At 43.7% G+C, this 144179-nt stretch overlaps 1 protein-coding gene across 2 annotated transcripts; it reads right to left on the bottom strand.

Annotated features, from left to right (window-relative positions):
* Positions 1–45830: 45830 nt before the first annotated feature.
* On the bottom strand, positions 45831–132855 carry LOC110535203 (WW domain binding protein VOPP1). 2 transcript variants are annotated; one of them, XM_090189262.1, is made up of 6 exons: positions 132354–132727; positions 122013–122071; positions 82982–83059; positions 79382–79515; positions 73437–73620; positions 45831–45950 (listed from the first exon to the last, which is right to left on the bottom strand). In XM_090189262.1, exons 1-6 carry the CDS (start codon positions 132402–132404, stop codon positions 45944–45946), a joined length of 513 nt encoding a protein of 170 aa, XP_090045388.1. In that variant the 5' UTR covers positions 132405–132727; the 3' UTR covers positions 45831–45943. The 2 variants fall into 2 exon arrangements, with proteins under 2 accessions (XP_090045388.1, XP_090045389.1); XM_090189263.1 differs by lacking the exon at positions 45831–45950 and adding an exon at positions 70377–73113 and having other exon boundaries at positions 73168–73620; positions 132354–132855.
* Positions 132856–144179: the final 11324 nt, after the last annotated feature.

Below are 144179 nucleotides of genomic sequence, written 5' to 3'. Positions count from 1 at the left end.
GCGAGGGGGGGGGGGGGGGGGGGGGCTGTAGCATAATCCATGCGGGTGCGGGAAATCGGTACACAGCAGAAACCTCATCTGTTTCCTCCGATGCTCGGACTCAAATTTGGTCTCACAAGATCGGCACAAAGAGAGCTGCATAATGCATGTGATTCAACCTGGATGTGTTGAAGACTTCGAGTCCACCCCCCCCCTGCATCGATGAAGCGCTTGCAACTGCTGCTGCAGACAAACTAACTGCATTATATGGTCATTATTTGATATCAAACATTGGTGAGACTGAAGAGTTTTTATGTTCATTAGTATTCTGAGTGTTGAATTGTGGGTTTGATTTTGTCAATTGACAATGCCCTTTGCAGTAGGCTATAGCTTTATGTGACCACTCATGTCTGATCACTTTTCATTTAGGCGTTCATTGCTTTCATGTTTGCTTTAGTCATTAGCCTAATTCTCTGCCCGTTTTATGATTTCATTATAAACATTTTGCAAAAAGAAAATCTATTAGTTGCCCTGATTCAGATTAACTAACTTTTTGATTGAGGAACTACGTTTTATTGCTATTTGCGCTCTGAGAATACATTCCTTATCATTAACAGATAGCCACCATTAATTCATTTTTTGTATCCTCCTTTTCCACAGGTGTTTGGACTCAAAATCTGTTTTTCTTTTTTGACAAAACTTGTCCTATATTTCGCTACTCGTAGGCTATTGACAAACTAGATTTATTCAGAGTCCTGTTCCACAAGCGAAATATATTGGTAATCTATTTCCTCATTTTAAAACGCGCTTTCCTGTATACCAACAGGTCCGTACACATTTTGACCTTGACGAGCTGCGGTTGAAATGGGAGACTTTTTTAAAAAAAATTGTAATTTTTTTATTAACAACAAATCAATACATAAAGCACATGAAGCATACATAGATTACAAACAATGGACACTTGAGCTAGGGGGTGCAATATCACATTACAATTACACAAGGACTTTTTATTTTACCTTTATTTAACTCGGCAAGTCAGTTAAGAACAAATTCTTATATTCAATGACGGCGGGTTAACTGCCTGTTCAGGGGCAGAATGACAGCTCGGGGGTTTGAACTTGCAACCTTCTGGTTACTAGTCCAACGCTAGTCCAACGCGCTAACCACTAGGCTACCCTGCCGCCCCAAGGACCATGACAAGAAAACCTGCCGATGAAAAGCAGAAAGTTTCACTGGAACTTTGTCAATATTATAATTGCAAAACAACATGAAGTTAAGGCCACCAAAAGTAGAGAAGACATGATGAGGAATAAAATTCCAGATAGAAGTGGATCTTTGTTTTATCCAGGTTGAAATGGGAGACGACGTGTCCAAAGTAATGAGATTGGTGTCGGCAACTGAAGCGGGGATGGAGGAAAGATATTTTATCAACACCTTCCCCGACTGGGACCAATGCAGTCTTCACATTTTCCAACTCAGGAACGGACAGTGACTGCAACGAGCCGATCGGTGGAAATGGAGAAGTAAGAGCCTTGACTTGTGCTTTTAACATTGACATAACTTTGACACGCCGCACTGTTGTGATTCACTTGCACATGCCATAGTCTTATTTTTGTAATTTTAAAGATCTCCATCTCTGACAAAGCACAGTTTATCCCCAAAGTAGACTCTCACTCTTACTTAGTAATAGCAGCCATTCCTGAACAGAGCCTACACAACTAGACTGACACAGGTGTGCTGAATCTTCTCATATCCAGCTCGGAGGTGGGTTTGGTGCTGTTCAGTGGCCATGGTGCTGAAACTGTTGACCTCGCTGACCGCGGTGCTGTCCGTGGTTCAGTCGCAGGTTCCTTCGGGTGTCTTTATTTTTATCTGCAGCCTTTCCCATATAACAGATGGCCTCATGGTAGCGCCATCCTACTTCTGACACCAGTGCAGCACATTTGTCCCTGGCCTCATAGTGGAGAGAGTGGTCTGGAGAAAACATGTTTTTGGAGACTGTCAAGACGATTAGCAAGGCTGCTGCAAGGACAATGGTTTTTATTCAGTGTGGGATTGAATTGTGACATTTGAAACTGCAGGTCCCCCTAGGAAAAGTCATTGAATCTAGCTGCTAATAAGGTTCTTTCGTGTGAGTCGGTCTTGCCATGTTTTCGCTAATGGCACTGGGGCACAATTATGAATCAAGAAACTGTAGTAATGGCCAGCTCCAAACAGTCTCGCCAGCATCGTGTAATCATTTAATGCCCTCTCAGCCTTTATTATAGGGCTACACATACGCTCTCTCCCCAAAGCTATGACATGATGGTCATCACACATTATGCAGTCACGTGACATTGCCTTCGAGACTACAATTGCTGACCCTCCTCCTGAGACTGCATGCCATTTGATCTCCTTCTCTTTGGTACTTTAATCAATACCCAGACCAGTGGGTTCCAGAACCATGTTGTGTTGTGACCCCTCCCCTTAAAGCCTTTTAGATTTCCCTGTGGGCCCCTGTAAACAAATCAAATCAAATGTTATTAGTCACATACACGTATTTATCAGATGTTTTTGCGGGTGTAGCGAAATAGTTGTGTTCTTAGCTCCAAATTTGGAGTAATATCTAAATAATACACCAATCTCAAATAAATAGAATGGAATTAAGAAATATATAAATATTAGGAGTGGCATTGACTAAAATACAGTGCATACATATGGAATTAGTGAAGCAGTATGTAAACATTAAAGTGACTAGTGTTCCATTATTAAAGTAGCCAGTGATGTCTATGTACATAGGGCAGCAGCCTCTAAGGTGCAGGGTTGAGTAACCGTGTGGTAGCCGACCAGTGATGGCTATTTAGCAGTCTGATGGCCTTGAGATAGAAGCTGTTTTTCAGTCTCTCGGTCCCAGCTTTGATGCACCTGTACTGACCTCGCTTTCTGGATGATAGCGGGGTGAACAGGCAGTGGCTCTGGTGGTTGATGTCCTTCATGATCTTTTGGCCTTCCTGTGACATCGGGTGCTGTAGGTGTCCTGGACGGCAGGCAGTGTGCCTCCGGTGATGAGTTGGGCAGACCTCACCACCCTCTGGAGAGCCCTGCGGCTGTGGGCTAGTTGCCGTACAGCCCGACAGCATGCTTTCAATTGTGCATCTGTTAAAGTTTGTGAGGGTCTTAGGGGCCAATACAAACTTCTTCAGCCTCCTGAGGTTGAATCGGAACTGTTGCGCCTTCTTCACCACACTGTCTGTGTGGGTGGACCATTTCAGATTGTCAGGGAACTGTACTCTGAGGAACTTGAAACTTCACCTTCTCCACTGTGGTTTCGTCAATGTGGATAGGTGCGTGCTCCCTCTGAAGTCCACAATCAGCTCCTTAGTTTTGTTGAGGGAGAGGTTATTTTCCTGGCACCACTCTCCCAGGGCCCTCACCTCCTCCCTGTAGGCTGTCTCGTCATTGATGGTAATAAGGCCTACTACTGTTGTCATCTGCAAACCTGATGATTGAGTTGGAGGTGTGTGTGGCCACGCAGTCATGGGTTAACAGGGCATACAGGAGGGGGCTGAGCACGCACCCTTGTGGGGCCCCTGTGTTGAGGATCAGCGTAGTGGAGGTGTTGTTTCCTATCTTCACCACCTGCGGGTGGTCCGTCGGGAAGTCCAGGACCCAGTTTCACAGGGCAGGTTCAGACCCAGGGCCCCGAGTTTAATGATGAACTTGGAGGGGACTATGGTGTTGAAGGCTGAGCTATAGTCAATGAACAGCATTCTTACATAGGTATTCCTCTTGTCCAGATGGGATAGGGCAGTGTGCAGTGCAATGGTGATTGCATCGTCTGTGGATCTATTGGGGCGGTAAGCAAATTGAAGTGGGTCTAGGGTGTCAGGTAAGGTAGAGGTGATATGATCCTTAACTAGCCTCTGAAAGCTCTTCATGATGACAGAAGTGAGTACTACGGGGCTATAGTCATTTAGCTCAGTTACCTTAGCTTTCTTGGGTACAGGAACTATGGTGGACATCTTGAAGCAAGTCGGAACAGCAGCCCGGGATAGGGAGAGATTGAATATGTCTGTAAACACTCTAGCCAGCTGGTCTGTGCATGCTCTGAGAATGCGGCTAAGGGGGTCGGCAGCCTTGAGAGGGTTAATACGCTTAAATGTCTTACTCACTTCGGCCACGGAGAATGAGAGCCCACAGCCCTTGGTAGCGGACCATTGTGGTGGCACTGCGTTATCCTCAAAGCGGGCAAAGAAGGCGTTTAGCTTGTTGGGCAGCAAGACGTCGGTGTAGTCGGCATTTTTGATTGTGAGGTATTCTAGGTCGGATGAATGAAAGGACTTGAGTTTCTGTATGTTGTCACAATCACACCATGAGTTGTTAATCATGAAACATGCACCACTGCTTTTCTTCTTCTCAGAGAGTTCTTTATTCCTGTCTGTGTCATGTACTGAGAACCCAGCTGGCTGTATGGATGGGGACAGTATATCCAGAGATCTTTATTCCTGTCTGATTAATGTACTGAGAACCCAGCTGGCTGTATGGACGGGGACAGCATATCCAGACTTCTTTATTCCTGTCTGTGTCATGTACTGAGAACCCAGCTGGCTGTATGGATGGGGACAGTATATCCAAAGTTCTTTATTCCTGTCTGTGTCATGTACTGAGAACACAGCTGGCAGTATGGACGGGGACAGTGTATCCCGAGAGAGCCATGATTCCGTGAAACAGAGTATGTTACAGTCCCTGATGTCTCTCTGTAATGAGATCCTCGCCCTGAGCTAATCAACTTTATTGTCCAGGGACTGAACATTAGCAAGTAATATGCGCGGAAGCGGTGGATGGTGTGCACGCCTCCTGAGTCGGACTAGAATCCCACTCCAAATACCTCTTCTCTGCCAGCGCCGTCTTGGAGCAGCCTTTGGGATAAGTTCAATTGCCCGGGGGTTATGAACAAAGGATCCAATTTGGGAAAGTTGTATTTCTGGTTGTAATGCTGGTGAGTTACCGCCACTCTGATATCCAAAAGTTATTTCCAGCTGTATGTAATAACACAAACGTTCTGGGCTAATAATGTAAGAAATAACATAGATATATACTGCAAATATGCTTAGGAGCTAGAAGCAGATCTGCCATGTCTGTCAGCCATCTTCTACAATGTATCCTGTCACAGCCATCCAGTCATAAGCCATGACCACCGCAATGAATTTAGAGAAACTGGCCTAGTCCATAGATGTAATCTGAAGGCATGATGTAGATAGCGGACTGCCTCAAACCTACCCGTCTCATGACATGGTCTTCAGGCTGCTGCTAGTCTAGACCAGTCGAGGTCTGCCCGGGTTTCATTTCTTCATCCCGCACCTACAGCTTTTCATCCTGCTGGCTTTCTGTCTGACTCCCACCCGCAGCTACAAAAACTGATCCCAAACCCAACCGCAGGCCCTTCAATGTTATTTTAGGTGCATGTGATGCAACTCTCTTGCCAACCATGGTTCCAGAAATGTTGCGCCCTATAGGCAATATCAAAATGTGCAGAAATAGCCTAGGTTAAATTACCAACGTTTCTCACGTGGCCCCTTGCATTCAGTTATCTGTATTACTGGGTTATATCAGACAATATGTTAGATGTAGTTTGAAGGGAACAGAGTTGGAGAGAATTTCTCTTTCTCTTGAGCTATTTTTTATAGACTACCTTTTCAGGAGTGGGACAATTTTCAGACGGAGACAAATAGGGGTGATCAATATTTATTTATTTCTAGGCAATGTAGTAAACTATATCCATATTTAGGAAGTAAATAACTGCCAGTGATTCTCAGCATAGGCAGCCTACTCTATATCAATGAGACCACACACACATATGAGGCACACTTGATCTCACATGCCCAACTAGGAAAAAGGTAGGCTGCTGAAGTTGAAGCAGTGAATTCTGAGTGTGTGAATAATTCGACCAAAGATGTCCTTTTTTTAATACAGGTAGGGCTAGGCTAACGCATACAAAGCAAATAATCTGCGCACATATTTTCATCCCGAAGTTGTCTGACTGACTGCTCACTCCCACCTCGCATTCCGCCTGCACTGATTGGTTGAGGGACGAGTGACGTCATCCTATGCAAGATTTATGAGTCTTTGTCATCTTTCTGAACACTCATACAATACATTACATTAATACTGGTTGAGTCCTTACCTCTCAACCTTGATGCTGTTATGGCGATTGAAAAATAGCTTTTGCACCTTGAGTGGATAGCTTGCCCTGAATATACTTAGGCTAGGCCTGACACAATATCTTTGTTTTCATGCTCCTGAGCTGCTTGGCTAGGCTGGTAAAAAAAATGTAGTCTGGCTACATCCGTCAAACGGAGAGGGGGGTCAAGTTATGTTGTCAATTGAATTTGTGAGTTGGTGTCGAGTGTTTCTTCAGCAGCAGTACTACAGAACCCCTGTGGGAGTAAACGGCCGAATAACCCAATAATCCAGAATCACTAGTTAACACAGCCACAAAGTTAGAATTATGGCTCAACTCCACCCATCTTTACAATTCCTCTACTAAAATCGGATTTTAAACCTATCCTTAACCTTAACCACACTGCTAACCTTAAATACATTTTTTGAGCTAATTTTGAATTTGTGGCTGTGGAATCTGACTTGTGGGTTGAGATTTGGATCATATTGAGGGGGCACCCAGGGAGCGATGGAAGCTCCCACTGCCATAGAGAACTCAGTTTTTATTTAGTAATAAAGGTATAGCCTAAATGTCATGGAAACATTGTCGCTAACATGGTATCTTTGAAAAAGTAATGTCTGCATTATAAACTGAGTTTGATAAACTCTTTATGGCTGTTCGGTGCCTCAGAGAGAGTTGCTACAGATTTTTAGTGTCAGTCGTCGCATTGAGAAAGGATGCAGGGCTGGAAAGAAAGATGTGTTTTGTTTTGCTATAAAAGTGAACCGCTTCCAAACGCAAAGATCTTAAGCCGTGATTTGTGACCAAACGCCCTCCTACTATCAATCTTCCGGAGAAGATTCAAAACATTTCTGGGCAACTTACTTGCCTCTTATATGTCTTTTTGAGAATTTGACTAAATAGTTCTCCTTTATTTTTATGTTCCCCTCCTTCATAAAGTATTTATGTATATAAATATATGTATATAGTACATCTATTGATGTATTGATGACCTCGAATGTTTTGTGGGGCTGTATCATTCTGAATCTAGGCCTAGTTGCAGATAGTCACTGAAATTACAATAACCTTTACTTCAACATCTCCTTAAAGGGATAGTTCACTTCAACATCTACTTAAAGGGATAGTTCACTTCAACATCTACTTAAAGGGATAGTTCACTTCAACATCTCCTTAAAGGGATAGTTCACTTCAACATCTCCTTAAAGGGATAGTTCACTTCAACATCTCCTTAAAGGGATAGTTCACTTCAACATCTACTTAAAGGGATAGTTCACTTCAACATCTCCTTAAAGGGATAGTTCACTTCAACATCTCCTTAAAGGGATAGTTCACTTCAACATCTCCTTACTAGAAGTAAACTATCCCTTTAGCATGTACATACAGTTGAAGTTGGAAGTTTAGATAAATACATTTAAACTCAGTTTTTCACAATTCCTGACATTTAATCCTAATAAAAATTCCCCCATCTTAGGTCAGTTAGGATCGCCACTTTATTTTTAAGAATGTGAAATGTCAGAATAATAGTAGAGAGAGTAATTTATTTGAGCTTTTATTTCTTTCATCACATTCTCAGTGGTTCATAAGTTTACATACACTCAATTAGTATTTCGTATCATTGCCTTTAAATTGTTTATCTTGGGTCAAATGTTTCGGATAGTCTTCCACAAGCTTCCCACAATAAGTTGTGTGAATTTTGGCCCATTCCTCCTGACAGAGCTGTTGAAACTGAGTCAGGTTTGTAGGCCTCCTTGCTCGCACACGCTTTTTCAGTTCTGCCCACACATTTTCTATAGGATTGAGGTCAGGGCTTTGTGATGGCCACTCCAATACCTTGACTTTGTTGTCTTTAAGCCATTTTGTCACAACTTTGGAAGTATGCTTGGGGCCATTGTCCATTTGGAAGACCCATTTGCGACCAAGCTTTAACTTCCTGACTGATGTCTTGAGATGTTGCTTCAATATATCCACACAATTTTCCTTCCTCTTGCAGCCATCTATTTTGCGAAGTGCACCACTCCCTCCTGCAGCAAAGCACCCTCACAACATGATGCTGCCACCCCTGTGCTTCACGGTTGGGAGGGTGTTTTTCGGCTTGCAAGCCTTCCCCTTTTTCCTCCGAACACAACAATGGTCATTATGGCCAAAATGTTATATTTTTGTTTCATTAGACCAGAGGACATTTCTGTGCAGTTGCAAACCGTAGTCTGGCTTTTTTTATGAGGGTTTGGAGCAGTGGCTTCTTCCTTGCTGAGCGGCCCATCAGGTTATATCAATGTAGGACTCGTTTTACTGTGGATATAGATACTTTTGTACCTGTTTCCTCCAGCATCTTCACAGGGTCCTTTGCTGTTGTTCTGGGATTGATTTGCACTTTTCGCACCAAACTACGTTCATCTCTAGGAGACAGAACGTGTCTCCTTCCTGAGCGGTATGATGGCTGCATGGTCCCATGGCGTTTAAACTCGCGGACTATTGTTTGTACAGATGAACGTGGTACCTTCAGGAGTTTGTAAATTGCACCCAAGGATGAACCAGACTTGTGGAGGTCTACAATTGGCTGATTTCTTTTGATTTTCCCAAGATCTCAAGCAAAGAGGCATTGAGTTTGAAGGTAGGACTTGAAATACATCCACAGGTTCACCTCCAATTGACTCAAATTATGTCAATTAGCCTATCAGAAGCTTCTAAAGCCATGACATAATTTTCTGGAATTTTCCAAGCTGTTTAAAGGCGTAGTCAACTTAGTGTATGTAAACTTCTGACCCACTGGAATTGTGATACAGTGAATTATAAGTGAAATAATCTGTAAAGAACTGTTGGAAAAATGACTTGTGTCATGCACAAAGTAGATGTCCTAACCGATTTGCCAAAACAATAGTTTGTTAACAGGAACTTTGTGGAGTGGTTGATAAATGAGTTTTAATGACTCCAACCTAAGTGTATGTAAACTTCTGACTTTAACTGTACACTCAGTGTTGTCTCTGTGTCTCTCTCTCTCGCTCTCTCACTTGCTCTCTCTCTCTCCCTGTGTCTCTTGTGCTCTCTCTCTCTCTCTGTCGCTCTCTCTGTCTCTCTCGCTCTCTCGCTCTCTCTCTTTCTATGTCTCTGTCTCTCTCTCACTCTCTCTGTCTGTGCCTCTTTCACTCTTTCTACGCATTGGGGCAGGTAGCATTCTCCCGGCATTCGCCAAACCCAGATTCATCTCTCGGACTGCCAGATGGTGAAGCATGATTCATCACTCCAGAGATTGCGTTTCCTCTCTGAACGAGAGCCATTGGCGGTGAGCTTCACTCCAGCTGACGCTTGGCATTGCGCATGTTGATCTTAGGCTGAGGCTGCTCGGCCGTGGAAACTCATTTCTGCATGGCTGTGTGCTCAATTTTATACACCTGTCAGCGACTGGTTTGACTGAAATAGCCGAGTCTACTAATTTGAAGGGGTGTCCGCTTACTTTTGTATATATAGTTTATGTAGACCTAGTCATTGTTATGACTCTGTCCATGGTACTAACAGCATTGGGCTATAATATGTAGAACGAGGCTATAACCACACAGTCCAATTACTCTTGTATTGGTTTTGGCTCTCTGTGGTATTGCCACTGAATAAGATACCATCTCTAAAGGTGCTGATGCAGTAAATGTTGTGGTGGTTCTTGGCTCCTTGGTTCTTGGCTGTGTCTGGTGGTGTGTCTGGTGTCTGTGTGCCAGTCTGTCCCTCTCTGGCTCAGGCCTCCTGGCTTCTGTGTTTCCTCCGAGGCCTCCCCTTCCCTCCCTCTGATTCTCCCTGGATCTCTCCTCTCAGAGACGGAGCCAGCTCTCACGCCGTCTTGTCTGCTTCTAGACCCACGTCTCTAGACCCCGCCCTGTTCAGTTCCCTCGCCCATGCTCGCCGTCGCTCAATGCTCCCCACGCCCACTCGGCTTCTCTCGATTTCCTTCCATTGAAAGTGAATGGCTCGATGCCGCTTCCTAGTGCAAACGCAGAGTTAGGGTTATTTTTATACCGTAAGTCCATTAAAATCCATCTAATTTGACATCCAAAATAATGATAATTAATATAATGAGCTTAGTTAAGAGAGAGGCCATTTATTACAGCATCTTGCACATAGCCAAGCATGTCAAACTGTGAAGGCTGTGTGGTCCTCTATAGCTCAGTTACTAGAGCATAGGCGAGCTCTTGCAATGCCAGCATAGTGGGTTCGATTCCCGGGACCCCCCATTTGTTTCTATGGTTAAGTGTCTGATATGCGGGATATGTTATTTGAGGCGTTAGCATTGTTGATGCCCTTGAGTCAAAGTAAAACAGAAACGCTCCTGAATAAACACAAGATTAAGAGTCTGATCCTGATTTCTTATCAGTTTAAAACCTTTTTTATAGAGGTTTAGGCAAAACGCTAAACCCAAATTATATCAATGGAGGCTGAATAGGGAGGGAACGGCTGTATAGCCCTACATTGGGTGAAGTCTCCTGTGAAATAGCTATTTCCTCCTGCAAAATAAATAGGCTACATTTTTAAATGGACCTAAATTCTCTAAAAGGCATTTTCTCTGTTTGCATTGCACAGATTAGACCCATCTATGATGCGATCGCTTGTTTTTATCCCAGATGTATTTCTTACACTGACAGAGCAGTTTCATACCAAAGATGTCATGTCATCCTTGACTCTGTGTTTGTTTTTAATAAAGGGTTCACGTAGAATACTAATATCAGGAAGTTGTTTGAATGCACTTATTGTATCCTAAACGAGTCTGGATAAGAGCGCCTGCTAATAGAATATAATGTAAAGCTGTAATCCAGGAGATGTTTCTAAGTGATGCCTACTAAGCCTGTTTGTTTCCCAAAAGTCCTGTGTGGATCGGTTGGTAGAGTGTGGTGCTTGCAACGCCAGGGTTGTGGGTTCGATTCTCACGGGGGACCAGTATGAAAAACTACTGTAGTGTCTCTGGATCAGAGCGTCTGTTAAATGACTCACTACTGTAGTGTCTCTGGATCAGAGAGTCTGCTAAATGACTCACTACTGTAGTGTCTCTGGATAAGAGCGTCTGTTAAATGACTCACTACTGTAGTGTCTCTGGATAAGAGAGTCTGTTAAATGACTCACTACTGTAGTGTCTCTGGATAAGAGAGTCTGTTTAATGACTCTCTGGATAAGAGTGTATCTCTGTATCTCCTGTTGAGTTATCAGTTTAGTGGGCTTTGGGGAGGGCCACAGTGTGAGTCATTAGACTGTTTGTCAGTGAGGTGGAGCAGGCAACCTCCTCTCAGTTCTCTGTGCTTCCCAATCATTTAATAGTTGATATTTGTATTTATTAGGGATCACCATTAGTTCCTGCCAAGGCAGCAGCTACTCTTCATGGGGTCCAAACACATTAAGGCACTTACATTACATATAAAACTAAATATAGAACAGTACATCATTTAACATTATTACACTACCACATATCTACAATACAAAATGTTTAATACCATCGTGAAGGTGTCTGCGTTTGTGTGCACGACTCCCATCCTAAGCCCCCGTTCAGTAGAGCAGAACAGAGCTGTGTGTGTGTGTGTGTGTGTGTGTGTGTGTGTGTGTGTGTGTGTGTGTGTGTGTGTGTGTGTGTGTGTGTGTGTGTGTGTGTGTGTGTGTGTGTGTGTGTGTGTGTGTGTGTGTGTGTGTGTGTGTGTGTGTGTGTGTGTGTGTGTGTGTGTGTGTGTGTGTGTGTGTGTGTGTGTGTGTGTGTGTGTGTGTGTGCGCGCGCGTCGATCAAAGCAGAGGTGTGCGTCTCATCAGAACACACACACACAGCATACACACAGCACAGCTGCCGCAGAAGATGAGAATCCCTATGGCAGGGCCCCTCCTCCCCTAATGCCTGTAGGATCCCACTGCTGTGACTCCTGTCTGAATCCAGTCTTCTCACAGGGCTGCTCTATACTTTGACCTCTATAAAATCTGTATTTTTTTGTTGATAAGATGTATTTTTTGCCATTTTCCATTTAGTTCTTTCCCAAACTCCGTTTTTTGTTTTTCCTAGTTTTTTAATTATTTCGCTCTCAAAATCACACTTAAATTTTTTGATTTTTATAATAATTGAAAAACAACATCAGGAGACCATTTTTGAGGTCTGGGATAAAATCTAAGAAATTTAGATTTTTGTGTGTAGTTACTCTTTTAATTCAACTGGGCACCAGCCAGACACTGCTATTTGGTTAGCTATGTTTGTGTAGCGCTCATGTGATTGCAGAGTGTGCAAAACGAATGGCCACTGGATTGATGCAAATAATCCTGATGTCATTCTACCAGGTGAGCAAGAGGCTACTTTGTAGTTAACATTTATTTGAGAAGGTTTTTGAGAGAGCCTTTCCATCTACCAACAGACGGTTATCGTTAGCATCATCGCTAAAGGCAACACAGAGTGTAGACTCGACAAGTGTCAGGAAAATACCAATGTCTTATGATAAACTTATGATTAACAATAATGTTGAATTCCGTTTATCATGTCTGGATTCCGTGATTCCGTCCCGAGTTTTCTGCAGTGCAGATTTTATATTTTATACCCTACTGGTGGGGTGACCATATGTGCTCGGTCTCTGTCTGTCTTTGACTGTCTCTCTGTGGCTCTCTCTCTGTTTGTGGCTCTCTCTCTGTCTGTGGCTCTCTTTCTGTCTGTGGCTCTCTCTCTGTCTGTGGCTCTCTCTCTGTCTCTGGCTCCCTCTCTGTCTCTGGCTCTCTCTCTGTCTGTGGCTCTCTCTCTGTCTCTGGCTCTCTCTGTCTGTGGCTCTCTCTCTGTCTCTGTCTGTCTCTGTCTGGCTCTCTCTGTCTGTGGCTCTCTCTCTGTCTCTGCCCGTCTCTCTCTGTGGCTCTCTCTCTGTCTCTGTCTCTCTCTGGCTCTGCCATTTTCAGGAGCTGCAGAATGTCACTCAGTTAGACTTCTTCACCTACTTATCTCTTCACAGCCACTACCCAACTTGAGTGCTTTGTATTGGGGACCACTTGTGGAAAGCCAAGCTGTACGTGCAAAGTGCATATCTTTTCACAATTCCCTTTCAAGACTGGCTCTGGCTTGCAAGCTCTTTTCAAAACTCCAGTTTGACCTTAAACCCCTTTTCTAACCCTAGCGGGGGCTGTGATTAGTGTAGGTCTACCTGGATTTAGGTGAGAGCTTTAAGTCAGGACTTTCATAGCCTAGTCTGCTTTCAGAGTGTACCGAGGCTGTCAGAGCTCTGTCTGAGAGAGGTATGTTTATCAAAGGGATGTCTCTGTACCATTGTGTTCCCCTTGTACACGGTTTCAGAGACTGGAGCTGAAATACACAAGATATGGTATGATTCTGCTTTGTTCTCTTACCTTCCTCCTCTACCTCTATCCTTCTACAGAGCAGTTCTGTTACCTTTCTCCTCTAAAATACAAAAATGAGGCAAGCAATGGGAATCTGTCAACCAAAGTTTTTGATCTAATTGTGTACTATTTACAGTTGAAGTCAGACGTTTACATACACCTTAGCCAAATATATTTAAACTCAGTTTTTCACAATTCCAGACATTTAATCCTAGTAAAAATTAGTTAGGTTCACCACTTTATTTTAAGAATGTGAAATGTCAGAATAATAGTAGAGAGAATGATTTATTTTATTTATTTCATCACATTCCCAGTGGGTCAGAAGTTTAGATACACTCAATTAGTATTTGGTAGCATTGCCTTTAAATTGTTTAACTTGGGTCAAATGTTTTGGATAGTCTCCCACAAGATCCCACAATAAGTTGGGTGAATTTTGGCCCATTCCTCCTGACAAAGCTAGTGTAACTGAGTCGGGTTTGTAGGCCTCCTTGCTCGCACACGCTTTTTCAGTTCAGCCCACACATTTTCTATGGGATTGAGGTCAGGGCTTTGTGATGGCCACTCCAATACCTTGACTTGTGTCCTTACTTGCCACAACTTTGGAAGTATGCTTGGGGTCATCATTTTCCAGCCTCATGATGCTATCTATTTTGTGAAGTGTCCCTCCTGCAGCAAAGCACCCCCACAAGTAAAGATACTTCTGTACCTGTTTCCTCCAGCATCTTCACAGGGTCATTTGCTGTTGTTCTGGGATTGATTTGCACTTTTCGCACCAAAATACGTTCATCTCTAGGAGATAGAGCGCGTCTCCTTCCTGAGCGGTAGGACGGCTGCGTGGTCCCATGGTGTTTAAAACTAGTTGAGTCTATTGGGGCGCTATTTCATTATTGGATAAAAAAACGTGCCCGTTTTAAGCGCAATATTTTGTCACGAAAAGATGCTCGACTATGAATAGAATTGACAGCTTTGGAAAGAAAACAGTCTGACGTTTCCGAAACTGCAAAGATATTATCTGTGAGTGCCACAGAACTCATGCTACAGGCAAAATCAAGATGAAACTTCAAACAGGAAATTAGCAGAATTTCTAAAGCTCTATTTTCCATTGTCTCCTTATATGGCTGTGAATGCACCACGAACGCTCAGGTCAAGACGATAGAATGGTTCACTGCACCCTTCATAGTTCCTCTTTATCAATTGGCAGCGGGAGAAGAATGGCAGTGGTAGAACATCAACAGACGAAAAGGCATAAAGCCTCTCTGATTGGCCGTGTTGGTATGTCCTCTGTCACCACATTCTTCAAGAAGGTAGAGCCTTCTCAAGAATAATATGGTTTTGCTGTACAGGAGGGTGTCTTTGCATACCACACTATGCGACACAGTCATAGTTACAGATCTATGGACTGCACAGCACAACTGACATGGAAGCTTTATGAGCCGAAGTTTACATGTGCTAGGACAAAATGTGAAGCCATAGTGAGTAACGTGTTAGCACCATGGGCAACTACTTTGGTAACACAGGACCTAGACCAGGTTGAATTTGTGTCCCTGTCCATTGATGTGTCCAGTCATGGACATGTAAAGCTGCTGCCAATACTAGTCAGATATTGTAAGATATATGATGTCAGCACGTCTGTGGAAACAAAACTGCTTGATTTTGTTGAATTGAATGGAGAAACAGCAGAGGAGATTGCTGCCGAGGTCCTGGTGGTCATCCAAAAATGTAACCTGCAAAACAAAGTCGTGTCATTCTCTGCCGACAACACAAATACCAACTTTGGAGGACTGGCTGGGGAGAGTCAATGTCTATACCAAATGTAAAAAATGTATATGAAAAAAAATGTATATGTGATTGGCTTAGGTTGTCCTGCCCACATCATTCATAACACGGCCAGAACAGCTTTGGATATGATTCCCCATGATGTTGAGTACCTGCTCACATAGATATTTTCATATTTTCACCGTCAGAGTAGAAAGACTGAAGAGTTTTTGTGAGTTTGTTGGCCAGTAGGACCATAACATTTTAGGACACAGCAATGTTCGCTGGCTGTCCATGCTCCCTGCTCTAGAAAGGGTGCTGAAAATGTATGTGCCATTGAAATCTTTTTTTCTTTCTGAAGACAAATGCCCTGTTGTCCTGCGAACAATGTTTGAAGATCCACTGACTGGACTTTGGCTGGCCTTTGTCCACGGAAACCTGACTGTATTCAGTGACACGATCAAGATGCTTGGAGGCCAGGACCACTGTGCTGTGGAGTCCGCTGCAATTCTGAGAAACGTTGAGGCAAAATTGACTGCAAGGCGTGTTGACAACTTCATTCCAGTTTTGGTCAGAGGACTTCTGGGAGAGCTGGAGCCATGTCTAAAGAGAGCTTTCTCAAAACATCCCAATCATCCTTCACTACGGCTCTGAACTACTTGCAAGCATGGGGAAAGCACACAGATAATCTAAAATATTTACATTGTCTCCTTTTTAAAAAGGCAACCTCAGCGGGAAGAGATCCAGAAGGCAGCAGGCACACTGCAGGAAAAATGCCCCAATGTGACCATCAATGAGGATGCATTGTTTGACGAGGTTACTGGCCTGCAAGAGTTCCATAAAGGGGGGATCGCTTGAACAATGGAAAACATTTGAGACACCGCTTAGTCAGAGATGGAGCATGGTGGTTACCCACTTCAAAGAGAACGACATCCCACACTCTAACCTGGCTAGATTAGCGTCTGTTGTAATGTGGTTACCCAAATGAATGATATATATATATATATATATATATTCTCTTTGAAGTGGGTAACCACCATGCTCCATCTCCATCTCTCTCTCTCTATATATATATATATATATATACACAGTGGGGCAAAAAAGTATTAAGTCAGCCACCAATTGTTCAAGTTCTCCCACTTAAAAAGATGAGAGAGGCCTGTAATTCTCATCATAGGTACACTTCAACTATGACAGACAAAATGAGAAAAAGAAATCCAGAAAATCACATTGTAAGATTTTTAATTAATTAATTTGGACATCAGCAAGAAAGAGGTTCACTGTTCCTACCATCAAGGCCGTGCTTATTGTGAAGACAAACTTCAACCTCCCCTGCCAGGAGTTCATGGAGAAGCTGGCCAAAGACAGAGCAATCCTGAAGAAAATACATTATTCTGGGAAATATCCAGATTAGGTTGGTATAAATATATTATGTAGTTACCAAACTCATCATCCTATTCCTTTATTATGTTAAGTATTTCACATAGACTATTGTCTGTTTTTTCTTCTTCAATTTTGCTCATGTTCTCGTCTGCTCATATTCTACCCAGACTACCAGGACCACTGAATGGCTGTTCAGATCAGTTCTACCCAGACTACCAGGACCACTGATTGGCTGTTCAGATCGGACAGTTCTGTCTTGTCTGAAGGGTTTCTGTAGTATAGTTGTTTTCTCTATCACAGTGTGCCTGTTACACTAAATACATGAACCTGGGACTTGTCCCCCATTTTTCTTTCAGAAATCTGGTCACCTTACCTCTATCCCTCGACAGATCTGGGCCCAGATTCACAAAACACTTCTTATGCAAACACTTATTAAGACTCTTCTAAAGAAAACATAGTTCGTAAGTGCAATTCCTCAACAATATCTTAAGCTTGTATGATTTTCCTTAGAAACTTCTCAAATATCTTCTTTACAAATCTAATTAAGATGTGTTGCTAGGCAACTGTTTTAGCTAGCTATCTAGCTAGCAATGGTAATCATGTTAGCATATTTCCTACTGAGATGACTGTTCTACAACATGTTCTTGGGTTTCAAATAATAAATACTGAAACTTTCAGAGGAAGTTTGAGTAAATTTAAACATGTTCAATTTCATTCACGAGCTGTTTACTCTGCCCTGAGTTTAAGATGAGGGTTTAACAATCTTGAAATTAACAAAATTTCCATTACATTTATTTGAAAGAATCTGATTTCTTCTTAACTTTTTGCTTAAGGAGAAACAGAAGAAATATCGCAAAATAATTTCCAATAACCTTTTTGAGGAATAGAAACTTAAATGTCTTTTTATGTTTTGTTGTGTAATGTTATGTTGTAGTAATGATGAAAGACCGATGTGATGGTTGGTGACTTGATGTGACTGTGTTATGTAAGCCTTAGGTCCAGGGGAAGTGATACTGGCTGGGTTCTGGTCCATAATGACATCCCTGTGATACTAGCTGGGTTCTGGTCCATAATGACATCCCTGTGATACTAGCTGGGTTCTGGTCCATAATGACATCCCTGTGATACTGGCTGGGTTCTGGTCCATAATGACATCCCTGTGATACTAGCTGGGTTCTGGTCCATAATGACATCCTTGTGATACTAGCTGGGTTCTGGTCCATAATGACATCCCTGTGATACTAGCTGGGTTCTGGTCCATAATGACATCCCTGTGATACTAGCTGGGTTCTGGTCCATAATGATATCCCTGTGATACTGGCTGGGTTCTGGTCCATAATGATATCCCTGTGATACTAGCTGGGTTCTGGTCCATAATGATATCCCTGTGATACTGGCTGGGTTCTGGTCCATAATGACATCCCTGTGATACTAGCTGGGTTCTGGTCCATAATGACATCCTTGTGATACTAGCTGGGTTCTGGTCCACAATGATATCCCTGTGATACTAGCTGGGTTCTGGTCCATAATGACATCCCTGTGATACTAGCTGGGTTCTGGTCCATAATGATATCCCTGTGATACAAGCTGGGTTCTGGTCCGTAATGACATCCTTGTGATGCGCACATACCACCAGTTTGTGAAATGTCACACTAGGAAAAATAGGACTCTTGATTTGTGCTATGGTACAATACCAAAGGCGTTCTCTCCCACAACCTGCCCTCCCGTGGGGACATCAGACCACAATGTGGTCTACCTCAGGCCAACATACTGTCGGCTCCTGGAGAGGGAGAAACCCACAGTTAAAACTGTCCAGATCTGGAGTGACAACAGTATCACTTGTCCCCAGGGGTGTTTTGACTGTACTATGTGGGAGGTATTTGGTCTCCAGGGGTGTTTTGACTGTACTGTGTGGGAGGTATTTGGTCTCCAGGGGTGTTTTGACTGTACTATGTGGGAGGTATTTGGTGTCCAGGGGTGTTTTGACTGACCTATTTGTGAGGTATTTGGTCTCCAGGGTTGTTTTGACTGTACTATGTGGGAGGTATTTGGTCTTCAGGGGTGTTTTGACTGTACTATGTGGGAGGTATTTGGTCTTCAGGGGTGTTTTGACTGTACTATGTGGGAGGTATTTTGGTCTTCAGGGGTGTTTTAACTGTACTATGTGGGAGGTATTTGGTCTTCCGGGGTGTTTTGACTGTACTATGTGGGAGGTATTTGGTCTCCAGGGGTGTTTTGACTGTACTATGTGGGAGGTATTTGAGGACAGCAGCTCTGATCTTGATGAACTCACAGATGTTGTTTCAGACCATGTAAGCTTTTGTGTTGAGTCCGTGCCTAATAAAACCTGTACAATCTTCTTTAACAATAAGCCTTGGGTATCAAAACAACTATCAAAAACCAGTGCTGACCTTGGGAGATATGAGGGCCAGAACATGGCTAATGAGCTGAATATTTTCTTCTCAAGATTTGAAGCATCATTACAAATGTTTCCGAGGGTGATATTTTGAAGTTGTTCAGAATATGCAGCTTATACAAAAGCCCAGGCCCAGACAATAAGTGTACATGTGTTAATGCACTGTGCTGAACAATTGGCTGGTGTTTTAACAGACATTTTCCAATCCTCGCTCGACCAGCAACATGTGTCAGTATTGTGGAAAAACTCAATAATTATACCAATTCCTGAAGCATCTAATCCCTCTGTGCTGAATGACTACCGCCCTGTTGCCTTGACATCCTTAGTAATGAAATGCCTTGAGAAAATTGTGAAAAGTCATATTCTCAGTCACCCAGAAGCTCGACCATTTCAGTTTGCCTAGCAGAGGAGTTGATGATGCCATTCTTAACCTCCTTAACATGGTCTATAGACATCTAGAAGGTGCCAAATCCCATGTCAGGGTTCTGTTTGTTGACTTTTCTTCTGCCTTCAACACAATCCAGCCTTACATTCTGGCACAGAGACTCATTCGGGACTTCTCCTTAGATGTGGGGCTGGTTTTGTGGCTGTCGGACTTACTGAGCCAACGCTCACAGCGAGTCAAAATAGGTCCCCACGTGTCGGACATACGCAACACCAACACAGGCGCTCCTCAGGGATGTGTCTTGTCCCCACTCCTGTCCACTAATAGTTGTACTAGTTCCCATCCTGACAGACACCTCGTTAAGTTCGCTGATGACACTGCCTTGATCAACCTGTTGCATGATGACGAGGAACATCATGGCCCCGTCCTAGATGACTTTGTAGAGTGGTGTGAGGAATCACACTTGGTCCTCAATACCAACAAGACCAAAGAGATGTGCATAGACTTCAGGAAGCGTACAACACCTACCTCTGCAAGGTCAGAACATAGAGATTGTAGAGGAATACCAATATCTGTGTGTCCTCTTGGACAATAAGCTTCAGTGGTGTAAATGTGCAGATCTGATCTACAAAAAGTGTCAACAGAGACTGTACTTTCTCAAAAAGCTGGGATCTTTTAATGTAGACCGTACTATACTGACAGTGTTTTACAAATCGTTCATTGAGAGTATTTTAACCTTTTGTATTGTTTGTTGGTTTGGCAATGCAACTGTCAGCCAGAGAAACATGCTGAGAAGGATTATCACCACAGCAAACAAGGTACTTGGAGTCAAACAGACAGGCCTGGATGAGATCTTTAAGGTCAGGGCCTACTCCCCTCTGGGCACAGGTGTAGGGCACCCCTCAGCAGGAAAAACAAAACTAGACAATAATTTGTGCTAGGTATGATATCCCTGCTAAATAGCTCGGGCTAATGTTCCTATCGACTCAGTAAGGCCAGCAGGCTAGTCTATTTTTATTGGTATGTAACTGTTATGAAAGTTGTATTGTCAATTTAGTTTTGTATTTAAACGCCACTTTAAATGTGTACATGACACTGCAACAAAATTGTCCCCATGTGGACAGTAAAGTCAGTAAAGTAAAGTAGAACGTTTATGTTCTGTCAGAACATGTTATTCTTAGACATCAGGTATCTTATGGAAAGGAGAAGGGCCACAGTCTGGTTTATACACCAGAAGTTAATAGTGGAGTCAGTTAAGGTTGGATATGACCCAGGGGCTTGGAATGTTACTGAGTAAGGGAGGTCGCTGATAAGGGTGGATAGCTGTGGATTAGTGAGTGATGGAGGCCCAGGTCAGGTTGTGGAGAAATCCTGTACGGAGCCTTCACTGTGCGCTGCCACTTTATTAGCTCATCGGTAGTGAGGAAGGAGGAGGTAAAGACAGCTCTTCCGGCTCTCGGTTGGCGCGTCAGTTTGACAGTGAGTGCAACTCTGCAAAAGTCTTTGTTTATTTTCAGCGTGCTTAGTTGTTGAAGTGTTTAAGTCGATCGCCGGTGTTACCGCTCTAGGTCGTGGATGTAATCTTTTGGGACCACTCCTGTCATTTTTCGCATGTAGTAGTAGCAACTACAGGTCGACCGATTTAATTGTCAGGGCTGATTTCAAATTTCATAACATTCGGTAATCTGCATTTTTGGACGCTGATTACATTGCAATCCCACGAGAAAACTGCGTGGCAGGCTGACCACCTGTTACGCGAGTGCAGCGTCAAAAGGACCCTGTGGCTGCAAGGAGACAAGATAAATTGCTAGCTAGCATTAAACTTATCATATAAAAACGATCAATCTTCACATAATCACTAGTTAACTACACATGGTTGATGATATTACTAGGTTAACTAGCTGTTAATTTATCATTGAATCACAGCCTACTTCAACTTTGCCAAACGGGGGATGATTTAACCTGTTTAAGATGCTGCGAATTTTCGCAGTTTTGTTGTTAAAAATCGCGCAAAATTTCAACGTCCTGCTACTCATGGCAGGAATATAGTATATGCATATGATTAGTATGTGTGGATAGAAAACACTCTGAAGTCTCTAAAACTGGTTAAATCATGTCTGTGGCTTTAACAGAACGTGTTTAGGAGTAAAAATCCAGAGGAAAACTGTTCAAAAAAACACAAAAAAAATATCCGTCCGCCAGTCTATGTATTGTCTACGGCAAGGGAAAATAGATAGAGACCCGTTTACAATGCCTACAGCTTCCACACGATGTCGCCAGTACTGGCAGTTTGTCCTTGGTGTGATGACGAATAGGCACTTCCTGTCTTGGGGTCCACCGAAGGAAGTTATGAAAGGGAAAATATGGACGATGATTTCAAGACTTAATGCTATCGAATACAGATCGCCCCGTGATCAATTTTATCGATTATTAACTTTTATATTGCACTTTTACTTTCTTCTCCAACACTGTGTTTTTGCATTATTTTAACCAAATTGAACATGTTTCATTATTTATTTGAGACTAAATAGATGTTATTTATGTATTATATTAATATTAATACACCAACAGGCTAGATGCTAGTCTCCACTGGTCAACTGGCTAGTCTCCACTGGTCAACAGGCTAGTCTCCACTGGTCAACTGGCTAGTCTCCACTGGTCAACTGGCTAGTCTCCACTGATCAACTGGCTAGTCTCCACTGATCAACTGGCTAGTCTCCACTGGTCAACTGGCTAGTCTCCACTGGTCAACTGGCTAGTCTCCACTGATCAACTGGCTAGTCTCCACTGGTCAACTGGCTAGTCTCCACTGGTCAACTGGCTAGTCTCCACTGGTCAACAGGCTAGACTCTAGTCTCCACTGGCTATCTGGCCAACAGGCTACACTCTACTCTCCGCAAGGTGACCGTCCTGTGCGGGGCCGTTGGCCATGGCTGCCGTGGTCCACTACCGTCTCAAGAACAGAGTCTCAACAACTAGGCAACTTAATAACTTTCTCTGGAACTGCAGTAGAAACAATCCTTTTCTAAAACTGTCCTCATTTGTTCTTGTAAAGCTCCTTCTCTAAAACTGGATTTGTTGCTGACATTAATCTGATTTACCTCTTAACTTTCTCTCTCCAATACTGTCTCTAGCTTTTCTCTCTCTTCATCAGCTGAACTGCGTTCTGAATCACCATTCAGTTAATCCCAACACTATCCAACATGTCAATTGTCCCTAAATCGACTCTTAATATGTCAAATGTCTTTCCCATGGTCTGAGGCTGGTTTAATGTTGGGTTGTGTGAGGGATGTAATCTAATAAAGCAGAAGGAAGGGGGGCTGTTTTTACCCTCCTTTGTTTCTGTAGAATTTTCAGTGGTGCATTTATTACTGAAATAAGTGTGTGTGTGTTAAAAAAAAACATTTATCACCTAACCCAGGTTGGTCCATCTGTCTGCGGACTCTGAGATGCCAGATGAGCTGCTGTACGGGTGGGCCGGACGGCTACCTGTACGCCCTGCTCTCAGTCAACAAGGAGATATAGGACCAGACACTGGACGACACCACTAATGCCAGGGTTTCAGAAATACACACACACACACACCATGGACCACCATTGCCAAACCTATAGCAACACATATAGGTAAGTGCCAGAATAAAGGAAACACCAACATATAGTGTCTTAATAGGTTGTTGGCCCACCACTAGTCAGAAGAGCTTCAATGCACCTTGTCATAGATTCTAAGTGTCTGGATCTCTACAGGAGGGATGTGACACCATTTCTTCCAGGACAAATTCCATCATTTGGTGTTTTGTTGATGGTGGTGGAAAATGCCGTCTCAGCTGCTCCAGAATCTCCCATAAGTGTTCAGTCAGCAGATCTCAACCAAATTGAGACAGCCATGGCATATGGATTACATCGTTTTCATGCTCATAAAACCATACAGTGACCATTCATGCCCTGTGGATAGGGCCATTGTCATCTTATAGGGGCATAGCCAGGGTAGCCAAAATAATGTCCTGCCCAGCATTTTATACATGACCCTAAGCATGATGGGATGTTAATTGCTTAATTAACTCAGGAAGCACCTGCTTTCAATATACTTTGTATCCCTCATTTACTTGTGTTTCCATTATTTTGGCAGTTATCTGTTACCTAATCCGTCTCTATAGTCACAACTGTGTTTTTCTCCTACTTTCTCTCTGGTCCCGCAGCTCCTGATTGCCTGGAGTGTGTATAGTGTGTGTGTCTACAGGGATTCTATGTGGATATACTGTGTGTATATCTTAGCTATCTATCTATCTATCTACTACCGTTCAGAAGTTTGGGGTCACTTGGAATGTCCTTGTTTTTGAACTAAATACATTTTTTTCACCATTAAAATAACATCAAATTGTTCAGAAAGACAGTGTAGACATTGTTAATGTTGTAAATTACTATTGTAGCTGGAAATTGCTGATTTTTAATGGAATATCTACATAGGCGTACAGAGGCCCATTATCAGCAAACATCACTCTTTTGTTCCAATGGCACGTTGTGTTACCTAATCCAAGTTTGTCATTAGAAAACCCTTTTGAAATTATGTTATCACAGCTGAAAACTGTTGTGCTGATTTAAAGAAGCAATAAAACTGGCTTTTAGGCTAGTTGAGTATCTGGATCATCAGCATTTGTGGGTTCGATTACAGCCTCAAAATGGCCAGAAACAAAGAACTTTCTTCTGAAACTCGTCAGTCTATTCTTATTCTGAGAAATGAAGGCTATTCCATGCAAGACATTGCCAAAAAACTTTAAATCTCATACAACGCTGTGTACTACTCCCTTCACAGAACAGCGCAAACTGTCTCTAACCAGAATAGAAAGAGGAGTGGGAGGCCACAGTGCACATCTGAGCAAGAGGACAAGTACATCAGAGTGAGGCGTCAGTTTCTCAAACTAAACACAAGTCCTCAACTGGCAGCTTAATTTAAAAAGTACCCGCAAAACACCAGTCTCAACGTCAGCAGTGAAGAGTCGATTCCGCTGTCCTTCTAGGCAGAGTTCCTCTGTCCAGTATCTGTGTTCTTTTGCCCATCTTTATCTTTTTTAGAACATTTTATTAACCAGTCTGAGATATTACTTTGGTTTTAGAAGTGGTGGGTGGGGACTTAACTTATATTTTTTAATCCAGTTTGATAAACACTCCAAACAGCCTACTTGGCCATGTTCTGTTATAATCTCCACCCGGCACAGCAAGAAGAGGATTGGCCACCCCACATAGCCTGGTTCCTCTCTAGGTTTTGGCCTTTCTAGGGAGTTTTTCCTAGCCACCGTTCTTCTACACCTGCATTGCTTGCTGTTTGGGGTTTTAGGCTGGGTTTCTGTACAGCGCTTTGAGATATCAGCTGATGTACGAAGGGCTATATAAATAAATATGATTTGATTACCCGACCGCTCGGAGGCGTCCGCATGGTCCTAAAGCACATCGTTGCATGTTCCGCTGGCGTCTACCATAATGACAATCACATTTGGATGATGGTCATTCACATTAACAGGACATGCAAGTCGATCATGCAACTTTGTGCAGTCTTTCTTAACGAATTCTGATGTGGACTTTGAAGATGCTAGATCAGTTGTCCTACGTTTACTTTCCCGCAAGATGAGTAAGGAACAGCAGTATCACTATCCTATGTCAATCTACTATCCCCCCCCCCCCCCATGTTAACCGTTTCCTGTGACCAAGATGAACATCTGTTTGATATTTAGAAAGGAGGGGAGATCTAATATGCAACAACTAGCATGGCTTGCTAGTTTCACTACATTGTGCTTTTGGATACTGAACAATGAAAGAATGCTGATATAAAATAATTGCCTGCACGGATAAGATCTGATTTTGGCTAGGCTACTTTGAAGCAAGGTAAGACATGCCTCATATGTCGTAAAACAATCAGATTTCAAACAATTTTAAGTACATGTTTTCCAAATGCATACTGCCTCCAGCTCACATCAAAGTGGTGTGTGACGCGCTGATGAAGCCTGCCTTCCGTTACCTATTTATTTGCAGCTCTCATGCCGTCTGACAGATTTTCCATTGTTACGCTCCTGAAGTTGCCGGTAATATGCTACACTAGCGGTTGGTAACCTTTTTCCATTTGGAATGTGAAGTTATCCTACCATTTCTACTGATCTGCGTGCCAGTTATGATTTTCATATGCAGATTTTTGTCACAATCGTTGGAAGCACACTCGGACCAACGTGCAGCGTGATCTGTGTTCCACATCTTTTCTTTATGTAAAGTAAGTGAACCACACAACAAAACAAAGAATAAACTAAACGACAATGGAGTGCTACCATGCAACTACACATAAACAACATCCCACAAATACATGAGGGGAAAAATGCTACTTAAATATGATCCCCAATTAGAGACAACGATTACCAGCTGCCTCTAATTGGGAATCATGCAAATCACCAACATAGAAATACTAAACTAGAACCCCACATAGAAAATATAAACTAGAACACCCCCCAGTCACGCCATGACCTACCTACCATAGAGAAACAAAGGCTCTCTATGGTCCGGGTGTGACAATTCTGGTGGAAGGTTTTCATATCTCAAAATAAATGACATGTGGTTAGTCAAAAGTCTATCGAAATAAAAATGATACAAATTTAAAAGTAACTTCTATTGTCATTATGTAAAAGTAGACATACATAAAGCCAACAAATTTAAACATTGCAGCCCGCTGGTAGAAAATATTCTGGACCCTCGGAGTTGGCCAATGGAGACAGATTTCAGAATATCTACCCCTGTACATGAGCTGAACATAATGTTTTCATTTGATTTGTTATCCTTAATACACACACACACCCCTGTCCTTGGTCTTACGGTTGGTTTCCTTGCATCTTCCAAATGAAGATGGATTTCCTCCAGGATTATATAGTGCAGTGCAGTAGCTGAATCCCCACTGTATAGTGCAGTGCAGTAGCTGAATCCCCACTGTATAGTGCAGTGCAGTAGCTGAATCCCCACTGTATAGTGCAGTGCAGTAGCTGAATCCCCACTGTATAGTGCAGTGCAGTAGCTGAATCTCCACTGTATAGTGCAGTGCAGTAGCTGAATCCCCACTGTATAGTGCAGTGCAGTAGCTGAATCCCCACTGTATAGTGCAGTGCAGGAGCTGAATCCCCACTGTATAGTGCAGTACAGGAGCTGAATCTCCACTGTATAGTGCAGTACAGGAGCTGAATCTCCACTGTATAGTGCAGTGCAGTAGCTGAATCCCCACTGTATAGTGCAGTACAGGAGCTGAATCTCCACTGTATAGTGCAGTGCAGTAGCTGAATCCCCACTGTATAGTGCAGTGCAGTAGCTGAATCCCCACTGTATAGTGCAGTGCAGTAGCTGAATCCCCACTGTATAGTGCAGTACAGGAGCTGAATCCCCACTGTATAGTGCAGTGCAGTAGCTGAATCCCCACTGTATAGTGCAGTACAGGAGCTGAATCTCCACTGTATAGTGCAGTACAGGAGCTGAATCCCCACTGTATAGTGCAGTACAGGAGCTGAATCTCCACTGTATAGTGCAGTACAGGAGCTGAATCCCCACTGTATAGTGCAGTACAGGAGCTGAATCTCCACTGTATAGTGCAGTACAGGAGTTGAATCCCCACCGTATAGCACAGGAGCTGAATCCCCACCGTATAGTACAGGAGCTGAATCCCTACCGTATAGTACAGGAGCTGAATCCCCACCGTATAGTACAGGAGCTGAATCCCCACCGTATAGTACAGGAGCTGAATCCCCACCGTATAGTACAGGAGTTGAATCCCCACCGTATAGTACAGGAGCTGAATCCCCACTGTATAGTGCAGTACAGGAGTTGAATCCCCACCGTATAGTACAGGAGCTGAATCCCCACCGTATAGTACAGGAGCTGAATCCCCACCGTATAGTACAGGAGCTGAATCCCCACCGTATAGTACAGGAGCTGAATCCCCACCGTATAGTACAGGAGTTGAATCCCCACCGTATAGCACAGGAGCTGAATCCCCACCGTATAGTACAGGAGCTGAATCCCCACCGTATAGTACAGGAGCTGAATCCCCACCGTATAGTACAGGAGTTGAATCCCTACCGTATAGTACAGGAGCTGAATCCCCACCGTATAGTACAGGAGCTGAATCCCTACCGTATAGTACAGGAGCTGAATCCCCACCGTATAGTACAGGAGCTGAATCCCCACCGTATAGTACAGGAGCTGAATCCCCACCGTATAGTACAGGAGCTGAATCCCCACCGTATAGTACAGGAGCTGAATCCCTACCGTATAGTACAGGAGCTGAATCCCCACCGTATAGTACAGGAGCTGAATCCCCACCGTATAGCACAGGAGCTGAATCCCCACCGTATAGTACAGGAGCTGAATCCCTACCGTATAGTACAGGAGCTGAATCCCCACCGTATAGTACAGGAGCTGAATCCCTACCGTATAGTACAGGAGCTGAATCCCCACCGTATAGTACAGGAGCTGAATCCCTACCGTATAGTACAGGAGCTGAATCCCCACCGTATAGCACAGGAGCTGAATCCCCACCGTATAGTACAGGAGCTGAATCCCTACCGTATAGTACAGGAGCTGAATCCCCACCGTATAGTACAGGAGCTGAATCCCCACCACATAGTACAGGAGCTGAATCCCCACTGAGAAAATTAATTAATTTACTAACTACCCCACTTGTCATATCCAGCTGGGAAACTTAGCAATGCTACAGTAACAGTACACCGTTGACAAATGTCCTGTGTTTTTCTGGGGGTCAATTTTCTGGGGGCCAATCGGACATGTATATTACTAAGATAAATATATGAATAAAGTTGTCTTTCAAACATCCATTTTGAGATTTTGGGCAGGCACAGCCCTGCAATTCATCACAGCATCATGGGGTTAGATGAGGTGCCTGTCAACAAGGTTTTTTGTGTGTTTATATACCGACACATACCCTCGAGGGGTCACAAAACTGACTTTGATAGCTGTGTAGCTTTGCTGCTTTTTCCCACCTTTTTTTAACATTGGGTTCCTCATTACTCTCATAAAATACTGATGTTTTAAGTTGCAGTCTTATGTTGTATAATTAGCAGAAATAGGTTTTCTGACGGCTGTTCTCCACTCCTCCTTTCTTGTTTTCTCTCCAGTTCTTCTTTCTTCTGTTCATTCTCGGCTGACAGTTTTGTGTCAAGGGAGCTCGAGCTTCAAGGGGTTAGCATTCAAACCAGAAAGAACAGCGTTTTGTGTTTTTCAAAATGTTTGTTTTATTCCTCAATTTGTACATATAGCTTAAGACCTACTCTTGTGACAGATCCATTTAGGCAAAACATCAGAATGAGGAAAAAAGTGAACATCAGAATGAGGAAAAAAAGTGAACAAGGTCCGTGGCTTCGTAAAGAGAAGCGTGTAGTGGAAGAATGAGAGAAGGTGTCCCAGCAGGAGGACTAGATTGGCTGGCGGCTTGCAGGCGCTGAGGCCCAGCAGTAGGACTCGATAGGCTGGCGACTTGCAGGCGCTGAGGCCCAGCAGTAGGACTCGATAGGCTGGCGACTCCATACATTGTTTGGATGGCTGACCATCTGTGGCTTTCTCCAGGGAGGGATGTTGCCACAGAACCCTGGGAGCATGGACACAGTTGGATGAAACGTGAAATCTACTAAATGAATGTTTCTGTGTGAATTAAATTGTCATGTTTGGATTGTTTCAAGAGTTCATAAACAGGAATGAATTTGTATATGTTTCATAGTATTGTAAGTGCTATGTATTTATTGTTACGGGGAAACTGTTATTTTGTTCATCGGACGGCGAGTCGTTCAAAGAGGAGCGACACGGGTGCGCTGCTATCATTTAAATTGAGTTGATTAGAATACAGTCTGGGTGTGTTTTCCTGTCTTTAGTTTTAACTAGCAAAGTGCAAAGAAATGCTAATTCAGGTTGGGGGTGAGTTTCTTCTTGCGATTTGGTTAAAAGGAACAAAAATGTGTTCATACTTTCAGAACTTGTTAGCAAGCTATGTATCAAACACAGTATTCTGAACTGAAGACATATGTAACCATGTTAAGTCTTAGCCTATTGGTGATTGTCATGTGCTCTGACTAGTCTCTAGTGTATTTCGTTAACTGTAATTGTTTGAGTGTTAATTATTTCGTGACCATAAATTCTATTAGTTGAAATTAGGTAAATGCATTCCTCTTTCTACAGAGTAATTATCTGACAATACATTTATAATTTAGTAGGTCTATTGATAGCTATTTTATATACTATACACATAGCCAATGCTTGGGTTCCACTGTGACATCTCTGATCTGCTAACCTCAACAATTGAATTCTAGAACATTGGTTGCCAGGATCATTTTGTGTATACAGTGGGGCAAAAAAGTATTTAGTCAGCCACTAATTTATTGTGCAAGTTCTCCCACTTAAAAAAATGAGAGTCCTGTAATTTTCATCATAGGTACACTTCAACTATGACAGACAAAATGTGAAAAAAAATCCAGAAAATCACTTTGTAGGATTTTTAATGAATTTATTTGCATATTATGGTGGAAAATGAGTATTTGGTCAATAACAAAAGTTTATCTCAATACGTTGTTATATACCCCTTGTTGGCAATGACAGAGGTCAAACGTTTTCTGTAAGTCTTCACAAGTTTTCACACACTGTTGCTGGTATTTTGGCCCATTCCTCCATGCAGATCTCCTCTAAAGCAGTGATGTTTTGGGGCTGTTGCTGGGCAACAAGGACTTTCAACTCCCTCCAAAGATTTTCTATGGGGTTGAGATCTGGAGACTGGCTAAGCCACTCCAGGACCTTGAAATACTTCTTACGAAGCCACTCCTTCGTTGCCCGGGCGGTGTGTTTGGGATCATTGTCATGCTGAAAGACCCAGCCACGTTTCATCTTCAATGCTCTTGCTGATGGAAGGAGGTTTTCACTCAAAATCTCACTATACATGGTCCCATTCATTCTTTCCTTTACACGGATCAGTCGTCCTGGTCCCTTTGCAGAAAAACAGCCCCAAAGCATGATGTTTCCACCCCCAAGATTCACAGTAGGTATGGTGTTCTTTGGATGCAACTCAGCATTCTTTGTCCTCCAAACACAACGAGTTGAGTTTTTACCAAAAAGTTATATTTTGGTTTCATCTGACCATATGACATTCTCCCAATCTTCTTCTGGATCATCCAAATGCAGGTCTACAATTTTGTTTCTGGTGTCCTTTGACAGCTCTTTGGTCTTGGCCATAGTGTGGTTTGGAGTGTGACTTTGAGGTTGTGGACAGGTGTTTTTTATTCTGATAACAAGTTCAAACAGGTGCCATTAATACAGGTAACGAGTGGAGGACAGAGGAGCCTCTTAAAGAAGAAGTTACAGGTCTGTGAGAGCCAGAAATCTTGCTTGTTTGTAGGTGACCAAATACTTATTTTCCACCATAATTTGCAAATAAATTCATTAAAAATCCTATTTTGTGATTTTCTGGATTTTTTCCCCCTCATTTTGTCTGTCATAGTTGTAGTGTACATATGATGAAGTAGGAAATATGCTAACATGATTACCATTGCTAGCTAGATAGCTAGCTAAAACAGTTGCCTAGCAACACATCTTAATTAGATTTGTAAAGAAGATATTTGAGAAGTTTCTAAGGAAAATCATTAAAGCTTAAGATATTGTTGAGGAATTGCACTTACGAACTATGTTTTCTTTAGAAGAGTCTTAATAAGTGTTTGCATAAGAAGTGTTTTGTGAATCTGGGCCCAGATCTGTAGAGGGATAGAGGTAAGGTGACCAGATTTCTGAAAGAAAAATGGGGGACAAGTCCCAGGTTCATGTATTTAGTGTAACAGGCACACTGTGATAGAGAAAACAACTAAACTACAGAACCACTTCAGACAAGACAGAACTGTCCGATCTGAACAGCCATTCAGTGGTCCTGCTAGTCTGGGTAGAACTGATCTGAACAGCCATTCAGTGGTCCTGGTAGTCTGGGTAGAACTGATCTGAACAGCCATTCAGTGGTCCTGGTAGTCTGGGTAGAACTGATCTGAACAGCCATTCAGGGGTCCTGGTAGTCTGGGTAGAATATGAGCAGACGAGAACATGAGCAAAATTGAAGAAGAAAAAACAGACAATAGTCTATGTGAAATACTTAACATAATAAAGGAATAGGATGATGAGTTTGGTAACTACATAATATATTTGTACCAACCTAATCTGGATATTTCTCAGAAGAATGTATTTTCTTCAGGATTGCTCTGTCTTTGGCCAGCTTCTCCATGAACTCCTGGCAGGGGAGGTTGAAGTTTGTCTTCACAATAAGCACGGCCTTGATGGTAGGAACAGTGAACCTCTTTCTTGCTGATGTCCAAATAAATAAATTAAAAATCTTACAATGTGATTTTCTGGATTTTTTTTTCTCATTTTGTCTGTCATAGTTGAAGTGTACCTATGATGAGAATTACAGGCCTCTCTCATCTTTTTAAGTGGGAGAACTTGCACAATTGGTGGCTGACTAAATACTTTTTTGCCCCACTGAAGTCTCTTAATAACTACATACGGTGCAAGTTAGACACGTTGATTCTAGTCATATTGAGAGGTGATGTACGGCCTTGACTACATCCTCTAGAGAAGCACAGGGGTGGCTGCATTTATTCACATAATTATGGAGTCGGATTGATAAGTGTAGGTTATTATTATATTCAACGTCATTTCTACGTAATGGTTGGCTCATTTCCATCCAACTACAAAAAAATAGTTTTGATATGTTCAGTTGTCGTCATCCTCCACCCCGTCACCATCTCCCCTCTTCCCTAACAGCTGTGATGGTTTGTTTACCGTGCGAGTCTGTGATTTAATTAGCTTTGTAAACAAATGAATTGCTGCTAAATTACATATCCTTCCCTGTGGGGTGAAATGATTGATGTTACGAACGAGTCCCTGTGAATGAATGTGTTTTAAGGGAGAGAGATTTGAAGAGGGAGGAGTATTAGAAGAGATGTGAATGGATGAGTATTAGAAGAGATGTGAATGGATGAGTATTAGAAGAGATGTGAATGGATGGAGGTTGGTTGAGACACTGTATGGTTCACGGTAATGTCATGATTGTGATTCTCGGAAGCTGTGCACGGCACCTGTCACTCTGGCCATTCTTGGGATCAGACCGGATCAGACCTATCCATACTGCTCTATGTTGATACAATCTGATAGTGCGGGAGCTCTATGACCATACTGTAACTATTGGCCAGTGTAATACTGCATTACAAGTCCTAATGTGTATTTTTTTTTAGCTTGGTCAGTGAGGACCATTGAACTATGGGTTCATCCACTCCAGTGTGGCCCTGCCTGCTTCCATCTTGCCTCATTGACACAGCCATCCCACAGCCATGCGTCCATCCCTGTGAGCAGGAAGGCCCTGAGTTCGGCAGTTTGACCCTGTGCAGCCCCCAGTTCACCTTCTCCAGGGGAGGGAGGGAGGGAGGGAGGGAGGGAGGGAGGGAGGGAGGGAGGGAGGGAGGGAGGGAGGGAGGGAGGGAGGGAGGGAGGGAGGGAGGAAGGAAGTAAAGAGAGTGCTGCAACAGCCCCTCCCTTTTATAACAATGAGGATTTACAACTAACTTGCACACGTGTACACACACACACATGCACACTCGCTCGCTCTCACAGATCAATTCTCCCCCCACAGTGCTCCCTCCCTCCCCTCCCCTCCCCTCCCCTCCCCTCCCTAGAGACAGCTCTATACAGCATCCATGGCCGAGAGCTCAAGTTCAATTAAATCAGGTATCTCCTAAACTGGTGCAATGGCGTTGGGGGTACGCCAAATAAAAATGTGATTCACGTTTTTTTATTCTTCACATTTTCAAACAGTATATATTTTCCAACATTATACATTTGGGTGAGGTTTTTTTCTTGCCCGAGTAGCCTCGTTTCACTGCCGAAAATAACATTGAAATTAAACCATCTAGTGTTCAGCGAGTCAAATAATGAACATCCAATCACATTAACCGTTACTCTCTCACAGGAAACCTTCACTCTTGCTCAGACATTTAGAAATGAAACAGGACACTTTGAAAAATAAACCACGGGAATAAATGAGAATAAAGACGACTTTTGAGTAGTAAGAAATGTATATTAGCAACATATACCATTAATAAGAAGGGTCTAGAAGAGTCTTATGTGGTGAGCTACCAGGTGGCTAGGACAGGCAACCCCCAAACTATAGTGGAGCACTTAATTCTTCCTGCTGCTGTGGATATGGCTGGACAATGCTGGGGGGAAAAGCCTTCATCAAACAACACTGTTTCACAACGCATCAGTGACATGGCAAGAGATAATTACTGCTTCTCATACAAGCCAGTGAATTCTCTGCGTTGCAGCTGGATGAGTCAACAGACGTGGTGGCCTGGCACAGCTCCTGGTATATGTCCGTTACAATTATGGGGGGGGTCAATTGAGGAAGACATCCTCTTCTGCAAAGCACTGGAAACCAGGCCACCAAGAGAGGATATTTTGTACTTGACAGCTTTGTGACATCAAATGGACTTTGGTGGTCAAGATGTGTTGGTATCTGTACTGATGGCGCAAAAGCCATGACAGGGAGACATAGTGGAGTGGTAACACACGTACAAGCAGTTGCTCCCGACACCACTTGGGTCCACTGCAGCATCCACCGAGAGGCTCTTGCTGCCAAGGGAATGCCTGACAGTTTGAAAGATGTTTTGTACACTACAGTGAAAATGGTTAACTTTGTTAAAGCAAGGCCCCTGAACTCCAGTTTATTTTCTGCACAATGCAATGATATGGGCAGAGACCATGTAACGCTTTTACAACATACAGAAGTGCGTTGGTTATCAAGGGGCAAAGTGTTGACTTTTGTTTTTGAATTGCGAGAAGAGCTTGAAGTTTTCTTTACTGACCATAATTTCCACTTGTCTGACCGCTTGCATGATGATGAGTTTCTCACACAAAGGCCTTAACACGCTTAAAGTTAGAGAGGGAGATATGTCTCCAACTTCAGTGACTTTTGCAATTCGTTCCAGTCATTGGCAGCAGAGAACTGGAAGGAAAGGCGGCCAAAGGGGTGTTGGCTTTGGGGATAACCAGTGAAATATACCTGCTGGAGCTAAAATAAGGCAGGGCTTTACCTAGCAAAGGCTTATAGATGACCTGGAGCCAGTGGGTTTGGCGACAAATATGTAGTGAGGACCAGCCAATGAGAGCATACAGGTCGCAGTGGTGGGTAGTATATGGAGCTTTGGTGACAAAACGGTTGGCAGTGTGATAGACTGCATCCAATGTTCTGAGTTGTGTTGGAGGCTATTTTATAAATGACATTGCCGAAGTCCAGTATCGGTAGAATAGTCCGTTTTACGAGGGTATGTTTGGCAGCATGAGTGAAGGAGGCTTTGCTGCGAAATAGGAAGCCAATTCTAGATTTAACTTTGGATTGGAGATGCTTAATGTGAGTCTGGAAGGAGAGTTTACACTCTAGCCAGACACCTAGGTATTTCTAGTTGTCCACATATTTTAAGTAAGAACTGTCCAGAGTAGTGATGCTTTTCGGGCGGGTGGGAGGGTGCATCAATCGGTTGAAGAGCATGCATTTCGTTTTACTAGCATTTTAAGAGCAGTTGGAAGCCACGGAAGGAGTGTTGTATGGCGTTGAAGCCCGTCTGGAGGTTTGTTAACACAGTGTCCAAAGAAGGGCCAGATGTATACAGAATGGTGTCGTCTGCGTAGAGGTGGATCAGGGAATCGCCCGCAGCAAGAGCGACATCATTGATAAATACTGAGAAAAGAGTCGGCCCGAGAATTGAACTCTGTGGCACCCCCATAGAGACTGCAAGAGGTCCGGACAACAGGCCCTCCGATTTGACACACTTAACTCTATCAGAGAAGTAGTTGGTGAACCAGGCGAAGCAATCATTAGAGAAACCAAGGCTGTTGAGTCTGCCAATAAGAATACGGTGATTGACAGTCAAAAGCCTTGGCCAGGTCGATGAAGACTGCTGCACAGTACTGTCTTTTATCAATGGCGGTTCTGATATTGTTTAGGACCTTGAGTGTGGCTGAGGTGCACCCGTGACCAGCTCAGAAACCAGATTGCATAGCAGAGAAGGTACGGTAGGATTCTAAATGGTCGGTGATCTGTTTGTTCACTTGGCTTTCGAAGACTTTAGAAAGGCAGGGCAGGATGGATATAGGTCTGTAACAGTTTGGGATGAGTGTCTCCCCCTTTGAAGAGGGGGTTGACAGCGGCCGCTTTCCAATCTTTAGGAATCTCAGACGATACGAAAGAGAGGTTGAACAGACTAGTAATAGGGGTTGCAACAATGGTGACGGTGGATAATTTTGTATTGTATAGTGTGTGTGGCAGGCTTACAACGATGGCAAAAAACAACATTTGAGAGTGCGCTGACACTGGTACGCAGAGGTTGAATGTTTGAAGGGGTACGGGACTATAAAATGTTTGGGAACCACTGAATTTAAAGGAAATCCACATCAGCCCGAAAACTGAATTTAACATGCTTATGTAAACTAAAAGCTACCTTCTGCTTTAACAGAACCCCATCTGAGAAATTTTACAGTGCATTGAAGTCAGTGAGCGCTTTCCTGTCAGTAAAGTGTCTAATTACTCCAAGACACTTGTCAAATGGAGTAAAATACTGCAGCTGGAGGTTCGTAAAACCTATAGCCTACTAATATCAATCACAGTTATTATGCAAAGCCAGGTTTTTAAATCTGCTCTACAATCATAAGTCAGAAGTGATGAACTTCTGTCCTGCCTGTTCAGTATGGAGTCCATAAGGAGCCTGTCTGCTTGCTGCCTACCTGCTTGTTGCCCGCTGCTTGCTGCCTGCCCACTGTGTGCGTGTGTGTGTGTGTGTGTCAGTCACCAGATCTCAACCCAATTGAACACTTATGGGAGATTCTGGAGCAGCTGAGACGGCGTTTTCCACCACCATCAACAAAACACCAAATTATGGAATTTGTCCTGGAAGAAATGGTGTCACATCCCTCCTGTAGAGATCCAGACACTTAGAATCTATGACAAGGTGCATTGAAGCTGTTCTGACTAGTGGTGGGCCAACGACCTATTAGGACACTCACTATATGTTGGTGTTTCCTTTATTTTGACAGTTACCTGTTTATATATCTTACCTTTACTATGTACAATATATATCTTACTATATACAGTGGGGAGAACCAGTATTTGATACACTGCCAATTTTGCAGGTTTTCCAACTTACAAAGCATGTAGAGGTCTGTAATTTTTATCATAGGTTACACTTCAACTGTGAGAAATGGAATCTAAATTTTAAAAAAGTCCAGAAAATCACATTGTATGATTAAGTCATTAATTTGCATTTTGACATAAGTATTTGATCACCTACCAACCAGTAAGAATTCCAGCTCTCACAGACCTGTTAGTTTTTCTTTAAGAAGCCCTCCTGTTCTCCACTCAATACCTGTATAAACTGCACCTGTTTGAACTTGTTACCTGTGTAAAAGACACCTGTCCACACACTCAATCAAACAGACTCAAACCTCTCCACAATGGCCAAGACCAGAGAGCTGTGTAAGGACATCAGGGATAAAATTGTAGACCTGCACAAGGCTGGGATGAGCTACGGGACAATAGGCAAGCAGCTTGGTGAGAAGGCAACAACTGTTGGCGCAATTATTAGAAAATGGAAGAAGTTCAAGATGACGGTCAGTCACCCTCGGTCTGGGTATCCATGCAAGATCTCACCTCGTGGGGCATCATCGATCATGAGGAAGGTGAGAGATCAGCCCAGAACTACACGGCAGAAGCATGGAGGTGGAAACATCATTCTTTGGAGATGCTTTTCTGCAAAGGGGACAGGACGACTGCACCGTATTGAGGGGAGGATGGATGAGGCCATGTATCGCGAGATCTTGGCCAACAACCTCCTTCCCTCAGTAAGAGCATTGAAGATGGGTCGTGGCTGGGTCTTCCAGCATGACAACGACCCGAAACACACAGCCAGGGCAACTAAGGAGTGGCTCCGTAAGAAGCATCTCAAGGTCCTGGAGTGGCCTAGACAGTCTCCAGACCTGATCCCAATAGAAAATCTTTGGAGGGAGCTGAAAGTCCGTATTGCCCAGAGACAGCCCCGAAACCTGAAGGATCTGGAGAAGGTGTGTATGGAGGAGTGGGCCAAAATCCCTGCTGCAGTGTGTGCAAACCTTGTCAAGAACTACAGGAAACGTATGCTCTCTGTAATTGCAAACAAAGGTTTCTGTACCAAATATTAAGTGCTGCTTTTCTGATGTATCAAATACTTATGTCATGCAATAAAATGCAAATCAATTACTTAAAAATCATACAATGGGATTTTCTGGATTTTTGTTTTAGATTCCGTCTCTCACAGTTGAAGTGTACCTATGATAAAAAATTACAGACCTTTACATGCTTTGTAAGTAGGAAAACCTGCAAAATCGGCAGTGTATCAAATACTTGTTCTCCCCACTGTATATCATACCACTCCCTAGCAGGCATCTACTGCATGGGAGCTTAACTCTCTTCCGTGTGTGTGTGTGTGTGTGTGTGTGTGTGTGTGTGTGTGTGTGTGTGTGTGTGTGTGTGTGTGTGTGTGTGTGTGTGTGTGTGTGTGTGTGTGTGTGTGTGTGTGTGTGTGCAGGTTAATTTAACTCTCTCCCAGACATCACATTATATTTAGTGTGAGTTATCGATCACTAAATATGGAAATGTGGAAATGGGACTGATACCTCATTACAGGTATTCACAGTAACAGCATGAGGATATAGACAGAATAGCAGTGTAGTAAGAATCTTGGCCAGATTCAGAATAAAATAATCCATGTCAAAGGGCTGGTTCCTGGTTGGTTTATATCCATGTTTTGCTTCAGTGAGATACCATTTATTAATCTTGGTGTGTAATCTTAATTCACCCAGGAGATGGATTAGCCCTCGTCTGAGTGGGATGAATAATTTATCACAGGAAATAAAATAAAATATATTTTTATCTCATCTAAACAACATTCCGTAATGAGATCCTAGAGGCATCATCCTCCTACACCTCCATCGCCATGGTGAATTAAACATGCTTTAATTAGCTTTTTAATGATCACTGTTCTTGGATTTAATGGCAGGTGTGTGGTGTGCCCTCAGATTTTAATATAGATATAAAGGGGGGGGGGGGGTCGTTTTGAGTTGTTTTGTTTTCCCGTGGTGCTTGCTTTACGGACTTGTCTCATTAGTTCTATCAGTCAGGGCGGAGAAGGTTTTGTGATGGATGTGGAGTCCAGGTGGATCATGGGATACGCTTATAAAAAAAATAAAAAAAACAGAGGCCTAAGGCAACACTTTATCTTAGCCTAACTTTTTAACGTAGTTTCTCTGCAGTTATTTTGTGACTAGAATATCATTATTTTGGGCTGTAGAATTAAAATGATGACCCAACGTAGCCTAGTTACTGAGTATTTCCAATGTAATCACCCACAACCAATAATTACAGCGTCCATGTAATCACACGGAATCAATGACAAAAAGTAAGGCAAGGCGGCCTTACAAGCCACCATAGATTCCATTACGACTCCAGCCACCTATGGAAGCCATCTTGTCCTAATCTCCGTCTTCACCCTTTAGTGTTGGAGGCTTCCAGAGACCATGTGTTGGATATGCAAACTATTCATTTGTTCTCTGAGTGTAAAGGAAGTAGCTTAGACCTTTATGCCCCAGCGGAGAGCAGTTAGAGCACTTGAGTTTTATTCTCCTTTGTAAATGCTCCTCTTGTGACAGTAACATCGTGCCTCGTATCGTGTGTGTGTATATATCCTCTCTGATTGGCTGCCCATTCATCATGTGTCTCTGGGGAACAGGGCGATGATTGGGTGTAATGATGCCACCCACAACCAGTTTCGAGGGTGCACTGTGGACCTTGTTCAAAGCTGGTTGGTAGGCTCCTCTACTGGTGTGTGTGTGTGTGTGTGTATATATATATATATATACTGTATTAACTTATTATTATACTGTATTAACGCACCAGACCTGGCATGTTGCTTTCACCTACCCTGTCCTCTCCAATCCTCAGTAGAAGCACATGTTTTCTGAACCCCACCTCTTCCCCCTTTCAAACTCAGTCCCAGGGGCAACATGCTGACAAGGTGCCAGGACTTCTCTAAGCACAATGAGGCTAGGGGGCAGGTACACACACTAGAGATGTAATAAATGGACAATACGTTTAAACTACAAGTTTCCCTTTTAAAATGATAAGGAGAAAAAAACAAAATTCCATGTCAATTCACAATAATGTTCCTATTACATTTCATTCGTTTAGCAGACACTCTTATCCAGAGAGACTTGTTTGTACTGGCCCCCCATTGGAATCGAACCCACAAACCCTGGAGGTGCAAGCCCCACACTCTACCAACTAGCCACACGGGACTCGGGTGGGTAATGAAGTTATATCTGCGCTGACCCTTTACAGACACAACACAGCTACAGTAACATGCAGATAGCTACAGTTGCTAACTTTTCAGACCATTTAAAAAAAAAGGTGCCGTGTCTGAAGAGACCTTTATCAGACAGTAGAATTTTGCTCTGGCATAGAATGTTCTATTGTTTCCCTGACAACAATAAACGTTGCCGATTGATGTTCTGCTGTGTTGTTTTTTTTGTTGCTGTTAGATGTGTTTTAATGCTAGGGTAGTTAGATGTGTTTTAATGCTATGGTAGCTAGACGTGTTTTAATGCTATGGTAGCTTGATGTGGTTTTAATGCTATGGTGGCTTGATGTGGTTTTAATGCTATGGTAGCTAGACGTGTTTTAATGCTAGGGTAGCTAGACATGTTTTAATGCTAGGGTAGCTGGATGTGTTTTAATGCTAGGGTAGCTTGATGTGGTTTTAATGCTATGGTAGCTAGACGTGTTTTAATGCTAGGGTAGCTGGATGTGGTTTTAATGCTAGGGTAGCTGGATGTGTTTTAATGCTAGGGTAGCTAGATGTGGTTTAATGCTAGGGTAGCTAGATGTGTTTTAATGCTAGGGTAGCTAGATATTGTTTTTAATGCTAGGGTAGCTTGATGTGGTTTTAATGCTAGGGTAGCTAGATGTGTTTTATGCTAGGGTAGCTGGATGTGGTTTAATACTAGGGTAGCTGGATGTGTTTTAATGCTAGGGTAGCTGGATGTGGTTTAATACTAGGGTAGCTGGATGTGTTTTAATGCTAGGGTAGCTGGATGTGTTTTAATACTAGGGTAGCTAGATGTGTTTTAATGCTAGGGTAGCTAGATGTGTTTTTTATGCTAGGGTAGCTAGATGTGTTTTTTATGCTAGGGTAGCTAGATGTGTTTTTTATGCTAGGGTAGCTAGATGTGTTTTTATGCTAGGGTAGCTAGATGTGTTTTTTATGCTAGGGTAGCTAGATGTGTTTTTTATGCTAGGGTAGCTAGATGTGTTTTTATGCCAGGGTAGCTAGATGTGTTTTTTTATGGTAGGGTAGCTAGATGTGTTTTTTATGCTAGGGTAGCTAGATGTGTTTTTATGCTAGGGTAGCTAGATGTGTTTTTTATGCTAGGGTAGCTAGATGTGTTTTTTATGCTAGGGTAGCTAGATGTGTTTTTTATGCTAGGGTAGCTAGATGTGTTTTTTATGCTAGGGTAGCTAGATGTGTTTTTTATGCTAGGGTAGCTAGATGTGTTTTTTATGCTAGGGTAGCTAGATGTGTTTTTTATGCTAGGGTAGCTAGATGTGTTTTTTTATGGTAGGGTAGCTAGATGTGTTTTTTATGCTAGGGTAGCTAGATGTGTTTTTTATGCTAGGGTAGCTTGATGTGTTTTTTATGCTAGGGTAGCTTGATGTGTTTTTTTATGGTAGGGTAGCTAGATGTGGTTTTTTATGGTAGGGTAGCTAGATGTGGTTTTTACGGTAGGGTAGCTAGATGTGTTTTTTTATGGTAGGGTAGCTAGATGTGGTTTTTATGGTAGGGTAGCTAGATGTGTTTTCTTTCTACTAAATGTCTTGGTAAGTCACGGTGTTTAACAAACCTGAAAGTACTGTTTTTTTAGGAGAGACTGGTCTGCCGCCAGACAGGCTGCGTACAGCCGCCCGAGATTATGATTTGATTGACCGTTCCGGTGACCTAGTGATGGACGTCAGTCCTGCTTCAGAAGCCTCATTCCTTTACAGAGTAGTAAAATGTATGTTCGTATCTCCAGAGAAGGATGTGTGTCTGCATTTAAACAGCCGTAGTGTAGCCTACCTAGACAAACACACGGCGTAGCGCTTTCAAGGGGTCACATTCCTTTACGTCTAGCAAGGGGTAATCAATACAGGCTACCGGTAGCCTACTGTCATTTCATATTATTAGACAAAAACACCCCCAGTCAATCAGCAACAAAGAGTACCCCATGCTCACAAGACTGGCCCAAAGGCCAGTGTGAAGGAGAGAGATGAGGGGCAGGTAGAACCGTGCACATGGGGCCTATGTCTTGTTAATATGCATCTCGCAATGTCTTGTCTTGCAATTCAACTCTGAAATTCACCACAGTAGCCTAAAGTTGGCTTCTTCCTCTCTGGTTTAATTTAAATGACGCAGCTTTCCCCAGGCCTTTATAGCCTGTCGTCTTGTTACGCTATGACACGGAACATGATGTTCTGTGATAACTGCACTGGGATTTCAATTATGTGGGATGGAAAAAACACAAGGATTTTTTATTATCATTAAGGATCCCAACATTGTTTTAAACATTCACACCCCTAACACACACCGTAGGCATTTACAGCTAATGTTACAGACCCATACAACCGCCCAGGGAGGACTGCCACCAGCTAAACTACCTGTGTGTGTGTGTGTGTGTGTGTGTGTGTGTGTGTGTGTGTGTGTGTGTGTGTGTGTGTAGGCCTGTATGAGTGTGGTAGTGTCAGTGTGATGCAGGTGGACATGCTCTGCTACACCTCTACAAGGACAAACATATGCACACCATCTTCCCTTCATCCTCCCTCCTCCTCTCTCTCTGTCTGGGTGTAATGTTCTCTAACAGTAGCTCTCTCTCTCTCTGTCTGGGTGTAATGTTCTCTAACAGCAGCTCTCTCTCTCTCTCTGTCTGGGTGTAATGTTCTCGAACAGTAGCTCTCTCTGTCTGGGTGTAATGTTCTCTAACAGTAGCTCTCTCTCTCTCTGTCTGGGTGTAATGTTCTCTAACAGTAGCTCTCTCTCTGTCTGGGTGTAATGTTCTCTAACAGTAGCTCTCTCTCTCTCTCTGTCTGGGTGTAATGTTCTCTAACAGCAGCTCTCTCTCTCTCTCTGTCTGGGTGTAATGTTCTCTAACAGTAGCTCTCGCTCTCTCTGTCTGGGTGTAAATGTTCTCTAACAGTAGCTCTCTCTCTCTGTCTGGGTGTAAAGTTCTCTAACAGTAGCTCTCTCTCTCTCTCTGTCTGGGTGTAATGTTCTCTAACAGTAGCTCTCTCTCTCTCTGTCTGGGTGTAAAGTTCTCTAACAGTAGCTCTCTCTCTCTCTGTCTGGGTGTAATGTTCTCTAACAGCAGCTCTCTCTCTCTCTCTGTCTGGGTGTAATGTTCTCTAACAGTAGCTCTCTCTCTCTCTCTGTCTGGGTGTAATGTTCTCTAACAGTAGCTCTCTCTCTCTCTGTCTGGGTGTAAAGTTCTCTAACAGTAGCTCTCTCTCTGTCTGGGTGTAATGTTCTCTAACAGTAGCTCTCTCTCTCTCTCTGTCTGGGTGTAATGTTCTCTAACAGTAGCTCTCTCTCTCTCTCTGTCTGGGTGTAATGTTCTCTAACAGTAGCTCTCTCTCTCTCTGTCTGGGTGTAAAGTTCTCTAACAGTAGCTCTCTCTCTGTCTGGGTGTAATGTTCTCTAACAGTAGCTCTCGCACTCGCTCTCTGCAGCTCTCTGTAGCTCTCTCTCCTGCTCTCTCTCTCTGTAGCTCTCTCTCTCTCTGTAGCTCTCTCTCTCTTGCTCTGTCTATTGCTCTGTCTCTCTTGCTCTCTGTAGCTCTCTCTGTCTCTCTCACTCTGCCTGTGGCTCTCTCTCTCTATGTAGCTATGTAGTTCTCTTTCTGTCTGTCTCGTAATATTCTCTAACGGCAGACTTCTCCTCAGTAGGCCATGGTCTCTTTCGCCACAGAGCCAAATCAAAAGATTGGCCTGTTCATATATTCTCTCTGACATTTGCCTCTAATTCAGCTCTCTCTGTGTTCAGTAAAAAAATTATGGGAAATTATAACTCTATACATTTTCCCATGGTGCCCCGACTTCCTAGTTAATTCATGTTTACTTTATTAGTTTAATCACGTAATAATTAAACCTAGATAATTGATAATATACAGCCTTCACATTTAATGATAGAGAGGTGTGCTCCCCCCCCTTCCCCAGAAACCCACACCACATCTCACATTACCCCCACGAATACACGATTACCCCCACGAGTACACTATTACCCCCACGGGTACACTATTACCCCCAAGAGTATGCTATTAACCTCCCGAGTACACTATTACCCTCACGAGTACTCTGTTACCCTCACGAGTACTCTGTTACACTCACGAGTACTCTGTTACCCTCACGTGTACACTGTTACCCTCACGAGTACACTCACTCAATATTAGGGCTCATTAATTTTCCTTATATCAGTATCCCTCTAACCCCACCAGTTGACATCACTTAGCTACTCATCCATACGGAGGAGAACGGTAGTGAACCAGGCTCTCTCCAGCTCTACCACTGTTACATAATTGCATGGAATCACCCAGAGGAAAGAGAATTACATCTATAGCCAGAGGTAATGAACCTAACAGCTCCTGCTGCATCTCAATGGCTCTGTGGCGCCTCACAGGATAAATCCACAATCCACAGTGTCACCTAGTGGATATTAAGCGTACTGCAGGACCATGGCCCCTATTCACAAAGAGTCAAAGTAGGAGTGCTGATCTAGGACCAGTTTATCCTGTTAGATCATAATGAATAAGATTACATGGACATGGGGGGGATCTGATCCTAGACCAGCACTCGTACTCTGAGAGGCTTTATGAATACTGGCCCTGGTGTCACATTTTGATAACGGACTGAATTTAATGAAGCACTACAGTACATACTAGCTTTGAAATGCTACAGTGTGTGTATATATATATATATATATATATATATATATATATCACAGTCAATTTCAAGAGGTCTTGTTGAGGAATAGGTGGGTTGTTGCTGTTCTCAGCATGGCCTCTTACAAGCTGACTCACAGAAGCCCTGAACCCACTCTCTTCATTTGCGATGACTGATGGAAGGAGGGACGGAACACATACACCAGAGTGCAGCGTCATTTTGTCTCTTTGAAAAAGTCTACTGCTACTATTCAGGTTCCTGCCTTTTGTAACAGTAACTCTTCTTGCGTTGTGTACAATCAATCATCGACATGAACTCCAACTTGTAGCAACAGTCACGGAGCTTTATTCTGATAGAAACAGCACAAAATTGCACGTCATGCAATGCACGGCTCACCGCCCAACTCTGCACTCACGCACTGTACAAAATATACGAACCCTCCCCCACCAGACACAGTAAGCTGCTAGCTAGTATTAGCTGGAATTCTCTACAACAAAATGCACAACAAATATGTACCAAAAAACGCTAAATCTTATGTGTGGTGTTCTCATAACATTTGCAAACAAATTGATATAAATTGTACATTTTAAATCATCACTTAGGAGTATATAAATCACTTTTGACGTACAGTGCTTTGTAACCAACAACTTACCGCTGGTTTGGTGCTTGTTCACTGGGACGATTCTAACTGGAACATCCCCCCTCGTAAGCAAGCTACGCAAACCAGCCAATAAGATGCCATGTTGAGTAGGTGAAGGCAAGACATAACTAAAACCAAAAACCCATTGGCTTATCAATAAAGTGGCAAGGGAGTCACAAATATAACCCTGTTACACCTTCTGTCAAGTTTTTCCTAGCCAATGGGCTTCTGTGACAACTGATGTAAAAAGGACTTACCGTGTAATGTAAGGGCGTACTGAATAGGTGTATGTTTAGAAACTGCCTTATAAATTATAGTACTCTACCATGTTTCTTACAGAAAATCATCTCAGATTCCCACAAGTGCATGGGAAGTTAGGAGTTGACATTGATAACATGAGCCTCATGTTATCTCCCTCTTATCCTCTCTCCCTCCCTCCCTCCCTCCCTCCCTCCCTCCCTCCCTCCCTACCTCCCTCCCCTCCCTCCCCTCCCTGCCTTCCTTCCTTCCTTCCCTCTTCCTCCCCTCCCTCTTGGCTAGGAAAATCTCCCTAGAAAGGCCAAAACCTAGGAAGAAACCTAGAGTGGAACCAGGCTATGTGGGGTGGCCAGTCCTCTTCTGGCTGTGCCGGGTGGAGATTATAACAGAACATGACCAAGATGTTCAAATGTTCATAAATGACCAGCATGGTCAAATAATAATAATCACAGGCAGAACAGGAGAAACTGGAGCAGCAGCACGGCCAGGTGGACTGGGGACAGCAAGGAGTCATCATGTCAGGTAGTCCTGAAGCATGGTCCTAGGGCTCAGGTCCTCCGAGAGAGAGAAAGAAAGAGATAATTAGAGAGAGCATACTTAAATTCACACAGGACACCGGATAGGACAGGAGAAGTACTGCAGATATAACAAACTGACCCTAGCTCCCCGACACATAAACTACTGCAGCATAAATACTGGAGGCTGAGACAGGAGGGGTCAGGAGACACTGTGGCCCCATCCGATGACACCCCCGGACAGGGCCAAACAGGAAGGATATAACCCCACCCACTTTGCCAAAGCACAGCCCCCACACCACTAGAGGGATATCTTCAACCACCAACTTACCATCCTCGCCCTTCCCTCCCTCCCCCTTCTTTCCCTCACTGCCCGCCCCCCCTCCCTCCCCCTCCCTCCCCCTTCCTTCCTTCCCTCCCTCCCCCTTCCCTCTATCCCTCCCCGCCCCCCTCCCCCTTCCTTCCATCCCCCCCCCCCCTCCCCCTTCCTTCCTTCCCTCCCTCCCTCCCCGTCCCCTGTCCCTCCAGGTATCTGTCACGGCACGGTGGGCAATGCCGACTCCTTCCTCAGCCTCTACCAGGTCACCCAGGAGAAGAAGTACCTCTACCGTGCATGCAAGGTAGCACAATGAGTGTGTGTGTGTGTGGTGCGACTGAGTGTGTATAATTTAATATTTTCCTTTTGAGCCTCTACCCCGTCTTCAATAGATGCATAAATCTCACTTTCCTTGTTATTGTCATGGAAATAAAGGTGTGTGTGAGAGAGCGAGAGAGAGTGTGTGTGAGAGAGCGAGAGAGAGTGTGTGTGAGAGAGCGAGAGAGAGTGTGTGTGAGAGAGCGAGAGAGTGTGTGTGAGAGAGCGAGAGAGAGTGTGTGTGAGAGAGCGAGCGAGCGAGAGAGTGTGTGTGAGAGAGAGTGACAGTGTGTGTGTGTGAGAGAGTGACAGTGTGTGTGAGAGAGAGAGTGACAGTGTGTGTGAGAGAGAGTGACAGTGTGTGTGAGAGAGAGTGACAGTGTGTGTGTGAGAGAGAGTGACAGTGTGTGTGAGAGAGAGTGACAGTGTGTGTGTGAGAGAGTGACAGTGTGTGTGAGAGAGAGTGACAGTGTGTGTGAGAGAGAGAGTGACAGTGTGTGTGAGAGAGAGAGTGACAGTGTGTGTGAGAGAGAGAGTGACAGTGTGTGTGAGAGAGAGAGTGACAGTGTGTGTGTGAGAGAGAGAGTGACAGTGTGTGTGAGAGAGAGAGTGACTGTGTGTGTGAGAGAGAGAGTGACAGTGTGTGTGAGAGAGAGAGAGTGACAGTGTGTGTGAGAGAGAGAGAGTGACAGTGTGTGTGAGAGAGAGAGAGTGACAGTGTGTGTGAGAGAGAGAGTGACAGAGTGTGTGAGAGAGAGAGAGTGACAGTGTGTGTGAGAGAGAGAGAGTGACAGTGTGTGTGTGAGAGAGAGAGTGACAGTGTGTGTGTGTGTGAGAGAGTGACAGTGTGTGTGAGAGAGAGAGTGACAGTGTGTGTGAGAGAGAGTGACAGTGTGTGTGAGAGAGAGAGAGTGACAGTGTGTGTGAGAGAGAGAGTGACAGTGTGTGTGAGAGAGAGAGTGACAGTGTGTGTGAGAGAGAGAGTGACAGTGTGCGTGAGAGAGAGAGTGACAGAGTGTGAGAGAGAGAGAGTGACAGTGTGTGTGAGAGAGAGAGTGACAGTGTGTGTGAGAGAGAGAGTGACAGTGTGTGTGAGAGAGAGAGTGACAGTGTGTGTGAGAGAGAGTGACAGTGTGTGTGAGAGAGAGTGACAGTGTGAGAGAGAGTGACAGTGTGTGAGAGAGTGACAGTGTGTGTGAGAGAGAGTGTGACAGTGTGTGTGAGAGAGAGAGTGGCAGTGTGTGTGAGAGAGAGAGAGTGACAGTGTGTGTGTGAGAGAGAGAGTGACAGTGTGTGTGAGAGAGAGAGAGTGACAGTGTGTGTGAGAGAGAGAGTGACAGTGTGTGTGAGAGAGAGAGTGACAGTGTGTGTGAGAGAGAGAATGACAGTGTGAGAGAGAGTGACAGTGTGAGAGAGAGAGTGACAGTGTGAGAGGGAGAGTGACTGTGTGAGAGAGTGACAGTGTGTGAGAGAGAGAGTGACAGTGTGTGTGAGAGAGAGAGTGACAGTGTGTGTGAGAGAGAGAGTGACAGTGTGTGTGAGAGAGAGAATGACAGTGTGAGAGAGAGTGACAGTGTGAGAGAGAGAGTGACAGTGTGAGAGGGAGAGTGACTGTGTGAGAGAGTGACAGTGTGTGAGAGAGAGAGTGACAGTGTGTGTGAGAGAGAGAGTGACAGTGTGTGTGAGAGAGAGAGTGACAGTGTGTGTGAGAGAGAGAGTGACAGTGTGTGTGAGAGAGAGAGTGACAGGGTGTGTGTGTGTGAGTGACAGTGTGTGTGTGTGTGTGAGTGACAGTGTGTGTGTGAGTGACAGTGTGTGTGACAGTGTGTGACAGTGTGTGTGTGTGTGAGAGTGACAGTGTGTGTGTGTGTGAGTGACAGTGTGTGTGTGTGTGAGTGACAGTGTGTGTGAGAGTGACAGTGTGTGTGTGTGTGTGTGTGTGTGTGTGTGTGTGTGTGTGACAGTGTGGGAGAGTGACAGTGTGTGAGAGTGACAGCGTGTGTGTGTGAGAGTGACAGCGTGTGTGTGTGACAGTGACAGTGTGTGTGTGTGAGAGTGACAGCGTGTGTGTGTGAGAGTGACAGCGTGTGTGTGTGAGAGTGACAGTGTGTGACAGTGTGTGTGTGTGAGAGTGACAGTGTGTGACAGTGTGTGTGTGTGAGAGTGACAGTGTGTGACAGTGTGCGTGTGTGAGAGTGACAGCGTGTGTGTGTGAGAGTGACAGTGTGTGACAGTGTGTGTGTGTGAGAGTGACAGTGTGTGACAGTGTGTGTGTGTGAGAGTGACAGTGTGTGACAGTGTGTGTGTGTGAGAGTGACAGCGTGTGTGTGTGAGAGTGACAGTGTGTGACAGTGTGTGTGTGTGAGAGTGACAGCGTGTGTGTGTGAGAGTGACAGCGTGTGTGTGTGAGAGTGACAGTGTGTGTGAGAGAGTGACAGCGTGTGTGTGTGAGAGTGACAGTGTGTGACAGTGTGTGTGTGTGAGAGTGACAGCGTGTGTGTGTGAGAGTGACAGCGTGTGTGTGTGAGAGTGACAGTGTGTGACAGTGTGTGTGTGTGAGAGTGACAGCGTGTGTGTGTGAGAGTGACAGTGTGTGACAGTGTGTGTGTGTGAGAGTGACAGCGTGTGTGTGTGAGAGTGACAGCGTGTGTGTGTGAGAGTGACAGCGTGTGAGAGTGACAGTGTGTGTGTGTGAGAGTGACAGCGTGTGTGTGTGAGAGTGACAGTGTGTGTGTGTGAGAGTGACAGCGTGTGTGTGTGAGAGTGACAGCGTGTGAGAGTGACAGCGTGTGAGAGTGACAGCGTGTGTGTGTGAGAGTGACAGTGTGTGACAGTGTGTGTGTGTGAGAGTGACAGTGTGTGACAGTGTGTGTGTGTGAGAGTGACAGCGTGTGTGTGTGAGAGTGACAGTGTGTGACAGTGTGTGTGTGTGAGAGTGACAGCGTGTGTGTGTGAGAGTGACAGCGTGTGTGTGTGAGAGTGACAGTGTGTGTGAGAGAGTGACAGCGTGTGTGTGTGAGAGTGACAGCGTGTGTGAGAGTGACAGTGTGTGACAGTGTGTGTGTGTGAGAGTGACAGTGTGTGACAGTGTGTGTGTGTGAGAGTGACAGTGTGTGACAGTGTGTGTGTGTGAGAGTGACAGCGTGTGTGTGTGAGAGTGACAGTGTGTGACAGTGTGTGTGTGTGAGAGTGACAGTGTGTGACAGTGTGTGTGTGTGAGAGTGACATCGTGTGTGTGTGAGAGTGACAGTGTGTGACAGTGTGTGTGTGTGTGAGAGTGACAGCGTGTGTTTGTGAGAGTGACAGCGTGTGTGTGTGAGAGTGACAGTGTGTGTGAGAGAGTGACAGCGTGTGTGTGTGAGAGTGACAGTGTGTGACAGTGTGTGTGTGTGAGAGTGACAGCGTGTGTGTGTGAGAGTGACAGCGTGTGTGTGTGAGAGTGACAGTGTGTGTGTGTGAGAGTGGCAGCGTGTGTGTGTGAGAGTGACAGTGTGTGACAGTGTGTGTGTGTGAGAGTGACAGCGTGTGTGTGTGAGAGTGACAGCGTGTGTGTGTGAGAGTGACAGCATGTGAGAGTGACAGTGTGTGTGTGTGAGAGTGACAGCGTGTGTGTGTGAGAGTGACAGTGTGTGTGTGTGAGAGTGACAGCGTGTGTGTGTGAGAGTGACAGCGTGTGAGAGTGACAGCGTGTGAGAGTGACAGCGTGTGTGAGAGTGACAGCGTGTGTGTTTGAGAGTGACAGTGTGTGTGTGTGAGAGTGACAGCGTGTGTGTGTGAGAGTGACAGTGTGTGTGTGTGAGAGTGACAGCGTGTGAGAGTGACAGCGTGTGTGTGTGAGAGTGACAGCGTGTGTGTGTGAGAGTGACAGCGTGTGTGTGTGAGAGTGACAGCGTGTGTGTGTGAGAGTGACAGCGTGTGTGTGTGAGAGTGACAGCGTGTGTGTGTGAGAGTGACAGTGTGTGTGTTCGAGAGTGACAGTGTGTGACAGTGTGTGTGTGTGAGAGTGACAGCGTGTGTGTGTGAGAGTGACAGCGTGTGTGTGTGAGAGTGACAGCGTGTGAGAGTGACAGTGTGTGTGTGTGAGAGTGACAGCGTGTGTGTGTGAGAGTGACAGTGTGTGTGTGTGAGAGTGACAGCGTGTGTGTGTGAGAGTGACAGCGTGTGAGTGACAGCGTGTGAGAGTGACAGCGTGTGTGTGTTAGAGTGACAGCGTGTGTGTGTGAGAGTGACAGTGTGTGTGTGTGAGAGTGACAGCGTGTGAGAGTGACAGTGTGTGTGTGTGAGAGTGACAGCGTGTGTGTGTGAGAGTGACAGTGTGTGTGTGTGTGAGAGTGACAGCGTGTGTGTGTGAGAGTGACAGCGTGTGAGAGTGACAGCGTGTGAGAGTGACAGCGTGTGTGTGTGAGAGTGACAGTGTGTGACAGTGTGTGTGTGTGAGAGTGACAGCGTGTGTGTGTGAGAGTGACAGCGTGTGTGTGTGAGAGTGACAGCGTGTGAGAGTGACAGTGTGTGTGTGTGAGAGTGACAGCGTGTGTGTGTGAGAGTGACAGTGTGTGTGTGTGAGAGTGACAGCGTGTGTGTGTGAGAGTGACAGTGTGTGACAGTGTGTGTGTGTGAGAGTGACAGTGTGTGACAGTGTGTGTGTGTGAGAGTGACAGCGTGTGTGTGTGAGAGTGACAGTGTGTGACAGTGTGTGTGTGTGTGAGAGTGACAGCGTGTGTGTGTGAGAGTGACAGCGTGTGTGTGTGAGAGTGACAGTGTGTGTGAGAGAGTGACAGCGTGTGTGTGTGAGAGTGACAGCGTGTGTGAGAGTGACAGTGTGTGACAGTGTGTGTGTGTGAGAGTGACAGTGTGTGACAGTGTGTGTGTGTGAGAGTGACAGTGTGTGACAGTGTGTGTGTGTGAGAGTGACAGCGTGTGTGTGTGAGAGTGACAGTGTGTGACAGTGTGTGTGTGTGAGAGTGACAGTGTGTGACAGTGTGTGTGTGTGAGAGTGACATCGTGTGTGTGTGAGAGTGACAGTGTGTGACAGTGTGTGTGTGTGTGAGAGTGACAGCGTGTGTTTGTGAGCGTGACAGCGTGTGTGTGTGAGAGTGACAGTGTGTGTGAGAGAGTGACAGCGTGTGTGTGTGAGAGTGACAGTGTGTGACAGTGTGTGTGTGTGAGAGTGACAGCGTGTGTGTGTGAGAGTGACAGCGTGTGTGTGTGAGAGTGACAGTGTGTGACAGTGTGTGTGTGTGAGAGTGGCAGCGTGTGTGTGTGAGAGTGACAGTGTGTGACAGTGTGTGTGTGTGAGAGTGACAGCGTGTGTGTGTGAGAGTGACAGCGTGTGTGTGTGAGAGTGACAGCATGTGAGAGTGACAGTGTGTGTGTGTGAGAGTGACAGCGTGTGTGTGTGAGAGTGACAGTGTGTGTGTGTGAGAGTGACAGCGTGTGTGTGTGAGAGTGACAGCGTGTGAGAGTGACAGCGTGTGAGAGTGACAGCGTGTGTGAGAGTGACAGCGTGTGTGTTTGAGAGTGACAGTGTGTGTGTGTGAGAGTGACAGCGTGTGTGTGTGAGAGTGACAGTGTGTGTGTGTGAGAGTGACAGCGTGTGAGAGTGACAGCGTGTGTGTGTGAGAGTGACAGCGTGTGTGTGTGAGAGTGACAGCGTGTGTGTGTGAGAGTGACAGCGTGTGTGTGTGAGAGTGACAGCGTGTGTGTGTGAGAGTGACAGTGTGTGTGTTCGAGAGTGACAGTGTGTGACAGTGTGTGTGTGTGAGAGTGACAGCGTGTGTGTGTGAGAGTGACAGCGTGTGTGTGTGAGAGTGACAGCGTGTGAGAGTGACAGTGTGTGTGTGTGAGAGTGACAGCGTGTGTGTGTGAGAGTGACAGTGTGTGTGTGTGAGAGTGACAGCGTGTGTGTGTGAGAGTGACAGCGTGTGAGAGTGACAGCGTGTGAGAGTGACAGCGTGTGTGTGTGAGAGTGACAGCGTGTGTGTGTGAGAGTGACAGTGTGTGTGTGTGAGAGTGACAGTGTGTGTGTGTGAGAGTGACAGTGTGTGTGTGTGAGAGTGACAGCGTGTGTGTGTGAGAGTGACAGCGTGTGTGTGTGAGAGTGACAGCGTGTGTGTGTGAGAGTGACAGCGTGTGTGTGTGAGAGTGACAGCGTGTGTGTGTGGGAGAGTGACAGTGTGTGAGATGCAGGGCTCATGAGCTCCTAGTTGCTACAGCAGTAGTGTCCTCCTTCAGATCTGATTCCTCTGTGTGAATGATGGGGGAAAGATACACCCACACAAACTACACTACAGTAGACAACACTACAGTACACTACAGTACGCTACACTACAGTAGGCTACAGTAGACTACACTACACTACAGTAGACTACACTACAGTAGACTACACTACAGTACGCTAAGCTACACTACACTACAGTACAGTACACTATAAACAGTACACAACACTACAGTACGCTACACTACAGTACGCTACAGTAGACTACACTACACTACAGTAGACTACACTACAGTAGACTACACTACAGTAGACTACACTACAGTACGCTACGCTACACTACAGTACGCTACGCTACACTACAGTACGCTACACTACAGTACGCTACACTACAGTAGACTACACTACAGTACGCTACGCTACACTACAGTACGCTACACTACGCTACACTACAGTACGCTACACTACAGTACGCTACACTATGGTACGCTACGCTACACTACAGTACGCTACACTACAGTACGCTACATTACAGTAGACTACACTACAGTAGACTACATTACAGTACGCTACGCTACACAACAGTACGCTACGCTACACTACAGTACGCTACACTACAGTACGCTACACTAACGTACACTACAGTACACTACACTACACTACAGTACACTACACTACACTGCAGTACAGTACAGTACAGTAGACTACAGTACACTACACTACACAACAGTACGCTACGCTACACTACAGTACACTACACTGCAGTACAGTACAGTAGACTACAGTACACTACAGTACGCAACACTAACGTACACTACACTACAGTACACTGCAGTACAGTACAGTAGACAACACTACAATACAGTACACTACAGTACAGTACACTACAGTACACTACAGTACGCTACACTACAGGACGCTACAGTACACTACAATACACTATAGTAGACTACACAACACACAAACTACACTACACTACAGTACAGTACAGTAGACTACAGTACACTACAGTACGCTACACTAACGTACACTACAGTACACTACACTACACTACAGTAGACTACACAACACACAAACTACACTACACTACAGTACACTACAGTAGACTACACACACTACACTACAGTAAATTACACTACAGTACACTACAGTACACTACACTACAGCAGCCTACACAACACACAAACTACACCACAGTACACTACACAACACTACACTACACTAACATACACTACACTACAGTACAGTACGCTACAGTACACTACACTACAGTAGACTACAGTAGAGTACACTACAGTAGACTACACTACAGTACACTACACTACAGTAGACTACAGTACACTACACTACAGTACACTACAGTAGACTACAGTACACTACACTACAGTACACTACGCTACAGCAGCCTACACAACACACAAACTACAATATACTACAGTACAGTAGACTACAGTACACTACACTACACTGCAGTACAATACAGTACGCTACACTACAGTAGACTACAGTACACTGCAGTACAATACAGTACGCTACAATACAGTACACTACAGTACAGTATCCTACACTACAGTAGACTACACTACACACAAACTACACTACACTACAGTATAGTACACTACGCTACACTACATACAGTATGCTACACTACACTACACTACACTACAGTAGACTACACTACAGTAGACTACACTACAGTACACTACAGTACACTACAGTAGACTACACTACAGTAGACTACACTACAGTACACTACACTACGCTACACTACAGTACAGTACACTATAAACAGTACACAACACTACAGTACAGTAGATTACGGTACACTACAGTACACTACACTACTACAGTAGGGTAAAATACAGTAGGGTACACGACAATACACCACACTAAACTACAGTAGACTACATTACAGTACAGTAAACTACAGTAGACTACACTACAGTACAGTAAACTACGCCACAGTGAACTACACAACAGTAAACTAATGTAAACTACACTACTGTAAACTACTGTAAACTACACTACGGTATAGTAAACCACAGTAAACTACAGTACAGTAAACTACAGTATACTGCAGTGAAGTAAACTACATTACAGTAAACTACACTACAGTAAACTACAGTATACTACACTACAGTAAACTAGAGTACAGTAAACAACAGTACGCTACAGTAGACTACACTACAGTATAGTACAGTAAACTACAGTACACTACAGTAAACTACAGTACAGAAAACAGTACGCTACAGTAGACTACACTACAGTATAGTACAGTAAACTACAGTACACTGCAGTAAACTACATTACAGTAAACTACACTACAGTAAACTATAGTATACTACACTACAGTAAACTACAGTACAGTAAACAGTACGCTACAGTAGACTACACTACAGTATAGTACAGTAAACTACAGTACACTACAGTAAACTACAGTACAGTAAACAGTACGCTACAGTAGACTACACTACAGTATAGTACAGTAAACTACAGTACACTGCAGTAAACTACATTACAGTAAACTACAGTAAACTACAGTATGCTACACTACAGTAAACTATGCTACAGTAGACTAAACTACAGTACACTGCAGTAAACTACATTACAGTACACTACAGTAAACTACAGTAGACTAAACTACAGTAGACTAAACTACACTACAGTACAGTAAACTACAGTAGACTACAATACACTACAGTACAGTAAACTACAGTAGACTACACTATAGTACAGTAAACTACAGTACACTACAGTAAACTACACGGCATTACACTACAGTAACCTAAAGTACAGTAAACTTCACTACTGTACTGTATCCCTGTGTGTTTTGGGCCTCATTTTTCCCAGTTTGCTGGGTGGTGTCTAGACTACAGTACAGTAGACTACGGTACACTACAGTATCCCTGTGTGTTTTGGACCTCATTTTTCCCAGTTTGCTGGGTGGTGTCTAGACTACAGAACCCATTGCTGCAACCACCCAGACAGACAAAACTCTCTGTTTATTCCAGCACTGAAAAACATCCTTGAATTACGTGACATTTTTCGTATTTTCTCCTCCTCGCCGTGTAATCAATGTAATAATCTCTCTGTCATTTCTGGGGGAAAAACTCACAGCGAATTTGCTTTAAACATGTTTGGCCGCTCTTGGACAAGGTCCAATTATGAAAAGGACCCCGCCGACGCTCCACACAATTCCGTCCCTCAGAAATGACAGTCTCGTTCAATGGCCAATCAAAGCAGCGTTAACAACAAAATAAGCGGGAGTGGTGAGCTTGTTCAGCTATGCTAACGACAGGTTCTCTTTGTGAGGGAGAGAAGACGGGAGGTGCAATGTGGGAGGGAGAGAACGTATCAGAGGGCAGTAGAAGCGCATTAATAAATAGAGTGAATGACCTACTCATCCCTCTTTCAGTGTAGTAAAAGAGGGAGGTAGATGAGGAGACTGTCTCTCTGGTAAAAGAGAGTGGAGGGGAGATTGTCTCTCTGGTCAAAGAGGGAGGCAGAGGAGAGGAGACTGTCTCTCTGGTAAAAGAGGGATGAGAGGAGACTGTCTCTCTGGTAAAAGAGAGTGGAGGGGAGATTGTCTCTCTGGTCAAAGAGGGAGGCAGAGGAGAGGAGACTGTCTCTAGTAAAAGAGGAGCCTGTCTCTCTGGTAAAAGAGGGAGGAGAGGAGAGGAGACTGTCTCTCTGGTAAAAGAGGGATTAGAGGAGACTGTCTCTCTGGTAAAAGAGAGTGGAGGGGAGATTGTCTCTCTGGTCAAAGAGGGAGGCAGAGGAGAGGAGACTGTCTCTGGTAAAAGAGGAGCCTGTCTCTCTGGAAAAAGAGGGAGGAGAGGAGACTGTCTCTCTGGTAAAAGAGGGAGGAGAGGAGAGGAGACTGTCTCTCTGGTAAAAGAGGGAGGAGAGGAGAGGAGACTGTCTCTCTGGTAAAAGAGAATGTCTGCTGAGACACCTGATTTTCTTATTGTGGAGAACTCCTAACGTACTTTAACGTGTTGAAATCAAGAATTGGAATGATCTAAAACTAATGCATATCTGCTAGATGCTCAAAGCTCTTTACATTGTCTGGTGAGAAACTCGCCTCATTCTCTACCAATGTGTAACATTGTTTGGCAAGGATGTTACCTTCTGTTTGTCAATGATGTTACCTTCTGTTTGGTAGTGCTGATACCTTCTGTTTGGCAGTAGTGATACCTTCTGTTTGGCAGGGATGCTACCTTTTGTTTGGCAGTGGTGATACCTTCTGTTTGGCAATGGTGAAACCTTCTGTTTGGCAAGGGTGTCACCTACTGTTTGGCAAGGATGTTACCTACTGTTTGGCAGTGGTGATACCTACTGTTTGGCAAGGATGCTACCTACTGTTTGGCAAGGTGTCACCTTCTGTTTGGCATGATGTCACCTTCTGTTTGGCAAGGATGTCACCTTCTGTTTGGAAAGGATGTCACCTTCTGTTTGGAAAGGATGTTACCTTCTGTTTGGAAAGGATGCGACCTTCTGTTTGGAAAGGATGTTACCTTCTGTTTGTCAAGGATGTTACCTACTGTTTGTCAAGGATGTTACCTACTGTTTGTCAAGGATGTTACCTACTGTTTGGCAGTGGTGAAACCTACTGTTTGGCAAGGATGTTACCTTCTGTTTGGCAATGGTGAAACTATATGTTTGGCAAGGATGTCACCTACTGTTTGGCAAGGATGTCACTTACTGTCTGGCAAGGATGTCACCTACTGTTTGGCAAGGATGTTACCTTCTGTTTGGCAAGGATGTCACCTACTGTTTGGCAAGGATGTTACCTTCTGTTTGGCAATGATGCTACCTTCTGTTTGGAAAGGACAATACCTTCTGTTTGGAAAGGATGTTACCTTCTGTTTGTCAAGGATGTTAACTTCTGTTTGTCAAGGATGTTACCTCCTGTTTGGTAGTGCTGATACTTTCTGCTTGGCAGTAGTGATACCTTCTGTTTGGCAGTGATTGTACCTTCTGTTTGGCAAGGATGTCACCTACTGTTTGGCAAGGATGTCACCTACTGTTTGGCAAGGATGTCACCTACTGTTTGGCAAGGATGTCACCTACTGTTTGGCAAGGATGTCACCTACTGTTTGGCAAGGATGTCACCTACTGTTTGGCAATGATGCTACCTTCTGTTTGGCAGTGATTCTACCTTCTGTTTGGCAAGGATGTTACCTTCTGTTTGGCAATGGTGATACCTACTGTTTGGCAAGGATGTCACCTACTGTTTGGCAGTGATGCTACCTTCTGTTGGGCAGTGATGCTACCTTCTTTTTGGCAGTGATGCTACCTTCTGTTTGGCAAGGATGCTACCTTCTGTTTGGAAAGGATGTCACCTTCTGTTTGGAAAGGATGTCACCTTCTGTTTGGAAAGGATGCGACCTTCTGTTTGGCAGTGATTCTACCTTCTGTTTGGCAACGATGCTACCTTCTGTTTGGCAGTAGTGATACCTACTGTTTGGCAAGGATGTTACCTTCTGTTTGGCAGTGATTGTACCTTCTGTTTGGCAAGGATGTCACCTACTGTTTGGCAAGGATGTCACCTACTGTTTGGCAAGGACGTCACCTACTGTTTGGCAAGGATGTCACCTACTGTTTGGCAATGATGCTACCTTCTGTTTGGCAATGATGCTACCTTCTGTTTGGCAGTGATTATACCTTCTGTTTGGCAGTGATTCTACCTTCTGTTTGGCAATGGTGATACCTACTGTTTGGCAAGGATGTCACCTACTGTTTGGCAGTGATGCTACCTTCTGTTGGGCAGTGATGCTACCTTCTGTTTGGCAGTGATGCTATCTTCTGTTTGGCAGTGATGCTACCTTCTGTTTGGAAAGGATAATACCTTCTGTTTGGCAGTGATGCTATCTTCTGTTTGGCAGTGATGCTACCTTCTGTTTGGCAGGGATGCTACAGTGCCTTGCGAAAGTATTCGGCCCACTTGAACTTTGCGACCTTTTGCCACATTTCAGGCTTCAAACATAAAGATATAAAACTGTATTTTTTTGTGAAGAATCAACAACAAGTGGGACACAATCATGAAGTGGAACGACATTTATTGGATATTTCAAACTTTTTTAACAAATCAAAAACTGAAAAATTGGGCGTGCAAAATTATTCAGCCCCCTTAAGTTAATACTTTGTAGCGCCACCTTTTGCTGCGATTACAGCTGTAAGTCGCTTGGGGTATGTCTCTATCAGTTTTGCACATCGAGAGACTGACATTTTTTCCCATTCCTCCTTGCAAAACAGCTCGAGCTCAGTGAGGTTGGATGGAGAGCATTTGTGAACAGCAGTTTTCAGTTATTTCCACAGATTCTCGATTGGATTCAGGTCTGGACTTTGACTTGGCCATTCTAACACCTGGATATGTTTATTTTTGAACCATTCCATTGTAGATTTTGCTTTATGTTTTGGATCATTGTCTTGTTGGAAGACACATCTCCGTCCCAGTCTCAGGTCTTTTGCAGACTCCATCAGGATTTCTTCCAGAATGGTCCAGTATTTGGCTCCATCCATCTTCCCATCAATTTTAACCATCTTCCCTGTCCCTGCTGAAGAAAAACAGGCCCAAACCATGATGCTGCCACCACCATGTTTGACAGTGGGGATGGTGTGTTCAGCTGTGTTGTTTTTACGCCAAACATAACGTTTTGCATTGTTGGCAAAAAGTTCAATTTTGGTTTCATCTGACCAGAGCACCTTCTTCCACATGTTTGGTGTGTCTCCCAGGTGGCTTGTGGCAAACTTTAAACAACACTTGTTATGGATATCTTTAAGAAATGGCTTTCTTCTTGCCACTCTTCCATAAAGGCCAGATTTGTGCAATATACCACTGATTGTTGTCCTATGGACAGCGTCTCCCACCTCAGCTGTAGATCTCTGCAGTTCATCCAGAGTGATCATGGGCCTCTTGGCTGCATCTCTGATCAGTCTTCTCCTTGTATGAGCTGAAAGTTTAGAGGGACGGCCAGGTCTTGGTAGATTTGCAGTGGTCTGATACTCCTTCCATTTCAATATTATCGCTTGCACAGTGCTCCTTGGGATGTTTAAAGCTTGGGAAATCTTTTTGTATCCAAATCCGGCTTTAAACTTCTTTACAACAGTATCTCGGACCTGCCTGGTGTGTTCCTTGTTCTTCATGATGCTCTCTGCGCTTTTAAGGGACCTCTGAGACTATCACAGTGCAGGTGCATTTATACGGAGACTTGATTACACACAGGTGGATTGTATTTATCATCATTAGTCATTTAGGTCAACATTGGATCATTCAGAGATCCTCACTGAACTTCTGGAGAGAGTTTGCTGCACTGAAAGTAAAGGGGCTGAATAATTTTGCACGCCCAATTTTTCAGTTTTTGATTTGTTAAAAAAGTTTGAAATATCCAATAAATGTTGTTCCACTTCATGATTGTGTCCCACTTGTTGTTGATTCTTCACAAAAAAATACAGTTTTATATCTTTATGTTTGAAGCCTGAAATGTGGCAAAAGGTCGCAAAGTTCAAGGGGGCCGAATACTTTCGCAAGGCACTGTACCTTCTGTTTGGCAGGGATGCTACCTTCTGTTTGGCAAGGATGTCACCTACTGTTTGGCAAGGATGTCACCTACTGTTTGGCAAGGACGTCACCTACTGTTTGGCAAGGATGTCACCTACTGTTTGGCAATGATGCTACCTTCTGTTTGGCAATGATGCTACCTTCTGTTTGGCAGTGATTATACCTTCTGTTTGGCAGTGATTCTACCTTCTGTTTGGCAATGGTGATACCTACTGTTTGGCAAGGATGTCACCTACTGTTTGGCAGTGATGCTACCTTCTGTTGGGCAGTGATGCTACCTTCTGTTTGGCAGTGATGCTATCTTCTGTTTGGCAGTGATGCTACCTTCTGTTTGGAAAGGATAATACCTTCTGTTTGGCAGTGATGCTATCTTCTGTTTGGCAGTGATGCTACCTTCTGTTTGGCAGGGATGCTACAGTGCCTTGCGAAAGTATTCGGCCCACTTGAACTTTGCGACCTTTTGCCACATTTCAGGCTTCAAACATAAAGATATAAAACTGTATTTTTTTGTGAAGAATCAACAACAAGTGGGACACAATCATGAAGTGGAACGACATTTATTGGATATTTCAAACTTTTTTAACAAATCAAAAACTGAAAAATTGGGCGTGCAAAATTATTCAGCCCCCTTAAGTTAATACTTTGTAGCGCCACCTTTTGCTGCGATTACAGCTGTAAGTCGCTTGGGGTATGTCTCTATCAGTTTTGCACATCGAGAGACTGACATTTTTTCCCATTCCTCCTTGCAAAACAGCTCGAGCTCAGTGAGGTTGGATGGAGAGCATTTGTGAACAGCAGTTTTCAGTTATTTCCACAGATTCTCGATTGGATTCAGGTCTGGACTTTGACTTGGCCATTCTAACACCTGGATATGTTTATTTTTGAACCATTCCATTGTAGATTTTGCTTTATGTTTTGGATCATTGTCTTGTTGGAAGACACATCTCCGTCCCAGTCTCAGGTCTTTTGCAGACTCCATCAGGATTTCTTCCAGAATGGTCCAGTATTTGGCTCCATCCATCTTCCCATCAATTTTAACCATCTTCCCTGTCCCTGCTGAAGAAAAACAGGCCCAAACCATGATGCTGCCACCACCATGTTTGACAGTGGGGATGGTGTGTTCAGCTGTGTTGTTTTTACGCCAAACATAACGTTTTGCATTGTTGGCAAAAAGTTCAATTTTGGTTTCATCTGACCAGAGCACCTTCTTCCACATGTTTGGTGTGTCTCCCAGGTGGCTTGTGGCAAACTTTAAACAACACTTGTTATGGATATCTTTAAGAAATGGCTTTCTTCTTGCCACTCTTCCATAAAGGCCAGATTTGTGCAATATACCACTGATTGTTGTCCTATGGACAGAGTCTCCCACCTCAGCTGTAGATCTCTGTTCATCCAGAGTGATCATGGGCCTCTTGGCTGCATCTCTGATCAGTCTTCTCCTTGTATGAGCTGAAAGTTTAGAGGGACGGCCAGGTCTTGGTAGATTTGCAGTGGTCTGATACTCCTTCCATTTCAATATTATCGCTTGCACAGTGCTCCTTGGGATGTTTAAAGCTTGGGAAATCTTTTTGTATCCAAATCCGGCTTTAAACTTCTTTACAACAGTATCTCGGACCTGCCTGGTGTGTTCCTTGTTCTTCATGATGCTCTCTGCGCTTTTAAGGGACCTCTGAGACTATCACAGTGCAGGTGCATTTATACGGAGACTTGATTACACACAGGTGGATTGTATTTATCATCATTAGTCATTTAGGTCAACATTGGATCATTCAGAGATCCTCACTGAACTTCTGGAGAGAGTTTGCTGCACTGAAAGTAAAGGGGCTGAATAATTTTGCACGCCCAATTTTTCAGTTTTTGATTTGTTAAAAAAGTTTGAAATATCCAATAAATGTTGTTCCACTTCATGATTGTGTCCCACTTGTTGTTGATTCTTCACAAAAAAATACAGTTTTATATCTTTATGTTTGAAGCCTGAAATGTGGCAAAAGGTCGCAAAGTTCAAGGGGGCCGAATACTTTCGCAAGGCACTGTACCTTCTGTTTGGCAGGGATGCTACCTTCTGTTTGGCAGGGATGCTACCTTCTGTTTGGCAGTGATGCCACCTTCTGTTTGGCAGTGATGCCACCTTCTGTTTGACAGTTATGCTACCTTCTGTTTGGCAAGGATGTCTGTCACCTTCTGTTTGGAAAGGATGTCACCTTCTGTTTGGTAGTGGTGATACGTTCTGTTTGCTAGTGGCAATACCTTCTGTTTGGCTCTTGTGAGGGTTCCCTATGCCAGCTTTGTCCCCCCATCCCCATCACTTGCTGAAACACATGAAACAACACTCCTGGCGCTTTACCTCCACATCTCCATGGTAACCAGCTGTTGCCCACGTCCGAGTAGATTTGTGGGATGTGATTATTTGGCCTTAGCCCCCTTACTCAATCCCTCACACACACACACACACACACACACACACACACACAACGGCTCCCTTTTCCCATCCCTGCCTCAATTCATCTATCACTGATAAACAGTCTGGTAAAGAATATTGTAGCAGTTAAACTTATGTCCATATGTTATAAATAATGTTGACTGTACAACCTAGAATTTTTAATGTTCACATTTTGAAGTTACCTAATACATGCTGGAATATTTCACATCACAGGTCTTCCCACAGTGTTGTGGGGGAATGTTTAGCTCTGTGAACTATTTCTGAGATTGAGACTTATGTATCTGTGTAAAATGTGCGTGATCAAAACCATGTCTTCAGCCATTGTATAAAGTAGAGTGGTTGAGTGATTTGCATGACAAGCGTTCATGTACAGGTAACTGCCAAAATAATGGAAACACTTGAGTAAATGAGGAATACAACGTATATTGAAAGCAGGTGCTTCCACACAGGTGTGGTTCCTGAGTTGATATCTTAATTATCATGCTTAGGGTCATGTATAAAAATGCTGGGCAGGCCATTATTTTGACTACCCTGGCTATGCCCCCATAGGATGACAATGCCCTCATCCACAGGACATGAGTGGTCACTGTATGGTTTGATGAGCATGTAAACCATATGCCATGGCTGTCTCAGTCACCAGATCTCAACCCAACTGAACACTTATGGGAGATTCTGGAGCAGCTGAGACAGCGTTTTCCACCACCATCAACAAAACACCAAATGATGGAATTTGTTCCCGTAAGAAATGGTGTCACATCCCTCCTGTAGAGATCCAGACACTTAGAATCTATGACAAGGTGCATTGAAGCTGTTCTGACTAGTGGTGGGCCAACAACCTATTAAGACACTATATGTTGGTGTTTCCTTTATTTTGGCAGTTACCTGTACATGTGGGCTATGACTGTATATGGATGGACATATCCATCGATCACGTGACACCATTCATTCCTATGTGAATAGCGCAATACCGTATTGAAGCCAAATTAAGTCTGATAAATTGGCGTCTCATGGAGATGTAACATGCGCAGTTAAAGTTAGTCCAGGAAATGACGTAGGGTAGCTCAATGCTGCACCCCTCTCATTGAGTAACTTAATTAGAAGGCTGACCAGGGTACTGCAGGCTGCCATTAGCGACTAAATTACCCTTAACAACTTCTGTGTACGATTTTTTAAAGAATCAGTTCAAGGATCATAATACATCTGGTGTGTTAGAAGCAACTATCCGTTCCATGATTGTCTCCGATTTTAAAAAATGTACACGAATATTGCAATCTATAATGAGGGATCCTGTTTTCTGCAAACAATGCCTGCAGTGCCACGGTCAGCCTTGAACTTCCGTGGCTTCAATGAAAGGGGGCAGTCGTTCTCCCCTGATATGTGGTTATACTGTTGTTGTTTTTGCTTGTATTGTCAACCTGATTTTTTTGTTGCTCCATCCAGGTATGGCCGGGGCTATCCCACTACCTGTCAGAACTGGCCCAGCCAGAGTCTTCCTGCTTCCCAGCATTTGAACTTTGACCTGGGCCTCTGGAGGCATAGACTGTGACCTCATCCCCCTCCCATTCTGAACATTGTGGAACATTGTGAGAGATGAGCAGGGTTCTTAGATGAGGGGGTAGGGGTGGGCAGTCTGAACCTTGCGGTCTGGAGATTGGGTCAGACATGGAACCTTCAGACCAGAACCTCCAAACTGCAGTCTGAGGAGCGATATGTCATGTGAAGACTGTCACAGAAAAATGTGCTGAAGACTGTTAACTACCACGTTGACCTTGCTGTTCTGTAGACACATGGACAGAGAGGAAACAGCCCATTAACTCTGTAAATGCTGTGTTTACAGTATGCGTTCTTGCCTGGAGCCTCTGACACAATGTTGGGTTTCGTTGTGAAAGGAAAGACGATGCATTTTTGTTAATTTGTGGGGTCTTTGCCGCTGCATGCCTATCTAGACCCTCCTTCCTTTCAATGTGATTCCTAATCCTTGTCCCCCACACAACGTTTCAGTGTGACTGGGGTTTCCCCCTCTTCCCTACAGAGTCTGTCATTGTTGTCTTTGCATGGGGACGTCAGCCTTGGAATGTGCCCGCGTGCGTCTGTCAGGTCAATGTCTAAACGGTGAAGCGGTGTGGTTGTTCTCGTTTGTATGCCACTGTGTTTTTCTCCCGTTTTGGTTAATGCGCTGAAGACTCTGTGTGTTAAATACCACGTTGACCTTCTCCAGTGGATATCGTTTCCCTCAGGCGAACAGTTACATTATGAATGTTGTACAATGAACTAACATTGTTATAACTTGGTGTTATTCAATCCATGGCGGTATTGCTCTGTGGGACTCCGTGCGTGATACATTTAACTGGTTTACTAAATAATCAAATGTAACTCCCAAAAGTACACCCGTGGCCAAAAGTTTTGAGAATTTTGATAGTCTGCTGCCTCAGTTTGTATGATGGCAATTTGCATATACTCCAGAATGTTATGAAGAGTGATCAGATGTATTGCAATTAATTGCAAAGTCCCTCTTTGCCATACAAATGAACTGAATCCCCCACCAAAAAACATTCCCACTGCATTTCAGCCATGCCACAAAAGGACCATCTGACATCATGTCAGTGATTCTCTGGTTAACACAGGTGTGAGTGTTGACGAGGACAAGGCTGAAGATCACTCTGTCATGCTGATTGAGTTCGAATAATAGACTGGAAGCTTCAAGAGGAGGGTGGTGCTTGGAATTATTGTTCTTCCTCTGTCAACAATGGTTACCTGCAAGGAAACACGTGCCGTCATCATTGCTTTGCACAAAAAGGGCTTCACAGGCAAAGATATTGCTGCCAGTAAGATTGCACCTAAATCAACCATTTTATCGGATTATCAAGAACTTCAAGGAGAGCGGTTCAATTGTTGTGAAGAAGGCTTCAGGGCGCCCAAGAAAGTCCAGCAAGCGCCAGGACCGTCTCCTAAAGTTGATTCAGCTGCAAGATCGGGGCACCACCAGTACAGAGCATGCTCAGGAATGGCAGCAGGCAGGTGTGAGTGCATCTGCACGCACAGTGAGGCGAAGAATTTTGGAGGATGTCCTGGTGTCAAAAAGGGCAGCAAAGAAGCCACTTCTCTCCAGGAAAAACATCAGGGACAGACTGATATTCTGCAAAAGGTACAGGGATTGGACTGCTGAGGACTGGGGTAAAGTCATTTTCTCTGAGGTATCCACATTCCGATTGTTTTGGGGCATCCGGAAAAAAGCTTGTCCGGAGAAGACACGCTGGGCGCTACCATCAGTCCTGTGTCAAGCCAACAGTAAAGCATCCTGATACCATTCATGTGTGGGGTTGCTTCTCAGTCAAGGGAGTGGGCTCACACAGCCATGAATAAAGAATGGTACCAACACATCCTCCGAGCGCAACTTCTCCCAACCATCCAGGAACAGTTTGGTGATGAACAATGCTTTTTCCAGCATGATGGAGCACCTTGCCATAAGACAAAAGTGATAACTAAGTTGCTCGGGGAACAAAACATTGATGTTTTGGGTCCATGGCCAGGAAACTCCCCAGACCGTAATCCCATTGAGAACTTGTGGTCAATCCTCAAGAGGCGGGTGGACAAACAAAAACCCACAAATTCTGACTAACTCCAAACATTGATTATGCAAGAATGGGCTACCATCATTCAGGATGTGGCCCAGAAGTTAATTGATAGCATGCCAGGGCGGTCTTGAAAAAGAAGGCTCAACACTGCAAATATTGACTCTTTGCATCAACTTCATGTATTTGTCAATAAAAGCCTGTGACACTTATGAAATTCTTGTCATTATACTTCAGTATTCCATAGTAACATCTGACAAAACATATCTAAAGACACTGAAGCAGCAAACTTTGGAAATTAAATATTTGTGTCATTCTCAAAACTTTTGGCCACGACTGTCATTATTTATCATGAGAGGGCCATAAACAATTAATAATGCTGCATTCTCCAAGAAAGGTTCAAATCTCACCTTTCTGGAAAAAAATAGTTACAAATTGCTGAGGTTTATCACTTTTGAGGACAAGCTCATATGAAATATTTTGATGTATTTCCTATTCAACAAAACTGTGTAAGGCTTGAAATGACTTTATTTCTAAATATATTAAAATCTAACTATAATTTTTCACTTTCTTTATAACTGTAAAATATACATCTGTATGTTTACTGTTTTGAGAAAATGTGCCTAAAGGTCTCTTGATTAAAACGTCTGTCCCATCACTGTGAACGTCTCAGAGCTCTAGTTTGACTTACTGAACTCATTAGGAACTCGCCTTTCATCTCATTAATCTTGTCGGTCTATTTTACATTTATTTTAAATGTAACCTTTAACTAGGCAAGTCTGTTAAGAACAAATTCTTATTTACAATGACGGCCTACCCCGGCCAAACCCAGACGACACTGGGCCAATTGTGCGCCGCCCTATTGGACTGCAATATACGGTTCAGCCCACCCTGGTCAGAGCATTTTGTATTATTCTGTACGTAAATCTGAGACACTCCATTTAGTATTATTATATGTAACATTTCATATGGTATTCATTTGTTGTCCATCACCCATTTCGTATGATATACACTGCTCAAAAAAATAAAGGGAACACTAAAATAACACATCCTAGATCTGAATGAATGAAATATTCTTATTAAATACTTTTTTCTTTACATAGTTGAATGTGCTGACAACAAAATCCCACAAAAATTATCAATGGAAATCAAATGTATCAACCCATGGAGGTCTGGATTTGGAGTCACACTCAAAATTAAAGTGGAAAACCACACTACAGGCTGATCCAACTTTGATGTAATGTCCTTAAAACAAGTCAAAATGAGGCTCAGTAGTGTGTGTGGCCTCCACGTGCCTGTATGACCTCCCTACAACACCTGAGCATGCTCCTGATGAGGTGGCAGATGGTCTCCTGAGGGATCTCCTCCCAGACCTGGACTAAAGCATCCGCCAACTCCTGGACAGTCTGTGGTGCAACGTGGCGTTGGTGGATGGAGCAAGACATGATGTCCCAGATGTGCTCAATTAGATTCAGGTCTGGGGAACGGGCGGGCCAGTCCATAGCATCAATGCCTTCCTCTTGCAGGAACTGCTGACACTCCAGCCACATGAGGTCTAGCATTGTCTTGCATTAGGAGGAACCCAGGGCCAACCACACCAGCATATGGTCTCACAAGGGGTCTGAGGATCTCATCTCTGTACCTAATGGCAGTCAGGCTACCTCTGGCGAGCACATGGAGTGCTGTGCGGCCCCCCCAAAGAAATGCCACCCCACACCATGACTGACCCACCGCCAAACCTGTCATGCTGGAGGATGTTGCAGGCAGCAGAACGTTCTCCACGGCGTCTCCAGACTGTCACGTCTGTCACATGTGCTCAGTGTGAACCTGCTTTAATCTGTGAAGAGCACAGGGCGCCAGTGGCGAATTTGCCAATCTTGGTGTTCTCTGGCAAATGCCAAACGTCCTGCACGGTGTTGGGCTTTAAGCACAACCCCCTCCTGTGGATGTCGGGCCTCATACCACCCTCATAGAGTCTGTTTCTGACCGTTTGAGCAGACACATGCACATTTGTGGCCTGCTGGAGGTCATTTTGCAGGGCTCTGGCAGTGCTCCTCCTGCTCCTCCTTGCACAAAGGCGGGGGTAGCGGTCCTGCTGCTGGGTTGTTGCCCTCCTACGGCCTCCTCCATGTCTCCTGATGTACTGGCCTGTCTCCTGGTAGCGCCTCCATGCTCTGGACACTATGCCGACAGACACAGCAACCCTTCTTGCCACAGCTTGCATTGATGTCCCATCCTGGATGAGCTGCACTACCTGAGCCACTTGTGTGGGTTGTAGACTCCGTCTCATGCTACCACTAGAGTGAAAGCACCGCCAGCATTCAAAAGTGACCAAAACATCAGCCAGGAAGCATAGGAACTGAGAAGTGGTCTGTGGTCACCACCTGCAGAACCACTCCTTTATTGGGGGTGTCTTGCTAATTGCCTGTAATTTCCACCTGTCTATTCCATTTGCACAACAGCATGTGACATTTATTGTCGATCAGTGTTGCTTCCTAAGTGGACAGTTTGATTTCACAGAAGTGTGATTGACTTGGAGTTACATTGTGTTGTTTTAAGTGTTCCCTTTATTTTTTTGAGCAGTGTATTACAATTAGTATTGTTACAAATTTGCTAAAATGAACAATATGTTATGAACTCTAGCTAGGTGGTTAATGTTAGCTTTCAGTTTAGGAGTTAGGTTAAAGGGTTACGGTTAGGGAAAGGGGAAGTACTGTAGTTGCAAAGTAGCTAAGAATACTGAACAAACGTAAAGTGTTGGTCCCATGTTTCATGAACTGAAATAAAATCCCAGAAATGTTCCATACACACAAAAAGCGTATTTTTCCTCACATTTTGTGCACAATTTTGTTTACATCTCTGTTAGTGAGAATTTCTCGTTTGCCAAGATAACCCATCCACCTGACAGGTGTGGCATATCAAGAAGCTGATTAAACAGCATGAACATTACACAGGTGCACCTTGTACTGGGGACAATAAAAGGCCACGAAAATGTTCAGTTTGTTCAGCCACAGATGTTTTGAGGGAGCGCGTAATTGGCATGCTGACTGCAGGAATGTCCACCAGAGCTGTTGCCAGAGAATTGAATGTTAATTTTTGTACCATAATGTTGTTTTCGAGAATTTGGCAGCAATTCCAACCTGCCTCACAACCGCAGACCACGTACAACCACGCCAGCACAGGACCTCCACGTCCGGCTTCTTCACCTGCGGGATCATCTGAAGGGGGTGCTGATGAGTATTTCTGTCTGTATTAAAGCCCCTTTGTGGGGGAAAACTCATTGTGATTGGCTGGGCCTGGCACCCAAGTTGGTGGACCTCCCAGGCCCTGGTCCTGCCCAGTCATGTGAAATCCATAAGGGCTAATGAATTTATTTCAATTGACTGGTTTCCTTCTATTGACTGTATCTCAACCTTTGGGTTGCTAGATGTTAGTGTTGTACATCTAACCAACCACCCTACTTTCATTTTTTCTTTAAGTAACCATACGAAACATAGCATACTAAATGGAGTGTGTAGGATTTACATACAGAATAATACAAAATGCTCTGTGACCAGGTTGTTCAGCCAGGAGTTGGAGAGTCTGAAGAGCAAATCAAAATGGTAGGAGGGGAATCCCAGCGCTTTGAGTTTACATGTCAGACAGGCTGAGAGAAGTGTCCGTCGGAACCAGGGCTATCGCTCAGTGCGAGCCATTTCGGTCTACCGTGTCCACAGATCAAGTTATAAGCGAAATTGTCAGTCAGAACCGGTACCAGAACCACGCAGGTCCCCACATCTAAAAAGGTTAATGAGTAGAAATGTGGCTTCTAGCAAATGTAATGCAATAAGCAAAAGACATGGATACCATTTTATAAAATGTTTAGGGAGTCAAATCTTTGTCAGAATAGGAATGAATTAAAATACAAAACAGTTTTCCATCCTGAGAATATTTAAAACAAATGTGACCCAGTAAATAAAATGTAAGAAAATGTCATCCCAAAGCAGGACTGGAGTGAGACGGCAGTCACGGACAACTTCAAAGTGAATAAATCAACACCAAGTTTGATCAGAAGGAAACTTTATTATCCACATCTCATGGATGGATAATTACCTTTTTTTGAAGTAACATAAAATGTCAAAAACCAACCGACCGCTACAACAGTAAAATAAAATCCTCCACGATTTAAACCTCTGTTGCATAGTTAAAATGATCAAATAAATAAAGTCAGATTAGCCAAAATGTCTGCACAACATCCAATACTAAACACGTATCCTACTGTAGATTACCCTTCTTGGCTCTAATAGTTTCCATGTACACAGTTTGCCAGCTATCTACACAAAACATCTACAAATAGACTTGAAATGTCCACGAGGATGTTGCTCTATGACAGTAAATGGTTGGTTAGTTGGATCTGGTCAACAGATCGTATGGTCTCATATCCTGCAAAGACAATAGTCACCTCTCTTAGGACATTTTCACATGATCGTGTTCCTTGAGGGTTGGGTTCCTGTTTCACACTAGATGTCAACATCCTGGTACTTTCCCCTCAAATTGTGGGTCCATACCAGGGTCTAGGAACTACTCAACCAATTGTCAGTCACATAGAGTCTTTACTGTACACATGTAGAATAGTTGTCTTGTGAAATGTGTTATATAAATGAAATCATTTTTAACCAAATTTACTGAGTTGGACCAGTTGACCAATAACATTCTGCTTGTTTGAACAACTAGGCTACTGAAAGTAGTAAGATAGGAGCTAGAAGCAGAGCTGCCCTAAGCAACTTTGACAAGCATTTCGCTACACCCGCAATAACATCTGCTAAATATGTGTATGTGACCAATAAAATATGATTTGAAGAGTTCCGTTTGTGACTACCACTACATTTTCTAGAGATGTATTGCAGCACAGAAATGGAGAATCTGTCAGTTCTACCAGAGTATGTCATTAGTCAAAGCTTCCCATACAGTGTCTTCAGAAAAGTATTCACACCCCTGGACTTTTTCAAAATTGTGTGTTACAGCCTGCATTTAAAATTGCTTAATTTGAGATTTGTCCCTGGTCTACACACAACAATCCCATTATGTCAAAGTGGAATTTAGGTTAAGAATTTATTTTACAAATTCATTCAAAATGAAAATATGTCATGTCTTCAGTCAATAAGTATTCAACCCCTTTGTTATGGCAAGCCTAAATAAGTTCAGGAGTCAAAATGTGCGTAAGTCACATAAGTTGCATGGACACTCTGCAGTACGTGTATAACGTAATTATCTCTGTACCCCACACAAAATTATCTGTATAAGGTCCTTTAGTCAAGCAGTGAATTTCAACCACAAAGACCATTGAATATCCCTTTCAGCATGGTCAAGTTATTAATTAGGCTTTGGATGGTGTATCAATACACCCAGTCACTACAAAGATACAGGCTTCCTTCCTAACTCAGTTGCCGGAGAGGAAGGAAACCTCTCAGGGATTTCACCATGGTGACTTTAAAACAGTTACAGCGTTTAATGGCTGTGATAGGAGAAAACTGAATATGGATCAATAACATTGTAGTTACTCCATAATACTAACCTAAATGACAGAGTGAAAAGAAGGAAGCCTGTATAGAAAAAAAAATATTCCAAAACATGCATCCTGTTTGCAACAAGGCACTAAAATAAATAAAATAATACAGCAAAAAATGTGGCAAAGCCTTGAACATTTTGTCCTGACAACAAAGTGTCATGTTTGGGGCAAATCCAATCCAATGCATTACTGAGTACCACTCTCCATATTATCAAGCCTAGTGGTGGCTGTAGGATATTTCCCACACTTTGACATTCAAGTATTTTGTGTAGATCGTTGACAAAAACAACGACAACAAAAAACATTTTAATCGCACTTTGTAACAACTACATGTGGAAAAAGATAAGGGACGTGAATACTTCGAAGGTACAGCAAACAAAGTCCTTGAGCTCCTCGGTGAAACGTGATCCAGTTGCAACCTGCATGCATGCGTGTCTGGAACAAACGCATTGATCTGAGTTAATCCTCATTCTGGTCGAGCTCCTTACTATACAAACTGAAGTCCAGATCTCTGAAAAACCATTACTGAACCTCTGTGGTGATAGTTCCAAAAAACTGACTGAAATTGTCACAATGGACAACCACATGACTTGGTCTCAATTTGGAGTCCGTCTGGTTGAGTGGATTTCTTGCCAGTTTGTGGCAGTTTGTTGTCCCGATCCAGAGGGATGAATCGCCACAGTCAGCACAGTAGGAATACATAGTGTGAATAAAAAATTTAAAAAATAAAAAAAAATCTGCCTCTCCAAATTACCGCTCTCCCCAACGCACATAATAGGTCTGATAAATCCAGATCCGTTTCCCCTCCTTCACAGCGATCAGACTTCCTGCCCGGAGTGTTTATAGTCACAGGATTCAGGACGAGACAAGCAGCCCAATTAGTGTGGACGCATCCTAACAGAGTCTTTACCCCTTTCAGCTATTTAAAACACCTTGTGTAGTAACTTCTCCAAGGTGGCTTTCAACTCCAATTTGCTGTCACTCGTGTACAGTTTTAGACAGTGTCTGTTCTTATGCCCTGGTCCTAGGTCAGCTTACTCTACCATAATGCTAACATTAATCTGTTCATCTAGAAGCAATGTGCTGATCTTGGGTCAGCATTCTCCATTGAAATTCCTCAGTTGTGTTCATTTACAGGAGTCCGAGTGCCTCACTACAGATCAGTCACAGACCATGCTCATCAAGATGGCACTGTCAGCAGAAAAAGACTGGTGTGTGTATATATATATATGTGTGTATATATATATATATATATATATATATATATATATATATATATATATATATGCTTTTGTGTAAATTAGAAAGAATGAATGATTTTGAAAATATAAACCATGGAGACATATTGAGCCAGTCTGTATCCAGGTCCTCAGGAAGGACAGTTTGTTCCTCTAGGTGGTTCTCAGTTTCTTGTCCCTGTGACCTGGGTGAGCACTTGGGCTGACGGTATAACAGTGGACAGACACTGTGGCTGTCCCCTCATGTCCTTGTCCGTTCTGCTGGTGATGTCACAGCGAAGGAGAAGGAACGGAGGGAAACGCTACTGAGACTTACTTCTTCTCTGGTGTCCGGAAAATCTGTTCATAAGGCGGGGGTGGGTGGTTGCAGTACGAGGGCGGTGGAGGGTAGTCGTTCATCATATGGGCGGGGCCGGGCTGGATGGGGTAGACGGGGGTGAGGGGGGAAGTCATGACGCCGCCGGGGTCGCCATAGCCTACCATGCCAGGCTGCTGGGATACTGCATGGGGGAGGACAGAGAAATTGTCACTGTTAATCAGAGTGCAAATTCAGGTCTGTGTGAGTAATGTGATTTGTGGATTCAAATAAAGTATTTAAAAATGTTCCTCTTTCCGCCCTCTTCTCAACAGCTCAAAGCCCCCCGTTAAGTGTACTGACACTGGATGCAACATCAAATATTCATGACAAACATCCCACATACTGGTCCCACAACTACCAACATGCTTAGCTGTCAACGCTGTGTTGCCAATGTTATTTCAACAACAACAACAACAAAAAAACAATGTGACGACGTTGAATCAACATGGAAAACGGATTGGATTTAATAAAAAGTCACATTTTGTTGATTTCACGTTGAATTATTGACAACTCAACAAAATGTAAATCAAAAACAAGACCTTGAACTGTGCCAGTTTCAAAGTCTCAGCTGCCTTGGAAACCAAAACCATACACTCTTTTAGCCCTAATGCAGTAGTGGGGAAAAGCCCCAATGCAGTGTTGGGGAAAAGCCCCAATGCAGTGTTGGGGAAAAGCCCCAATGCAGTAGTGGGGAAAAGCCCCAATGCAGTGGTGGGGAAAAGCCCTAATGCAGTGGTGGGGAAAAGCCCTAATGCAGTGGTGGGGAAAAGCCCTAATGCAGTGTTGGGGAAAAGCCCCAATGCAGTAGTGGGGAAAAGCCCCAATGCAGTGGTGGGGAAAAGCCCTAATACAGTGGTGGGGAAAAGCCCTAATACAGTGGTGGGGAAAAGCCCTAATGCAGTAGTGGGGAAAAGCCCTAATGCAGTGGTGGGGAAAAGCCCTAATACAGTGGTGGGGAAAAGCCCCAATGCAGTGGTGGGGAAAAGCCCTAATGCAGTGGTGGGGAAAAGCCCTAATGCAGTGGTGGGGAAAAGCCCCAATGCAGTAGTGGGGAAAAGCCCCAATGCAGTGGTGGGGAAAAGCCCCAATGCAGTGGTGGGGAAAAGCCCCAATGCAGTAGTGGGGAAAAGCCCTAATGCAGTGGTTGGGGGGAAAAGCCCTAATACAGTGGTGGGGAAAAGCCCCAATGCAGTGGTGGGGAAAAGCCCCAATGCAGTGGTGGGGAAAAGCCCTAATACAGTGGTGGGGAAAAGCCCTAATACAGTGGTGGGGAAAAGCCCTAATACAGTGGTGGGGAAAAGCCCTAATACAGTGGTGGGGAAAAGCCAAAATACAGTGGTGGGGAAAAGCCCCAATGCAGTGGTGGGGAAAAGCCCTAATACAGTGGTGGGGAAAAGCCCTAATACAGTGGTGGGGAAAAGCCCTAATACAGTGGTGGGGAAAAGCCCTAATACAGTGGTGGGGAAAAGCCAAAATACAGTGGTGGGGAAAAGCCCCAATGCAGTGGTGGGGAAAAGCCCCAATGCAGTGTTGGGGAAAAGCCCTAATGCCGTGGTGGGGAAAAGCCCTAATACAGTGGTGGGGAAAAGCCCTAATACAGTGGTTGGGGGGAAAAGCCCTAATACAGTGGTTGGGGGGAAAAGCCCTAATACCGTGGTTGGGGGGAAAAGCCCTAATACAGTGGTGGGGAAAAGCCCTAATACAGTGGTTGGGGGGAAAAGCCCTAATACCGTGGTTGGGGGGAAAAGCCCTAATACAGTGGTGGGGAAAAGCCCTAATACAGTGGTTGGGGGGAAAAGCCCTAATACAGTGGTGGGGAAAAGCCCTAATACAGTGGTGGGGAAAAGCCCTAATACAGTGGTGGGGAAAAGCCCTAATACAGTGGTTGGGGGGAAAAGCCCTAATACAGTGGTTGGGGGGAAAAGCCCTAATACAGTGGTGGGGAAAAGCCCTAATACAGTGCTGGCGAAAAGCCCTAATACAGTGGTGGGGAAAAGCCCTAATACAGTGGTGGGGAAAAGCCCTAATACAGTGGTGGGGAAAAGCCCTAATACAGTGGTGGGGAAAAGCCCTAATACAGTGGTGGGGAAAAGCCCTAATACAGTGGTTGGGGGAAAAAGCCCTAATACAGTGGTGGGGAAAAGCCCTAATACAGTGGTGGGGAAAAGCCCTAATACAGTGGTGGGGAAAAGCCCTAATACAGTGGTGGGGAAAAGCCCTAATACAGTGGTGGGGAAAAGCCCTAATACAGTGGTGGGGAAAAGCCCTAATACAGTGGTTGGGGGAAAAAGCCCTAATGCAGTGGTGGGGAAAAGCCCTAATACAGTGGTGGGGAAAAGCCCTAATACAGTGGTGGGGAAAAGCCCTAATACAGTGGTGGGGAAAAGCCCTAATACAGTGGTTGGGGGGAAAAGCCCTAATACAGTGGTGGGGAAAAGCCCTAATACAGTGCTGGCGAAAAGCCCTAATACAGTGGTGGGGAAAAGCCCTAATACAGTGGTGGGGAAAAGCCCTAATACAGTGGTGGGGAAAAGCCCTAATACAGTGGTGGGGAAAAGCCCTAATACAGTGGTGGGGAAAAGCCCTAATACAGTGGTTGGGGGAAAAAGCCCTAATACAGTGGTTGGGAAAAGCCCTAATACAGTGGTTGGGAAAAGCCCTAATACAGTAGTTGGGGGGAAAAGCCCTAATACAGTGGTGGGGAAAAGCCCTAATACAGTGGTGGGGAAAAGCCCTAATACAGTAGTTGGGGGGAAAAGCCCTAATACAGTGGTGGGGAAAAGCCCTAATGCAGTGTTGGGGAAAAGCCCCAATGCAGTAGTGGGGAAAAGCCCCAATGCAGTGGTGGGGAAAAGCCCTAATACAGTGGTGGGGAAAAGCCCTAATACAGTGGTGGGGAAAAGCCCTAATGCAGTAGTGGGGAAAAGCCCTAATGCAGTGGTGGGGAAAAGCCCTAATACAGTGGTGGGGAAAAGCCCCAATGCAGTGGTGGGGAAAAGCCCTAATGCAGTGGTGGGGAAAAGCCCTAATGCAGTGGTGGGGAAAAGCCCCAATGCAGTAGTGGGGAAAAGCCCCAATGCAGTGGTGGGGAAAAGCCCCAATGCAGTGGTGGGGAAAAGCCCCAATGCAGTAGTGGGGAAAAGCCCTAATGCAGTGGTTGGGGGGAAAAGCCCTAATACAGTGGTGGGGAAAAGCCCCAATGCAGTGGTGGGGAAAAGCCCCAATGCAGTGGTGGGGAAAAGCCCTAATACAGTGGTGGGGAAAAGCCCTAATACAGTGGTGGGGAAAAGCCCTAATACAGTGGTGGGGAAAAGCCCTAATACAGTGGTGGGGAAAAGCCAAAATACAGTGGTGGGGAAAAGCCCCAATGCAGTGGTGGGGAAAAGCCCTAATACAGTGGTGGGGAAAAGCCCTAATACAGTGGTGGGGAAAAGCCCTAATACAGTGGTGGGGAAAAGCCCTAATACAGTGGTGGGGAAAAGCCAAAATACAGTGGTGGGGAAAAGCCCCAATGCAGTGGTGGGGAAAAGCCCCAATGCAGTGTTGGGGAAAAGCCCTAATGCCGTGGTGGGGAAAAGCCCTAATACAGTGGGTGGGGGGAAAAGCCCTAATACAGTGGTTGGGGGGAAAAGCCCTAATACAGTGGTTGGGGGGAAAAGCCCTAATACCGTGGTTGGGGGGAAAAGCCCTAATACAGTGGTGGGGAAAAGCCCTAATACAGTGGTGGGGAAAAGCCCTAATACAGTGGTTGGGGGGAAAAGCCCTAATACAGTGGTTGGGGGGAAAAGCCCTAATACCGTGGTTGGGGGGAAAAGCCCTAATACAGTGGTGGGGAAAAGCCCTAATACAGTGGTTGGGGGGAAAAGCCCTAATACAGTGGTGGGGAAAAGCCCTAATACAGTGGTGGGGAAAAGCCCTAATACAGTGGTGGGGAAAAGCCCTAATACAGTGGTGGGGAAAAGCCCTAATACAGTGGTTGGGGGGAAAAGCCCTAATACAGTGGTGGGGAAAAGCCCTAATACAGTGCTGGCGAAAAGCCCTAATACAGTGGTGGGGAAAAGCCCTAATACAGTGGTGGGGAAAAGCCCTAATACAGTGGTGGGGAAAAGCCCTAATACAGTGGTGGGGAAAAGCCCTAATACAGTGGTGGGGAAAAGCCCTAATACAGTGGTTGGGGGAAAAAGCCCTAATACAGTGGTGGGGAAAAGCCCTAATACAGTGGTGGGGAAAAGCCCTAATACAGTGGTGGGGAAAAGCCCTAATACAGTGGTGGGGAAAAGCCCTAATACAGTGGTGGGGAAAAGCCCTAATACAGTGGTGGGGAAAAGCCCTAATACAGTGGTGGGGAAAAGCCCTAATACAGTGGTGGGGAAAAGCCCTAATACAGTGGTTGGGGGGAAAAGCCCTAATACAGTGGTTGGGGGGAAAAGCCCTAATACAGTGGTGGGGAAAAGCCCTAATACAGTGCTGGCGAAAAGCCCTAATACAGTGGTGGGGAAAAGCCCTAATACAGTGGTGGGGAAAAGCCCTAATACAGTGGTGGGGAAAAGCCCTAATACAGTGGTGGGGAAAAGCCCTAATACAGTGGTGGGGAAAAGCCCTAATACAGTGGTTGGGGGAAAAAGCCCTAATACAGTGGTTGGGAAAAGCCCTAATACAGTGGTTGGGAAAAGCCCTAATACAGTAGTTGGGGGGAAAAGCCCTAATACAGTGGTGGGGAAAAGCCCTAATACAGTGGTGGGGAAAAGCCCTAATACAGTAGTTGGGGGGAAAAGCCCTAATACAGTGGTGGGGAAAAGCCCTAATACAGTGGTGGGGAAAAGCCCTAATACAGTAGTTGGGGGGAAAAGCCCTAATACAGTGGTGGGGAAAAGCCCTAATACAGTGGTTGGGGGAAAAAGCCCTAATACAGTGGTGGGGAAAAGCCCTAATACAGTGGTGGGGAAAAGCCCTAATACAGTGGTGGGGAAAAGCCCTAATACAGTGGTGGGGAAAAGCCCTAATACAGTGGTGGGGAAAAGCCCTAATACAGTGGTGGGGAAAAGCCCTAATACAGTGGTGGGGAAAAGTGCCCAATTATCATATTTGAGTAAAAGTAAAAAAGGTATCTTCATAGAAAATTACTCAAGTAAAAGTCACCCAGTAAAAATATACTTGAGTAAAAGTATTTAGTTTTTAAAATATACTTAAGTATCAAAAGTATTCATCGTTTCAAATTCCTTATATTAAGCAAACCACAACGGCACCATGTTCTTGTTTTTTAAATTTACGGATATTCCCAGGGGCACACCAACATGATTTACAAATGAATGTGTAAATCATGTGTGTTTAGTGAGTCTGCCAAATCAGAGGCAGTAGAGATGAGCTCTTGATAAGGATTGTAAATTAAAACCATTTTCCTGTCGTGCTAAGCATTCGAAATGCAACAAATACCCTTTGGAGTAAAAAGTACTTCATTTTCTTTAGGAATGTAAGTGAAGTAAAAGTGATCAAAAAATAGTAAAGTACAGATACCCCTTAAAAAAACTACTTTGGTAGTACTTTATTTGATGTATTTTCACACCACTGCCTAAAAATATATGATTTGGACTAAGAGTGTCTGCCTGGCTCTGCGTGTGAATATCATCAGCAGCCATTTTAATTATCTCACTGCACCTGGAATGAACATTGATTTAAACCCCCCCCACCCGCTGGGTATCTTATCTCCTGCAACACTGTGGAGGCCAGTAAAGCTGTCACTGCTGATAACACAGTGGGGTAAATTGGCACTTTGAATAAAAAAAAAACTGTGATTTGGTCTCCTTCAGCAATGTCTATATCGCTAACGTTTATCACAACGGGTTAAAAAAGAATTGAGAATCCACTTCCTGGAACGCTCGTCTATGCCATATACTCCCACTGACCTGGCGTGGATACAGGCTGCCTGGTGAAGGAGACGTTGAAGGCATGCTCGTCGCTGAGGGGCGAGGGGTGCATGCACCTGCGGAAGAAGAAGCCCGCTCCGCAGCAGAATAGCACCCCCATCATCAGCATCAACCTGGAGAAAGAGGGAGGAGAGAAAGAGAGCAGTCACAGTGGGACATGAATTGAAGTATACAGTTAAACTGGCAGCCATTTTGCACTGTTTTGCTATGGCTTTGGTCAGTGTAGTAAGACGAGAATATTTTATTAATGTAGTAGTAGTGTTTCCAACCTCAAGAAAGCTATGACCTTTGGCTTTCACATGGAATTGTTTATTTATGTCTGAGAAAAAAATATACTTTTCAACCCATACGATCTAGTACACAATAAAAGTATAATAATAAAAAAATTAAAAAAATAAAGCTTTTTCATACTTTACAGTGCATTCGGAAAGCATTCAGACCACTTGACTTTTTCCACATTTTGTTAAGTTACAGCCTTATTCTAAAATGTATTCAAATAGTCTAAAGAAGGTCAGGTTTATTGCTTATTTAATCAGAACAGTTTTCAGCTGTGCTAACATAATTGCAAAAGAGTTTTCTAATGATCAACTAGCCTTTTAAAATGATCAACTTGGATTAGCTAATACAACTTGCCATTGGAACACAGGAGTGATGGTTGCTGATAACGGGCCTCTGTACGCCTTCGTAGATATTCCATAAAAATATAAATAAATCAGCCGTTTCCAGCTACAATAGTCATTTACAACATTAACAATGTCTATACTGTATTTCTGATCAATTTTAATGGAAAAAAAAAAAAAAAAAAAAAGCTTTTCATTTCTAAGTGACCTCAAACTTTTGAACTGTAGTTCAAATCTGACTAAAACGATCCGTTCCACAGACTGCACTGGACTAGTGATGCAGGTATTTTGTTAAATTATATAGTTTCCAAGAAAAAACATTAAAACTTCCCAAATCAAAATGTCATGAGAACACATGTTGACTGAACCTACACAGGCAGTCCTAATCATGTTGTTGACCGAGGAGAGTGATACCACACAGGCAGTCCTAATCATGTTGACTGATACCACACAGGCAGTCCTAATCATGTTGACTGATACCACACAGGCAGTCCTAATCATGTTGACTTATACCGCACAGGCAGTCCTAATCATGTTGTTGACCGAGGAGAGTGATACCACACAGCCAGTCCTAATCATGTTGTTGACCGAGGAGAGTGATACCACACAGCCAGTCCTAATCATGTTGACTGATACCACACAGGCAGTCCTAATCATGTTGACTGATACCACACAGGCAGTCCTAATCATGTTGACTGATACCGCACAGGCAGTCCTAATCATGTTGTTGACCGAGGAGAGTGATACCACACAGGCAGTCCTAATCATGTTGACTGATACCACACAGGCAGTCCTAATCATGTTGACTGATACCACACAGGCAGTCCTAATCATGTTGACTTATACCGCACAGGCAGTCCTAATCATGTTGTTGACCGAGGAGAGTGATACCACACAGCCAGTCCTAATCATGTTGACTGATACCACACAGGCAGTCCTAATCATGTTGTTGACCGAGGAGAGTGATACCACACAGCCAGTCCTAATCATGTTGACTGATACCACACAGGCAGTCCTAATCATGTTGACTGATACCACACAGGCAGTCCTAATCATGTTGACTGATACCATACAGGCAGTCCTAATCATGTTGACTGATACCACACAGGCAGTCCTAATCATGTTGACTGATGACACACAGGCAGTCCTAATCATGTTGTTGACCGAGGAGAGTGATACCACACAGCCAGTCCTAATCATGTTGACTGATACCACACAGGCAGTCCTAATCATGTTGACTGATACCACACAGGCAGTCCTAATCATGTTGACTGATACCGCACAGGCAGTCCTAATCATGTTGTTGACCGAGGAGAGTGATACCACACAGCCAGTCCTAATCATGTTGACTGATACCACACAGGCAGTCCTAATCATGTTGTTGACCGAGGAGAGTGATACCACACAGCCAGTCCTAATCATGTTGACTGATACCACACAGGCAGTCCTAATCATGTTGACTGATACCACACAGGCAGTCCTAATCATGTTGACTGATACCATACAGGCAGTCCTAATCATGTTGACTGATACCACACAGGCAGTCCTAATCATGTTGACTGATGACACACAGGCAGTCCTAATCATGTTGTTGACCGAGGAGAGTGATACCACACAGCCAGTCCTAATCATGTTGACTGATACCACACAGCCAGTCCTAATCATGTTGTTGACCGAGGAGAGTGAAACAAGGGTAAACAGCAACAGATGATAATCATGTGTTACAGCTGTCATAGGCGTCTCACAGTACACCTAAGGCACGTTTACGCAGATGAGCAGGGACCCTGGGCATCTTTCTTTTGGTGTTTTTCAGAGGTAGAAGAAAGCCCTCTTTAGCGGCCTAAGTTTTCATAACTGTGACCTTAATTGCCTACCGTCTGTAAGCTGTTAGTGTCTTAACAACCGTTCCACAGGTTCATTAGTTGTTTATGGTTCATTGAACAAGCATGGGAAGCATTGGAGTCAACATGGGCCAGCATCCCTGTAGAATACGACACCTTGTAGAGTCCCGTGTCTCAACAAATTGAGGTCAAAAGGGAGTACAACTCAATATTAGGAAGGTGTTCCTAATGTTTTGTACACAGTATATATTGGGATGATGTGCTTTGATGTCTTGAAGTTGAGTAGTATTTTTCCCCCAGCAACTTGCAGGTGCAAATACTGTCTTATCCCGTGGAAACGTTGCAGTTGGTCTTGTATGAAATGATGTAAAATATATCACTAGCCACTTTAAACAATGCTACCTAATATAATGTTTACATACCCTACATTATTCATCTCATATGCATACGTATATACTGTACTCTATATCATCTACTGCATCCTTATGTAATACATGTATCACTAGCCACTTTAACTATGCCACTTTGTTTACATACTCATCTCATATGTATATACTGTACTCGATACCATCTACTGTATCTTGCCTATGCCGCTCTGTGCCATCACTCACTCATATATCTTTATGTACATATTCTTTATCCCCTTACACTTGTGTGTATAAGGTAGTATTTTGGAATTGTTAGCTAGATTACTTGTTGGCATTTCGCTACACTCGCATTAACATCTGCTAACCATGTGTATGTGACAAATTAAATTTGATTTGATAACGATTATTTAACCTGTCTCCACCCCTTCAACAGTAAGTAAAGCGGCACCAAACGTCATTTTCAACTGAGCGAGTACCACCAGGAGAGCAGCCTTATTTGCATCAATGATTTGTTTACCAACCAGAATGAGGAACGGTTGCCAGTCAGAGGTGACTCGTGAATGACCTGGGCATGGGATTTATTTTCCCAATAACAGCATTGGAACATTGCAATGAGAAAGCCTTACAATTCAACTAATGTCATGCATGCTTTTTGATTGGACCAAACAAATAACACTGAAAAAAAAAAAAAAAAAAAAAAAAAAAAACTCTTGTCCAGTCCATTTATAGTCAGAGTTAAGATGGACTCACCAGAAGTACCATAGCCGCTGGATGGAGAGGGCTCGGACACAGCATCGGGTCCCACAACAGTCCTCGTACGAGCGGCATCTGAAATGAGAACGCAAACACTTTGTCTAGTCACATCTAGAAACAGAGTGGAGTGAGTTATATACACTGAATGTACCAAACATTAAGAACACCTGCTCTTTCCATGACAGACTGACCAGGTGAAAGACATGATCCCTTATTGATGTCACCTGTTGAATCCAATTCAAAATCAGTGTAGATGAAGGTGGAGGAGTCAGGTTAAAGAAAGATTTGTAAGCTTTAAAACATGCATTGTGTATGTGTGCCATTCAGAGGGTGAATGGGCAAGACAAAAGATTTAAGTACCTTTGTATGCAGGGTATGGTAGTAGGTGCCAGGCGCACCGGTTTGAGTGTGTCAAGAATTGCAATGCTGCTGGGTTTTTCACGCTCAACAGTTTCCCACGTGTATCAAAAATGGTCCACCACCCAAAGCACATCCAGCTAACTTGACAAAACTGTGGAAAGCGTTAGAGTCAACATGGGCCAGCATCCCTGTGGAACGCTTTCAGTACCTTGTAGAGTCCCATGGGTTTCCCGGACAGAGTTTAAATTCTACTTAAATGAATCCAGAATAAAAAAATTGCTTAACTTAATTATTTAGATGAATTAGTTCTAGACTAGGGAGTCCCAGACTAAGGTATGTAAGGACTAACCAGTTAATCTTTGTGAAGCCTAACTAGATAATAATGTGCCCTTAGTGCAGACCTGAGGATATTTCAGAAACCAGGGACGGGAAACTAATACATAGCATTGTGTGGAATTGGAGGAAATCACCTAAACCAAAAAATAAAAACGTTAAAAAATGTCAGTGGCTTTGAAAAAAAAAATAACTCCTAAAAGAGAAGTGTGCCGAAGCATCCAATTATCGAAACATTTTGAAATAATAAAGTACTTTATAATAAATAAATAAAGTTTATGGGGACTGAATGCTTAAGTCTGCCAGGCTTTCTAGGACAGACCAGATACAATTTCAATTAGAACGGAGGTGTGAAGTGTGGAGGCCTTTGGGCCCAACAAGTGGCAAGAGTCTTTGAAGTCCCCTCTTGCTGTTCAAAGACCATCCATTGGCATTTTCTACAAGAAATCTGCCTCCAGAAATAAAAGCTTCTCCCAAGTGGGTGTGACACCTTCTCCTGCTGCTTGGATACCACCTGGCGATCTGTTCACCGTCTGCCCTAGCCCATCTCCCAGTCTGGTACAAGTACCCCCTCCCCCCCCACCACACACACGCACTGTTGGGGCAAGTGACTCTGAACTTACAATGGCCCCAGGACATTATGTATATATGCATTTTGCTATTTGCCTCATGACAACTGCTTGCTTTGTTGACTATGCTTTGTTGACTAACCCCAGGAGGCTGAAGAAATTTGGCTTGTCACCAAAAGCACTCACAAACTTCTACAGATGCACAATCGAGAGCATCCTGTCGGGCTGTATCACAGCCTGGTACGGCAACTGCTCCGCCCACAACCGTAAGGCTCTCCAGAGAGTAGTGAGGTCTGCACAACGCATCACCGGGGGCAAACTACCTGCCCTCCAGGACACCTACACCACCCGATGTCACAGGAAGGCCAAAAAGATCATCAAGGACAACAACCACCCGAGCCACTGCCTGTTTACCCCGCTATCATCCAGAAGGCGAGGTCAGTACAGGTGCATCAAAGCAGGGACTGAGAGACTGCAAAAAAGCTTCTATCTCAAGGCAATCAGACTGTTAAACAGACACCACTAACATTGAGTGGCTGCTGCCAACATACTGACTCAACTCCAGCCACTTTAATAATGGAAATTGATTGAAATGTATGTAAAATATATCACTAGCCACTTTAAACAATGCCACTTGATATAATGTTTACATAGCCTACATTACTCATCTCATATGTATATGTACATACTTATTTTCCACCACAATTTGCAAATAAATTCATTAAAAATCCTACAATGTGATTTTCTGGATTTTTTTTCTCATTTTGTCTGTCATAGTTGAAGTGTACCTATGATGAAAATTACAGGCCTCTCTCATCTTTTTAAGTGGGAGAACTTGCACAATTGGTGGCTGACTAAATACTTTTTTGCCCCAATGTATATACTGTACTCTATATCATCTACTGCATCTTGCCATCTTTATGTAATACATGTATCACTAGCCACTTTAAACTATGCCACTTTGTTTACATACCCTACATTACTCATCTCATATGTATATACTGTACTCGATACCATCTACTGCATCTTGCCTATGCCGTTCTGTACCATCACTCATTCATTTATCTTTATGTACATATTCTTTATCCCTTTACACTTGTGTGTATAAGGTAGTAGTTGTGGAATTGTTAGGTTAGATTACTCGTTGGTTATTACTGCATTGTCGGAACTAGAAGCACAAGCATTTCGCTACACTTGCATTAACTTCTGCTAACCATGTGTATGTGACAAATAAAAATAGATTTGATTTGAACGTACTTTGGTGTGGAAAGTGCAAATCAATCCAAGAACAACAGCAAAGGACCTTGTGAAGATGCTGGAGGAAAAAGGTACAAAAGTATCTATATCCACAGTAAAACGAGTCCGATATCAACATTACTTGAAAGGCCACTGAGCAAGGAAGGAGCAACTCCAAAACTCCAAAACCGCCATAAAAAAACCAGACTATGGTTTACAACTGCACATGGGGACAAAGATCGTACTTTTTGGAGAAATGTCCTCTGGTCTGATAAAACAAAAATAGAACTGTTTGGCCAAAATGACCATCGTTATGTTTTGAGGAAAAAGAGGGAGGCTTGCAAGCTGAAGAACACCATCCCAACCGTGAAGCACGGGGGTGGCAACATCATGTTGTGGGTTGTGCCTTGCCTCAGGAGGGGCTGGTGCACTTCACAAAATAGATGGCATCATGAGGTAGGACAATTATGCGGATATATTGAAGCAACATCTCCAGACATTAGTCAGGAAGTTAAAGCTTGGTCGCAAATCGGTCTTCCAAATGGACAATGACCCCAAGCATACTTCCAAAGTTGTGGCAAAATGGCTTAAGGACAACAAAGTCAAATCAAATCAAATTTTATTTGTCACATTCACATGGTTAGCAGATGTTAATGTGAGTGTAGCGAAATGCCTGTGCTTCTAGTTCCGACAATGCAGTAATAACCAACGAGTAATCTAACTAACAATTCCAAAACTACTACCTTATACACACAAGTGTAAAGGGATAAAGAATATGTACATAAAGATATGTGAATGAGTGATGGTACAGAACGGCATAGGCAAGATGCAGTAGATGGTATCGAGTACAGTATATACATATGAGATGAGTATGTAAACAAAGTGGCATAGTTTAAAGTGGCTAGTGATGCATGTATTACATAAAGATGCAGTAGATGATATAGAGTACAGTATATACGTAGACATATGAGATGAATAATGTAGGGTATGTAAACATTATATTAAGTAGCATTGTTTAAAGTGGCTAGTGATATATTTTACATCAATTCCCATTATTAAAGTGGCTGGAGTTGAGTCAGTGTGTTGGCAGCAGCCACTCAATGTTAGTGGTGGCTGTTTAACAGTCTGATGGCCTTGAGATAGAAGCTGTTTTTCAGTCTCTCGGTCCCAGCTTTGATGCACCTGTACTGACCTCGCCTTCTGGATGATAGCGGGGTGAACAGGCAGTGGCTCGGGTGGTTGTTGTCCTTGATGATCTTTATGGCCTTCCTGTGACATCGGGTGGTGTAGGTGTCCTGGAGGGCAGGTAGTTTGCCCCCGGTGATGCGTTGTGCAGACCTCACTACCCTCTGGAGAGCCTTACGGTTGTGGGCGGAGCAGTTGCCGTACCAGGCGGTGATACAGCCCGACAGGATGCTCTCGATTGTGCATCTGTAGAAGTTTGTGAGTGCTTTTGGTGACAAGCCGAATTTCTTCAGCCTCCTGAGGTTGAAGAGGCGCTGCTGCGCCTTCTTCACGATGCTGTCTGTGTGGGTGGACCAATTCAGTTTGTCTGTGATGTGTACGCCGAGGAACTTTAAACTTACTACCCTCTCCACTGCTGTTCCATCGATGTGGATAGGGGGGTGTTCCCTCTGCTGTTTCCTGAAGTCCACAATCATCTCCTTAGTTTTGTTGACGTTGAGTGTGAGGTTATTTTCCTGACACCACACTCCGAGGGCCCTCACCTCCTCCCTGTAGGCCGTCTCGTCGTTGTTGGTAATCAAGCCTACCACTTTTGTGTCGTCCGCAAACTTGATGATTGAGTTGGAGGCGTGCGTAGCCACGCAGTCGTGGGTGAACAGGGAGTACAGGAGAGGGTTCAGAACGCACCCTTGTGGGGCCCCAGTGTTGAGGATCAGCGGGGTGGAGATGTTGTTACCTACCCTCACCACCTGGGGGCGGCCCGTCAGGAAGTCCAGTATCCAGTTGCACAGGGCGGGGTCGAGACCCAGGGTCTCGAGCTTGATGACGAGTTTGGATGGTACTATGGTGTTAAATGCTGAGCTGTAGTCGATGAACAGCATTCTCACATAGGTATTCATCTTGTCCAGATGGGTTAGGGCAGTGTGCAGTGTGGTTGAGATTGCATCGTCTGTGGACCTATTTGGGCAGTAAGCAAATTGGAGTGGGTCTAGGGTGTCAGGTAGGGTGGAGGTGATATGGTCCTTGACTAGTCTCTCAAAGCACTTCATGATGACGGAAGTGAGTGCTACGGGGCGGTAGTCGTTTAGCTCAGAAAACCTTAGCTTTCTTGGGAACAGGAACAATGGTGGCCCTCTTGAAGCAGTTGGGAACAGCAGACTGGGATAGGGATTGATTGAATATGTCCGTAAACACACCAGCCAGCTGGTTTGCGCATGCTCTGAGGGCACGGCTGGGGATGCCGTCTGGGCCTGCAGCCTTGCGAGGGTTGACACGTTTAAATGTTTTACTCACCTCGGCTGCAGTGAAGGAGAGTCCGCATGTTTTGGTTGCGGGCCGTGTCAGTGGCACTGTATTGTCCTCAAAGCGGGCAAAAAAGTGATTTAGTCTGCCTGGGAGCAAGGCATCCTGGTCCGTGACTGGGCTAGTTTTCTTTTTGTAATCCGTGATTGACTGTAGCCGTTGAATTGAGATTCTACTTTGTCTCTATATTGACGCTTAGCTTGTTTGATTGCCTTGCGGAGGGAATAGCTACACTGTTTGTATTTGGTCATGTTTCCGGTCACCTTGCCCTGATTAAAAGCAGTGGTTCGCACTTTCAGTTTCACGCAAATGCTGCCATCAATGCTGCCATCAATCCACGGTTTCTGGTTTGGGAATGTTTGGAGTGGCCATCACAAAGCCCAGACCTAAATCCTGTAGAAAATGTGTGGGCAGAACTGAAAAAGCATGTGCGAGCAGGGAGGCCTAAAAACCTGACTCAGTTACACCAGCTCTGTCAGGAGGAATGGGCCAAAATTCACCCAACTTGTAGAAGGCTACCCAAAACGATTGACCCAAGTTAAACAATTTAAAGACAATGCTACCAAATACTAATTGAGTGAATGTAAACCTCTGACCCACTGGGAATGTGATGAAAGAAAGAAATCATTCTCTCTACTATTATTCTGACATTTCACAGTATTAAAATAAAGTGGTGATCCTAACTGACCTAAGACGAATAATTTTTACTCTGATTAAATGTCAGGAATTGTGAAAAACTGAGTTTTAATATACAGTGCCTTGCGAAAGTATTCGGCCCCCTTGAACTTTGCGATCTTTTGCCACATTTCAGGCTTCAAACATAAAGATATAAAACTGTATTTTTTTGTGAAGAATCAACAACAAGTGGGACACAATCATGAAGTGGAACGACATTTATTGGATATTTCAAACTTTTTTAACAAATCAAAAACTGAAAAATTGGGCGTGCAAAATTATTCAGCCCCTTTACTTTCAGTGCAGCAAACTCTCTCCAGAAGTTCAGTGAGGATCTCTGAATGATCCAATGTTGACCTAAATGACTAATGATGATAAATACAATCCACCTGTGTGTAATCAAGTCTCCGTATAAATGCACCTGCACTGTGATATTCTCAGAGGTCCGTTAAAAGCGCAGAGAGCATCACGAAGAACAAGGAACGCACCAGGCAGGTCCGAGATACTGTTGTGAAGAAGTTTAAAGCCGGATTTGGATACAAAAATATTTCCCAAGCTTTAAACATCCCAAGGAGCACTGTGCAAGCGATAATATTGAAATGGAAGGAGTATCAGACCACTGCAAATCTACCAAGACCTGGCCGTCCCTCTAAACTTTCAGCTCATACAAGGAGAAGACTGATCAGAGATGCAGCCAAGAGGCCCATGATCACTCTGGATGAACTGCAGAGATCTACAGCTGAGGTGGGAGACTCTGTCCATAGGACAACAATCAGTCGTATATTGCACAAATCTGGCCTTTCATGGAAGAGTGGCAAGAAGAAAGCCATTTCTTAAAGATATCCATAAAAAGTGTCGTTTAAAGTTTGCCACAAGCCACCTGGGAGACACACCAAACATGTGGAAGAAGGTGCTCTGGTCAGATGAAACCAAAATTGAACTTTTTGCCAACAATGCAAAACGTTATGTTTGGCGTAAAAGCAACACAGCTGAACACACCATCCCCACTGTCAAACATGGTGGTGGCAGCATCATGGTTTGGGCCTGCTTTTCTTCAGCAGGGACAGGGAAGATGGTTAGAATTGATGGGAAGATGGATGGAGCCAAATACAGGACCATTCTGGAAGAGAACCTGATGGAGTCTGCAAAAGACCTGAGACTGGGACGGAGATTTGTCTTCCAACAAGACAATGATCCAAAACATAAAGCAAAATCTACAATGGAATGGTTAAAAAATAAACATATCCAGGTGTTAGAATGGCCAAGTCAAAGTCCAGACCTGAATCCAATCGAGAATCTGTGGAAAGAACTGAAAACTGCTGTTCACAAATGCTCTCCATCCAACCTCACTGAGCTTGAGCTGTTTTGCAAGGAGGAACAGTCTCTCGATGTGCAAAACTGATAGAGACATACCCCAAGCGACTTACAGCTGTAATCGCAGAAAAAGGTGGCGCTACAAAGTATTAACTTAAGGGGGCTGAATAATTTTGCACGCCCAATTTTTCAGTTTTTGATTTGTTAAAAAAGTTTGAAATATCCAATAAATGTCGTTCCACTTCATGATTGTGTCCCACTTGTTGTTGATTATTCACAAAAAAATACAGTTTTATATCTTTATGTTTGAAGCCTGAAATGTGGCAAAAGGTCGCAAAGTTCAAGGGGGCCGAATACTTTCGCACTGTACTGTATTTGGCTAAGGTGTATATAAGCTTCCATCTTCAACTGTTCAGTATATGCAGATGATACAGTCATACCCTGCTGGCCCCTCCACGGATGTTGTGTTAAATGCTCTACAACAAAGCTTTCTTTGTGTCCAAAAAGCTTTCTCTGCCCTTAACCTTGTTCTGAACACCTCCAAAACAAAGGTAATGTGGTTTCGTGAGAATAATGCCCCACTTCGCACAGGTGTGATTACTACCCCTGTGGATTTAGAGCTTGAGTCACCCCATACAATTACTTGGGAGTATGGCTAGACGGTATACTGTCCTTCTCTCAGCACATATCAAAGCTGCAGGTTAAATTAAATCTAGACTTGGTTTCCTCTATCAAAATCGCTCCTCTTTCCCCGCAGCTGCCAAAATAACCTTGATTCAGATGACCATCCTACCCATGCTAGATTACGGAGACATCATTTATAGATTGGCAGGTAAGGGTGCTCTCGAGCGGCCTGATGTTCTTTACCATTTGCCCATCAGATTTGCTACCAATACTCCTTATAGGACACATCACTGCACTCTTTACTCCTCTGTAAAATGGTCATCTATGTATACCCAGCGCAAGACACACTGGTGGATGTTAATTTATAAAACTCTCTTAAAACTTCTTAAGGCTAGGGGGCAGTATCCAGAAGTTTGGATGACTGAGGTGCTCAAAGTAGTTTACTCAGGCCCAGAAGATAGGATATGCATATGCATGCTAGTATTGGATATAAAACACTCTAAAGTTTCTAAAACTGTTAAAATAATGTCTGTGAATATAACAGAACTGATTTGGCAGGCGAAACCCAGAGGAAAATACATCCATTACATTTTTTTGCGGTCATTGAATTTTCCAATGCTTTTCTATGGGGAAGCCAAATTATTAGGACCCAGATTGCAGTTCCTATGGCTTCCACTAGATGTCAACAGTCTTTTGAAATTGTTCCATTTTTTTTAAACAAAGAAGTAGTCGTATTCTTTCTAAGTGTCACTCAGGTGGACTCTAGTCTTTTGGTGCGCGTGAATGAGAGCGCGCTCCTTGTTGTTTTCCTCCGGTATTGGATATGCTGGCTGCTTTGCATGATGTATTGTTGTCTCTACCTTCTTGCCCTTTGTGCTGTTGTCTGTGCCCAATAATGTTTGTACCATGTTTTGTGCTGCTACCATGTTGTGTTGCTACCATGCTGTCATGTTGTGTTGCTACCATGCTGTGTTGTCGTCTTAGGTCGCTCTTTATGTAGTGTTGTTGGCTCTCTTGTCTGTTCTTATATATATATATATATATATAGATTTTAAGTGAATCCCAGTCCCTATCCGCGCAGGAGGCCTTTTGCCTTTTGGTAGGCCATCATTATAAATAAGAATCTGTTCTTAACTGACTTGCCTAGTTAAATAAAAGGTTAAATAAAGGTTAAATAAATAGAACAAACAGCATGATTCCTCAACAGAAAACAAGAAAATTAATGCCTGGACCACCATTTTGTAATGCATTCAACTCAAATGAAAAAGCAGTACCAATGTTCTTCATGTTAAGTTGGCTATGAAGGAGGAGAGAAACATGAAGAAGCAGCAGCAGTAGTACCAATGTGCTTCTCAAACTAGCACCAGTCCGGGGGTCCCCATATTTCCATTTGTCAATTAAAAACCTTGTTACCAATCCATGGCTATTCATTGCTTCAATCACTTGAACCATCTGTTGTGAGAAGTACTGCATCTCTGCTGGCTAGTCCATTTTGTCATTGTCTGTCTCAGCAGCCATGCTGTTTGAGGTCAATGTGAAGCCATGCTGTTTGAGGTCAACGCAGCATGTCCTTGGTTGAAAGCCCTATTACCACCATCACCAAGTATGATTCCACTATGTTGTCCTCCTTCAAGCTGAGCATACAAAGAGTTTTAGAAAATCCTTGAGTCATGATTTGCACCTTTCCAACATGAAACAACGTTGGAGAACTGAACACTGGTAGGGCATACACTTTGTACATTTGAGAACCAGATGTTTACAGCATCTGCTGTAGAAGGACACTTGATGGGACTATGACATCCATATGTACAGCCATGCTGTTTGAGGTCAATGTGAAGACATGCTGTTTGAGGTCAATGTGAAGCCATGCTGTTTGAGGTCAATGTGAAGACATGCTGTTTGAGGTCAATGTGAAGCCATGCTGTTTGAGGTCAATGTGAAGACATGCTGTTTGAGGTTAATGTGAAGACATGCTGTTTGAGGTCAATGTGAAGCCATGCTGTTTGAGGTCAATGTGAAGCCATGCTGTTTGAGGTCAATGTGAAGACATGCTGTTTGAGGTCAATGTGAAGCCATGCTGTGTGAGGTCAATGTGAAGCCATGCTGTTTGAGGTCAATGTGAAGACATGCTGTTTGAAGTCAATGTGAAGCCATGCTGTTTGAGGTCAATGTGAAGCCATGCTGTGTGAGGTCAATGTGAAGCCATGCTGTTTGAGGTCAATGTAAAGCCATGCTGTTTGAGGTCAACGCAGCATGTCCTTGGTTGAAAGCCCTATAACCACCATCACCAAGTATGATTCCACTATGTTGTCCTCCTTCAATCTGCTGTAGAAGGACACTTGATGGGACTATGACAGCCAGTAACTCCAGGGACGTTCTCATAGTCATCGAACTCTACCTTGTAGTTGGCTTGGGCAGCATCAGGAACTTGATGTACACTGAACAAAAATATAAAAAACGCAATATGTGAAAATCTTGGTCCCATGTTTCAGGAGCCGAAATCAAAAAAAAGATCCCAGACATTTTCCATTCGCTCAAATTTTGTGCACATCATTTGTGCACAACAATCCATCCACCTGACAGGTGTGGCATATCAAGTAGCTGATTAAACAGCCTGATCATTACAGAGGTGTGCCTTGTGCTGGGGACAATAAAAGGCCACTAAAAATGTGCAGTTTTGTCAAACAACACAATGCCACGTCTCAAGTTGAGGGAGCGTGCAATTGGAATGCTGACTGCAGGAATGTCCACCATAGCTGTTGCCAGAGAATTGACAGTTCACGTCACTCTTTTGAGTATTTGTCAGTACATCCAACTGGCCTCACAACTGTAGAACACACGTAACCACGCCAGCCCAGAACCTCCACATCCGGCTTCACCTGCGTGAAAAATAATGAAACTGGGTTTGCACAAACAAAGAATTTCTGCACAAACTGTCAGAAACAGTCTTGTCGTCTCCACCAGGGTCTTGACCTGACTGTAGTTTGTGTCACGAACTGACTCAATTCATGGAAGCTGAACAATCACTCAGTTCTTCCATGGTCTGCAAACTCGGACATGTCACCCATTGAACATGTTTGGGATGCTCTGGATTGATGTGTACAACAGCGTGTTCTAGTTATCGCCAATATCGAGCAACTTCAAACAGATATTGAAGAGGAGTGGGACAACATTCAACAATCAACAGTCTGATCAACTCTATGCGAAGGAGATGTGTCGCGCTGCATGAGGCAAACGGTGTTCACACCAGATACTGACTGGTTTTCTGATCCACGCCCCTACCTTTTTTAAATGTATCTGTGACTAAACAGATGCATATCTGTATTCCTAGTCATGTGGAATCCACAGATTAGGGCCTAAATGTCATTTCAACTGACTTGATTTCCTTAAATGAACTGTAACTCTTTGTGGACTATTCTGCATACAGGTTGGTTAAATTATAAATAACAAATAATAATAATAACACATCTCCTGTTTCATGATGGAAGGTTCCAGGTGATCAGAATGTCGGGAAGAAGGGATGGGACTTCCCCTAAGGACAGAGTCAGGTGATCAGAATGTCGGGAAGAAGGGATGGGACTTCCCCCTAAGACAGAGTCAGGTGATCAGAACATGTCGGGAAGAAGGGATGGGACTTCCCCCTAAGACAGAGTCAGGTGATCAGTACATGTTGGGAAGAAGGGATGGGACTTCCCCCTAAGACAGAGTCAGGTGATCAGTACATGTCGGGAAGAAGGGATGGGACTTCCCCCTAAGACAGAGTCAGGTGATCAGAACATGTCGGGAAGAAGGGATGGGACTTCCCCCTAAGACAGAGTCAGGTGATCAGTACATGTCGGGAAGAAGGGATGGGACTTCCCCCTAAGACAGAGTCAGGTGATCAGAACATGTTGGGAAGAAGGGATGGTACCTCCCCCTAAGACAGAGTCAGGTGATCAGAACATGTTGGGAAGAAGGGATGGGACCTCCCCCTAAAACAGAGTCAGGTGATCAGAACATGTTGGGAAGAAGGGATGGGACTTCCCCCTAAAACAGAGTCAGGTGATCAGAATATGTTGGGAAGAAGGGATGGGACTTCCCCCTAAAACAGAGTCAGGTGATCAGTACATTGTGGGGAAGAAGGGATGGGACTTCCCCCTAAGACAGAGTCAGGTGATCAGTACATGTTGGGAAGAAGGGATGGGACTTCCCCCTAAGACAGAGTCAGGTGATCAGAACATGTCGGGAAGAAGGGATGGGACTTCCCCCTAAGACAGAGTCAGGTGATCAGAATGTCAGGAAGAAGGGATGGGACTTCCCCCTAAGACAGAGTCAGGTGATCAGAATGTCGGGAAGAAGGGATGGGACCTCCCCCTAAGACAGAGTCAGGTGATCAGAACATGTCGGGAAGAAGGGATGGGACCTCCCCCTAAGACAGAGTCAGGTGATCAGAATGTCGGGAAGAAGGGATGGGACCTCCCCCTAAGACAGAGTCAGGTGATCAGAATGTCGGGAAGAAGGGATGGGACTTCCCCCTAAAACAGAGTCAGGTGATCAGAACATGTCGGGAAGAAGGGATGGGACTTCCCCCTAAGACAGAGTCAGGTGATCAGAACATGTCGGGAAGAAGGGATGGGACTTCCCCCAGAGACAGAGTCAGGTGATCAGAACATGTCGGGAAGAAGGGATGGGACTTCCCCCTAAAACAGAGTCAGGTGATCAGAACATGTCGGGAAGAAGGGATGGGACCTCCCCCTAAGACAGAGTCAGACGAAAGCCTTGGCTCAAAAGCAAACAAATTACGTCAGCTCCATTTTCATTGCATGGAAAAAAACGGTCAAGGAAATTTGATTTCATCAAAAATGATTTGGTGGGTTGCTCCGGTCTCTAACCGTCCTTCTGTCTGGTCTCGGTGGTGCTCTGAGATCATCATTGAAATAGTCCAGGTAATCCAGTTTCTCTCATTGTCAAGGTCAACCTGGGGGCAAACATCCATTCATCTGAAATTAAACCCGCCTTTGGCCAGATTTAATTTAAAACCTTCATTTAGCTCTAGACAAACTAATTGGCCTCTTGGAATTCAGATTTATAATCCAGACTAGTGCAAGTCTGAGACTATATTAAACCATGTCTGGAAAATGACATTTCAGTTCAAGTGCAAAACCGCCCTTCAATGTACGGTGTACCCAAATCATTATTGTAATTTCTTATTTCCATTTCATCTCTATTTTGACCAGGCAGGTTCAGTGTCGCACCTCAGAATTACAGACAAGGTTCTGCATACAGCTCATGTAATGCATTAGACAGGGGCTGCATAAACATCTTGTATTTTTTTGCATTATCATTCTGAGATTCGTTTGTGTTAACTAACCCCCCCAGGCCCGGTGTCGATTCCTCCACACAGCAGCATGTAATGGAGTCAGACAGCGAGGCGGCAGCACAGTCAGCACAGTCTCCTGATGCTAAACTTCTACACTCCACCCAATTAGCCCTGCTGACCGTGGATGGCGTTTTACAATGTCACGGCTGTCTGGGGAAAGAGCTGGCAACAAAAGTACTGCGGCGAGGGACTACGCCACGATGTCCCCACAGCTGATTGACAACAAAGGAGATGAGGAGGTAAAAGGTCACGTGTGAAGGGTCAGTACAGGGACATATTTCACCATCGATTCAACAAGAGCCTGGTGGGTCTGGTGCTCTGCGGGGTTTATGTGGTGACAGATTATTTGAAAGTAACTTTTGCAACTGGCTTCTTTAAAATCGGATTTCTGTTTTAGTGTAATGAAAAGTCTAAAAGAATAAGTTACTGATTTGGTTTTTAGAAGTTTTGTATTTTGAGAATGAGCCCACTTTATAATGTTTTTATTTATTTTACCTTTATTTAACCAGGTAGGCTAGTTGAGAACACCTTTATTTAACCAGGTAGGCTAGTTGAGAACACCTTTATTTAACCAGGTAGGCTAGTTGAGAACAAGTTCTCAGTTACAACTGTGACCTGGCCAAGATAAAGCATAGCAGTGTGAACAGACATCACAGAGTTACACATGGAGTAAACAATCAACAAGTCAATAACACAGTAGAAAAAAAAGTGAGTCTATATACATTGTGTGCAAAAAGTTCATTAGGTGCAAGAGGAACTTTTGAACACCTCCTGGCTGCAAAAGCCATGTCCAAATTATTTGTGATTAGAGCTAAAAACATAGTTTCAATACCAGGCACAGACAGGGTCTTAGATAATGCAGAAGCCTGAAATCTCTGTGCAGCGGCATGAGGACCCTGGATGTCTGCCAATGCCATGCTTCCTATAAATAAACTAACACATTTATTTTTTATTTTTTTTACAACACAGCGTTTGAACCTCTGATGCTGGACCGAAAAAAAGGATTCTTCATTACTAAGTAATGTCAATTATACATTCTGTTGCCCTTTGATACTACTTGGCTGAAAGTAGGAGATGGGAGCTGCCAATACTGCATGTCTGAATTATTCAGTGTTCCTCAAAATGAAAGATTTGGGCAGTGATTCTGTTCCAGCTGTTCTAGAATCCTGCTACATGCCTTCCAAATAAGTCATGGCAACAAGCAGAACTATATCAACACAGTCAGCCAATGGTGTTTTTTTTTTCCTTTACTCCTTACGACCGGTCTCTTACCGCTGTCGTGCTTGGTTTGGTTCTCGCTGACAGGGGGAAGAGAGGGTCAGAAGCAGGGCGGATCAATAGATATGTCAGGAGAGAGCACACAATCTTTATTCAACACCCATCCATCACCCCCCCCCTCCGATCTCCCTCTGCAATGGCCGTGGGAAGATGTTTATTATTATTTTACTTATGTCACGTTCGTCGTAATGATGAGACCAAGGCGCAGCGTGATAAGCATACATTCTTCTTTAATTCAAAGAAGAACACTAAAAACAAACTAACGTGACGCTTTATAACGCGAGTGCTGACAGGCAACTACACATAGACAACAACCCACAAAACCAACATGGCAAATGGCAACCTAAATACAGTGCCTTGCGAAAGTATTCGGCCCCCTTGAACTTTGTGACCTTTTGCCACATTTCAGGCTTCAAACATAAAGATATAAAACTGTATTTTTTTGTGAAGAATCGACAACAAGTGGGACACAATCATGAAGTGGAACGACATTTATTGGATATTTCAAACTTTTTTAACAAATCAAAAACTGAAAAATTGGGCGTGCAAAATTATTCAGCCCCCTTAAGTTAATACTTTGTAGCGCCACCTTTTGCTGCGATTACAGCTGTAAGTCGCTTGGGGTATGTCTCTATCAGTTTTGCACATCGAGAGACTGACATTTTTTCCCATTCCTCCTTGCAAAACAGCTCGAGCTCAGTGAGGTTGGATGGAGAGCATTTGTGAACAGCAGTTTTCAGTTCTTTCCACAGATTCTCGATTGGATTCAGGTCTGGACTTTGACTTGGCCATTCTAACACCTGGATATGTTCATTTTTGAACCATTCCATTGTAGATTTTGCTTTATGTTTTGGATCATTGTCTTGTTGGAAGACAAATCTCCGTCCCAGTCTCAGGTCTTTTGCAGACTCCATCAGGTTTTCTTCCAGAATGGTCCTGTATTTGGCTCCATCCATCTTCCCATCAATTTTAACCATCTTCCCTGTCCCTGCTGAAGAAAAGCAGGCCCAAACCATGATGCTGCCACCACCATGTTTGACAGTGGGGATGGTGTGTTCAGCTGTGTTGCTTTTACGCCAAACATAACGTTTTGCATTGTTGCCAAAAGTTCAATTTTGGTTTCATCTGACCAGAGCACCTTCTTCCACATGTTTGGTGTGTCTCCCAGGTGGCTTGTAGCAAACTTTAAACAACACTTTTTATGGATATCTTTAAGAAATGGCTTTCTTCTTGCCACTCTTCCATGAAAGGCCAGATTTGTGCAATATACGACTGATTGTTGTCCTATGGACAGAGTCTCCCACCTCAGCTGTAGATCTCTGCAGTTCATCCAGAGTGATCATGGGCCTCTTGGCTGCATCTCTGATCAGTCTTCTCCTTGTATGAGCTGAAAGTTTAGAGGGACGGCCAGGTCTTGGTAGATTTGCAGTGGTCTGATACTCCTTCCATTTCAATATTATCGCTTGCACAGTGCTCCTTGGGATGTTTAAAGCTTGGGAAATCTTTTTGTATCCAAATCCGGCTTTAAACTTCTTCACAACAGTATCTCGGACCTGCCTGGTGTGTTCCTTGTTCTTCATGATGCTCTCTGTGCTTTTAACGGACCTCTGAGACTATCACAGTGCAGGTGCATTTATACGGAGACTTGATTACACACAGGTGGATTGTATTTATCATCATTAGTCATTTAGGTCAACATTGGATCATTCAGAGATCCTCACTGAACTTCTGGAGAGAGTTTGCTGCACTGAAAGTAAAGGGGCTGAATAATTTTGCACGCCCAATTTTTCAGTTTATGATTTGTTAAAAAAGTTTGAAATATCCAATAAATGTTGTTCCACTTCATGATTGTGTCCCATTTGTTGTTGATTCTTCACAAAAAAATACAGTTTTATATCTTTATGTTTGAAGCCTGAAATGTGGCAAAAGGTCGCAAAGTTCAAGGGGGCCGAATACTTTCGCAAGGCACTGTAGGATCCCCCAATCAGAGACAACGGTAAACAGCTGTCTCTGTTGGGAACCAATTCAGGCCACCATAGACCTATATATACCTAGACATACCAAAACCCCATGGAATTACAAAAACCCTAGACAAGACAAAAACACACCTCCCCAGGGCAAGGTCAGGAGATACAGCCTGGATCTGATTGGAAGAACCTGCTCTCTTTCCCTGCCATCCTCGTCACCAGAACACTAACTACGGCTCTATATACTTATCTAAAGCCCTTAAACAGATAAGAAAGTCATTAAGATAATCAAGTGACAATTCATTGAGCTCCAAAGTATTGGGACAGTAACCCATTTGTTGTGGTTTCAGCTCTGTACTCCAGCGCTTTGGCTTTGAAATGATACTAGGAGTTTAGGAGTTCGGCCTGTCCGCTTTTATTTGAGGGTATTTTCAATCATATCGGGTGAACCGTTTATAAATTACAGCACTTTTTGTACATAGTCCCCCATATTTAGGGGACCGAAAGTATTGGGACAAATGTACTTGTATTAATTTAGTCAAAAGTTTTGTATTTGGCTCCATATTCCTAGCACTTAATGATTACTTCAAGCTTTTGACTGTACGAACTTGGATGCATTTGCGGTTTGTTTTGGTTGTGTTTTCAGATTATTTTGTGCCCAACAGAAATGAATGGTAAATAATGTATTGTCATTGGAGTCACTTTGGTTGTAAATAAAGAACAGAATGTCTGAACTTTAACCTCAGTCGTTGTACCATTTCAACTCCAAAGTGTTGGAGTACAGAGCCCCCCAAAAAATGGTAATTGTCCCAATACTATTGCTGCTCACTGTAGCACACACACTGGTATGTAACAGAGTTAAGAATATAACGTAAACTCATGCCACAGCTAATTTGAAATGTCGTGGACGGAGGCATCCAATTGGTACCTTTTGGCAACGGTGTAAATATAACTTTAAAAGTATTTTTGGAGGGTATCTGTACTTTACTATTTATGTTTTTGACAACTTTTACTTCACCAGAGAAAATACCAAAAGTTGGTCCAAATTCCAGCATTTATCAAGGGAATATCTGGTTTCCGAGCTGGTTATGGGTGCACCTCAGCCACGCTCAAGGTCCTAAACGATATCGTAACCGCCATCGATAAGAAACAACACTGTGCAGCTGTTTTCATCGACCTGTCCAAGGCTTTCGACTCTGTCAATCACCACATTCTTATCGACAGACTCAACAGCCTTGGTTTCTCTAATGACTGCCTCGCCTGGTTCACCAACTACTTCTCAAACAGAGTTCAGTGTGTCAAATCGGAGGGCCTGTTGTCCGGGACCTCTGGCATTCTCTATGGGGGTGCCACAAGGTTCAATTCTCGGGCCGACTCTTTTCTCTGTAAACATCAATGATGTCGCTCTTGCTGCGGGTGATTCTCTGATCCACCTCTACGCAGACGACACCATTCTGTATACTTCTGGCCCTTCTTTGGACACTGTGTTAACTAACCTCCAGACGAGCTTCAATGCCATACAACACTCCATCCGTGGCCTCCAACTGCTCTTAAATGTAAGTAAAACTAAATGCTTCAACCGATCGCTGCCCACACCTGCCCACCCATCCAGCATCACTACTCTGGACGGTTCTGACTTAGAATATGTGGACAACTATAAATACCTAGGTGTCTGGTTAGACTGTAAACTCTCCTTCCAGACTCACATTAAGCATCTCCAATCCAAAATGAAATCTAGAATCAGCTTCCTATTTCACAACAAAGCATCCTTCACTCATGCTGCCAAACATACCCTCGTAAAACTGACTATCCTACCGATCCTTGACTTCCGCGATGTCATTTACAAAATAGCCTTCAACACTCTACTAAGCAAATTGTATGCAGTCTATCACAATGCCATCCGTTTTGTTACCAAAGCCCAATATAGTACCCACCACTGCGACCTGTATGCTCTCGTTGGCTGGACCTGCTTTATATTCGTCGCCAAACCCACTGACTCCAGGTCATCTATAAGTCTTTGTTAGGCAAAGCCCCGCCTTATCGCAGTTCACTGGTCACCATAGCAACACGCACCCATAGCACACGCTCCAGCAGGTATATCTCACTGGTCACCCCCAAAGCCAATTTCTGCTTTGGCTGCCTTTCCTTCCAGTACTCTGCTGCCAATGACTGGAACGAACTGCAAAAATCACTGAAGCTGGAGACTCATATCTCCCTCACTAACTTTAAGCACAGCTGTCAGAGGAGCTCACAGATCACTGCACATGTACATAGCCCATCTTTAAATAGCCCATCCAACTACCTCATCCCCCATACTGTTATTTATTTTGCTTCTTTACACCCCATTATCTCTACCTGCGCACTCATCTTCTGCACGTCTATCACCCCAGTGTTTAATTGTCTATTTATTAGTCTAATTATTTGTTGGAACGTTGTCAAGGAGGGCGGTCATGTGTGTTAACAAAGGTCCTGAGTTCCAGCCAGGTATCAGGTGGAAGTGGTACTGGCTAATGTGCAATGTGATGTGATGTCTAACCCAGGCAGAATGTGTATGTGTGTTCTTGTTGCTCCACAGCTGTGGGTTCCCATGGCAACAACACACAATCCCAACTCAATCTGTTTTGGTTTGGAGAGATGATTTATCACCAATGAAGCTCAGTACCCTGTGATGAAGCAGGGATCAACAGTTGCTTCCCTCCAGGTGGGTTCATGAACTTTACAAAATGACAAGCCGCTTCTATCAAAAGGCCAATTTGTTTTAAAAAGGTTTACTTCACCAGTAGGTATATAATGCTGGTGACATTGCCTGTGTCTGAAATGGCACCCTATTCCCTATATAGTGCACTGGTTTTGAATAGAGCCTTGACCAAAAGTAGTGCACTATATAGGGCTGTTGGGGTGACCATATTACTGCCACACCGGTGATCACGAGTCATGAAGGCAGTCAAATTCCACGTGACCGTTTAGTCACGGTAATTAGGCCTCTCCAAGCTCTGATGCTGCTGGTAGTCATTAGTAGCCTACTGAACATTCTAACTGCCTGGTACTCAGCACTCTATTGTCCCTCTAATCACTCTGACATCAATGCAAATGTGATCGAAAATTTTATCAAACACTTTATGAGAGCCCATATTGCGCAACATTTCTATACGTTTTTAAATTGCGGGAGAATGGAGTGATGGCCGCTAATAAAAAGAGGAGGATCCCATCAGCTTTCTATAGGCTAGACCTACTATATTTATTTCTCAACTTTCCTAATATTAAGCACATTGCTTATATTTACAACAAGAGTATAGCCTACCTGGCTGGTATGAAAATCAACCATGGGCAAAAGCGTCCTCCATTCACTATTTAAGCGCATAGATGACACACATTTTTTTCCCCGCTGCCCGTTTCAAGACAGGTGCACGATTAAGGTCCATTCTAAATAAAAACCAATTTCATTATTTAGTATATGTAAAGATTGAATCAAGAATAGTCTGATGGCTGTCAATAGTAGCCTATCACTTGTGACTTATATTATTGCCTGAGAATGATGCCCAGCATAAGAAACTGCCTTTTTTTTGTGACTTGTTCGAATCAATCTCACACCTCAAGTAGTCTTGCCCATAGGCCTATATGTTTTGATAAGGTTTATATGGCCAAATAAAGTCTTAATATCTTAAAATGAAGCACATTAATCTGCTTTACAAGGGGTGTAGAGCCTAACTACATGCATAAGCAGTGTGTGAGTTTCAAGTTTGGGGAAGATCATTTTAACCATAAAAAATGCACCTTCCAAATAAAAGCATTACATTCATAATCACATTTGTGGTCACTTTTGATAATGGTGTCTTCCAGCTAATGGAATATTGGTGCTTATAGCCTACTGCCATGTGCTCTTTGCTGCTCTGATAATGTGAAGAAATAGACTAATAGTTTATCAACATTTTAAGCTAAACAATCAGATCTGTTGCGTCAGCCACATTGATTAAAAAGGTTTTTGAATGCTAGTGGTTGTATTAATTTGGGATTTACTGTACCCCACAACTGTCCCAGACTAGTTTGTAATATTTATTTATCCACAGAACAGGTCAACATTTTGTACTATGGACATAAGCTAGTGCTTTTGTTCGGTGTACTCATTTTGTTGGCTGACGAAAAGTAAATGTGGACAGTTCTTCAAATATCTTCAATATGCACCTCGGAATTGGATAAGGGCGCGCGCAGTTGCGTCCCGACCTGTCCGTCTTCCCTTGTAGCCAGTGAGAAAGACTCGATCACGTGACGGAGAGCCACGCGAGTGCAGCGCATCGGGCCGCAAAAAACATGGATTGTGTTTAGGATGCATTACGGTCACAAAGGGGATTGCGCTGTGAAATTCGAGTGCTTGTCAAAATTGTGAATGAGAGACTATTGGTGTGTACAGCCTGCGCAAAAACACAAAACATAGCTTTTTTTTAATAAATCATCATTAGTTTTCTTCATAACATGTTTCTTTAGACCTGTCTAAAATAAATAATAGATTTATTGTGAAGGTGTAGGCTATATTACATGGATTTATTGTGAAGGTGTAGGCTATATTACATGGATTTATTGTGAAGGTGTAGGCTATATTACATGGATTTATTGTGAAGGTGTAGGCTATATTACATGGATTTATTGTGAAGGTGTAGGCTATATTACATGGATTTATTGTGAAGGTGTAGGCTATATTACATGGATTTATTGTGAAGGTGTAGGCTATATTACATGGATTTATTGTGAAGGTGTAGGCTATATTACATGGATTTATTGTGAAGGTGTAGGCTATATTACATGGATTTATTGTGAAGGTGTAGGCTATATTACATGGATTTATTGTGAAGGTGTAGGCTATATTACATGGATTTATTGTGATGGTGTAGGCTATATTACATGGATTTATTGTGAAGGTGTAGGCTATATTACATGGATTTATTGTGAAGGTGTAGGCTATATTACATGGATTTATTGTGAAGGTGTAGGCTATATTACATGGATTTATTGTGAAGGTGTAGGCTATATTACATGGATTTATTGTGATGGTGTAGGCTATATTACATGGATTTATTGTGAAGGTGTAGGCTATATTACATGGATTTATTGTGAAGGTGTAGGCTATATTACATGGATTTATTGTGAAGGTGTAGGCTATATTACATGGATTTATTTAGTTTTAAATGTTCCAAAGGTCTGCATCAGTGGCTTGTAGGCTGTGTGAAAGCCAGGAGATGGCTAAATGTGTTTTCTTAATTAACTGTCATTTACCGTGAGACCGACAGTTATTTGCTTGACAATCACTGGCTGAAACTATCGTGACCACCACGGCCCTAGCACTATAGAGCCTGCCATTTGAGCCTCAGTCAGTCAAAGTAAAGGCAGGAGTAGAGAGAGCACAATAAAGCCCTGTTGCTAGGGAACCTAAAAATCTTACCTGTGGTAAACAACTTGTTTACAAAACAAGTCAGAAAGAAAATATGTTGACATTTTATGGCAAGTATACTACAGTACATTATCTAACATTGCCAAATGAGCTTTGACATTCGTAACCTGTCCTTAACCAGTCTAAGAACAATACTGTCCAGTTAATTTCAACACATAAAAAAAAGGACATTAAGGACCAGTGGGATAAATGTCCAAGGACACTAACATAGTCAATGAGAGCCACTGACAAGGACACTAACATAGTCAATGAGAGCCACTGACAAGGACAATAACATAGTCAATGAGAGCCACTGACAAGGACACTAACATAGTCAATGAGAGCCACTGACAAGGACACTAACATAGTCAATGAGAGCCACTGACAAGGACACTAACATAGTCAATGAGAGCCACTGACAAGGACACTAACATAGTCAATGAGAGCCACTGACAAGGACACTAACATAGTCAATGAGAGCCACTGACAAGGACACTAACATAGTCAATGAGAGCCACTGACAAGGACACTAACATAGTCAATGAGAGCCACTGACAAGGACAATAACATAGTCAATGAGAGCCACTGACAAGGACACTAACATAGTCAATGAGAGCCACTGACAAGGACACTAACATAGTCAATGAGAGCCACTGACAAGGACAATAACATAGTCAATGAGAGCCACTGACAAGGACACTAACATAGTCAATGAGAGCCACTGACAAGGACACTAACATAGTCAATGAGAGCCACTGACAAGGACACTAACATAGTCAATGAGAGCCACTGACAAGGACACTAACATAGTCAATGAGAGCCACTGACAAGGACAATAACATAGTCAATGAGAGCCACTGACAAGGACATTACCAGAGCCAAATGGAATGATTTTGCACAGATGGAAGCTTTCAACAAGACCACAGCAAGACTAGTTTAAATGTCAAAATGAATCCACGTCCCAGGCATCTGTATACAGCTCCAGTTATACCGCAATTCTGAACACCATGTTATTTCCAAATTTGCAGTGCTCATCTTTTTATTTAATTTGGGGTTGAGCCATTCAGCTGGATCTACACAACCGATGGCCTGAGACACAGCTTATTTTTAGAGTGTAATGTCCCTTTACAAGCTGCATTTCACATAGTGAAACTGCCACTTCTGTTTGCTATATTACAACAAAGATTTTACTTCAAACAACAAACACAATTTTTCACATGGACATCACTGCACATACGATAAGTAAATACTCTGCTGTTGGCTGGTTGCTAAATTCCTCAAATCATGGATCTCAGCTTTAAACAGGCACATCATCCACTGAGTAATCATCCACTGAGTAAGACTCAATCAACCTGCAGTGTGGCAAGGTTAGGCTGGATGAGTCCATGAGCGGTTACCTTCCTCTGCTGTCCACTCAGAGATAGCGCCAATAACATCTACCAGAGCAGCACTGAACCCTTCACGCCTTCGTCAATGTACCCTCCCTAACTGTCAAAATTGATATTTGAAGGAGCTCCTCAGGCAAAATGAAGTTCTGCCATGGTTATTTTAGTAGGATCCGTCAAGTGTGTTGGGTGGTTGAAATTTAAATAAGTTTGAGGACCTGTTTGATTTGAAGAGTCAGACAACGTTTCCAGCAATCCCTGAAAAGAGCTGTGGCACATACTATACTGTCAACCCTATTTTTTATACTCAACAAGCACCATCCACACATTTCTGACCAACCTAAGGCAATGAACACCCTTTGGGGGTTTCAAACAAAGTCTGAATAGAACAGGCCAATGTTCTTACTCAGCAAGAGTGATCTCTGTTTTGACCGGAAGCCTTTTTAAAAGGCCAGGGCATGGAGAGTCTTGATCTGTAACAACAGCTTGGTACTTTGAGCAAAGTGTTGAGATGTCAAAGGCTTTTGTTGAGAAACCTCTGGAGGAATTCTTCAAACTGGCCTTGTGCCCATCAAACCTTTTTTCCCAAAGATGCTGCGTACTTCGTTCCATTTACAGCATAGGCTCTGGATAGTGAACTGTGCACTTATACGAAAATCAGTGTCAATACAGTATCAAAGTACAGACATTTTAAGAATTGAATTGTTTTTTCACAGTGTATTTGTTTAAGAATCAAATCTATAATAATAGGTTATAGGAATGATATAGTCCAGTGCAGATTTAACATGTTAAAATTGTGTCCTTGGATTTGAGTGAGACACTGTACGGTCTTGTCTCTATCATGACAGACGAGTGGCCTTGTAATTGATGCGAAGCAGGCCCATGACATGTTTACGGAGATGTGGGGAAACTGGGTTTGTTTGTTAAGCCTCAGTTACACAGGATCAAAAATAAACTAATTTACGGAGATGGAGGGAACGCATGAATAATGTATGATATCCTTCTTGTGCAAAACTCCTGTGGGTAACATTTTAGAGCTTGTTAAAATACTGGTACTTCATCCGAGTATACTGCAGGCCCTAGCACAGCATCTTCCACTAAATTGTCTATGCATTGATGGCTATTAGCTGCCCATGCTCACTTGACATATTCACAGATAGGCCGACAGTGCATTCAGAAAGTATTCCTTACCCACTTCTTCCACATTTTGGTGTCGTGATACAGCCTGTAATCTCATTTAAAATACAGTTGAAGTCGGAAGTTTACACTCACTTAGGTTGGAGTTATTAAAACTCGTTTTTCAACCACTCCACAAATTTCTTGTTAACAAACTATAGTTTTGGGAAGTTATTTCAGTTATAATTCACTGTATCACAATTCCAGTGGTTCAGAAGTTTACATACACTATGCCTTTAAACAGCTTGGAAAATGTCAGAAAATTATGTTATGGCTTTAGAAGCTTCTGATAGGCTAATTGACATAATTTGAGTCTATTGGAGGAGGTGTACCTGTGGCTGTTCCACTTCCGGCGCCGACAGAGATGGCCGCCTCGCTTCGCGTTCCTAGGAAACTATGCAGTTTTTTGTTTTTTTACGTGTTATTTCTTACATTAGTACCCCAGGTCATCTTAGGTTTCATTACATACAGTCGAGAAGAACTACTGAATATAAGATCAGCATCAACTCACCATCAGTACGACCAAGAATATGTTTTTCGCGAGGCGGATCCTGTGTTCTGCCTTACAAACAGGACAACGGAGTGGATCCTATGCAGCGACCCAAAAAAACGACTCCGAAAGAGAGGGAAACGAGGCGGTCTTCTGGTCAGACTCCGGAGACGGGCACAGCGCGCACCACTCCCTAGCATTCTTCTTGCCAATGTCCAGTCTCTTGACAACAAGGTTGATGAAATCCGAGCAAGGGTAGCATTCCAGAGGGACATCAGAGACTGTAACGTTCTTTGCTTCACGGAAACGTGGCTTACTGGAGAGACGCTATCCGAAGCGGTGCAGCCAACAGGTTTCTCCACGCATCGCGCAGACAGGAAAAAACATATTTCTGGTAAAAAGAGGGGCGGGGGCGTATGCCTTATGACTAACGTGACATGGTGCGATGAAAGAAACATACAGGAACTCAAATCCTTCTGTTCACCTGATTTAGAATTCCTCACAATCAAATGTAGACCGCATTATCTACCAAGAGAATTCTCTTCGATTATAATCACAGCCGTATATATCCCCCCCCAAGCAGACACATCGATGGCTCTGAACGAACTTTATTTAACTCTCTGCAAACTGGAAACAATTTATCCGGAGGCTGCATTCATTGGGGGCGGCAGGGTAGCCTAGTGGTTAGAGCGTTGGACTAGTAACCGAAAGGTTGCAAGTTCGAATCCCCGAGCTGACAAGGTACAAATCTGTCGTTCTGCCCCTGAACAGGCAGTTAACCCACTGTTCCTAGGCCGTCATTGAAAATAAGAATTTGTTCTTAACTGACTTGCCTAGTTAAATAAAGGTAAAATAAAAAAATAAAAAATTGTAGCTGGGGATTTTAACAAGGCTAATCTGAAAACAAGACTCCCCAAATTTTATCAGCATATCGATTGCGCAACCAGGGGAGGAAAGACCTTGGACCATTGTTACTCTAACTTCCGCGACGCATATAAGGCCCTGCCCCGCCCCCCTTTCGGAAAAGCTGACCACGACTCCATTTTGTTGATCCCTGCCTACAGACAGAAACTAAAACAAGAGGCTCCCACGCTGAGGTCTGTCCAACGCTGGTCCGACCAAGCTGACTCCACACTCCAAGACTGCTTCCATCACGTGGACTGGGAGATGTTTCGTATTGCGTCAGATAACAACATTGACGAATACGCTGATTCGGTGTGCGAGTTCATTAGAACGTGCGTTGAAGATGTCGTTCCCATAGCAACGATTAAAACATTCCCTAACCAGAAACCGTGGATTGATGGCAGCATTCGTGTGAAACTGAAAGCGCGAACCACTGCTTTTAATCAGGGCAAGGTGTCTGGTAACATGACCGAATACAAACAGTGCAGCTATTCCCTCCGCAAGGCTATCAAACAAGCTAAGCGCCAGTACAGAGACAAAGTAGAATCTCAATTCAACGGCTCAGACACAAGAGGCATGTGGCAGGGTCTACAGTCAATCACGGACTACAGGAAGAAACCCAGCCCAGTCACGGACCAGGATGTCTTGCTCCCAGGCAGACTAAATAACTTTTTTGCCCGCTTTGAGGACAATACAGTGCCACTGACACGGCCTGCAACGAAAACATGCGGTCTCTCCTTCACTGCAGCCGAGGTGAGTAAGACATTTAAACGTGTTAACCCTCGCAAGGCTGCAGGCCCAGATGGCATCCCCAGCCGCGCCCTCAGAGCATGCGCAGACCAGCTGGCCGGTGTGTTTACGGACATATTCAATCAATCCCTATACCAGTCTGCTGTTCCCACATGCTTCAAGAGGGCCACCATTGTTCCTGTTCCCAAGAAAGCTAAGGTAACTGAGCTAAATGACTACCGCCCCGTAGCACTCACATCCGTCATCATGAAGTGCTTTGAGAGACTAGTCAAGGACCATATCACCTCCACCCTACCTGACACCCTAGACCCACTCCAATTTGCTTACCGCCCAAATAGGTCCACAGACGATGCAATCTCAACCACACTGCACACTGCCCTAACCCATCTGGACAAGAGGAATACCTATGTGAGAATGCTGTTCATCGACTACAGCTCGGCATTCAACACCATAGTACCCTCCAAGCTCGTCATCAAGCTCGAGACCCTGGGTCTCGACCCCGCCCTGTGCAACTGGGTACTGGACTTCCTGACGGGCCGCCCCCAGGTGGTGAGGGTAGGCAACAACATCTCCTCCCCGCTGATCCTCAACATTGGGGCCCCACAAGGTTGCGTTCTGAGCCCTCTCCTGTACTCCCTGTTCACCCACGACTGCGTGGCCACGCACGCCTCCAACTCAATCATCAAGTTTGCGGACGACACAACAGTGGTAGGCTTGATTACCAACAACGATGAGACGGCCTACAGGGAGGAGGTGAGGGCCCTCGGAGTGTGGTGTCAGGAAAACAACCTCACACTCAACGTCAACAAAACTAAGGAGATGATTGTGGACTTCAGGAAACAGCAGAGGGAACACCCCCCTATCCACATCGATGGAACAGTAGTGGAGAGGGTAGCAAGTTTTAAGTTCCTCGGCATACACATCACAGACAAACTGAATTGGTCCACTCACACAGACAGCATCGTGAAGAAAGCGCAGCAGCGCCTCTTCAACCTCAGGAGGCTGAAGAAATTCGGCTTGTCACCAAAAGCACTCACAAACTTCTACAGATGCACAATCGAGAGCATCCTGGCGGGCTGTATCACCGCCTGGTATGGCAACTGCACCGCCCTCAACCGTAAGGCTCTCCAGAGGGTAGTGAGGTCTGCACAACGCATCACCGGGGGCAAACTACCTGCCCTCCAGGACACCTACACCACCCGATGTCACAGGAAGGCCATAAAGATCATCAAGGACATCAACCACCCGAGCCACTGCCTGTTCACCCCGCTATCATCCAGAAGGCGAGGTCAGTACAGGTGCATCAAAGCTGGGACCGAGAGACTGAAAAACAGCTTCTATCTCAAGGCCATCAGACTGTTAAACAGCCACCACTAACACTGAGTGGCTGCTGCCAACACACTGTCACTGACTCAACTCCAGCCACTTTAATAATGGGAATTGATGGGAAATGATGTAAATATATCACTAGCCACTTTAAACAATGCTACCTTATATAAATGTTACTTACCCTACATTATTCATCTCATATGCATACGTATATACTGTACTCTATATCATCGACGGTATCCTTATGTAATACATGTATCACTAGCCACTTTATACTATACTATGCCACTTTGTTTACATACTCATCTCATTTGTACATACTGTACCCGATACCATCTACTGTATCTTGCCTATGCTGCTCTGTACCAGCACTCATTCATATATCCTTATGTACATATTCTTTATCCCCTTACACTGTGTACAAGACAGTAGTTTTGGAATTGTTAGTTAGATTACTTGTTATTACTGCATTGTCGGAACTAGAAGCACAAGCATTTCGCTACACTCGCATTAACATCTGCTAACCATGTGTATGTGACAAATAAAATTTGATTTGATTTGATTTGATTTGTATTTCAAGGCCAACCTTCAAACTCAGTGCGTCTTTTCGCTTTGCTGCAGGAGGGACTGGTGCACTTCACAAAATAGATGGCTTCATGAGGAAGGACAATTATGTGGATATATTGAAGCAACATCTCCAGACAAGTTGTGGCAAAATAGCTTAAGGACAACAAAGTCAAGGTATTGGAGTGGCCATCACAAAGCCCTGACCTCAATCCAATATAACATTTGTGGGTAGAACTGAAAAGGCGTGTGCGAGCAAGGAGGCCTACAAACCTGACTCAGTTACACCAGCTCTGTCAGGAGGAATGGGTCAAAATTCACCTAACTTATTGTGGAAAGCTTGTGGAAGGCTACCTGAAGCGTTTGACCCAAGATAAACAATGCTACAAAATACTAATTGAGTGTATGTAAACTTCTGACCCACTGGGAATGTAATGAAAGAAATAAAGGCTGAAATAAATAATTCTCTCTACTATTATTCTGCCATTTCACATTCTTAAAATAAAGTGGTGATCCTAACTGACCTAAGACAGGGAATCTTTACTAGGATTAAATGTCAGGAATTGTGAAAAACAGAGTTTAATGTATTTGGCTAAGGTGTATGCAAACTTCCGACTTTAACTGTATGTATTCACATTTGGCAACGATTAGAGCTTTGCACACCAGGATTGTACAATATTATGCAAATGTTTTAAACTCTTCAAGCTCTGTCAAGTTGGTTGTTGATCAATGCGAGACAGCAATTTCTAAGTCTTGCCAAAGATTTACGATGTGTTTACAATACCGCGTTGGTAATGAAGCATTATTTGTTCGACCGCAACTTCTGGGGTAGCTAGCATTAGCTTGGTACGTAGCTAGCACCAATACAACCAGCCTGAAAATGACCAGAAGAAGAAACTGCAGTCATTTTCATAGTTCTTAGCAATGATTTAGTAATCCTTGTGAGTAAGTATTAGCTAGGTTGCCACTTGTTGTTAGACTATTGAAATTGAGCTTAAGTTCATGAAAACAAATAGCTAGCCAGCTGCTTAACCCTGTTGCCCAAAGCTAAAGTTATAGGCAGCCAGCTAGCTTCATCTGTTTTGTGACGCTCGACCGGACCGGCTTATGTGTTGCCACAATAAGGATTAGGAATAATAGTGTAATTTGCTGTTTGCCTTCAAAATAAAAGTATGTCATTGACTGATGCAAATGAATACAAATAGAATTATGCCATACTTTTATTTTGAAGGCTAACTGCAAAGTCCACTATTGTGGCTAGCTTCACATAGATGGGTCCGACCACCATTAATCAAATAAGAACGGTCTTATAAATTTGTGTTATTTTAGATGATGACACCTAGCTATATAGTTAGCTAGGTAACTATTGCTACTGAAACAGATGTAATTTTGCTATGTTTATGGGGAAGAACATTGTTTGCATCCATGAGCTACCTAGGTTTAAAAAACATGTTTTTAATGTCCAGCACTGTAGGTGCTCGAGACTACTTTACCAGCATCATAGCATATGTATCGACGAATCGTTGTGACATATAAAATACGAGTGATAGTGTAATCAATGTGTAAAAATGTATGAATGAGTTAAATTATGTGACATGCAGTCATATTCAGGTTCTGATTGGTCAACAAGCTTATCTGACATGTCTAATAGTGTTATTTGACGTGTATCTTTTTTGACACGCAAAGACCCAAACGGCGTTTCATAGAAATCCTGGTTAAGAATGAAACAACTGAACGAAACAGCAAGTAAGTGAAAGAAAGAGGTTTTGATGATCAAAATCAAATTTTATTTGTCACATACACATGGTTAGCAGATGTTAAATGAGAGTGTAGTGAAATCCTTGTGCTTCTAGTTCCGACCATGCCGTAATATCTAACAAGTAATCTAACCTAACAATGTCACAACAACTACCTTATACACACACAAGTGTAAAGAATTGAATAAGAATATGTACATAAAAATAAATGAATGAGCGATGGCCGAACGGCATAGGCAAGATGCATTAGATGGTATTGAGTACAGTATATACATATGAGATGACTAATGTAGGGTATGTAAACATTATATAAAGTGGCATTGTTTAAAGTGGCTAGTGATACATTTATTACATCAATTTTTCATTCTTAAAGTGGCTAGAGATGAGTCAGTATGTTGGCAGCAGCCACTCAATGTTAGTGATGGCTGTTTAACAGTCTGATGTCCTTGAGATAGAAGCTGTTTTTCAGTCTCTCGGTCCCTGCTTTGATGCACCTGTACTGACCTCGCCTTCTGGATGATAGCGGGGTGAACAGGCAGTGGCTCGGGTGGTTGTCGTCCTTGATTAGCTTTATGGCCTTCCTGTGACATCGGGTGGTGTAGGTGTCCTGGAGGGCAGGTAGTTTGCCCCTGGTGATGCGTTGGGCAGACCTCACTACCCTCTGGAGAGCCTTACGGTTGTGGGCGGAGCAGTTGCCGTTCCAGGCGGTGATACAGCCCGACAGGATGCTCTCGATTGTGCATCTGTAAAAGTTTGTGAGTGTATTTGGTGACAAGCCAAATTTCTTCAGCCTCCTGAGGTTGAAGAGGCGTTGCTGCGCCTTCTTCACCACACCGTCTGTGTGGGTGGACAATTTCAGTTTGTCCGTGATGTGTACGCCAAGGAACTTAAAACTTTCCACTACTGTCCCGTTGATGTGGATAGGGGGCTGCTCCCTCTGCTGTTTCCTGAAGTCCACAATCATCTCCTTTGTTTTGTTGACATTGAGTGTGAGGTTATTTTCCTCACACCAGGAAAATAACCTCACACTCAATGTCAACAAAACAATTGAGATAAGGGCCCTCACCTCCTCCCTGTAGGCCGTCTTGTCGTTGTTGGTAATCAAGCCTACCACTGTAGTGTTGTCTGCAAACTTGATGATTGAGTTGGAGGCGTGCATGGCCACGCAGTCATGGGTCAACAGGGAGTACAGGAGAGGGCTGAGAACGCACCCTTGTGGGGCCCCAGTGTTAAGGATCGGCGGGGTGGAGATGTTGTTGCCTACCCTCACCACCTGTGGGCGGCCCGTCAGGAAGTCCAGTATCCAGTTGCACAGGGCGGGGTCGAGACCCAGGGTCTCGAGTTTGGAGGGTACTATGGTGTTAAATGCTGAGCTGTAGTCGATGATCAGCATTCTTACATAGGTATTCCTCTTGTCCAGATGGGTTAGGGCAGTGTACAGTGTGATTGCGATTGCATCGTCTATGGACCTTTTGGAGAGGTTAACAAATTGGAGTGGGTCTAGTGTGTCAGGTAGGGTGGAGGTGATATGGTGCTTGAGTAGTCTCTCAAAGCACTTCATGATGACAGAAGTGAGTGCTACGGGGCGATAGTCATTTAGCTCAGTTACCTTAGCTTTCTTGGGAACAGGAATAATGGTGGCCCTCTTGAAGCATGTGGGAAAAGTCGAACGAGCACTAGATGGCGTGAGCGAGCAAGATGAAACATCAATCCGTGAGCTAACACTGGTGTAGAGAGAGAAGAAATGTGGCCGAGCGCAAATCAAACTTGTGACTGAGCGAGCAGAACTGCATTTCAGCAGTAAATAACTTTGAGGGCAGACAGTTCGCCTGAAGAAATCCTTACGACATGTCAAGTCTCAAATCACTGCACTCACAAGTATGCCACTTCCGGGTGTCTTTTGCCCCCCCCACACCAAAAGCCATTTTGCTCTCACAACTGCTTACTATAATTGCATAACGGGGAAATTCTAGCCAATGAACATAGCCTGTAGCAGTCTACTGAAACGCAATTGGTCAGGTTTTTGGACCAATCACGACTTGAATGCTCTCTAACCGGATTTTTGACCATGGAAATGAAAAGGGACTGTGAAAGGTGAATGATGGCTGAAAGAAAAGAGGTATGTTCGATAGTTTCAGTAGAGAAACTAGCTAACCAACTAGCTAGCTAATCAACTATGATTTCATGAAGTACGTAGTTATTTGGTCTTCTGTTATTAAAGCAGGATATTGATGAGGCAAGCTAGGTGAGCTAGGAAGCTAATGCTAGCTAACTATTGTTTATCTATGTAGTTTATCCAAAGCTGTTTCTATTATTGGTTAGAAAGATGGTTCTATACTGAATGTGATAGTCACTGCTAAACAATAGAGATGAAGTGGACATACAGTGGTCGCTCCACTAAAAGTTGTGTGATTATTACTTAGAGATACTTTGTGGTTTAGTACGGTACCCTGCGTCACCACTTCAATGCTCCAGACCACCACCAGGGGGAGTTAAGAGCACTGATTATGCTTTTGGGTCCTACTGTGTCTCTAACTGATAATGAACGGGCGACATAAACCTAAATAGAAACTGGTAATTGTGCACGACTTCAGTAATACTTACTAAAACTGTTGTTACACCAAGGCTTTTATTATTTTATTAGGATTATTTTGCTCTTACAGTAGTACTGTAGCCCACTCCCAACCGGTCAAGCTGTACAGAGCCTGGGTGGCGCAACGGTCTAAAACAGTGTCAAGCTGTGTTGCTACAGATGCTGGTTCAATAACCGTGCCGGCCTGTAGGGATGGCTGTAGGTTTTTGGTTTCTCTCCCTCTAAAAACATAAATAAATAACAAACAGGCTTTATTTACAAATTAGTAACAATGTCTCACCCCATGTTCAAGAATGGCTAATTTTACATTATTTGAAAACAAAATCTCCAAAATATTTATATTTTTTAAACAAAGCGATTATTATTAATTTAGAATTATATAAAAGCCCTTTTGGATATTCTCACAGATATAAACTCAGCAAAAAAAAAACATCCCTTTCTCAGGACCTGTTTTTCACAGATAATTCGTAAAATTCCAAATAACTTCACAGATCTTCATTGTAAAGGGATTAAAACATACATGTATGCTCATTTAGGTTTCTCTTAAAGCGCCAATCAGCAGTTGAAACAAAAGCGTTCTCCTAGCTCGTTTCGTAAAAATCTGAGGGACGTGGCTGGAGAAAATGTAACCATTCAAATTCATAGACAGAGCTATAAAACCCCATTGGGAGGAGACAACCCAAGGTTCCTCGCCGAAGACCTCCAAATGGGTTTTAAGAAGGATGCGAGAGGAAGTGAGGAGTTGAGCAGAGATGAATTGGGACAGGGCTCATGTCATTGTTTTAGGTGGAATCGGATGTTGAATGATACATTTATTCTGTTGGCACTTATATTTTTACTCTTGTGCTCTTTCCACAGATGGCTCTGGCTTGCTGACAACATCTGATCAGATGAGACTCTGTACGTGATTTGACTCCTCTATTACTGACTCTATTTAATAAAACTTCCCATGTAAAATGATAAACAAGACAATGTAGACTATGGTAGCTCCCAAATCAGACAATCACTATAATATTTATTTAAATCTGTTTTCCCTCAGTGAAATGTTTGGTGATTGCATGGTGTTTTGATCCTCAGTCCTCCTTTTGAATGTGTACTGATTAAGTTCTAAAACACCCATCATAGTCTATCCTCACCTCCTCCATCACTGCAACGGATTGTCCGGGCTGCTAAGAGGGTCCTGCACGGCTCCAGGGCAAGGAAGCGTGCTGGAAAGATGGTGTGGAAGGGGTCGGCCACTCTCTTCCAAAGATTCCCCTCTCGCAAACTGTTCAGGTCAAGCGTGACCAAAACCTCCCACCACCTGAACAGTTTTTTTCCCTGGCATCTCTGTATATTCAAATTGCTATAGATAAAATGCAATTGTGTTCGTTGTCCGTATAGTAGGCCCGCCTCAAACCATAAACTCACCACCACGGGGCACGCTGTTCACAACGTTGACATCAGCAAACTGCTCGCCCACACAACGCCATACACGCTGCATGCCATCTGTCCGGTACTGTTGAAACCTGGATTCATCCGCGAAGAGCACACGTGCAAGCATGCCAGTGGCCATCGAAGGTAAATATTTGACCATTGAAGTCTGTTTGACGCTGAACTGCAGTCAGGTCAAACCCTGGTGAGATCGAAGTGCAGGCAGCTGAAGTTTTCCCTGAGACAGTTTGTGCAGAAATTCTTCGGATGTGCAAACCCACAGTTTCATCAGCTGTCCGGGTGGCCGGTCTCAGACAATCCCACAGTTTCATCAGCTGTCCGGGTGGCCGGTCTCAGACAATCCCACAGTTTCATCAGCTGTCCGGGTGGCTGGTCTCAGACAATCCCACAGTTTCATCAGCTGTCCAGGTGGCTGGTCTCAGACAATCCCACAGGTGAAGAAGCCGGATGTGGAGGTCCGGGGCTGGCATGGTTGTGGTCTGCGGTTGTGAGGCCGTTTGGATGTATTGCCAAATTCTCTAAAGCAACATTGGAGGCGGCTTATGGTAGAGAAATTAACATTCAATCATATGGCAACAGCTCTGCTGGACTTTCCTGCAGTCAGCATGCCAATTGCAAAACTTGAGACATCTGTGGCATTGTGTTGTGTGACAAAACTGCACATTTGAAAGTGGCCTTTTATTGTTCCCAGAATAAGATGCAACTGTGTAATGATCATCTCTGGCAGAGGGGTGCACCAAAAGGGCTCTCTCGTGTAATATCGAACTCCCAATCTCTGTGCAGACAATGACCACAAGGGCACTGAGTTGGTACACTACATCTACACACAAAAGTATGCATGGTTTAACATTGTATGCGGTGGTCCATACAGAAATGGTTCATCGAGACTTCAGCATACTACAGTCATCAGCATTTCCAAAATAAAACACTAATAAATAACAGAAGAATATCTTCACTTTTCCTTATGCAAAACCATAGACTGAGCTGTGATGGACATTTTTATCATGTGAAGAAGCAGCCTTGAAAATGTTAATCTTGTCTTAGTGTCATAAATAATCCTTGGTTCCTGCCTGTGCTTGGTAAAGGCATGGAGGGGGGGGGGGGGGGGGGGGACATGACCTCCTTAGGACCATCTGGCAGAACGCCCAGAATATGTTCTATAAGATAGGAAATGGTGCCAGACATGCCGGAACCAACCCTATGTAACGTGTCTGTAACCAGTTTATAAAGGATCATTTCCCATCTGACCTAAACTGACGAGACACGCCCAGACCAGGCCCTTACTGTGATCTGCCTAGGAGGAGACATCCGCAAACAATTGAGGGACGGCAACTCATTTCAGTAAGTCAAATTAAATGGAAAAAAGTATAAAAATTGAAAAAATAATTACCCAATAAAACATTAAAATGGAGGGTACTACTAGTACCAAATCAAGTAATAGCACGAAGTGAATGTGAGAAGTGTTGGGTTTGCACCAGACAGAGGCCTGTAATTTTCATCAATATTTATTTTCCACCATACTTTGCAAATAAATTCATTCAAAATCCTACAATGTGATTTTCTGGAGAAAAAAAAATCTCATTTTTTCTGTCATAGTTGAAGAGTACCTATGATGAAAATTACAGGCCTCTCTGATCTTTTTAAGTGGGAGAACTTGCACAATTGGTGGCTGACTAAATACTTTTTTTACTGTATGACAGAAAAAGGGCTACAGCTAGTCTTAGTTAAATAAAACAAATACATTATTAGAGACAAGAAATGTTGCCATGCCCCGCTGACAGCTGTCTGTAGGCATTTATAAGAGAAATGTCTATGAGGTCTGTAGCCATTGATAATAGCAAAGGTGCTATTCAACGATTCTATATGTATAAGATGAAGATCCATAAGGTGCATAGGAAGTAACGACATGAGAATCGTTGAAGATGCACATGGGGTAATACGGGAGATTACCAAGTATGTTTGGGAATAGTACTAAGTGAATGTGGATGTGAAAGTTGTGTGATATGACATATTAAACTGATTCAAATTTGGATATTAAGCTGATTCAAATTTAGATATGACGTACTGAGTGAATGAGGACTATCTCCAGTGTGAATGTGGAGTGAATGTGAGTTGAGTTGTCCAGTTCTGTATAAGCAGAGCCCCCCCATCTATAACGTTATCTAGGGGTTCCGTCCACCACCACCCATGTTAGTCCGGGAGTACTAATAATAATAATAATATGAGTGTTATTGAACACAGGGTGTTTCATATATATCCATATATAGGAAGTAGCAATCTATAGGCATTTTTGAATTGTCTATGTGGTCTGGGACCACTGTCTCTGGGAGGATATAACTGTTGAAGATACACACGGTGCATAGATGCACACGGAGTGGATGTGGCTGTGAATACCTAAGTATAGTTATATAAAAGAAAATACTGAATACCCCAAACAGCTCTACATATGTGTGAGCTGAGTTATGACTTTATACCCCCTGCTATATTGAGGATAAAGAGTTAGCTGTCTAACAGACTCCCATTCTGGACCCATATAGCCGCTCCAGCAGACTCGCATTCTGAAAAAAAAAAAAACTCGGCCTCACCTGTATTCTTCATGCCCCTCTCTGAGGCACACCTGCTGTGTAAACAAAAAACTAGGTTCACTTTGTTGCCTCCCGCTGCTGCCTTTGGACAGATATGATTCAGAATAGGCCCACTCTTCAGTACATTGATAAGAGAAACGAGAGAGGGAGATGAAGTGATTTACGAGCTGGTACGGCCCGAGCCAAGGTCCTCTAATCATGAAACCCTGGATTTTACCCTAACACAAATGTTTCATCTGAATGAGGGAAGGCAGGAAGGAGAGAAGGAGGGAAGGAAGAAGAGCGAGCGAGAGCGACAAGAGGGGGAGAAAAGGAGACAGAAGAGCAAGAGGAAGGGAGGGGAAAGCAGAACTAATGCTGAATCATAGAACAGAATCACACTGATGTGACAGTTGACTCTAGTGTGTACCATCAGCGGACGGTGGCCACTTGCGGGGACCGTATGTTGTAATAATGTCTCCAGTAAACATGTGAGAGACATGGCAACACACCTACTATAAAAACACTGATGGCTTGAGAGAAGAAGCAGCGATTTGGGTATCTGCAAAAGTCACACACACACACACACAATTTGGCGACGAGCAATTTCCCTGACAGTGGGAGAGAAAGGACAATGATCGGGACATTAGGGTTGATATCAGGGAGCAACAGGGAGCCGCCATATCATCCCCTGAACGTTCACAACAAAGTTTAGCCTTCAGTAGGGCTGAGCAATGGACCAGGCACGTGTGTGTATATATGAAGGTGTGAGAGTGATTGGGAACGGGATCAGTGTCAGACCAACACTTCTGCCTTTGCTCCTCTCCAACTGATGGCCACGTTTCCTCAAATGCCTCAAAAGCCCTTCATTGCGTTACCACTGTACATAACCCAGCCGCATTCTATCCGCCACTTCATCATTCGCTGCCGCGGCTATGGCGCGATACGTCCCCGAACACTCGGCGTGGCTGGAGGCATTAAATCCAGATGGGTAGAATGATTAGCGCTACGCCGGGGTGGATGCAAATGCAAATCCAACACTTATTCCAGGCCTCAGAAATGCGCTGCGCTATCTATAATTGGTTCCTGCTCAGTGAACTCTTGCCTGGCCCCTTAGGGAGAACCTGAATCTTTTTAAACCCCCAAGCACAAAGCTCTGGCGTTTGGCTGTGGGCGAGGGGAATCCCTTCTGGAGCATGCAGTCAGAGGCCTGTGCATTAATCAGGAGCCTCCTGATGATCTGCCCTCTAACCAGGGCTGGGACTTTACGACTACCCCCCCTTGCCCATAGACACCATTGGACAGCAAACAACTTGGAGGTATGATCTGATTCACCCATTGTGTCTTCATGTAAAGACTGAACACCGGTGCTTCCAGTAGACATAGTTCTCTGGTCTGTATATGATGGGTTGTGTAGTTTCACTCTGATAGCACAGCAGCTATATAACATACTCTTAAAAAAAAAAAAATGTAAGGATTGTTATCATTTTTTACAGTACATGACATATCTCTTCAGAGGCACACACTCATTCCATTATCTACATGACATATCTCTTCAGAGGTGCACACTCATTCCATTACCTACATGACATATCTCTTCAGAGGCACACACTCATTCCATTATCTACATGACATATCTCTTCAGAGGCGCACACTCATTCCATTACCTACATGACATATCTCTTCAGAGGCGCACACTCATTCCATTACCTACATGACATATCTCTTCAGAGGCGCACACTCATCCCATTACCTACATGACATATCTCTTCAGAGGCGCACACTCATCCCATTACCTACATGACATATCTCTTCAGGAGGCACACACTCATTCCATTACCTACATGACATATCTCTTCAGAGGCGCACACTCATTCCATTACCTACATGACATATCTCTTCAGAGGCGCACACTCTCATTTTATTGAACAATGGCCGACACCGGTAGTTACCAGCGAGGGAGAATGGATGGGAAGCTTAAAGCTGCAACATGTAACTTTTTTGGGGCGATCAAATTCACATAGAAAATATATGTAGTTATAACAGTAGAGGTGTGTGGGAAAAATCATTGGGGAAGCCAAGTCCCCTCCCCCCCCAAAAAGCCACATTACAATTTACAATTTATGTGTTGTGACAATCACATTGTTTGCTCGCCAACCTGTTAATTCATATGCCTTGGGACCGTGACAAAACGACTGCTGGACTGTGACATTAACAGGTGAAATGGCCACAGTCTCACACATATGTATGGAAAGCCTTGACAAAAGATATTTGTGTTGACTCAGATGAGATGGATTGTCTCAGACACTATGGTTCCTCTGAATAGAAATGTTAAATCAAACAAAATGACTGTTATTCATATGACCCCACCATTTGGCGGTATGTAGCTTGTTACCGATCACAATATCATAAAATCGGCCATGTACAGTACAATACATACTGTGGCAGATGGTACTTACATAAAGTAGATGGGGTATCCGCCTTCAAAATACCAGCAGTACTTTTTGGCCTCTATGCACTGCAAGAGGGAGAGGAAGAAAGTAAGTCCATGCTCTTTACATAATGAAATAAAACAAATAGTCCCTCCTGCCCCACCCACAGTAAATACTATGACCTGACATTGGACAGACCATCTCTCCCACAGTGCAGACTGTATGACCTGACATCGGCTTCAGGCCTACATTTACTAAGTCTCGTTATTTCCGGCTTCAACCAGGTTGTTTAATAACCTCCATTCTCCGTCAAGTTAGCGCTAGACGAATCGGCATATGCTCTGGGCTTCACTGTTGAAGAGATAATTTTCTCCACCTACGGAGAATTGGATAAGAATTTGAGACAGTCTTGCGATAAAGAGCGTACCAACAAACCATTTCAGAGCGGCATGCCATCTGCCTGCATCCCATTACGCCAGGATTCGTTCATCCCGGGCAGGAGTTGTTTCTTAATCAATACGCCTCGCGGCAACACTACGCAGCTGCCTCCAACCGCCCTCTATCAAAATGCTGACTGAGGCAGTCTCTGTAAAGCGTAAGGCATATTTCAGTTTTATAGCCCTCATAAGATGTGCTTTGTAGCTTAGTAGTGCGCTCTCCATCCTTTCTACACAAAGCAAGGAGAGATAAAAAAAAAAAATTGGCAAGATGAGGAAAAGGAGGATCTGTCCTGGGAGTGTTATGCACAAGGCCAGGCATAACCTCCAGGGCTTTATGCGCAAGTAATGCTTTTCATTAAAAAATTAGGTACCATGTTGAAGCTTTGAAAGATAAATGAAACCGCTCTGTTCACATATGAAAAACACGTTGGTTATAATACAGCGCTGAAACTGGTATGGTTTGCAGTGTCAAGATGATCCGTTTGCCTACGAGCGAATGAACAACCTTTATGGATCTGTTAACCCATGCAAATATTATTGCTGTTTTAAATCATACATACAGATTCTCTCTGGCAGCCCTGGCTTTATGCAACACACAATACAGTCCTCCGCCAAAGCCTCACTGCCGACTCAGTGATATGACAGATGTAGTGTTAACAGCATAGTGGAGCATACAGTGTTCTCTAAATAAAAACAACAGGATGCCCCTTTGCTCTTCAATGTAACTGAAATCCACTGGCCTCCAACATAAAGGCTATAAAGTCAGACATGGGCTGCATCTTAGTAGTCTGTGGCTGGCTCAGAATAGGTGACCTTGATGCCCTACTGCTCTCACCTGCCCAGTTGTGGAAAAAAGTCAGACTGTTGAGGTGCACCCACATACATCTCTCAACGAGGTGAGAGATGAACTATAGAAGACAGTGAAGCCTGGCTCATCTTTGGAGAGCTGTGGGTGGAGAGGCTTTTATAGAGACGTGAAAATGGCCGCCAAAGGACTGGCTGGATGGATGGCAGGCTGAGGTGGCATTTCATCCCAGGAGCATCCAGGAATCCCCTTTGTGGTTTGTGCCATGTGTTTTCCCCCCCACAATGTGTGGCCACTGAGCGCACAACGGACGTGGGTTCTACCCAATGAGTTATACCCACACACAAGATGAGTGACGAGGGGCTCTGTTTTGAAGCCACCGTGCCTCCCTTTTGGTACACCCCACCATACATTTGTTTTTGCCATGTTTATTCTATTAGACACCTTAATGCACATATGTTTTATTATGAGCCAATATAGTCCTTGAAACATTTCATTTTCATTTTTTTAAATTTTAAATACTGTAGGATTCTATTCCTTCCTATGGAAGACTGCTTCTTCTGAGTGGTGGCTTCAAAGCCTCTCAATGGCCAATGCATAGTGTCGGCAATACAGGGTTTTATACAAACACACACACACACACACACACACACACACCAAAAAGAATACAAACGCAATTTCAACAATTTTACTGAGTTACAGCTCATAAGAAAATCAGTCAATTTAAATTCATTAAATAGGCCCAAAACTATGGATTTCACATGACTGGGAATACAGATATGCATCTGTTGGTCACAGATACCTTAAAAAAGGTAAGGGTGTGGATCAGAATACCAGTCAGTATCTGGTGTAACCACCATTTGCCTCATGTAGCTGGACACATCTCCTTCACATAGAGTTGATCAGGCTGTTGATTGTGGCATGTGGAATGTTGTCCCATTCCTCTTCAATGGCTGTGAGAAGTTGTTGGATATTGGAGGAAACTGGAACACGCTGTTGTACACATTGATCCAGAGCATCCCAAACATGCTCAATGGGAGACATGTCTGGCGTGTATGCAGGCCATGGAAGAACTGGGACATTTTCAGCTTCCAGGAATTGTGTAAAGATCCTTGCGACATGGGGCCATGCATTATCATGCTGAAACATGATTTGAAGGCAGTGGATGAATGGCACAACAATGGCCCTCAGGATCTCGTCACGGTACCTCTATGCATTCAAATTGCCGTCAATAAAATGCAATTGTGTTCGTTGTCCATAGCTTATGCCTGCCCATACCATCACCTCACCACTGGTCACTGTTCAAAACGTTGCCATCAGCAAACCCGCTTGCCCACACTACGCCATACACACTGTCTGCCAACTGCCCGGTACAGTTGAAACCAGGACTTATCTGTGAATAGCACACTTCTCCAGCGTGCCAGTGGCCATCGAAGGTGAGCATTTGCCCACTGAACTGCAGTCAGGTCAAGACCCTGGTGATGACGACGAACACGCCCATGAGCTTCCTTAAGACGGTTTGACAATTTGTTCAGAAATTATTTGGTTGTGCAATCCCACAGTTTCATCAGCTGGTATGGGCAGCTGGTATCATCAGATGATCCCACAGTTTCATCAGTTTGTATGGGCAGCTGGGATCATCAGATGATCCCACAGTTTCATCAGTTTGTATGGGCAGCTGGTATCATCAGATGATCCCACAGTTTCATCAGTTTGTACGGGCAGCTGGTATCATCAGATGATCCCACAGTTTCATCAGTTTGTATGGGCAGCTGGTATCATCAGATGATCCCACAGGTGAAGAAGGTGGACGTGGAGGTCCTGGGCTGGCATGGTTATACGTGGTCTTTGGTTGCCAGGCCGGGTTGGACATACATACCAAATTCTCTAAAACGACATTGGATGCGGCTTATTGTAGAGAAATTAACATTCAATTATCTGGAAAACAGCTCCAGGGGACATTCCTGCAGTCAGCATGCCAATTGCACGCTCCCTCAAAACATCTATAGCATTGTGTTGAGAGACAGAACTAGACATTTTAGTGGCCTTTTATTGTCCCCAGCACAAGGTGCACCTGTGTAATGATCATGCTGTTTAATCATCTTCTTGATCTGCCACACCTGTCAGGTGGATGGATTATCTTGGCAAAGGAAAAATGCTCACTAACAGGGATATTATTTCGAAGTAAACAGCTGGAGGCAGGGCTTTCTCCTATAGAGCTCCATTTTTATGGAATGTTCTGCCTACCCATGTGCGAGACGCAGACTCAGTCTCAACCTTTAAGTCTTTACTGAAGACTCATCTCTTCAGTGGGTCATATGATTGAGTGTAGTCTGGCCCAGGAGTGTGAAGGTGAACGGAAAGGCTCTGGAGCAACAAACCACCCTTGCTGTCTCTGCCAGGCCGGTTTCCCTCTCCACTGGGATTCTCTGCCTCTAACCCTATTACAGGGGCTGAGTCACTGGCTTACTGGTGCTCTTCCATGCCATCCCTGGGAGGGGTGCGTCACTTGAGTGGGTTGAGTCACTGACGTGATATTCCTGTCTGGGTTGTGCCGTGGCGGAGATCTTTGTGGGCTATACTCGGCCTTGTCTCAGGATGGTACGTTGGTGGTTGAAGATATCCCTCTAGTGGTGTGGGGGCTGTGCTTTGGAAAAGTGGGTGGGGTTATATCCTTCCTGTTTGGCCCTGTCCGGGGGTGTCATCGGATGGGGCCACAGTGTCTCCTGACCCCTCCTGTCTCAGCCTCCAGTATTTATGCTGCAGTAGTTTGTGTCGGGGGCTAGGGTCAGTTTGTTATATCTGGAGTACTTCTCCTGTCTTATCCGGTGTCCTGTGTGAATTTAAGTATGCTCTCTCTAATTCTCTCTTTCGCTCTCTCGGAGGACCTGAGCCCTAGGACCATGCCTCAGGGCTACCTGGCATGATGACTCCTTGCTGCTATGGAACCCTGACCTGTTCACGGGACGTGCTACCTGTCCCAGACCTGCTGTTTTCAACTCTCTAGAGACAGCAGGAGTGGTAGAGATACTCTTAATGATCGGCTATGAAAAGCCAACTGACATTTACTCCTGAGGTGCTGACTTGCTGCACCCTCGACAACTACTGTGATTATTATTATTTGACCATGCTGGTCATTTATGAACATTTGAACATCTTGGCCATGTTCTGTTATAATCTCCACCCGGCACAGCCAGAAGAGGACTGGCCACCCCTCATAGCCTGGTTCCTCTCTAGGTTTCTTCCTAGGGAGTTTTTCCTAGCCACCGTACTTCTACACCTGCATTGCTTGCTGTTTGGGGTTTTAGGCTGGGTTTCTGTACAGCACTGTGAGATATCAGCTGATGTAATAAGGGCTATATAAATAAATTTGATTTGAAATTTGATTTGATATAAACAAATTCGTGCTCAAAACTTGAGCGAACACTACACTAACCCACACAACCACACTACACATCCCTACCCAAGCTTAAGGTGCTTAAACTACTTGAATTTGGCACTCTCAAATATGTTTATGAAAAATATTAGAAAATTAATTTCCAGGCAGACAACCAAGTTCCATTTCCCCACGAGTTTCGCGCTCTGCTTGCCAGGCGAGCTCGCTCATTCCACCCACACTCCCACTCAGCCAGGCGTAGGGCTGGGCGGGAAACCGTACTTGGTGATGCAGGTGACCGGTTTGGGTTTTACTTTCCATTTTATACCTGTATTTGAATGTTTGGTTTGTTAAATGTGATACACCATGTGTAATGTCAATATTTATTGTTTACTTCGCTACTTGAGTCATCGCTCTCTACTCTTTCTCCCCGTGACACTTTCCACAAAGACCTAGCCACGCCCCCTGTCACTCAAAGAGCACATTTGATGCTCCTCAACCACGAGACACTTGCGTTCAGTCTGCATGGTCAATCTAGCACATGCAACAATGCTGATGACAACAATGCTGTTTTTACTTTGATTCGTAATATAAATCCACTAGCGTTCTATAATGACTCTATTAGTTTGTGTTTCTTACATCAGCTAGGTTTGTCTTTTCTTAGCATGTTGCCCTAAATCTTGTGAGATGCTAATTGTTAGCCGCTAATGCTAATAGCTAGCTAGCTCATAAAATGTACTGAGTAAGAGCAAATGTAGCTAGTTAATACTGCCTGATAAAGCAGTGATGGCTTTGACCTAAAATCAGCATGTTGGTTGTGCAACAGTATCTTCTAAATCAAAGAGGAATATGCAAAGCAAGAATATGTTAGCTACATGAAGTAGATAAGAGAAAACATGCAATGTAGTCAAAGCTTATAGGGTCCCCTAGGAAACCCTTATCAACACTTTAGTTCCTACCCTGTCACAATAACTCCTCCCCTGGCATTTTAATTCATTGTATTCTCAAACACTGTATTCAAAGTGCCCACTATTATATTCCAACTATAGAATTAGAATAGTCATTATATTTCCATGATTCCAACAGTTTTGCCATAATTTGAGAGTCAAATCACAATTGTAACATTTGGTTAAAAATAAGTCCTATATTATTTGCCCATATCGTGCAGCCCTACGTGGCAGTGTGGACATTATCTCTACTGAGCAGTGGTGTAAAGTACTTAAGTAAAATTACTTTCAAGTACTACTTAAGTCATATTTATTTGGTATCTGTACTTTACTATTTATTTTATATTTTTGACAACCATTACTTCACTACATTCCTAAATAAAATACTGTACTTTTTACTCCATACATTTTCCCTGACACCCAAAAGTACTCATTACATTTTGAATGCTTAGCAGGGCAGGAAAACGTTCCAATTCACCAAGAGAACATCCCTGGTCATCTACCACCTCTGATCTGACAGACTCACTAAACACAAATGCTTTGTTTGTAAATTGTCTTGAGTGTTGGAGTGTGCCCCTGGTTATCCGTAAATAAAAATAATCAAGAAAATGGTGCCATCTGGTTTGATTAATAAGGAATTTGAAATTATTTATACTTAAGTAAATTTGACCAATTACATTTTATTATGGTTGGCCATATTGCCCAGCCCTAGCCAGGCGGGTACACAACTGACTGATTAGGCGCCGCCAAACGTCAATTCGATACCTAAAATGCAAATGGAGAATCAATCCTGCCTTTTCTGCGTAGGGAACATTTTCAGGATCTTTTATTTCAGCTCATAAAACATGGGACAAACACTTTACGTGTTGCGTTCAGAGTAGATCACTGGTTCTACCGCTTAACGACTCTAGGATGTTTCCTAGCTCTCACCACCATAGAATGGGGGACAGTCAATGAAGGTTGGGACTAGGGCCATACAATTGAGCATTTGGAAGGGGTTGGCTGTTGGGAAGAATGGACAATACGGGGACACCCTGGCAGCGAAGCCCTGGCAGGAAGAGGGCCGCCATGGTTGGAACAAACTGCCTGTTTGTGGGACCAAACTCCCCACTGTGGCACTGCCAAACAGCAGGGTCCACAGCTATGTAGTAGCTCAGGAGCTGACACCCCCCCCCCCCGCCCCCCCCCCCCCCCCCCCCCAGATACCCAGGCCAACCACAAAGACCACAACACTCCCACTGCACACGCTTAGTTAAAGCAGGGGAGTTTGCAAGTATGTTAAATTATCCCTCAAATGTAGTATCTGAAGACCTGCAGAGCGTCAGTTGCTTGGTCGGCTGTCGTCTTGTCTCTGTAGCAGAAAGGGGACAACCGAGCGAGTGACCGTTTATACAACAGCAAACTGCGGCATCCTGCTTGGTTTTGTCCCAGATGGGCCGTGATTTTGGGAGGACACGTGTTATTGGTTTAGGAGTAGAACTGGCTCTTTTTTTTAAAATTCAGCCTCAGCCATTTGAAGCCTTGATAAAGTGATAAAACTACTCCAGAGATGTTATTCACTCACAGTTGACACCATCGGACATTTTTACAGCTGGTTTAATGTAAAGTCAAGTGGAGAAATCCATCAAAAAGAGGATCACAAAGCTAATTTACATCCAAAAGGATATAGGATTACTACATTATTTTAAAACTACTGCATTAATCCGACCAGTCATTCATTAGTCATATCATGTCACTGTACTGTAACCTGGGTCATAAATCATAGACAATGGAGGTCGAGTCATAATGGCAAGACTACTATTACAGTTACTAGATTATAAAAATGGTCAAGTTGATGAGATACTGTTTGGCTCACTACAACCAAACCTCATGGGTTGCGCTTAGTTTGTGATAATATACATTTTAAAATGTGGCCAAGCATGACCTTGCCCAGACCGACCAAGCCCGGACCGAACCCCTCTTTGCTGTCATACTGCCAACAAAACAATTCGTCAACCGAATCGGTAAGTAAACATATAACAAAACTGTCCCTCCACGTTTCAAGACATCTCTAATGCATTCCCCATTGAGGTTTTCCCCTATGGATAGTAGAGTCCTCATGTGATTGACAGACTATTCAAAGAGCAGAAGATAGTTTGGTAATGTGACAGTGGAAGCAGGCTGAAGCGGTGGTGATAACCCAGAATTTATCCTAATACTTTTAGTCAGTGTAGAACTATAGTACAAGATGAGGTACAATCCCCTCAAGGAACACCCATTGTTGAAATAAGATCTGGTGAAGTCTCCTCCCTCTAATGCCATTCTGGTAGTCGAGTTGTGAAGATATAGAGTAGCGCCTATCTATTGGAATCCAAAGTAACAAAGAGCACAAAACTGTAGGCTATGCTTTTTTTGGCTATAAGATACAAACGTCATACTGGACACATCAGAACATGTACACTCGATTTCTGCCGAGTCAAAAGCTCACAAAACCATAATAGCGCCTTCTACAAAGAGGAGCCCGTGAGGAAGACAGTCCACGCTAAAGCTTCTATCCAGCTCCCTCCCAGTCACAGAGCTGCTATCTTAGTGCCAGAGAGTGTTAGGGATGTTAATGCAGCCCCACCCTGGCACGAGAGGGGTGGGGGTGACCTTCCTGCATGGAGAGGCTGACTCGTCTCATAGGGTCGCTGAACCGCAAACCCTCCAATCTCCACAGAACCTGACACCTCCAGCACCACAGAAGCTTCTGGTCACATTCCTGCCAGGGAGCTTTCCACTGCCATATCTGTCATAGTGAGCTGGCCAGGCGAGGTTAATCTCAAAACTAACCTGCCACTTTAAAAATGTATAGCCAGTCTCTTTCTCCCCCCCTCTCGAAAAGCTGTCCATGACCATGCACATCAACTGATATGCCTTTCCAACTAAGCACCCAAAGACATTTAACAATTGAGTTGAGCACACCAATTCTGGATTCATGACCAAGCAAAGCTTAGTTATTGCAGCCTGCACCTAGACTTGTTCCCTACAACCTGCACCTAGACTTGTTCCCTACAACCTGCACCTAGACTTGTTCCCTACAACCTGCACCTAGACTTTTCCCCTACAACCTGCACCTAGACCTTTTCCCCTACAACCTGCACCTAGACTTTTCCCCTACAACCTGCACCTAGACTTGTTCCCTACAACCTGCACCTAGACTTGTTCCCTACAGCCTGCACCTAGACTTGTTCCCTACAACCTGCACCTAGACTTGTTCCCTACAGCCTGCACCTAGACTTTTCCCCTACAACCTGCACCTAGACTTTTCCCCTACAACCTGCACCTAGACTTGTTCCCTACAACCTGCACCTAGACTTTTCCCCTACAACCTGCACCTAGACCTTTCCCCTACAACCTGCACCTAGACTTTTCCCCTACAACCTGCACCTAGACTTTTCCCCTACAACCTGCACCTAGACTTGTTCCCTACAACCTGCACCTAGACCTTTTCTCCTACTTGACTTACTCACTTTGTTCAATAAAAACAGACAGCATTTCAATTTCAGTGGTAATCATACATTTCTTATGCTGCGATTTTACACTTCTTGTGAAGTTGGTTGGTGGTTGGTGAAAGTAGATTGGCAGACATGGCAGAACTTAAGATATTGCTTGAACTTCAGCGCGTGTTTGCAGAGTGAACGTTAGTGTCAATTTGCATGCGTGCTAAACGGTCTGTTATTGCCTAAGCATGGATTAACCTTGTACATTAGTTACTTCAATAACATAACCGAAATTAAATATTATAGGGCATGAGCATGAGCATCCACAGGATGCTGCTCCCGAGTGGCGCAGCGGTCTAAGGCACTGCACCTCATTGCTAGAGGCCTCACTACAGACCCTGGTTCGATCCCTCGTGATCGGCGCACAATTGGCCCAGCATCGTCCGGGTTAGGGGAGGCTTTGGCCAAGGTAGGCCGTCATTGTAAATAAGAATTTGTTCTTAACTGACTTGGCTAGTTAAATAAAAGGTTAAATAAAAAATAGGAGCCAAGTACATTGGACAGCATGATATCCTGCACAGAGTAAGGTTCAACTGACTTAATACATAATTGAAAAGATAAAAGATCTAGTGTAATGAAAATGGACTTGACAGAAACCAAAACAGTCTTGTTGTAGTGTTATGATAGTCCAAGCACAGAGGTTTTCCTAGGGCATGGCAGATTAGAAAACCATTTAGAATTGTTAATTTCTGAAGATTTATTTATTTTTTTTAAGTAGTGAAATTGTCAAAAAGTCCAACAATCTTTTACATTGTGATTTTCAGTGGTTCAAGAGGGCAATTCCACATGTAATGTTTCTCATACAAATGTGTGGCTCGTGAATGAGTTAGTAAGTCTGTACCGTCTCCAAATGTTACAGAAGAGAGATATTGAAAAGGGCCATGATAAAGTTAGGAACCCAGACAGTATCACTTACGGTTGTACAGAAATAAAACATAATTTCCTTGTAACCATTTTCGCACTCGATTTGGTCAATATTACCTACATGAAGAGTTCCGTTTTGTTACGGAGGAACGGACAGAAAGACAAAGGGTTAGCCAAATTGCATCATACTGTAGCCTACACTGTATATCATCTGATGGGGGGCAGATGCTTCGTTCTTTGAAAATACTGTTAAATATATCCACCATGACAAATTAACAGTAAAGCATCATTCACGTCATAATATTTTCTTTACCAACATAATTAAAATTCTAATTTGATCAAAAAGGTACAGCGTAATCCCATAAACGCCCGTTATATAGTTGGCAATAGCCGATGTTGTCTAAGGGCTGCTCACCTCTAAAAATATCAAAAACGTCAGGACTATCCCAGGGAGTAGATTCTTCATCTCTCCTTGCCGAATTTCAAACTCCGTTTTGAATGAAAAGATGAACAAAGACTTTATCACAATGTCGATTTCATTCCGCAACAAAACGTTCAGCAGCTTCCCGCATCACACAAAGCATACGACCGACGAGCCTCCGCGTAACCCAGCTGTCAATGCGGGATAGGAGCAGTGACAGCGCCAATGTTAGCTCGAGTTCCTGTTGGTCTAGTGGCATTGTTTCCGCGATTAGATCATATCATTTTGAAGCAAAACTGCTCCAAAGAAAGATTAAAAAAATAAGGTATTCAATGGCATTATGCAGGCTATCCTAACAGCTGCATTACATTAGGATTTACGGTAATCGACGCCCCCTTTCGCTAACAAAACAGCCCGGAAGACACTCCTGTTTAGGTAAATCAGATAAGGTGAATCAAAAGGTTGTCTACTCCTGTAACCTCCCCATAATGCAATTGAGGAATTCTTGGTTCTGAAAATGATAACTGGAATATGTATAATCACAGAGGGAGTGAAGACACCTCATGATTTTATATGCAATGAGATTCTCTGACATTTCATCTAGGTGCAGTATGCTATTCTAAACTCGGCAACAACAACAAAAAAAATCCCTTTTTCAGGACCCTGTTCTTCAAAGATAATTCGTAAAAATCCAAATAACTTCACAGATCTTCATTGTATAGGGTTTATTAAACACTGTTTCCCATGCTTGTTCAATGAACCATAAACAATGAATGAACATGCACCCGTGGAATGGTCATTAAGACACTAACACCTTACAGACGGTAGGCAATTAAGGTCAGAGTTATGAAAACTTAGGACTTAGGACTTCGAAAAACACCAAAAGAAAGATGCCCAGGGTCCCTGCTCATCTGCGTGAACGTGCCTTAGGCATGCTGCAAGGAGGCATAAGGACTGCAGATGTGGTCAGGGCAATAAATAAATTGCAATGTCCGTACTGTGAGACTCCTAAGACAGCGCTACAGGGAGACAGGACGGAAAGCTGATCGTCCTCGCAGTGGCAGACCACGTGTAACAACACCTGCACAGGATCGGTACATCCAAACATCACACCTGCGGGACAGGTAGAGGATGGCAACAACAACAGCCAGTTACACCAGGAATGCACAATCCCTCCATCAGTGCTCAGACTGTCCGCAATACACTGAAAGAGGCTGGACTGAGTGCTTGTAGGCCTGTTGTAAGGCAGGTCCTCACCAGACATCACCGGCAACAACATCACCTATGGGCACAAACCCACCGTCGCTGGACCAGACAGGACTGGCAAAAAGTGGTCTTCACTGACGAGTCGCGGTTTTGTCTCACCAGGTGTGATGGTCGGATTCTCGTTTATCGTCAAAGGAATGAGCGTTACACCGAGGCCTGTACTCGATTTGGAGGTGAAGGGTCCGTCATGGTCTGGGGCGGTGTGTCACAGCATCATCGGACTGAGCTTGTTGTCATTGCCTGGCAATCTCAACGCTGTGGGTTACAGGGAAGACATCCTCCTCCCTCATGTTTTATTTATTTGTTATTTCACCTTTATTTAATAACCAGCTGGCCAGTTGAGAACAAGTTCTCATTTACAACTGCGACCTGGCCAAGATAAAGCAAAGCAGTGCGACACAAACAACAACACAGAGTTACACAAACAAACGTACAATCAATAACACAATAGAAAGAAATAAAAAAATCTATGTACAGTGTGTGCAAATGTAGAAGAGTATGGAGGTAGGCAATAAATAGGCCATAGAGGCGAAATAATTACAATTTAGCATTAACACTGGAGATAGATGTGCAGATTATGATGTGCAAATAGAGATACTGGGGTGCAAAAGAGCAAGAGGGTAAGTAATAATATGGGGATGAAGAAGTTGGGTGTGCTATTTACAGATTGGTTGTGCAGTTGCAAACCGTAGTCTGGCTTTTTTAATGGCGGTTTTGGAGCAGTGACTTCTTCCTTGCTGAGCGGCCTTTCAGGTTATGTTGATATAGGACTCGTTTTACTGTGGATATAGATACTTTTGTACCCGTTTCCTCCAGCATCTTCACAAGGTCCTTTGCTGTTGTTCTAGGATTGATTTGCACTTTTCGCACCAAAGTACATTCATCTCTAGGAGACAGAACGCAACTCCTCCTGAGCGGTATGACGGCTGCGTGGTCCCATGGTGTTTATACTTGCGTACTGTTGTTTGTACAGATGAACGTGGTAGATTCAGGCATATGGAAATTACAACCAAGGATGAACCAGACTTATGGAGGTCTACAATTATTTTTGTCTAGTCAGTCTTGGAAGATTTCTTTTGATTTTCCCATGATGCCAGGCAAAGAGGCACTGAGTTTGAAGGTAGGCCTTGAAATACATCCACGGGTACACCCCCAATTGACTAAATTGATGTCAATTAGCCTATCAGAAGCTTCTAAAGCCATGACATCATTTTCTGGAATTTTCAAGGCTGTTTAAAGGCACAGTCAACTTAGTGTATGTTAACTTCTGACCCACTGGAATTGTGATACAGTGAATTATAAGTTAAATAATCTTTCTGTAAACAATTGTTGGAAAAATGACTTGTGTCATGCACAAAGTAGATGTCCTAACCGACTTGCCAAAACTATAGTTTGTTAACAAGACATTTGTGGAGTGGTTGCAAAATGAGTTTTAATAACTCCAACCTAAGTGTAAGTAAACTTCCGACTTCAACTGTAACTGAAATATCACATTTACATAAGTATTCAGGCACTTTTGGCAGGGAATACAGCCTTGAGTCTTCTTGGGTATGACACGACAAGCCTGGCACACCTGTATTTGGGAAGTTTTTCCCATTCTACTCTGCAGATCCTCTGAAGCTCTTTCATGTTGGATGGGGAGCGTCGCTGCACAGCTATTTTCAGCTCTCTCTAGAGATGTTCGATCGGGTTTAAGTCCGGGTGGGCCACCCTCTGGCTGGGCCACTCAAGGACGTTCAGACACTTGTCCCGTAGCCTGTCCTGCATTGTCTTGGCTGTGTGCTTAGGGTCGTTGTCCTGTTGGAAGGTGAACCATCGACCCAGTCTGACTTCCTAAGCGCCCTGGAGTAAGTTTTCATCAAGGATCTCTCTGTACTTTACTCCGTTCATCTTTCCCTGAATCCTGACAAGTCTCCCAGTCCCTGCCCCTGAAAACATTGAACAGTTGTAATTTAGCCTAGTGTAAACATTGAACAGTTGTAATTTAGCCTAGTGTAAACATTGAACAGTTGTAATTTAGCCTAGTGTAAACATTGAACAGTTATAATTTAGCCTAGTGTAAACATTGAACAGTTGTAATTTAGCCTAGTGTAAACATTGAACAGTTGTAATTTAGCCTAGTGTAAACATTGAACAGTTGTAATTTAGCCTAGTGTAAACATTGAACAGTTGTAATTTAGCCTAATGTAAACATTGAACAGTTGTAATTTAGCCTAGTGTAAACATTGAACAGTTGTAATTAACCTAATGTAAACATTGAACAGTTGTAATTTAGCCTAGTGTAAACATTGAACAGTTATAATTTAGCCTAGTGTAAACATTGAACAGTTGTAATTTAGCCTAGTGTAAACATTGAACAGTTATAATTTAGCCTAGTGTAAACATTGAACAGTTGTAATTTAGCCTAGTGTAAACATTGAACAGTTGTAATTAACCTAATGTAAACATTGAACAGTTGTAATTTAGCCTAGTGTAAACATTGAACAGTTATAATTTAGCCTAGTGTAAACATTGAACAGTTGTAATTTAGCCTAGTATAAACATTGAACAGTTGTAATTTAGCCTAGTGTAAACATTGAACAGTTATAATTTAGCCTAGTGTAAACATTGAACAGTTATAATTTAGCCTAGTGTAAACATTGAACAGTTATAATTTAGCCTAGTGTAAACATTGAACAGTTATAATTTAGCCTAGTGTAAACATTGAACAGTTGTAATTTAGCCTAGTGTAAACATTGAACAGTTATAATTTAGCCTAGTGTAAACATTGAACAGTTATAATTTAGCCTAGTGTAAACATTGTAAGTAGACTACCTACTTTTGGTTTTAGTGCCACTTTATACAAGGGACCCTTATATTCTACAACAATAGAACCACAGAACATAGAACATTCTACAATAATAGAACCACAGAACATAGAACATTCATAGAACATTCTACAACAATAGAACCACAGAACATAACAAGTATTTTATTGTCCCTAACATAAGCAGGCAAAATCTAGCAACCTAAAAGTACAAAAACAAACCGGCGAAAGCAGAGGTTTCTGTCACACAGGTGTATTCACCAGTCTCTGTTGTCATGGTAGCAGTGCTATCATCTTAACAAAGAGAAGAGGTGTGGCGACAATGCCTTTTCTCAACACACACCTCTTGTGTTTAATTGGCCTGTCTTTGTAATGACGGAGGATGATTGGCTGTGATAAATGGATCCCAACTTACCTTCAACCACTTAGTCATCTTGACAATGCCTTTGTAATTGGGATGACTTGAGGTAACCCATTCAGTGCAAGGAAGAAACCTGACTACGTGTGGTGTGCTAACTTTTTTAGGACAAGGCTATCGCTCATCAGCAGTGTGAAAAACGTATCAAAAAAAATTGTCACATGCGCCGAATACAACCTTACCGTGAAATGCTTACTTACAGGCCCCTAACCAACAATGAAATGCTTACTGACAAGCGCTTAACCAACCGTGCATTTAAAGAAATAGAGTTAAGAAAATATTTACTAAATAAACTAAAGTAAGAAATGACATTAAAAAGTAACAATAACACGGCTATATACGCGGGTACTGGTATAGAGTCGATGTTCCGGGGTTACAGATTAGTCAAGGTAATTTGTACAAGTAGGTAGGGGTAAAGTGACAGTGCATAGATAAACAGCATGTAGCAGCAGTGTGGGGGGGGGGTATAAATAGTCCGGGTGGCCATTTGAATAATTATTCAGCAGTCTTATGGCTTGAGGGTAGAAACTGTTAAGGAGCCTTTTGGACCAATACTTGGCTCTCCGGTACCGCTTGCCGTGCGGTAGCAGAGAACAGACTATGAATTGGGTGACTAGAGACTTCGACTAGAGACTTTTTTGGCCTTCCAATGACACCACCTAGTATATAGGTCCTGGATGGCAGGAAGCTTAGCCCCAGTGATGTAATGAGCTGTACGCACTACCCTCTGTAGCGCCTTACGTTCGGATGTCGAGCTGTTGCCATACCAGGCGGGGATGCAACTGGTCAGGATGGTGCAGCTGTAGAACTTTGAGGATCTGGGGACCCATGCCAAATATTTTCAGTCTACTGAGAGGGAAAAAGCATTGTCGTGCCCTCATGCCTTTCTTGGTGTGTTTGGACAATGATAGTTTGTTGGTGATATGGACACTGGGAAACTTGAAACTCTCGAACCGCTCCAATTCAGCCCTGTTGATGTTAATGGGGGCCTGTTCGGCCCTCCTTTTCTTATAGTCCACGATCAGCTCCTTTGTCTAACTCACGTTGAGGGAGAGGATGTTGTTCGGTGATCAGGACTACCACTGATGTGTTGTCAGCAATCTTAATGATGGTGTTGGAGTTGTGCTTGGCGATGCAGTAGTGGGTGAAGAGGGAGTACAGGAGGGGACTAAGCACGCACCCTCGAGGGGCCCCAGGGTTGAGGATCAGCTTTATTTTACTGAGTTACAGTTCATAGAAGGAAATCAGTCAATTGAAATAAATGCATTAGGCCCTAATCTATGGATTTCACATGACTGAGCAGGAGCGCAGCCCTGTGTGGGCCTGGGAGGTCATAGGCCCACCCTCTCGCCAGCCAGGTCCACCCACTGGGAAGCCAGGGCCAGCCAATCAGAATGAGTGTATGAAATGCAGTCAACCATAAAAGCCTTGTAATACAGACACATTACAAACCAACCATCAGGACAACCAGCTCATTTAGAAAATGTAATGGGAAAAACAGGGGAATGTAATGGGAAAAACAGGGGAATGATTACCTGCAAAATCAAGCTAAAGATTCTCTATCAAAGTAGTTAGATCACATACATCTCCAACAGTCTTCCCACATCCATTTCCTTCTCTCGTTATACGGTCATGTGGTAATGGTTACTTATTGGACTATTTTGCTATCAGGCTTCAGTAATGACACTTAGGACTAAGTTACTGCCACTACTTCAATGTACACTGAACAAAAATCTTATTAAAACGATGCAATTTCAAAGATTTTACTGTGTTACAGTTCATATAATGAAATCAGTCAATTGAAATGAATTCATTAGGCCCTAATCTATGCATTTCACATGACTGGGAATACAGATAAGCATCTACTGGTCACAGGGACGTGAATCAGAAATGTGGTGTGACCACCGTTTGCCTCATGCAGCACAACATCTCCTTCTCATAGAGTTGATCAGGCTGTTGATTGTGTCCTGTGGAATGTTGTCCCACTCCTCTTCAATGGCTGTGAGAAGTTGCTGGATATTGGCGGGAACTGGAACGCGCTGTCATACACGTCGATCCAGAGCATCCCAAACATGCTCAACGGGTGACATGTCTGAGTATGCAGGCCATGGAAGAACTGGGACATTTTTAGCTTCTAGGACTTGTGTAGAGATCCTTGCGGCATTCACATGCTGAAACATAAAGGGATGGCGGAGGATGAATGGCACGACAATGAGCCACAGATTTTCTTCATGGTATATCTGTGGATTCATATTACAATCAATAAAATGCAATTGTGTTCGTTGTCCGTAGCTTATGCCTGCCCATACCTTAACCCCACCATGGGGCATCAGCAAACTGCCTGCCTACACGACGCCATACACGGTCTTTGGTTGAGGACAGTTTGACGTACTGCCAAATGCTCTAAAAACAACGGAGGTGGCTCATGGTAGAGAACTTAACTTTAAATTCTCTGTCACGATCTCTGGTGGACATTCCTGCAGTCAGCATGCCAATTGCACACTCCCTCATTTTTTGGTGTCCTTTTTATGTCTCCAGGACATGGGGCACCTGTGTAATGATCATGCTGTTTAATCAGCTTCTTGATATGCCACACTTGTCAGGTGGATGGATTATCTTTCGCAAAGGAGAAATGCTCACTAACAAGGGATGTAAACAAATTTGTACACAGAATGAGATAAATCAAGTCTGGGATGTTTTATTTCAGCTCATGAAACCAACACTTTACATGTTGCGTTTATAATTGTTCTGTGTAGTTAGTAAAATACTGTAGTTAACCAAATAGCTATCCGGAATGTCTGCATTGCCTGTTTCTACACTAACTGACTCATCACATATGCTGAAGCTACTGTTCATTTGCTGTCACTTTGGTCCTAGTTATGTGTACATGTCTACCTCAATTACCTCGTAACCCTGCACAGCAATTCAGTACTGGTATCCCGTGTATATAGAAAAGTTATCGTTACTCATTGTATTATTATTTTACACCTGTTTAACAAATCATGTCAAATACAATGATTTGAGTAAGTGGCATCTCTCTGCAGCCATTTGCAGCATATATGCTGCTATATTCCTGAGGGGGAGTAAGGTGCTTTCCTTAGCATGGACACATTATGGAGGGTTTCTCCACCCCAAATAGACAATATAAAAAATTGTGTTCATGTCTTCCCAAACAGTCTGAGTGGATATCATGAATGAGGTCTTGTATCATATTTGCTGCCAGGACTATGGAGAGATTTGGCAAAATACAGGATAATCCGTTACGTTAGTAGATGTGTTTTCACATAATATGTAGACAATAATATCTGCATTTTTACAACGAATAGATTTAAAGTCTTCTTAAAAAATGGGTTAAGTTGTTCTACAAATTGAATGACCCATCTACGTTAGGTAGTGAGTGACTCCCATGCTCCTGGGATCTATTCTATTGGCTAACAACAGACTCCATCCTATGCTAGCTTGCTACCGGTTGGCTTGGCTAGCTGTCTAAATCGCCGTGACCCTAAACCAACCTCTCCACTCACTGGACCCTTTTGATCACTCGACTAAGCATGCCTCTCCTTAATGTCAATATGTCTTGTCCATTGCTGTTCTGGTTAGTGTTTATTGGCTTATTTCACTGTAGAGCCTCTAGTCCTGCTCACTATACCTTATCCAACCTATTAGTTCCACCACCCACACATGCAATGACATCTCCTGGTTTCAATGATGTTTCTAGAGACAATATCTCTCTCTTCATCACTCAATACCTAGGTTTACCTCCACTGTATTCACATCCTACCTTACCTTTGTCTGTACATTATACCTTGATGCTATTTTATCGCCCCCAGAAACCTCCTTTTACTCTCTGTTCCAGACGTTCTAGACGACCAATTCTTATTGCTTTTAGTCGCACCCTTATCCTACTCCTCCTATGTTCCTCTGGCGATGTAGAGGTGAATCCAGGCCCTGCAATGCCTAGCTCCACTCCTATTCCCCAGGCGCTCTCTTTTGACGACTTCTGTAACCGTAATAGCCTTGGTTTCATGCATGTTAACATTAGAAGCCTCCTCCCTAAGTTTGTTCTATTCACTGCTTTAGCACACTCTGCCAACCCGGATGTTCTAGCTGTGTCTGAATCCTGGCTTAGGAAGACCACCAAAAATTCAGACATTTTAATTCCAAACTACAACATTTTCAGACAAGATAGAACTGCCAAAGGGGGCGGTGTTGCAATTTACTGCAAAGATAGCCTGCAGAGTTCTGTCCTACTATCCAGGTCTGTACCCAAACAATTTGAACTTCTACTTTTAAAAATCCACCTTTCTAAAAACAAGTCTCTCACCGTTGCCGCCTGCTATAGACCACCCTCTGCCCCCAGCTGTGCTCTGGACACCATATGTGAACTGATTGCCCCCCATCTATCTTCAGAGCTCGTGCTGCTAGGCGACCTAAACTGGAACATGCTTAACACCCCAGCCATCCTACAATCTAAACTTGATGCCCTCAATCTCACACAAATTATCAATGAACCTACCAGGTACCTCCCCAAAGCCTTAAACACGGGCACCCTCATAGATATCATCCTAACCAACTTCCCCTCTAAATACACCTCTGCTGTCTTCAACCAAGATCTCAGCGATCACTGCCTCATTGCCTGCATCCGTAATGGGTCAGCGGTCAAACGACCTCCTCTCATCACTGTAAAACGCTCCCTGAAACACTTCAGCGAGCAGGCCTTTCTAATCGACCTGGCCGGGGTATCCTGGAAGGATATTGACCTCATCCCGTCAGTAGAGGATGCCTGGATATTTTTTAAAAATGCCTTCCTAACCATCTTAAATAAACATGCCCCATTCAAGAAATTTAGAACCAGGAACAGATATAGCCCTTGGTTCTCCCCAGACCTGACTGCCCTTAATCAACACAAAAACGTCCTATGGCGTTCTGCATTAGCATCGAACAGCCCCCGTGATATGCAGCTGTTCAGGGAAGCTAGAAACCATTATACACAGGCAGTTAGAAAAGCCAAGGCTAGCTTTTTCAAGCAGAAATTTGCTTCTTGCAACACTAACTCAAAAAAGTTCTGGGACACTGTAAAGTCCATGGAGAATAAGAACACCTCCTCCCAGCTGCCCACTGCACTGAAGATAGGAAACACTGTCACCACTGATAAATCCACCATAATTGAAAATTTCAATAAGCATTTTTCTACTGCTGGCCATGCTTTCCACCTGGCTACTCCTACCCCTGTCAACAGCACTGCACCCCCAACAGCAACTCGCCCAAGCCTTCCCCATTTCTCCTTCTCCCAAATCCATTCAGCTGATGTTCTGAAAGAGCTGCAAAATCTGGACCCCTACAAATCAGCCGGGCTAGACAATCTGGACCCTTTCTTTCTAAAATTATCTGCCGAAATTGTTGCCACCCCTATTACTAGCCTGTTCAACCTCTCTTTCGTGTCGTCTGAGATTCCCAAAGATTGGAAAGCAGCTGCGGTCATCCCCCTCTTCAAAGGGGGGGACACTCTTGACCCAAACTGCTACAGACCTATATCTATCCTACCATGCCTTTCTAAGGTCTTCGAAAGCCAAGTCAACAAACAGATTACCGACCATTTTGAATCTCACCATACCTTCTCTGCTATGCAATCTGGTTTCAGAGCTGGTCATGGGTGCACCTCAGCCACGCTCAAGGTCCTAAACGATATCTTAACCGCCATCGATAAGAAACATTACTGTGCAGCCGTATTCATTGATCTGGCCAAGGCTTTCGACTCTGTCAATCACCACATCCTCATCGGCAGACTCAACAGCCTTGGTTTCTCAAATGATTGCCTCGCCTGGTTCACCAACTACTTCTCTGATAGAGTTCAGTGTGTCAAATCTGAGGGTCTGTTGTCCGGACCTCTGGCAGTCTCTATGGGGGTGCCACAGGGTTCAATTCTTGGACCGACTCTCTTCTCTGTATACATCAATGAGGTCGCTCTTGCTGCTGGTGAGTCTCTGATCCACCTCTACGCAGACGACACCATTCTGTATACTTCCGGCCCTTCTTTGGACACTGTGTTAACAACCCTCCAGGCAAGCTTCAATGCCATACAACTCTCCTTCCGTGGCCTCCAACTGCTCTTAAATACAAGTAAAACTAAATGCATGCTCTTCAACCGATCACTACCTGCACCTACCCGCCTGTCCAACATCACTACTCTGGACGGCTCTGACTTAGAATACGTGGACAACTACAAATACTTAGGTGTCTGGTTAGACTGTAAACTCTCCTTCCAGACCCATATCAAACATCTCCAATCCAAAGTTAAATCTAGAATTGGCTTCCTATTTCGCAACAAAGCATCCTTCACTCATGCTGCCAAACATACCCTTGTAAAACTGACCATCCTACCAATCCTCGACTTTGGCGATGTAATTTACAAAATAGCCTCCAATACCCTACTCAACAAACTGGATGCAGTCTATCACAGTGCAATCCGTTTTGTCACCAAAGCCCCATACACTACCCACCATTGCGACCTGTACGCTCTCGTTGGCTGGCCCTCGCTTCATACTCGTCGCCAAACCCACTGGCTCCATGTCATCTACAAGACCCTGCTAGGTAAAGTCCCCCCTTATCTCAGCTCGCTGGTCACCATAGCATCTCCCACCTGTAGCACACGCTCCAGCAGGTATATCTCTCTAGTCACCCCCAAAACCAATTCTTTCTTTGGCCGCCTCTCTTTCCAGTTCTCTGCTGCCAATGACTGGAACGAACTACAAAAATCTCTGAAACTGGAAACACTTATCTCCCTCACTAGCTTTAAGCACCAACTGTCAGAGCAGCTCACAGATTACTGCACCTGTACATAGCCCACATATAATTTAGCCCTATCAACTACCTCTTTCCCAACTGTATTTAATTTATTTATTTATTTTGCTCCTTTGCACCCCATTATTTTTATTTCTACTTTGCACATTCTTCCATTGCAAAACTACCATTCCAGTGTTTTACTTGCTATATTGTATTTACCTTGCCACCAAGGCCTTTTTTTGCCTTTACCTCCCTTCTCACCTCATTTGCTCACATTGTATATAGACTTGTTTATACTTTATTATTGACTGTATGTTTGTTTTACTCCATGTGTAACTCTGTGTTGTTATATCTGTCGAACTGCTTTGCTTTATCTTGGCCAGGTCGCAATTGTAAATGAGAACTTGTTCTCAACTTGCCTACCTGGTTAAATAAAGGTAAATAATAATAATAATAATAATAAATTCAAGAAGCAATTCAGAAAGAATCGTCCATCAATTTAACCTAAAAAAAAACATGGTAACGCATATTAGCTAAACTAGCCGAA

Source organism: Oncorhynchus mykiss, chromosome 11 (genome assembly GCF_057628025.1).
Source record: "Oncorhynchus mykiss isolate SJ-2025 chromosome 11, ASM5762802v1, whole genome shotgun sequence".
NCBI classification, from domain to species: domain Eukaryota; kingdom Metazoa; phylum Chordata; class Actinopteri; order Salmoniformes; family Salmonidae; genus Oncorhynchus; species Oncorhynchus mykiss.
Note: the sequence above shows the minus strand (reverse complement) of the source record. Positions and strands in the feature narration are given on the sequence as shown.

Excerpts from the sequence above, each read along its gene's own strand:
- LOC110535203 (XM_090189262.1), bottom strand. The coding sequence starts at position 132,404 with ATGAAGAATCTACTCCCTGGGATAGTCCTGACGTTTTTGATATTTTTA. Across the intron at positions 122,072-132,353 it reads CGTTTTTGATATTTTTAGAG|TGCATAGAGGCCAAAAAGTA; the intron begins GTGAGCAGCCCT and ends TCCCTCTTGCAG. Across the intron at positions 79,516-82,981 it reads CAGCGGCTATGGTACTTCTG|GTTGATGCTGATGATGGGGG; the intron begins GTGAGTCCATCT and ends CTCTTTCTCCAG.